This window comes from Brassica napus, chromosome C8, assembly GCF_020379485.1.
Source record: "Brassica napus cultivar Da-Ae chromosome C8, Da-Ae, whole genome shotgun sequence".
NCBI lineage: Eukaryota > Viridiplantae > Streptophyta > Magnoliopsida > Brassicales > Brassicaceae > Brassica > Brassica napus.
This window is the reverse complement of record NC_063451.1, coordinates 30674668-30817310: the sequence shown is the minus strand read 5'-3', so window position 1 is coordinate 30817310 and position 142643 is coordinate 30674668. Positions and strand designations below refer to the sequence as shown.

Below are 142643 nucleotides of genomic sequence, written 5' to 3'. Positions count from 1 at the left end.
TTGTACGTTTTGTAAGTTTATAGAATTATACGGTATTAGTTTTGGTATTTATTTTCTAAGTTTCAAATGTTTTCCACATCAGCCATCATTCATCAATCAATCAATGATTACTTTCACAAATATTGATCTTAAATCTGCTTAATGACACAATAACACTCGAAGGCTCTCTAATGCGTGATCTACACAAAAGTAATTTTCTGTAGTGAGACCAACTTAGATCAAGGTATCTTAAGTAACATACAACAACAGCATCATATCTCCGTTAGTATTGGTAATGCGTGGACGGTAAGTCTGAAAAACAGGTTCTGGTGTTGTGTTACTGGAATGGCCGGATCAAGCATGGTCATCATAGACTGATAGTGTATACTATGAAAGAATCAACTCCTAAAAAATCAGTGTTGAGATTTTATAGTTTCTAAAATTTCAACACCGATCATGTGTAACTCTAAAATCTCAACACCGATCATGTATGTATGCACCGTCACACTATGAACGTCTATCCTAATTTCGTTACGAAACTTAATACTAACGTTCATAAGCATTGTGCGCTGAACATTGACTTGCGTTAGACGCAAACGTACGTACTGCGTGTAACAACTTCGAAGTCAGGTGTAACTTTTATGGGATAGTCATATTACAAATAATTTTGTTTGTAAATTTAAATGAATTTTAATTCATTTACAAAATAACTATATTCGGAAATTGATATTCCATATAAAGACAAAAGTTCTTAATAACAGTACATAATTCAACAAACCATTGAGGTATTGACTTAATTCACTTGTTCATTGGGGGTCAAAATTTAATTTCTTTCAACATGCAAATGATTTATAACTGGAAGTAAGTCACCTGACATATTAGATACTTTGAATTAAATAGTCAAACTTGCATTAAATAAGGACTGTTACTTAAATTTCACTGTCTTTACGTTATAAATATACCTCTTGAAGTTTTATTGTGCTCTTCTCTCATTGCTTGTCCCATTCTCTTGTCTCTTCATTAGACCAATGAAGACCAAAATCTCGAAGAGACTATCACTGACATGGGTTTCGCTTCTCTGCATCTCCTGCTTTTTTCTCGGAGCAATGTTCAACTCCAGGTTTCTTGATTTTTGATTATGTTTTTTTACCTCTGTTTCATTTTTTTTTGTTTAAATGTTTCATTATTTTTACCATTGTAAATCATTTTTCTTGCTTTTAGATATTAATTAGATTGTTAATCAGTTTTTTTCATTGATTTTCTTGGCTGTATTTTCAGATTTCGTGGGTCGGATTCAGGTAGCCAGCTCATGTTACACCGGCGAGATCAGGAAGTTAACGTAGTTACCGAGGAATATGCTCATGAGAAAGTATTATTTCTACACTTTAATCTCGTTGTCTGGATCTGAATCTCTTCATTATAGGACTTGGTTCACAAAAAAAATTGTGTTTTTAAAAGCTTATATTCTTTAAATCTTTAAATTTCGCCAAAATGCAGAAAAAATCACAAGAAAAAGATGTAATTCAAGAAGTTCTTAAAACCCATAAAGCAATAGAGTGAGTGTAATTAATAAAAACAAAATGATTTGTTTTATGCTGTGAATCTTACACTTGCATGTTAAAAATTGTATATCTTTGTGACCACAGATCATTGGACAAGTCAGTGTCTATGCTTCAGAAGCAGCTCTCTGTTAGACAAAGCCATCAACAAATTGTGGATGTCGCAAGAACAAATACTTCAACAGAAGGAAGCCAAAGGAAGAAAGTTTTCATGGTGATTGGTATCAACACTGCATTTAGCAGTAGACAACGTCGTGATTCTCTAAGAGACTCTTGGATGCCTCAGGGTTATATATAGCGATGTCCCTCCTTCAAATTTCTTGTTCCTTTCATGCTTCATTGCGTCTAATCTTAGTTACCCTTTTTATGTATATATCTATCACAGGGGAAAAGCTTGAGAAATTGGAAAAAGAAAAGGGTATTGTCGTCAAGTTCATGATCGGACACAGGTTAATACATTGAATAGTAATGGAATGCAACGTAGTCTAATGTTTTTATTAGATTGACTCTTATTTGAGTGTGTATACATAATTTGTTGGCAGTGCGATACCACATAGTATAGTGGATAAGGAAATTGATTCAGAAGATGCTCAATACAAAGATTTCTTTAGGCTGGTGAGATAAAGATTCATTAGACAACTTGATTTTTTTCCTACGATTAATTTACAATTTTCTTGGACTCTTTACTCTTGCAGGATCATGTAGAAGGATATTATAATCTGTCTGCGAAAACCAAAACCTTCTTTTCAAGTGCAGTTGCAACATGGGATTCTGAGTTTTACGTTAAGATTGATGATGATGTTCATGTTAATCTTGGTACCAAACTCTGTTTCTACCGTGTTTTTTTCTTCTCTTCTTGAATTAAATTGTTGAATATCTTTCTATGCCTTTGTTAGGTATGCTTGCTTCCACATTAGCTCTTCACCGTCATAAGCCGAGGGTCTACATTGGATGCATGAAATCAGGACCAGTTCTTACTAAGAAGTAATAATTCCTCTGTGTTTATTATCACATTTTTTGTTTAATTTGGGGTATCTAGGCCAAAACCCAACTAATTTCCAAGGAGTATTGATAACTAGCCCTGTACCGGATTATCTAATGAGGCCTAAGACATTGTACCATCTCATTTTTCTTGAAATGTTACATCTCATCGTTGATCTAAAAGCAGTTTTCAAAACGTGTAGGACGGCCAAATATCGTGAGCCCGAGTTTTGGAAGTTTGGAGAGGAAGGCAACAAATATTTTCGACATGCTACAGGACAGATCTATGCCATCTCAAAGGATCTTGCGACATACATATCTAACAACCAGTAAGTAAATAACTATGTGCTCTTGAATTCTCCACAAAAGAAAAATATGTTTTATCCAGGGAAATGGTTATTAATTATTATCCAAGCATATATAACATGTGATGTTTTACTTTCCAGGCCAATTTTGCACAAGTATGCAAATGAAGATGTGACATTAGGGTCATGGTTCCTCGGTCTTGAGGTTGAGCATATAGATGATCGTAATTTCTGTTGTGGTACTCCTCCAGGTAAAAAGCTATATATTTTTATAGATGCTTCAGAAGTTAGTAAAGGAGGATTTGAGCTTTTTTCTCATCTTGTTACTCTATCTTTCCCAAAGTTTGTGAAATGAGAGCTGAGGTTGGAGACGTGTGTGTGGCGTCATTCGACTGGAAGTGCAGTGGGGTATGCAAATCAGTCGATAGAATGTGGCTGGTTCATGCCGTGTGTGGAGAAGGTGACCAAGCTGTGTGGGATGCAAATTTGTAACTTTCTTAGATAAGAAAAAGAGACAAGAGGAGATGAACATTTTGTTTTGTAAAGAACCAAAAGGAATACAAATTTGCTTACTGTAACATAAGCTGAGCAAGACATTTTTCATTCAGTATTTTCTTTTCATTTGTGGAAAATAAAAAGAAAGAGAAACCATGAGACTTTTATAGATGCATGCGTGGTAAATTGCTTATTATGAAGTTCTGCCCAATATGACAAACCCATTCTTAATTATGATAGTTTGATAAAATGAAAATGTTAAAATTGTTAAAGCTATATGACAGTATATGAGAGCTTGTCTCTTGACAAAAAAAAGAACTTAAAAGTCAGAACTGAGAGACAACAAAATGAAAAAAAAAGTAAGGAAAATATCGATTGAGTAAACACAAAAACTCAAATGCGATCGATCGACTTAAAACATAATTTGTGTAATCAGTAATCTTATCTTCGTTTAAATCGAATAGTAAAAAGCGAATCTCTTTTGCTATTTTTAATTTTTATAAAGAAAAACTTATCAAATAAAATCTTATAACTATATTCTTTTCCAACATCTCAAATGAATCATAAAAGAGAAAAAAATACAAATTATTATATTAATGCATGTTTCAGGTAAACATGAATAATAATATCATGGTAAACATGAAAATTCTCCTAAGATCATATATAGTTTTGGATTAAAAGTGTTTTGATACATCTAAACAAGTCGAATTGTTTTTTCTTATGAGTGTCAAATAAATATAATATTTTTAAACAAAGCACACATTGAAATTATAATTATAGGCACTACTAGGCAATAAAATGAAGGAAAAAATAAATGCATTCAAATTATGAAATTAATAAATAAACAATTTTTTTATTAATCTTTTTCAAGCCCGGTATCAGATATCATGCACATTTTTTCATGTGATATAAAAAAATTGAGTAAAAAGGATATGTTTAGTATTAGAGCATATCCAAAAAGACCCTATATTTTAGAGTTTCTAAAACTCTATTTTTGAAGTTTTAGGGTGTTTTTCTCCAAAAACAAAACTTCAAATGTAACTTTAAAATTATTTGTAATTTACACTATGGTCCTTATATTTGTCATAATTAATATAAATTCATACAACTTTTATACATAACTAGCATGCACATATATAAAATATTACAGTAATATTAATTAACAAAATCTTACACTAAAATATAAAATTATAAACAGGAATATATATAGTTAAATATTAAAATACAAAGAAAATACCAAATTATTCCATAAAATTATTTCAGTAATACTTCATCTTCGGTTACACCAAATTTGTTTGGACAATAGTTTAGAGATTCCGGAGAAAATTTACTAAACTACTAGTGTTGTTTTAATATTTAAATTTGCGTAATAATTATGTTTTCATGTATCTTTTTTTAAAAAAAATTATTAAGTTTTTTTGTAATATTCTTGCTATCTAATTCTAGTTTTAAAGTATTTGTATAATTTTTTGTGTAAAATTTGAAATGATTTCAATGTGAGAATCTTTATCTTGTGGAAAAAGGTAAATACATTTACATTTGTAAATTTTGATATATAAAACTGTTTAAATAAACGAAACTCAGTTTTGTATATATTTTTTATATACAAAGAAATATAAATCAAGCATGACAAAAAAAAAATATATAAATCAAGCTTTTGTGAAACAAAACATGATAAAAGTTAAAAGGGAGTTAGAAAAATGAGAATGCTGTTAGTCTCTATCTATTATATCATATATGTGAGGCTCGGTAGGAGAAACATATTCCAATTTAAATACTAAGTGTTCATGTATATATATTATTCTAAAGTTTGTTAACTCTACTAATCTACCTATGATTTTTTTCTTGCAGATATATAATTCAGATATAAAAACGATTGTACAGGTAAATATTCATTTAAGAGATTTTAATGACAGTTTACATACATTCGATATTAAAAACATTATATGAAATCTATTCTTTTATACAATGTGCTAAGCTTACGATCCAATGTGTTATCTGAGTTTAAAAAATATGTGATTTTGATAACAAAAATATGATTAAAATAATAATTTATTTTGATATGTTGATAATCATAGCAGTGTTATGATTTAAAAACTTTTAATACAGTAAAATTAATTGATCCGTGGGACCGCACGGGAGATAATACTAGTTTATTATATAAGACGAAAGAGGAGAGGAACCCTAAACACGCCACTAGAGCGATTCTCTTCTTTCTTTAATTTCTCTATGGTAGGAATGCAAGCGAAACCATCCTTTCGACATGAAATCGACCATAAACCAGATGCTGGGTTCTTTAAATTCTACGCAAATGTCCTAGGGCTGGACACAGTTATCGGTCCTAGACCAACTTTCTTTCGCATATGCAGAGTCAGTTATGCCAAGTGCTCCTACCGTTTTGACTTTCCATCTCTCGTCAACTGGTTGTGTTCAGCAGGGCTCAATTACGTATACGTTGTCTTTGCTATCGATCACCTCAATAAAGCGTTATCGGAATTTGTTTCCTCTCCAGTAGTAGGTGATAGGTCATTGTATATGACCTGTAATGTCACTAAAGACGACTTATTAGATGAATCCCTAATTAATGCCTGGCTTCCGACTGAGATCACCAACAATATGCGCGACTTAAGTTTATCCTGGGGACATGAGTTTGACGACGACTGCTACGTCGATATGAACAATTACTTTGCGGAGCCTTCGAATTTGTTTACTAGAGTGGTGTTTTCAACGAAGTTTTTTTTTTTATTCTATGTTTTTATATATTTTTCTTTGTGATGTGCATGGCACATGCTTAATTAAACAGTTTACCTATATAACAATTTGCTCTCTCTCTCTTTTTCTTTTTTCTTTTTATACATATAAATATATAATAGAATATATGTTAGTATAATAAAACTTTCCCTTGTGGAGATTGTAGTGAATTATAGAAGACTTCCTAAATATGTAACTGGCTGCAATCGGTTTTAAGTTTTAACATGAACTTCACCTTGACCCGCGCGCCAGCGTGGATATGAATTTTCGGTTTATGGTTATTTATTTAACTAAATGATGTATTTATAATATTGGATGTATTATATTCACCAAGTAAATAATTTTTTTGGCATCTTAAACCATCTATTTATGATGAATATTCGGTATCATATACAAAATTGAACAAATAGACGTAATTAGAGAATTGTAGACGATATATAAAAATAATGGTTATTAATGTAAAATATGAAGAAATATTATATCATGACTTAGTATGGCATAAAAGATTATAAATTAGTTATACATGTTTAAAAATAAAATGATTTTTAAACTTCTATGAAAAATTTAACATATAAAAAAGGGTGATGAATTAGTCATCAAATTGTAAATAATTTCATACTTTTGTTAATAATAAATTATTTATAGTCTTTGTTTTTCGTCAAGATAATTATTGAATGTCCATAACATTAATATGTTAAAAAGCCATATTATGAAAGCCCATGTTGTAACCGTTTTTTTCTGGGAAGTGTAACAAAAAAAATTTACCTTTAACTCTTCGTTTTGTTTAAGTTCTGTCTCGGTAAAAGATTAAAAAAAATATCTCTACCTTTTTCAATGTTCAATTTGAAGCTTATTATGCAAAAATCATACGCAAATATAGGCAATTGGTTGGAATCTCTATATCTTTATATTCTTATAAATTTTAAATTTATTGTTTCCTCTTCTGCAAGCAAATCAATTACCGAAGTAATAGATCAATTGGTTGGAATCAAATCTATTCTTATAATTAGTGTAATTATGGTTACAGTTTCTATATTTAATAGGTACATTAATGATACGACTTTGAAGATATTCTGTTTTGATTAATAGAATATATTGGATTTTGAGTTTGTATTTATTGATTTGTTTTTTTATAAAGCTTAGAAAATCAGTGGGATGATTGGTTGGTTGATACATCTTATAAAGAAAACGAAAACTATAGGTGGTTTGACTATTGTACATCGATCGATGCATGATGTAAGTTGACTATATAAAACTTGAGCATGATCATTTCAAACTAAAGTATAGGTAGGCTATATGCATTTGTTATATTGTAGTTAATATATTTTAAATATTACATAAGTCAAGTGATTCACGTTTTCGTAAAAATAAAATTCAAGTTCATTATTGGATCGTACTCGTCCGTAATAAGCTACGTTAAATATGATGTATTTTTAGGTTCATTTAATGATTTCATTAAGGAAAACTCATTAATTTAACTGGAAAAGACAAGCATTAAAATAGGTAGGTTCATTTAATGACATTAAATTTAAATTTGATTAAGGAAAACTCATTAATTTAACTGAAAAAAGACAAGCATTAAAATAGGTAGTTTAATTTAATTCTCAGTGACATGGAAGTGTAAATAAATTAAAAAACTTAAGAGTATTTTTTAATGGGTATTTCTCTTTTAATAATATAGATATGATGAATTCCGAAAAATGGAATACAAACAAATGAAGGGTGGCATTTTAAATAAAGAAATGAGTTAATATATTTTAAATATTACATAAGTAAAGTGATTCACGTTTTCGTAAAAATAAAATTCAAGTTCATTGTTGGGTCGTACTCGTCCGTAATAAGCTTAAATATGATGTATTTTTAGTTTATGTATGTGTTTTCCAAAAATCAATCAATCAATCAATCATCAAAGCAGTTAGTTTCAGATAATTGAAGAACCAGTTAGGTGATTAACGACATTGATTGTGTTGATAATAGCAACTTTCCTTTTTCCATTAATAATTTTTGTGCTCTGTAAAAAATAGCTAAAAAGATCTGTTTCTTTTAATATTAAGAAGTGACTTGAAAAATCTTTGTTTTAAATATATGTTTTGGGAGGGGAGGGTAAAATTACATAGCTAGATTACATGTTTGAATAACCGAAGTCAAATCCGCTTGTACACAACAGACCTATGTGGGGCATTATACGCAAACTTAAATAGATTAATGTACTATACAAAACATCAAAGCAGTGAACCAAGTTTTTTTTTTTTTTTTTTTAACGTGATAAGGGCATAGCATAAGTTTATTATCTTTTATTTCAAAAACTTACAACATATATAGTGGTAGTTATATGGTAATATTTTAGTGGATGATAGAGGCCTCTAAATAAGCTATATATATATATATATATATTTTAAGAAATACATTTGGTATATTGAAATACTGCTATTTTAATATATAAGACTAGATTTCGATCCGCGCAATTGCGCGGATTTTTGTTTTCATTTATTTTTATATAAATATTTTGTTTTCAATTCTAATTGATATATATTATAATATATATGTGTCTATCAATTTTTAAAACATAATAAGTTTACGGTATATTTTTTCATTGAATAGATTGTTTCAAACTTTCACATGTATTTGTATATTCTTCTATATATATATATATATTTGGATTATTATTTCATTATTAAAATCGTAACTATATATATAAAGATTAGTAAATATTGTTTTATTGTCATATTCAAAAATATTGCAACATTTCACAAAAAAAATTAAAATTTTCGCTTCACAGATTTATATTATCGAGTGAATAATTAAACATTTAGTTTTTGTTTAATTTTTAAAATAAACTATATAGTTTAAAATTTGTTTTAATTGGTTTAAAGTAGTAAAGATTAATCATTGTTAGATAATATAATTTTTGTTATTTAAAAAAAAATCTTCATAATTTTAAAATTTAACATCGACAACTATTTGGATAATTAACATATGGAGGTATAGTATTACAACATTAAATTATATATATTTAATTTATACTATCTATAAATCCAATGGATCATCTATTGTTTAAATCCAATTATTGATAGTCCAATAAAAATTTCTGGTACGCCCAAAATTTAAATGATAAGACTAGAGATTAAATGTAACATGACTTTATAGGGATATGTCTATTAGATCCATTTAAAAAAAAAAAATCACACATGAATCAAGATTGTGACTTCTGTTTTAATATATAAGATGATTTGAGGAATATAAGTTCGGTAAAATCTACAAAACTTGCAAAAGTACTTTGGTTTAGATTAAAGGGAAAATGTTAATAAAACATGTAATAAGTTAAATAGCGTAGGATGTGTGTATTATATACCCTATCATATATGCGGACGCGACGCGCTAGTTAATCGGTTATTATATTTGGATTTTTCACACGTCCAAATTCAGATCGAAAAACAAAATTAGAAATAGCCCGCCTGTTTATCTCCCTCTCCCTCTCACGCTCCTCTCTCGCAGAACCCACACTCCTCGCTCTTCGCTTGCAGAGAAGAAACCGAGTCTAATCAGGTGGATTTTTAGGTTTCTTTTTAGACTGTAAAAGTTGATCCAAGTTTAATTAGAATTTCACGATCAATCTTGATCGGACTTGCTTCGCGGCGCAATGTTGATCATAGGGATATAGTTTTGTTCGAACATTGTAGAGTAGATCGTATTTTTAGGTTGACCGTATCGGAGATTTTTGATTTTGGCGCGTAAATCTGGTGGTCTGAGAGGATTCGGACTCGGATTCGGATTCGGATTCGGATTCTTTTGTGTGTGTCAGGATGTCAAGAAAGCCATCGGTATGGGAGATGGTAACAGGGTCGCCGGTTCTGGGCTCTGCCTATTGTAATACTTCGGAGGATACACTGTGTCGTTACATGCCTCCTTACCTCTGTGTTTGATCGTGAAACGGTAATAAATAAGATGTGGGCTTAAACAAAGACGTCTTATTGATGGTCGGAGAGAAAACGTTCGATCGGTTACAAGGAAATAAGAGGAGAGTGCGACAGAAAGGAAACCGGTGGCTCGACAAGCTGCCGGAGAAGTATAATTAACGGCGAGACGAAGTAAAGGTGAAAAACCCTAATCTAGCCGTCAAGTCTTGGTCAGTACTTTCGGATCCTCTTCTCGTTGCCTCTTCTTTCCCTTATATAGACGTCCCGATGCTTCGCTCTTGACCTAATTTTACGCCATCTTGGTGGGCCTCCTTTGCTGGGCCGAGAGGCCCGTAGGTGTTCGAGCAACCGCTGAGCCGAACGCTCTTCAGTCGACGATGGCCAGCTAGAAGTACTCAAGAGTCAAGCCGAGAGACCTGACTCTCGAGCCGACAGATCGAGCCGTCGCTCTTTCTAACTCGGGCCAGGCCTTCCTATTCCTCGGGCCCTGTGGGATGGTCGAATCCATCCTCTACAGTAAGTCCCCCCCTAGTCCATCAGTGAGCGGGTGATTTCCAGCTCGTGATGGATTCTAAGGTTTGAAGGTTTGAGAGAATAGGAGGTCTGTCGGAAGATTTGAACGATCGGTCGGCGAGTCACACAACGTTGCCCTCTCGGAAGCGAGCAGCAGAGGCTTTTATCTCTCCTTTTGGTCGTCGTGTCGTAAAAAGGGTTCGTCGCGAAGGTTCGCTGGATATTTGGGAGAGTTTCGAGGCCCATTAAGGCCCGTTTAGGCTTTAATGACGATACCTCGAATTCTAGATGAATCGAGAAGTTGAAACGCCGCGAGGGTCCGCTGGGTTTTTAGGGCGGATTTCGAGGCCCGTTTAGGCCCGAATAGACCTAATGATGGCGCCTCGAGTTTCTCCCCTCTCTTTTCCTTATAAATACGCGGATCCCCTTCCATTCCTTCAAGTTTTTCTCCGCGACCAAAGGTACTTTCTCTCTCTTTCCCTTATCTCTCTAAGCGTTGTTAGATTTGTTCGAAACGTTCTTCGCTGTTTCGCTCTGCGATGTCGTCGGGTCAGAGGTTATCGGAACAATCAAAAGGAAAGGCAGCCGCAGCGACGTCGAATCCGACGAGGAATCCCGACGGGAGTCGTGTCGTAGATTCGGAGGCGATTCATCGCGAGGCGATGATGGACACGGCAAATCTATCTCGCTCTCATCGACTTCTGGTTGCGGATGCTGCGAGACTCGCGAGAGAAGGATGTCAGAACGTCGTTGCGAGGGATGCAGTATGGTTTATTTATAGAAAGATATGTCTAGGGTTTCCTAGCAATATGTGTCTCATCTTCTCCTATTTTACACATTAAACACTTCATACAAAGAGTTTATTGATTCTTAGATTTATTTACACTTCCAATGATACATGTAATATAATCTTTAATCAATAAATTCTTTTTGATGTTCTTTTTCCATTTGATTTCTATGTTGATTTCTCTTTAGCCTCAAGAATCTAAGAAATCTATTTCTTAAATTCTTCATTGTATGAATCCGACAAACACACCATTTTCGGTTCAAACACTCTGCAACGTTACACATAAGCACTGTTTTGGAGACATGACCACTGACGAACTCTTCACAACGGTCTGCCTCATGGTTTCTTCCGACTGTCCAAGCTTCTTGAGCCATCAAACTTGACAGAGATGTGTTTTCCAGCTGCGATGGTCCCCTCTCATTCAGACATACTTAGGCTGTCAGATGTTGGTAGGAAAGAGGAATGGGCTTCCTTTGTTCGAGCAAAAGCTCTAAGGGCAGGAGATACGGTTGTGTTTGTGAGTGTATTGGGATCGGCTATCACACATTTTGCGACATCAAGAGCTCATTCCCAGAGCTGGGTGCGCCACAGCATCAACCTCCATGCCTTTTCCAAGGCCATAGGCAGTCTAATGCACTCAAAGCCTGTGGTCTGGATGTGCGGTATGAGAGTGAAGAAGGTGCGAGAATATGATGGAGAAAACCATGTAGGGACAATCACCTCCACCACCTTCGGCAACAGTGATGTGCCTGGCGTGATGAGAACTCTCTGGCGCTGTCATACAGTTGTTTGGGATGCGCCTTACGGGTTTGACAGGATACACTTCTCTCCTTGGGAAGTTACTCCATCCCAGGAGCAGCCACAGCCACAGCCACAACCACCACACACCCTTCACCTCTTTCCCTGATATGACTGCCACTTAAAGAGAAAAAGTGCAGAAGTCGTGAAGCAGAGAAGAATACAGTTTACAAAGCTTTTACTTGATAATAATAATACAGAGACATATTGTGAATTGGTTTACAGTATATAAAGGACCCATATAACATTTTAGTAAACAGTTTCTTTTAGGACTTTTATTGTCTGGGAGATTCAAGTGGGACTGAGTTTGTTTCATTGGTTCTCGATAATCATACATCTGTCTTCTTATCATTCCCCTCTAAACACAGAAAAGTTTATCATAAACAGAAATTTTTATCATAAACAGAATCATTATGCAGATCAACGCCAAAACCAAAGTGTGATTCTTTCAAGACATCCCACAAAGGAGCCTTATAATAAGATAAGGTCCTATCTCTAAGGAGTTTAGGTTAAGTAGTTTTCCTATTCTTAGTGTAGGTTTAACTTATTCCCCAAGTTAAGGTTGTATATAAATATATCATGGGTGAATGAATAAGAGATACAATTCCGTTTACAATATTTTATGGTATCAGAGCCATAGATCTTACCAAATTTTTCTACCTTCTACGTGTTCAACACAAATTCTTGATCATCCTATTTTTTTCTCTAATTTTTATTCTCTGCGATGTCTATCACCCCTACTACATCGACTTCCGGAGCTTTGATAGAATCATCTCCATCTTCTTCGCCATATTATCTTCATCCATCTGATAACTCAGGTGCTCTTATCACGTCCGTTCTTCTTACACAAGACAACTATTCTGAATGGTTGATAGAGCTTCGCAATTCTCTGCAAGCTAAACAGAAAATTGGATTTCATCGCCTTACATTATGTAGCTTATGTTCATCCAACATGGAAGAAACCAAAAAAATAAAATAAAAGACTCTATTACACCATGTGCCATGTATATGAACTCTCCACTCAGAAGCAGATTAATAAAATAAAGAGCAATTGTAAATCAGAGTACTGACAACAGCACCACTAACTAGAGTTAAAAACATATTTAATACAAAACTGACATCTAAAGTAGTAGAGATATACATACCTGGTTAGTAACAGCCTTGGACATCCTGGGGATTTCCTTCTTCAGGATAGACTTGTTTACAGACACCTTAGGCTTCTTCTTCTTCTTGGTCTTTTGGTCCAATACCAAAAATGTATATGCTTTAATGCTTAGCATATATGTTAAATAAACGGATTACAATGATTAGGTAAATAGACACCATATGCAATCACGTTATAACATATAGAAAAAAATTAATATAAACAACCTATTAAGACAATAACTTAGTATACAAACTATCTTGAACTGAATTATCATCTATAATTTTTTTCTCCGTGCTAAACAGTTGTGCAAAAGTATTTCAGTGCCACAAATTGAAAACGATTTAGTTATTTGATATATATATATATATATTGAAAAAAAATAATGCGAACTTTTAAATTGCGTAAACGATTATAAACCATTGTTTTTATTCACAAAGATTTAAAACAAAACATTGGGTTTCTTTCGCCTTTTTGTTTCCCGGGTACGTGGCGCAGTCAGCAAGTAAAATTTACCTGGTTTTGTGTATTTGTTCAACACGAAACCAAGTCTAAATATTCTTAGGTATGGGCCGTACGGAATTAAATTACATTTAGTTCTAGCGTTACGAGATTATATTTGGTTTCTTTTAACTTTTAAGTTGTAGGCAGGCTTTAAAAATCTGGACCGACGGTCAAACCGGATAAAATTGTGAACTGAAAACATATTGGAGATGATTGGTTGGGACTGTAGATTGGGGATGATTGGTTGGGGCTGTAGATGTTCTGGACAGCCAAAATTTAGTCTACAGCTATATATGTCAACCAATCAAGCTTTGCTTTCCTTAAAAAACTCACAGCAAAAAAATCTTTGCAAAATCAAAATATGGCTGTACAGAGCTTTATTTCCAGAGCAAAAAATTAGTGCTTTAGAAATTTACAACAAAAAAAGGTACAGCAAATAAATCTACAGATTAAATTCTAGAGCAAAAAATATAAAGCTACAACACTTACCAATCATCCCCTGATTAAATAACAAAATCCAAAGACAATTAATTAGGTAAAAACTCATCAAACTTTTATTTTATATTTATATTCAATCGAATCAGGTTTAACGTAGTCAGACCTGTTGATCATGATAAAAAAATATCGCACGACTATCAGTATTGGTTTTTAAAATATTGTTTATAGGTTAAATTCAGTTTGATTAATCTATAATATAAACAATTAACAAAAACTCATCAACCAAAAAAAATAGTGAAAGTTATGTTTTCAAAGTCAGTATTCAATGTGTGATATTGAAAAGTTAATTTAACCGAAAACAGCTTTTCATATAATTCATACACTAGCTTTTGATTCGTCTGCACGGATGTTATTTTCGGTTTTTATAGGTGTTAAACATTAATTGTACAATCTCATCTTTTATGGTTTCTTCCATCCTCTCCTAGTAGTTAGAAATTTTTTTTTGATGCCTATTGATGGGTGATGCGTTAGAGTTTCCCTCTCTAATGTACCAACATCTCTGTCCCTTACATCGACCACGATTTCTAAATTTATTTCTATGTAAACACAGCATTATTTAAATAAATTTCATGAGTATTTTTAATGAAGAATTTGAATAGTTATACTTTATATTCATCACTTCGTATATTTTGTTTAGTATTATAAAAAAATTATTAAGTTATATTTATATTTTAATTATTTTATATTTTGTTGTTTTTAATTGAAGAAACTTTTTTTTTTGTCATCTGTTGAATTTATTAGAACATTTGATCCATTGTTACAACACAAAGCTGACAAGGAATGCAATCCTTTCAGAGCCAAAAGTCAGGAATTAGAAACTGCATATCCTGAAGACAAAGCCCCATAATGGAGAAGCATACTAACACATTCGAAATATGAAACTAAACCACATACTGAAATAAAAGAGACCACTTGCAGTGCTTACGGAAGCGAAGAAGCTGATATGCAAGTCCATAGCTCACCGGATCCTCCGATGGAATAAACGACAATGAGAACATCATTACCCTGTCTCCAACCTCACCATTGGCTCCTATCATACCGGACGCCACCAACAACCGTGCAAATGTTGGAAACGGTGGGTTTTTTATTTCTTGTATTACAAGTAATCTGTAATATTAGCTTAAACCCTAAAAGCTGACTAAATGTTTCGTCTCGTTGAACCAGGAGGTACCCCAGCCGAGAGTTACAGGGCTACCCCTCCACCGGCCGCTGACGTCGAAGCTATTGCAACCGATATCTCTAACACTCGCATCAATGAACCATGTCTCGATCTCAGCCTTGGAGTTGGGAGCGCTAGTAACATTGCTCGTGTTGATTTGGTGATCGACGTTGATTCCTCTTCCGATGCCGAGGATGTTAGCGGTGGGTTGGGTCCCGACTTTTAAATCTTAACTATCAATAAGCTGCATATTGTCTTTTTGTGTAAAATATCGTACGGGGTGTAACGTTTTCTCTTTGTGAACCAGTGATGCAAAATATGGTAAAACGGCTAAGTGTAACGACCTTTTGTAATGTGAAATATCAATATCAATGTAAAATATGTTTGAAGTATCCTACTGGCTGTTTACTAAAAATCCACAAATTTGTAGGGAACCAAACAATCGGATATGATCATCTTTATCAAGGAAGGGTATTTAGCAGTAGGGACGATTTCAAACACCATATGGCACTTTATGCTTTACGACACAAATTCAGATTCAGACACACTCGTTCGTCGCCCGACAAGATGGTGTTTTGTTGTGTCAGTTTAAAGTGCATGTGGCGAGTTTATGCAATTAAGTTGAAGAATGTGGAAAACTTTGAAATTCGCCGTGTTCAACTACAACATACATGTTCAATAGATGAAAGAGCTGGTAATTTTTAATAAGTACTATAGATTAATATAACAAAAATGAACTTACGTACGCATAACGAGTTATACATGGGACAACACAATATAGATATAAAACCAGTTATAATCCAATAATGCTTGATTTCTGAAAATACAAGATTATGATGTCCCTTGCCACGAAGTTATATGTAAAATGTTACACCCGACACATTCCACTATTTGCAACTGACTCTTTGTAATTTTTCCAGGATACGAAGAGCAGGCTACACATGGTGTGATAGGAGAATTGATGAGGGCAAGGTTCGTTGGAAATGGAATGGGCCCACGTCCAAACGAGATAGTTCAAGTTATGCTGGGTGATCACAATATGAGAATTTCGTATTGGATGGCATGGAGATCAAGGGAGGTGGCTAAAGAATACGCAAAAAGATCTCCAGGGAGTTCTTATAATTTGCTTCCTGATTATTTAAATAGACTTGTTCTTGCAAATCCAGGCAGAAATTCATACTGAAAACGATCCAACCATTGGCGATAGATTCAAATACATGTTCCTCGCAGTTGGTGCATCTATTAGTGGGTTTAAACACATGTGCAATGTCATCATTGTAGATGGAGCACACTTAAGGGGTAAATTTTCCGGTTGCTTACTAACAGCTTCAGCACAGGATGGTAACTACCAAGTGTTTCCCTTGGCAATTGGTATTGTAAACAGTGAAAATGACAAAGCTTAGGAGTGGTTCTTCACAATGCTTCTACAATTCGTCCCCAACTCTGAAACTCTTGTCTTCATTTCGGATAGACACTCTTCAATTTACTATGGAATTGCAAAGGTACTTACCTCGCAGACCCAACTTACTACTTTTGAACAAATATTATTTAAAAAATATATATATGCTAACTATTCTGATATGACCAGGTATACCCGGCTGCTAAACATTGTGCATGCATCTTGCACCTGAAACGCAACATCCGCACATATTTCAAAAACAAACATCTTGGGTTCCTGGAAGGCAAGGCGGCTAGGGCGTTTCGTCTTGCAGAATTCTACAGCTCTTTCAATGAAATAAAGACCATTAATCCCTCATGCGCTGACTACCTGATAAGTATCGGTTTTGAGCATTGGGCTAGATCCCATTTTCAAGGAAATCGCTACAACATTATGACAAGCAATGTGGCTGAGTCTTGGAATGCTGTACTTCGCGAGGCAAGGGACTACCCTGTGTTGTCTATGATCGAATTTATTCGTTCAAAACTGATGACCTGGTTTGCGGAACGTTGCAACGTTATCAACGAAGGAAGTGGCCGTTTGACCCCACGGGTTCTACAGATACTTGAGGGAAACTTCGAGCAGAGCGGGGGATTTTTTGTTAGCCGGATCAACGCATTAGAGTTTGATGTGAAAGACAAGAATGGAATTTCATCCCACGTAAACCTCTCAACAAATTCTTGTAGTTGTTTTGCATTCCAGTTGCTCAAGATTCCATGCTCACATGCCATAGTAGCTGCTATAAAAGAAAAAATCAGTGTCGAATCTCTTGTGTTTGAGGTCTACAATTTGGAGAAGCTTCAGTCTGCATATGCAGAAGCTGTATACCCCATTTGTGATGCGGCTGGAGATATTGAATTAAACGTGGAAGGCAGTGTGGATATGGCTCCTGAAACCCGCTAGACTCCAATAGAAGGACAAGACAATCTCAGACCGGAAAGAGAGAGCCATACACAAGATAAACTCCGGGATAGCAGAGACCAACGAACTTTATCGGTGACAGATCCCGAACAAGCAACCCAAGACCACCGCAAAGCCCTCGCCGGTGACTACCCTTTCGCTTCTCCAAATCGTCTCAAGCACAGAAGGACCAGAAACTTAGATCCAGGAGAGCCCACCTCGTAACAAGGACGAATGAAGAAACTTATTTAAACAACCCATTTGAGAAGTTAATTGCTAAATGTAAACGCCGCTTTGAATAACTGATTATTCACTCCGAAATGGGTTCATTTAAAAGTTTTAAAACATGTTCATTTATTTAAAAAAAAAATTACTTTCATTTTTCTTGGTCACTATTCGGAATTCAAAACCCATTTTATATAAAGAAATAGTACAAAGTTCATCAACGTATTTTTTATATATGAGATGTTCCTTATTTTTATATAACATTGTTTTGATGTAGAAGATCGGTAAGCAAACAGAAGGACATAATCACTTATTTGAATGCTTTACACATCTTTTGTTTTATGTTCTGAAGATTCTGTCTAATGGTTTTTGTTCACAGAAAAATAAAATTGCCTTGTGTTTTACGTGAGGGACCTAACAAATAAAACAAAGGTTTTTTTTTCATTTGCTTTGTTTCTTGTCTTTGCTGTAGAGGATAACTCTGCATAACGTGATCAAGTAACCTAACATTCCAATCACTTAGACCATGATTCTTGAAAATTAGAAACAAAACTACCATTGCAACTGCACTGGGTTTAAAATAGCGCTTCAACCCTTGAGGCGATGGGAAGGTCAAGCTCGCCTCCAAGCTATAGCCTCACTTCGTAACGCCTCACCAACTTAAGGTGTAGTCTGAACCTACACGTAAGATTAGGGGTTAGGACATATAAATCATTCAGATTCTTCTATTCTTTGTAATTATCCTAGACCATTAAAATTAAAAATAAATAGTTCTCCATAAAATAAAACTTAAAAGAAAATTAATCCCAACAAAATGTTCAAAAAGCAGAGAATCAAACCAACAAAGTCTTAAAACATAAAATCAAACCAACATAAACTTTTTTTAAAAAAGTGTAAAATAAGTTTTGATTGGAAACTTACCGTTAGTCACAGTGAAGCGTGAGGCTTCCAAAGCGGCTCGAGTCAAGGTTGAAGCGACGCTTTCTTGAATTCGTCTTGCTTCAGGACTCCGAGGTGGCGACCCCCAAACAAAGGTCGCCTCACGCTAAGGCGCACGCTTTTTAAACCCGTAACTGCACATGTCAAAGAGAAATTCAAAATTCACTTATATCTTATAAGAGGTGACCATGCTCCCAATGGCTTTAGATGATAGAAATGAACTTAAGTATGGCAAATTTTCTCATAGAAAAAAATTCAGTTGTAATGCCAACAACGTTTTTCTCCACGATAAGGGTAGCATGAAGAAGGAATACAACAACTATAGGAGCCATGTAAAGGAAGAGATTCATAGAGTTTAGCTTCTTCCCTCAAACAAATTCACTAAAAATAATTTCAGTGGCACTCTTAACAGATACAGACTTCAGAAAGATAGAATTGTATCCAATAAGCTGCAAAAAATTGCTGTGATTTCTTACCCTTCTGAAGATAGCCAATTTCATTGAAGAACTGACTTAAGCGCTCTTGTAGTTGTGACTGCAACACATAATGAATCCAAATAGGTGGAAACTTGGTTATCCCTGATGGGCACATAAAAAGCGATAAGAATTTCAGTCAATGCATAAAAACGAAGCTCTGAACGAAATAAAATAGTTCCAAGTGTATAAGCATACTCGGCACACATACACGTAAATTCCTTTTCTAGGTAACTATTGCACAACAAACAATATGCATATTTGTGAAGTGACTGAAGTAAAGTAAGTAACTTTACAGAACTCAGCAGCTTCGAGCTGAGAGCAATCCCAAAGGTTTTCTAAGATGAAATGTAAGTATGATCTATACACATGACTTGAAATCTATCAGGCTCAGCTTGTTATCTTCTTTCTATTCCTAAACCACATCAAACTTGGTTTTATGCCTCTACTTAAACCATGTCCTTAAAGCTTGTCACTTCAGCCATAAAACAACACTATGTACCTTGATTTAAACATGTAGCTTGAATCCCATCAAGAACAGAAACACCTCAAATAATCTATCTTTAATTCACCTACTTTTGCGAAATATGAATTTCTGTAATTCCTGCCTGAGAAACATATAAGGAAACAATATTAGAAAATGAATCATAAATGAACAAAAATGAGATTTTCTTATGAAGGATGGAAGCTTTTCTTTGAGACTTACAAATCTTCGACGTATTTAGAAGCGGTCATGATTTTGGTGATGTGCGTGGGCAAGACTGATTCTAAGACCATGATTGATTTCTGTAAACCGAAAGACCATCTTTTAATTGGCTGGTCATATCAGGATTTGACGGCTAAGAACGATCTAGGGTTTGGCAACGTTGGGTGGAAGAAGACGACGCCGGTGAAGTCTCTGTTTACTTTGCTATAAATGTGGTAAATGGTTTTTGGTTAATCAAATACTTATCAATTATTAACTGGCATTAGATCGTAATTATTTAGAAAAAATCAGGGTTATTCTTATTTATACTTCTGTTTTATCATACTTTCTTAAAGATATTCTCTTAATTGGTGACTGGTCTTCATGATCCCAATATATTGCAATTTGTAAAGAGTCAGGTCAAAGAGAAACAGTACAAGAAAAAGTGGTATTGATACATATTATATTATGATAGCGTTGTTTTACGAACTGCTATTAAAAATCAAACAAAAATTAAAGTTTATATTAATAGCAGTTTATTAATGCTACCGTGTAAAATTAGTGAGCAGAAACAGAAAATCACTGCCAATATTTAGGTGAATGTTAGCCACGCGTTAAGACATATGTTTTTCTTTTTTTTTCAATAGCACATTACGATAGCATTATTTTAAAAACTGTTATGAAAAATCAATTTCTAATCTTTGAAATCTTAACCCTAAACATGTTTTAAACCCTAAACTCTAAAAGTAAACCTTGAAACTCTTATCACCCTAAACTCTAAAAGTAAACCTTAAAACTCTTATCTTTTGATACCATAACCCGAAATTATAAACTTACACTCAAAACTATTCCTTTTAATCTTAGTCTTTAACTTCCAAAACACAAACCTTAAATCTTTAGTCAAACTCTATACCCTAAGCTCTATACATAAACCCTATACATAAACCTTATAATCCAAATTATAAATATAAACACTAACATATTGTATTCAACACCCCCATACTGTTCATATTTTAGTTCCAAATTTTAAAAAAGTTCAAAATTTAGTTATTTTCAAATTTTAATCTCAAAATCTTAAAACCAACCCTTAACATCACACTTCAAACCCTAAAACCTACATCCAAATCATAATCTAAATATTAATCTAATATTTTAAAACTTAAACATCAAACCTTAATATAAACTTTCAAAACAAAAATTAAAACTCAAATCTTACGCTAACTCCAAACACCATATATTAAAATTCACAAATTAAACTTCAAATCCAATATTCTCTACTTAAATCTAAAAATCTTAAAAATAGCTCTACACTCAAAATTTTAAAATAATACAAATCTTAATCCCAACCCCAAATTTTTTTACTCAAAATACTCTTAACATAAATATTAATCTTAAAACTTTATTCAATGATCTAATCACTTTATATTTATTCACAATTTATTCAACTTTAAATGTAACTGCAAGTATATTTCCTAATTTTAATCCTAATTTTTTATAAATTATAAACTACAAAAATACAAATTTTGAATAAAACATAACTTAGAAAAATTACAAGCAAAAAATTACCAAATAAAGAAAGACAAAACAAAAGAAAATAAAAAAGAAAGATAAAGTTATTTTGTCAAACCAGAACCATATACAAGGATCACCGTCTCAGCTGTTGGATTACATTAAATCAACGGTTGAGATTAATCTTTTTCTTTATTCTTTTCTTTTTCTCTCTGGCTCCCTCTCTCTCTCTCTCTCTCTCTCTCTCTCTCTCTCGAGATTCATTCTCTCATCTTCTTTCACACTCTCATCTCTTCCATCTCTATACACTTGAAATCTCACAAACTCTCTCATGTCTCACTTTTCAGATCTGGTCAACTGAGAAAGGATGGAGATGCTAATGTAGACGACGAAGACAGAGACTCGCTGGGACGAAGCGCCGAGGCTCACCGGAGAAGAAGACGCGCCAGAGTATCTCTCTATCTCCCTTCTCTCCCTCTGTCTCTCTCTCTCTCTTTCTGTGTCTGTCTCTCTCTCTGTTTTGATTTCCTTTTTTTTCTGGTAAACAAAGGTAGATGAGGCAGAGAAGATGATGTTTGGTGGTGGTGCATAGGTCCGAGGAAGAGGTAGAAGAAGAAGAGGGGAAGGCAATGAGTTTGGTCGCTTTGGCGGTAGATCTCGAAGAAGATGGATGAGATGGAGCTTCAGGGAGACGACCACGATGGCGGCGTGGAGAAGGTCCAAGCTCCGGTGTGCTGGAGCTCTCGTGATGTACTCTCGGTGGAGGGAAGCGGCGGCAGTGACATTAGTTAGGTTTAGGGTTAGGTTATATTTTTTAATTAAATTTTATTGTTAACTAGATTTGGTTTAGTTTTGTAAATCTGTTTAATTGTAAACCGATTAAATTTATAAAACAGATTTCTATTTGGTTAATTCATTTTACTTTGTAAACCGAATTAAACCAATAAACCATTATTGATTAATATACCAATTCTAATTTAAAACTAAATTATTGTAAAATATATAAATTTTATAAATATAATTAATATACGCTATCTTATCGACATAGCGGTTTCAATAACGCTAACAATAGCATATGATAGCTGTTTTCTTATGTTAAGAATGAACATTTTTTGTAGTGAAATATGCCCATTTACATGTATATATAAGTAGTGTCATGAGTCACGAGATTTTCTTGAGCAAGTGAAAGACATCATCATTAGTATGATTTGTCTGCAATTCTTGCTTATATTATGAATCTTTTTTCTTATAATTTTCTCCCTCTACAAATCATATTTATTTCCCAATTAGTTGTACCAAACACGAGAATAAAACTACAAGAATAATGAGAAAGGGAAAGCTAAGGGAAGATGTCCCCTTCATGGTGGAACATTATGTTGGGAGTGTTAAATAAAATAATGGGCACGTTTGGTGGATTTTTTCCAACTTCAGACAAGCATAGTCCCAAAGTTGAGACCATTCCCTAATATCCCATTCTTGTTGTCTTCATTTGGGCCTTCAATGTCAAAATCTACCACCCCATGTGTCTGAATCCATTTAAGTTACTCTCTCTCTTTTTTGTTTCAATTATATTTTTCCAAATCAAAACCCACCCTATCGCTAAATATCTTTGCGACACTCAGTCTTATATTACAATGTTAAGTAAATCTACATCTCCGAGTCCCCGCCGACAGTGATCTGAACTATCACAACCAAGTAAATAACAAGTTTAATTGGTAAAAGACTATTTAAGTTAAGGATCGTTAAAAATGACTATTTAAGTTATAATTGTTTGGTTTATATATGATCTTTTTCGTCCAAAAAAAAACATGACCCTAAATATCATTTTATTTTGTGAGTATTTAAAAGGTTGATAAACTTTCACTGCTATTAATTATTCAACTTATACATAATGTTATTTTAGAACTGAATCGAAGAAACCCTTTAGTAGACAATGTGTAGGTAGGCGGCATCTGTCTTTATTCATCGACCGAGAAAGGGGGATAATGTTATGAACCATGTCCAAGGATTGACTTTTAACTAGTACATTTTCCAATAACAAATCCTCAAAAAGTTCATATTCAGTTCGATCGTTTCGATCACGGTTCTAGATGTGCTATTGATGCCATGTTATCGACGTGCTACACCAAAAAACTTACATATTTGTTGATGTTTATGTATATAAGTTAGCGAATAAGGATGCCTTCGCTTAGGTTGGTATCATCCACTAGATTGTTGTTAATGATATATTTGAACGTCCGCTAAATAATACCATTGATATATTATTACTACTAGATTGTTAATAATATAACATAAGGAAACTATTATTACTGCCCAAGATATATTATTACTTCCCAAGATGTGGCTATGCTGAGGAAACTATTAACCACAAGATTTTTACATGCCCTCCCGCTATGCAATGCTGGGCCCTCTCAACGATTCCTTCGGCTCCGGGAGTCTTTCCATCTGAAAATCTCTATACCAATATGGATTACCTCCTCTCAAAATCCAATTCCGGTGGAACTATGGAGGAATTAACCAGGGTCTTCCCTTTGATTATTTGGTATATATGGAAAGGCCGGAACGAAAAGTTGTTTAATGGACGTGACTTCTCACCTATGGACACGATTGATCTGGCGATACGTAAATATAATGCATGGTTTTTGGCCAATGAAGAGATCGACCATGTGAAAGCACCATGGAATGCATACCAAGAACCCCCACTGAGGTACCTACATTCATATGTAGGGTGAACGGATCTTGGAAAAATGATGAAACCACGAGTGGAGTAGGATGGATCCTACAGCTACAAGACGGCTCAATATATATCCTCGGGCTCCAAGGCTGCCATAGACAAATCTCACTGCTTCATACTGAACTAGAAAGTTTGATATGGGTTCTGAAATGTTTATCTCGCCATCAGCGTTACTGCAATTATTTTGTTACTGACTCTCAAGAGCTAGTCAAAATGATCGCTACACCTGAAGACTGGCCAGCCTTTGCAGCTGAACTTAACGAGTTTGAAACTCTATGGGCGTCCTACCAAGGTGGACAAGTGGTCTACAAGAGCAGATCCAATAACACCAAAGCAGACTTTCTCGCAAGACAAGCTCGAACAAGGAAGCGTGTTTTCTCATATGTTAACACGTGTGTGCCACACTGGATCGACATTCGCAACTCGGCTTTCGCCGATTCGTACTAAGATTTATCTTTGTATCTCATCGTGAAAAAAAAAAAGATTTTTGAAAAGGGATAATAAGTACGTGACCGGTGACCGGTGACCAGTGTATTTTATTTGATTTTATAAATATATCTTAATTAGGGTTTTTATTACGATAGATATTACATAGATTTGTATATCTATATTTCCTATTCTAGTTCTTTCCATTTATTCCAATTAGGTTTAGGAGAGATCATGAGGTTTGTATAAATACTCGGCTAAGGCCAATGTTATTGACAGGATATACAAGTTAATATTCATTCATTCATAAACTTGTCATGGTATCACAGCATTGATCCAATTCCTTACGATATATTGAGCTGCCTCGGTTTTCATTCACGAAAACAGAGCCGCTTTTTCTTCTACTTCTTCTTCTCAATCTGATATTCCTTGTACAAGATGGCAGAAGTCGTCTGCGAACGGAAAAGGCGTACTATCTCACCGTACGACCTAACATCTGGTGATAATCTGAGTGCAGTGATTTCATCCTCGTTGCTTAACGGTGCGAATTATGATGAGTGGGCAATTAACCTGCGTATGGCGTTGAGTTCACGCAAGAAATTTGGATTCATTGATGGAATATTCTGAAACCCACTGCACACTCCACGAATCTTGAAGATTGGATCGCAAATAATCACCTGTTGGTTGGATGGATCAAACAGACCATTGAACCAAAACTAAGGACCTCTATATCCACTCGAGGGGTAGCAAAGGAGCTGTGTGACATAATTAAAAAGAGATTTTCTGTGAAGAGTGGAGCACGACTTCAACAACTTCGCAACTCTCTCACTACTTGCGAACATAATGGGGCGACGGTTAATGATTACTTCGGCAGATTAACAAAAATATGGGATGGAATTCGTGAGTGTATGAGCTCTATGCAGTGCAGCTGTGGGAAGTGTACCTGCGACCTCAATGCAGCTCACGAAGCAGAGCGTGAAATTCTTCGCGTTCATGATTTTCTTTCAGGTTTGGATGACTCGTCCCATGGGGTTATCCGTTCTCAAATCTGTGCGATAACACCTCTTCCGGATATTGATAGTGTGTACCAAACAATTGTTCAGAATGAGACAATTCGTTCTACTGCAGCACAGGAAACCCCGGTCATGAGTTTTGCCGCGCAGGCTACGGGTTCTTAACAATTTTGGATGATCATTCTAGAGCTGTCTGGGTGTATCTTTTCAAAGATAAGACATCAGTTTCACGCCATCTAATGGATTTTCTGGCTTTGATTAACACACAATTCTCTAAGAAAGTCAAGAAGATACGAAGTGATAACGGGACAAAATTTGTTTGTCTCTCACGATATTTTCAAGAGAATGGTATTCACCATGAAACTTCTTGCGTGTACACACCGCAACAGAATGGTCGCGTTGAGCGTAAACATAGACATATACTCATTATTGCTTGGGCGCTGCGGTTTCAAGCTCATATTTCTATTGAATATTGGGGAGAATGTGTGAAGACTGCAGTAGATCTTATGAATCGGACCCCTTTTCAGTTGTTGGGTGGTAAGACCCCGTTTGAAAAGTTGTATGGCAGAACACCATTATTCAATCATCTTCGGGTATTTGGTTGCTTGGCTTATGCTCATAACATCAATCATCACGGCGATAAGTTTGCTGCGAGAAGTCGAAATTGAATTTTCTGGGATATCCGACAGGGAAGAAGGGATGGCTGTTGCTTGATCTAGAAAAACAGAGTATATTTACCTCACGGGATGTTGTATTCTGTGAAGATAAATTTCCTTTTGCGGCATGTTCTGAAACACCCGCAAATCATCAGCCTACACCGGAACAAGGAGGAACGTCTTTCACTAACACTGATTCGGATAATGGTGAGTTAGTGGAAGCACAATCTGTAACAGAGGAAGTAGTATTAGCTACTGCACCTGCTGACCCGACTTTACCTTTGGCTACTGAGGTAACTCCTACGAATGTTGACATAGAGACACATGCTCCTGTTATCGTTGAAACAAGTACACCTGCCACTGTCGTCGATGAGGTTTTAGGCAGAGGTCATCGTCCAAAGATTCCATCTACTCGCTTACGAGACTTTGTGGTTAATACGGTCACTCTCGACTCCTCTCTCTCTCTCTCTCCTCAACTTCACCATCTCATCAGTCGTCATCAGGTTCGGTCTATCCCCTTTCTGATTTTTTATCATCTGATAAATTCTCTGCAAAACATCGCAGTTTCTTTGCGTCTATATCCTCTCTTAATATACCCAAAAGTTTTAAAGAGGCCATTCTTGACAAGATATGGAGGGACTCTATGGGCAATGAAGTTACAGCTTTGGAGGGTCAACATACATGGGATCTGGAGCCATTGCCGCCTGGTAAGAAAGCTCTTGATAGCAAATGGATTTATACAATAAAATATCGGTCAGATGGAACCATTGAACGTCCAAAGTCGAGACTAGTAGTGTGTGGTAATCGACAGAAACATGGGGTTGATTGCACAGATACTTTGTCACCTGTTTCTAAGATAACTACGGTTAGAGTATTTCTGGATATTGCGGTTAAACAAGGTCACAAAGTTCATCAGATGGATGTTCATAATGCGTTTCTTCATGGCGATCTTCATGACGAAGTATACATGAAAATTCCTCAGGGTTTCTCTTCTCCAAATGAGACTCGGGTTTGTCGACTTAGAAAATCTTTATATGGATTAAAACAAGCTCCTCGTTGTTGGTTTGCTAAGTTGACAGAAGCTCTTCTCAAGTATTGTTTTACTCAAACAAAGTCTGATTATTCGCTGTTTGTTTATTTCAAGCAAGGTGTGTATATTCGCCTATTGGCCTATGTGGACGATCTTATTTTCTCAGGAAGCACTTCTGCAGACATACAACTGGTTAAAGACTATCTTTCAACTTGTTTTCGTATGAGGGATCTTGGCTTTCTCAAGTACTTTCTGGGTATAGAGGTTGCTAGAAGTCCATCCGGGTTTTATTTATGTCAGCGCAAGTATGCCACTGATATTGTCACTGAAGTAGGGTTGCTTGGATGTAAGCCGATTGGGTCTCCTATGGATCAAAATCATCAACTTGCTCGATCAAAAGCTCCTGCGATTTCTGAGCCATAATGGTACATGAGACTTGTTGGTTGTCTTATTTATCTCACTGCAACAAGACCAGACCTCACATATGCTGTACACATTCTTTCCCAGTTTATGAAAGCTCCTAATGAAGACCATTGGCTTGCGGCCTTGAAGGTAGTACGGTATTTGAAAAGAACCTTGGGGCAAGGTATTATTCTCGATGCTAAGTCATCTCTTCATGTGACTGGTTGGTGTGACTCTGATTGGGATGGTTGTCCTCTTACTAGAAGGTCTCCTTCTGGTTGGATTGTTCAGCTAGGCTCTTCTCCCATAGCTTGGAAAACCAAGAAACAAGATACAGTGTCGTGCTCGTCGGCAGAGGCCGAGTATCGGGCAATGGGCGCAATCACCAAGGAACTCTTACGGTTGAAATCTTTGCTTCGGGAACTTGGCGTGCCTCATAAGGAACCGATGACACTGTTTTGGGATACTCAACCGGCCATTCATATCAGTTCTAATCCTGTGTTTCATGAAAGGACTAAGAACATCGAGATTGGGTGTCATTTTATACGATTTTATAAATCCTTCTCTTATCTTCTCCAAATCCATCGTGCATTCTATGTAAGTTCAGATTTTACAATTAAGCTTTTATATTATTGTCTTTTACTAACTTTATATATCAATTATATATGTATGTTACAACAATTTAGTTTTACGTAATTGTTAATTTTTTAACAAACTCAATTGAACTTTTTTTTTGTTCTTAGTCTACAAATGAGAAATTGTCGCTTTTGTTTTGTTTCTATGTATATTATATCTTTTTAATAATATATTTTATATTTTTTCAGCAGAATCAATGGAAAAGTTTGTGAATTTAAAAAGAAAAGAGCCATCCCCGTCTTGTGATTTAGATGATTTACCATGGGATCCTGCTGATCGGAAAAAAATATCTGAATACCCTTCAAATCAAAGAGATGAGGTAATTCGTAGATATTTGATTAGAGGTCCTTGCCAACCTCGTGGTCATATCTTTAAACAGAAAATGATATCAGGTGCAATGAGGCGATTTAATCATGCTTGGTTTGATCAGTATAAGAACTGGTTAGAGTATAATATTAAGAAAGACGCTGCGTATTGCCCATGTTGTTACTTGTTTAGAGATAGTAATGGAAAAGGTGGAAAAACTGATGCATGGACTAACGAAGGTTTTTCTAGCTGGAATAAGTTTAGTAGGCTTGCAAAGCATGTGGGGCAAGTTAATAGCTTTCATGATAATGTAGTTATGAAATGTGAAAACTTGATGAGACAAGGCCAGTCTATTAAGCATGCTTTGCATAAGCAGGATGATATTACCAAGAATGAGTATCGAATTCGGTTAAATGCTTCAATTGATGTTTCCAGATATTTGTTGCGACAAGGTCTTCCTTTTCCTGGTCATGATGAGTCAGAAGCATCTGCTAATAAAGGAAATTTTATGGAGCTTCTAAAATACACTGCTGAGCAAAATGAAGCTATGAGTAAGGTTGTCTTGCAAAATGCTGCAGGAAATAATCAGATGGTGTCTTCGAAGATTCAGAAAGATATTGCGCATTGCTTTGCAGAAGAGGTAATCAAATCTATTATTGAAGAAATTGATCATGACGTTTTTGGTTTGCTGGTTGATGAATCTGCCGACGTTTCCGATAAAGAACAAATGGCAGTAGTATTTCGGTTTGTTGATAAAAGTGGGACTGTCAAAGAAAGATTCATTAGCATTATACATGTGGCTGAGACATCTTCAGCATATCTGAAATCTGTTATTGATTCTTTGTTTGCTAAGCTTGGGTTGAGCATAAAAAAGTTGAGAGGATAAGGTTACGATGGTGCAAGTAATATGAAAGGTGAATACAATGGACTAAGGTCACTGATTTTACGGGAAAACACCTCAGCTTATTATGTCCATTGTTTTGCTCATCAACTTCAGTTGGTTGTTGTGGCTGTTGCAAAAAAGCATTTTGAGGTTGGAGGATTCTTTGATATGATTTCTCCATTGTTGAATGTGGTTGGAGCTTCATGTAAGAGAAAGTATAAGATTAAAGAAGATCACAGAAAAATGATTGAGGAAGATATTCTTGATGGTAAAATCAACACAGGAAAAGGGTTGAATCAAGAGGTTGATATTCAGAGACCAGGGCAGACACGTTGGGGTTCTCACTACAGAACTTTGTTGCGTTTGATTGAGTTATTTTCTCCCATCATCAATGTGCTTAAACATATTCAGAATGAGGGCTTGGAAGACTCGAAAAGGCGACAAGCATATGGTCTTCTTGTATACTTCCAGGATTTTGATTTTGTGTTTTATCTGCAAATGATGGTTCACCTCTTAGGACTTACAGATAGCTTATCCAAAGCTTTGCAACAAAGGGATCAAGACATTTTGAATGCTATGTCACTGGTGAAATCAACAAAGAGACAACTCCAAGATTTCAGAGATAATGGGTGGCATTCTTTGATGGATAAGGTCTTTTCTTTTTGTGAGAAGTATGACATTGAGAAGGTTGATATGGAAGATGAATTTATTCACCCAAAGAGACCAAGGAGAAAAACAGGAATACAAAACATGCATCACTACAAGGTCAATTGTTTATATGCTGTTTTGGATTTGCAACTTCAAGAATTTAATGATCGCTTTACTGAGGTAAACACCGAGTTGCTTACATGTGTTGCTTCTTTATTTCCTATTGGTTCATTTTCTGAGTTTGACCAATCAAAGTTGATGAACTTAGCCAAGTTCTATCCTTACGACTTTAGTCCTACAGAGTGCATATCTCTAGCTCGTATGTTGGTGGATACACGGAAACATCTATCACTTCCTTTGGTTTATAGGCTTTTGAAGTTAGCTTTGATTTTGCCAGTCGCGACTGCAATTGTTGAAAGATGTTTTTCAGTAATGAAGATTGTGAAGACAGATCGACGAAATCGGATTGGCGATGAGTTTCTTAATGACTGTTTAGTTTGTTATATTGAGAAAGATGTATTTCAGACTGTTACTAATGAAACAGCGATGAAAAGATTTCAAGATATGAAAGATCGTAGAATGTTTTTGTAGAATGATACTTTTTAGAATGATTTATGAAATATTTTTTTTTATTAATTTTTGGTTCGGTTTTTGAACCCACAAAAAAAAATTTCTGGGTTCGCCCCTGTATACACCACGAGAATTCAGTAGTAAATTTGAACTTTGATCGATTAGAGAAAGTGTAATCAACTCCGAAGTGGCGCCGAAGGTGTGACGGGAACAATTACCTTGGATTTGGCTTCTTATTTGCATTTAGTTTGTAAACGTAATTCACCTTAATTATTTGTATATGCTATTGAGTTCGGGATTGGGGTAGATAATTTCGCGTGCATAAATAAAAGCAAACCTGAGATATATGCATATATCGTATGCATTGTGCGTGATGTATGTACTTATAATGCATGTATCTATGAATGTATCATACTACGTGTATTATCATGCATGCATACATAACCTTTTATGCTTAACTGGCGGTGCAGTTTATCGTTTTGCCCGTACAATTCGATTAATTACATACTATACTAGAGTCTTGTGATGTAACGGTGGTTTGATTTTCCGTTTTCCATAATCATTGATAGTGAGTGTCTGACTGGTTTACTACATGCATCCACTACTTCCATTCCTTGAATGTAACATAACATTCAAAAATTAATAAAAATCCACGTGAGCCAAGAAAAAGAGAGTAACAGAAATTCGGAAAACTAATAATTGTTGGAAAGTAACACTTATCTAAAGCAAACTACATATCGACTACCAAAACTGTCTTAAATATTTGAAATGAAGATTTACCTCCATTTCAAATATCAAACGCACGCATACAACCAGAAGATATAAAACATACTCTTTATGTTTCCTGAAAAATGTCGTTATGATTTTTTTGTTTTGTTTTATAAAGAGTGTCATCTTATATTTTCAAACCAGTGTTTTAAATAAAAATTATATTCTAACCAAATTGTTTAATATATTAATTATAAATAGAAATTTGTTTAGTGTGTAAATTTATAACTGATTTTCAATATATGTATAGAATTTTTAAATGACATTTTTTTGTGAAAGAGATAGAATATAGAAATGATAGACATGAGTTAAACAAGACATGGAGGTCGATGAGACCAAAGATCTTAATGTATCCTTGGTAATGTTAGAGCGTTATACTCGTTAGAATTCTAAATATGAATATGTGTATATGTATATGTAGTTGCGAGGTTCATTAAATAGCGTAAAACCCAATTGGAGTTGCTCTTATTCTTATTGACCAAATCAGTAAAGTGAAATAAACAAACAAAACTTTTTAAGAAAATTGATAATCTTTGTGATATTTAAATTTTTAAAAAGAAAGGAATATTAGGCATGCAACGATTTGACAGACACCTAGTGGTACTCAGCCTACTCGTATCCTCTGTTCTTTTCCTATTTTAATTCTTCAACATGGAAAACTAGTGGAGAATAATTACTTATTTTTAATAATAAAATCAAGAAAAAATGTTAATAAAGATATCAAGCTCGATTCGTTTTATTGCCTAAATAAACTTACGTGTGATCTATGTTTATAGTTAGGTTCTTATAAATCCTTAACAGCATACATCATCACATAAGTTTAATCCGCATAGTGTAATAAAAGAGAAAATGACTAGGATAGCGCTAAAAAAGTTTTTATCACAAATATAGCCTATAAGAATAAAAATGACCCAAATAGCACTTAATGTTTTATCAAAAGTGATAAATATACACTTATATTCTAACGATAAATTAATTTAGATATTAGGGTTTAAAGTTAAGGGGTGGGGTATATGATTTAGGATTTAGGGTTTAGGGTTTAGGGTTTAGGGTTTAGGGTTTAGGGTTTAGAGTTTAGGGTTTAGGGTTTAGGGTTTAGAGTTTAGGGTTTAGGGTTTAGAGTTTACGGGTGGAGTTTAGGGTTTAGAGTTAAGGAGTGGGGTTTAGGATTTAGGGTTTAGGGTTTACGATTTAGGGTTTGGGGTTTAGAGTTTAAGATTTAGGGTTTAGAGTTGGGGAGTGGGGTTTTGGGATAAGATTTCAAATTTTGAAAAATAAAAAAAATTTAAATTTTTCAAAAGATAAAATGTTATTTTGGTCATTTTAGTTTTTGAGGACTATTTTTGTAACATAAACTTAGAAAAATGTTATTTTAGAGATTTGCACGTAATAAAATATACTCATTTCAAATGGTTAGATGTTAAAACAAATCACACTGCTAGCGCTAATGATTAAGTGTTGTTGTGCAAAGCTCCTAAGGGCATGATTAACCCCGGTCTCTTAGCTGGATTTTTAATTCATGATTTGACATTTTTTGTTTTTTGTTTTTTTATACTTTTCGGCTAAGATACAGCTCTTATATCTCTTATTTAACAAATAGTTCTTAACAGTTCTTAGCTTTTTTTAGTTAAAATCTAAGAAAAGTTAAGAACCGTCTCTTAACCGAAACTAAGAACCACAGTTAAAAGACCGGGGTTAATTATGGTCTAAGTTTTTGTAGAACTTATCTCCATTTCTAGCTTATGGGTCTTTTTCTTTTCTTTTTACAACTTAAGAGGTCTTAAAAAGAAGGAAAACAAAGTCTGTCCCAATATTTATTGTTAGTTAAGAACTAAACTTTGACCAATAATACAATCCATATGATCTGTCAGGGAGAAGTAAACTTTGTTTTAGGACACTAGGATAAGAGAGAATCGGAAGATGACATGCTAGTTAATTGGGCTTAACCAATCACTTGAATTTTTTTTATTATTATTATTTTCTCACTTTTTGGACTTTGAGTCTCTCTTCCTCAGCACACTATTGGTAGGATTTCATCTTGTTCACTGATTTCAAATTCCAAATTGATGTAATCTAATAATATGTAGGCATTGTAGTTGTTAGATAGTATGTCAGCTTTTAACATCTAGTGGATCTGTGAATAGGATGTCATGTGGCTCGTGTCTTTAAGTTATTATCTACATTAAACATTCCTAATGTACGTCAACATTTACTTGTGTAACAAAGGTTGTTTATTACCAACGAAAGCAATTATGTGGATTATGAGATGTATTAAACTAAAAGAGAAACAATAATTGTTTACTTCAGAAAGACTGTACGAAAACCTATACAATTTATTTCTTTCAATGTAAAACATACTTTTCAAGATAACTAAAATACAATATTAAGTTAGGCTTTTTAGAAAAAAGCAACTTCAAAAATCAAGAAAATTATTGACAATGCAATGTGGATTGTTGATTAGATTGGAACATGAAACTTGAAAAATTTAAGAGAAGACACATTTTTTTTGAAAAGATATATGGTAAAGAAGAGAAGAAATGAAAGGAAAAGACATGTGTGGGTGTTCTCGTTTAGCTTTCTCTGCTTTTCATAAAACCATCCCCAATTCAACTCTCCCCTTCTTTGACCACATTAAACTATTTCGAATTACTGTGGTTACACTTACATACATAGATCAACTAATTCTTTTTTTCAAAACAATGTTTCTGTAAAGTGGTAAAGTTGAATTAGTACAAAATTTATTCACCAAAAAAACATGGACCCCTTACTTTAGATGGTTAAAGAAGCATCCCATGAGATAACTAAAATAATGGGGTTAACTTTTTCTTCTTTTCTTTAAGAATTCTTTTATGTGACTTGTTGTACACTTATATTATTCCACATATTCTGAAATCACCAAAACCCAATTTTAATTTTGAATTCCGTTGTAATTACCATGTACTAAACCTTCACAATCTATATTCACATATACAAATATATCGCTCACCACAAAAATAGATAAAGCTTCCCCCAACCCCCAAAACTTTTTTTGACTAATTATCTCAAAAAGATAATAAATTAAAAACTCCAAATCGCTTTCAGATTAACTTTTTACCCTTCTTGGCGCATTATCCCATCTCAAGAAGCCGAGAATGTTAGTAAAATCCTTATTAGCCTTTCTCAGATCATCATTCTTTAGCCGTCTTCGATGAAGATCCTACTGATGAAATCTCTGAACCTCTTAGAATAGAGTTTAGGATCAACGGCTGAGATTGAAGCAGGGTCTGCTTGTAACGACTTGTAAGCATGCTCTATCTTTTTGGTTATGTCGTAGTCTTGCAAGATGTCAATGACTCCAAAGTAGAGTACCACTTCATACATCTCAGCGTGAGATGGATAGTTAGCTCCTCCTCCTGATGTATACTGATCAAAGTCGCTTCTTCTGGCCATTCGTTCGGCTCTTGCTGGCATGTTTGCACCTAATCTTATCGATGGTTTCCTGTTAAAAGAAAAAACAGATTGAACGTTGAGCAGACAGGACCACATGATCTGTTTCACACCTCATTATCATTGCCAACTAAGTATTCCTAAATTTATTAATACACTAGCTGAATCTCACAACCACTACACATGTCTCTGTAATAATCAAAAGGCTATATGAATGCAAAAAGCTTCTTCTGTAAAGTCAATGTTAAGAAAGCCCGGACAAGTGATTGTCAAGATATAAATGATTATGTTACCTGCCAGCTAAAATCCGGTCCATGTCTTGAAGTTCAGCTTCAAGGAAGCGACAACCACGCATGAATTTCTCATTCTGATATGAATCTATCCTACCTGCACAAGATTTTGACATGAGTCTCACACACAGGTCGACTTCAATGAGAGAATGATGTCTCTAAATTTACCAGATCTCAAGACGAATGGAGAAAGCCCCATCTTTTCTCCTGTGCTGTCATCACGGAAGTGCACACCAACTAAAAGGCTATAATCCATTATCCTCTCCGCTTCCAAGAACTCACAGTCGCGTTTTATTTGCCTGATCATGAATTACAGATCAGCATTTGAAACGTGTTTAAGTTGCCGAGTGGCACAAGCAAAAAAGAGAAAGTGAGAAAGCATGGAGCTTACTTCATAAGCTCTTGATACCAATTTCTCTGAAGACGGAAAGCAAAATTGAGATCAAGGTCCTTTAGAGTCGTGGTCTCATCAATCTCCCCTTCAGGCTTTGCTGTACTCCTTCCATGGGAAGACCCTTTGAGATCAAACCGTCTCTGGATTCTATACTCGGAGCAGAACAAGTTTCCCATGACGATAAACCGAGTCTGATAAAACGGTAAACAGACTTTGGTAAATTTTCTGAAAAATTAAAAGACCCCATTAAAGCATTAAGATGAAACAGCACATTACCTTCTGGCCACCAACGGGTTTCACGCAATGAACGCCGTAGAATCTAGTCACGAGGGAGTTTTCATATTGACAGACATGTTTGTAGTAACTTGGAAGCATTCTCAGAAGCACCTAAACAAAAGAAGACAAAAAGCTTCAGGTCAAGTTTCATTTTAGCTAATCACGGACTTAGTGGAGAGTTTATGATTAACAAAGTAAATGTGAAAGCAAAGAAACAAACAAACAAAAAAGGTGTCCCATCCACTAATTAAGTAAATCAAGCATGACACGAAAAGGGTCAAAAAAAAAAAAAACAAGCGGCAACAACTAAGTTACTAACCTTGACTTCCGACTTCTTCACAGTCTTGATCATAAACCTATCATCTTGCGTTAGGTAAAAGAAGCTTCCACTCTTTCCAGGTGAAGATAACTCCCTAAGAGCCTCGTTTCCACATATAGCTAACATATACTCAGCTGGATCCACTTGGAAATGATCCCTGAGACGTCTACAAACAAAATTGCCACAAAAAGAAACAAACTTCAACATACAACCTTATCAACTAAACACAATGATTCGGGTAAAGACACATCAGCAATCCCAAAACACAACTCAGCAACTTGCTTAATTAAAACACTCTCTCGAGAGATACCTGAACACCAAAGGGCAATAATCCTTCCACCGGAAATCAACCGACTGATGCGGCGGCGTAGTCTTAGTACCTTCCGGCGGAAACCTCGTCCAAAACTTCTCCTTTGGATCAAAATCAGCCTGCTTAAGCTCTCTAACAACAGACGCATGTTTCCCAACAGAGTACCTAATTACAAAAAAATCATTAACACACAAACCATAATCAACCTCCAATTCCACCAAAGCTACAAACTTTTTACCTGATTCCCAACTGCAAATTCAGCATCAAGTCATACTTCTTATGCCCTTTAGAAATAGTCTCTCCCGCCTTCTTCGCCTCGCCGTTAAACCAACAAGGATTCTTCTTAAACTGACGCACACGATCAACCGAAACCCTCTCTCTATAAATCATCGACGCCTCAACGTTATCAATAATATCACAAGTGATATCTCCAGCTTCACCATCAGACTCCCAAATACAAATCCTCGGGAAAACCTTCTCCCCACCTAAACTCCCACCTCCACTATCAACCGAAGACCTCTTCCTCGTGGCCGCCACAACCAAACCACTCTTCTCAACACCGTCGAAGAAACTCCTCATCACATTACTCCGATCCCAAGCCCCAACGCAAGAGCTCCCGTCAACGCAAGTAAACACCCCGCTCCCTCTCGGCACACCGTTCTCCCAATAACCTTCGTAACGATCACCATTAGGCCACACGAGCAGCCCCTTCCCGGAGATCACTCCTCCTCTCCACTCTCCGGTGTACTGATTCCCGTTTCTCCAGACGTACCGTCCACGGCCATCTTGTAGATTCCTCCTCCACGTCCCTTCGTAGAAGTCTCCGTTGGCGTAGCGCTTCTGCCCGTGCCCGTGCTTCCGATCCGCCGCCCAGGTTCCTCGGTAGGTGTCCCCGTCGGCGCCGGTGAAGGTCCCGAACCCTTCCATCCTCCCGGACTTGAACTCGCCCTCGTAGGTGGCGCCGCTCGGCCACGAGAACTTGCCCTTCCCGGAGGCCTTCCCTCGCTTCCACTCGCCTTCGTACATGCACCCGTCGCTCCAGAGGTACTTCCCGGATCCGTGCGGGAACCCGCCGGAGAAGCTCCCGATGTAGAGATCCCCGTTCGGGAGCGGCTTCTCGATCTCCAGGGGAGGCGGCGTGGGGGTCACGCGCCGCGTGGCTACTTGGGATCGGGATCGCGTCATGATGGGAGGAGGTTTAGCTAACGGCAATGAATCGTCTCTTCGAATGCTCGATAACACTTCTTCTTCTTCTTCAACGTCTTCACTATGAAGCGATTCTTGCATCATAGACTCATCACTCCACTCTTCTCCCGAGATCTGAGAAATGGTTTTGAATCTAGGGTTTAACTGTTTTTTTCTCAGATTACGGTTAGAACGCACATTCTCTTAAACCGGAAATAACCGGATTGTTGATCAGATTCACGAGTTTCCAAATCTGAGAGCAAAGCCTTGAGAGATTCTCTCTACAGGAACATCGAAAAAAAAGAAAGCAATGAAGCAGAGAGAGAGAGAGGAGTAACAGAGACAGAAGAGAGAGAGATAGCTAAATAAAAACACTCAGCATTTTTAATTTATAAAAAGAAAGTTTTGTTACCAAAAGAAAAAAAGAAATAATAATTTTAAAAGGTGGAGAGAGAGAGAGGAAACCATCGGGAAGCGGACATGAAAAGCCCACCAGCCCAGAAAAAGAAACCACGATATTATTAAATAATTACGGTTAGTTAAATGAAACGACGACGTAGTGTTTCATGTGTACTCTAACTCTACTCGAGATTGTTTCGGATTTGTCTTTGTATGATTTTAAAAGCGAGGGGTGTGTGTCCCGCGTAGTTATGGGCTACGTCCCCATACGTAATATATATACAAAACCCACGTAGAAGACCAAATGATTATTTTTGGTCTGCCTCTGTCCTCTGATAATTTCTTTTTTCATATAAAAAATAATTAAAATGATTATGATGAGGATTATCGAGATGTCTTGATTAGTAAGCGAATTTCCAGGTGATTGTATTTGATTATTTTAAAAAAGATTTGTTCTCTTCTGTGATTAGATGATCGCTGGCTTAGTGGTTTCTTTTCTTTTTGAGTTTTGATGCTATATTCCTTGTCTCTTCCTACTTCGTATATGATTAATTAATTCAACTTTCATTATTCGGATTTGTTATTCGTCACGAATTCTAAGTAGGTTTCATATTCCCATAGGGATAGTGACAGATCATGAAGCTTGTAGATATCGACATTGTCACGGTTCAATTAACTACTCCATCTGTTCCTGAAATTAAGATTTTCTAGAGTATGCACGTTTATTAAGAATTTAATAAATGTTTATAATTTAATTTATTTTTTACTTTATTATACACTTTTCAATAACTTTCAACCAATGAAATTTAATCAATTCAAATATTCTCAATTAATGTTCTTCAAAAGTATAAAAAAGTACCTTAACAATATAGAAAATTCATCTTTGTGAAACAAGAAAAAAACCTAAAACATCTTACTTTCGGGAACGGAGGTAGTAGAATCTTAGCAATTCCCCATAAACCCAAATTGACATTTTTATTAGTAAAGTATAAAGTTTCTAGAATTACTTGATTTTTTAAAGACACAGTTTCACAATGACTTTTGAAAAAATAGTGCTCGTTCTAATAGCTAATGGCTTTATTTAGTTGCTTCCTCTTGTTTTCGTGCTTTGTAAAAACTAAGTTAAGTAGTAGTACTCCCTAAATTCCTTAAATATTATGTGGTGATCAATTAGAAAACCATTGAGTATAGTAACATAGATTTTGCAATGAATAAATAGGGATATTCAAAATTTTGGATAATAATCAAATATACATCCAAAATAATCACATAACCTAGATCTTGATATTCCAAATATCTAACAGACTAACACATGAATAACCTATTTCTATCAACAGCATGAATTGTTATGAAAATAAAAACAAAAAAAATGAAGGTGTATTTCGATGCTACGAGGAAACTCATTTGAAATAATAAAAACTAACCTCGGTAGAGTGTTTCACATATGTCTGAGTGCTTTGATTTGAATTAAGTGGTAAATAGGACATGATTGTGCTTCCATAAAACGTAACATCATCAAAACTAGGGTGCAACCGTGCAAGCAAACTTCGTAATGCACACGTATTGAAATGTTATAAGCGCACCTAATACACTACTAATTAATGTACTTATAAAATGGTACGCGTAGCGACTATTGCTGTGGTGGTCGGATCATGATCAAATGCATTTAATCACCTTTTAAAATTCTGTATAAAATATCATACAATCGCATTATCAAAATAAAATTTTGCAAAGGGACGTATAGACGAAACGATCAGGTTGATATTTCTTGAGAAAGGAAAAAGTATTTCAATGATCACTCAAAATCTTTTAAACCACTTAATTCAAATTTGATATTTGTTGTATCAACACTAAGTCACCTTTTAACATTTTTCCTTTGTGCGGGAGCTATATGTTCTACATTTGTTATGTGTTCTTTTTATTGTTTGTTGTTACTACATTCTACATAATTATTTTATTTTAGTTTTTTGTAGTAAGGATTTATATAGTCTAGTTTTCTTCTTTTTACTAATCAGAGGATACCTAGGCCAAAATCCAACTAATCCCCATGAAATTGTACAAATAATTAGCTCAGTTTTAGATTTTTAATGAGTGCTAAAACATGATTCTATCTTTGTCTGCTCAAGTAATAGCATTTTTGTTTCGAGCAAAAAACAGAAACTAAAACAACAGATTTATGCTTTACTCCACATCAACTTTACCACTTGGTTTACATAGTTTAGTCTTCTTTCAGTACTCCAGTTATTTTTTTGTCCACATCAATGAAAAAGTAGAGAAAATATTAAGAAAGGGAGAGTGTATGGCTGAAGGTATTTTTCCATTCATACGCCATGATGAGAACGTACTCGACGCCATACTTTTCCCGTTCCGTATTCAAGACAGCTCGTGGCTAGATCATTACTCTTCGCTATATACTCGAAACCTAATTAAAACACTACTATGCTTTCAAATCACTAAACCTAAAAGCCCACGACCTTTTCGCGATTTTTCGCGATCATTTTTATTTAATGCATGCCCATTTCTTAAATCAACTAACCACTTATGAATTAGTTTGAACTTTCATTTACTTTCTCTTAAAATGTTCTTTTTTGAGATATCTAATTAATCACTTGTGATTTTATTTAAAGTCATTCTACTGACAACTTGGGTTAATTAAAAGAAACTAGAGGAAGACTGTCAATAAGTTGTGACGGTGTTGGTTGCTTTGCTTGTTTCTGATGATGGAAAAAAGTTGGCTAATTAATATAATGAGCTGTGACCGTGTTTAGGTGAAATAAACCTTTCATCAGGCGTTATGGTTTCCATAAAGGCTATAACTTATTCAAAATTATACTATTAATTTTGTTTTCAGGGCGATTAAAAGCTTTTTTAAGCTGGCAAGGCACTCAGAAGTGCCTTTTCTCCTTTGTATTTCGAGTTAGCAATAACATTAGTTGGGCATATATATATATATATCTGTGTAAAATTTTCTTAACTAGTGATGCAGTCTAAAGTGTACCATAATCTCTAGTCAAAATGTTTAATTTTATGTTTGAAATGACACTATAAGAAAACATTTAGTAATGCAATTTAAGTTCTGCACCCTCATCACCACAAATAATAAAACACCTAAACACAAATACATTTTTGTTGGAACTTTAACAAACATGAATAAATTTGTCAGATGGGAGTATCTTTCATCAGTAGCTTGTTACTGATTATATACAAATTACAGTACTACGTGTTTAATTATCTGGGAAATGCAGGAGAAATACTTGTACACATTCGATGTTTTTTTTTTGTTTTAAAGAGTACAGCTTCAATGTTTCTTATACATCAATTATACATATGTTTATTTAAAATTTGACCAGCATGATTTTAATTTTTGAAGAATGCATGGCTATAAACCAACGCGGTTGGCCTAGTGGTAGTTGAGGCCCAGAACCAATACGCTCCCCGCAGGTTCGATTCGCGTTGTCCACCCGGGTTAGGGTTAAATCCCAAGAATACGTGGAGTGCCGTGGGCCTCGCGGGAATAGTCGGTTGACCACGGTCACCGGAAACCCGCGGTTACCTAAAAAAAAAAGAATGCATGGCTATAACTTAGGCGACGTTGTTAAAAATAAATAAATGACGGTCCTTATCAGTTTAATTAAGAGTAGAACGGGAAGGTGAAGAAGACAAACAGCTCCTTTTACAGTTGGACCAATAGAATTGAGATGGCACACAAAGTAGGTCCTATGTTTATACTATTGGGCTGTCACGGCCCATCTTTAAAATGTCGAAGCATCCACGACATAGACGGTGACACATGGAGAAAATGTTCGCCGGCCAAGATTGCGACCACGTCATCGAAACTTCTGAGTGTTCCACCTGTCAAAGCTACCGTCAAAGATTACGATCTTTTGTTTTGTTGTTTGCGCGTAGTCATGTAAACGCCACAAAAACAAAACGATTTCAACTCTATTAGGCGAGCCAGACTAGTCTCAGTTCAGACAGCATATCGATGCCTGGGCCTGAGGAACAATTTTCATATACACGCACAAACAGCTTTTGATTCAACCATTAGATTCATACTGTCTCCTCTATGCCAAAATAAAAATTTTAAAGATGAAAAATGTTGAATTCTATGTTATCACACTTATGCTTATTATCAGTCTACTGGCAGTGGCCTAGTAGTGAAAAATTTGAGGACAAGTTGTAAAACCGCTCTCTTTTGAGTTCAGCTCTCACTAGGAACACTTAGAGCATCCCCAACGGGAGTACATTAACAGTATGCAAATTGTTTAAAAAGATAAAAACAATGAAAAAGCAGGAAATAGAAAATTACAAGTATCTAAAACTATGGTTTTTAAGATACTTTGAAGAGGAGGTATACACAACTGTTGTTGTTTCATTGATCAAAACAAAAAGAAAAACAAAAATTAAATAAAAAACTAAATTATTATTAAAATATAATATTTTCATCACTAAAAACTCCAAACGGGTTTCACCACCGTTGGAGCTGCTCTTAGGGGCGGTCCTTATATTCCTGGGATCTTAGGCGAAAAAGAATTATTTGTAAAGAGATAAAAAATTCGAGAGTCTAATTATAATAAATTAAAAATTGAGAGCTCATTTGTTAATAATTTTTTGCTGATTTCTTTTTTTACATGGGGGTCCTAGACGGTCGTTTCATCCCGCTCCCCTCAGGACCGCCCTGAACACTTTCACCTTACCTGATACGTTAAATGCACTATGCTTTAGGCACATAAGAGTATCCAGCAAATAGACTGTAAATTGGTTACACTCATCTGGAAGATTAGCTAGGCTTAAAACCTCATTTATAGAATGTGATCCCAACCAGACAGGCCCGGTCCGGAGCACGAGCAAAAGAACCGACCGCTTAGGGTATTCCAACTTTTACAAAAAAAATTGTTGTATATAGGACATTATAAAAAAATATATGAAGAATGGGCATAAATTTGTATTTTTGAGTAGGGCATTACAACTTATACAATTTTTAAGAGTAAGACTGGCCCTGCAACCAGATAGAGGTTATGTATCCATTGAAAGTTCAAATAAAAACATGTATATACAATCAAATTACAAGCTCTTTTTTTTATTAATTAGAATCTCTTGGTCTAGATATTGTGCATGCCACTAAATACAAAAGCAATTTTGAAAAATGGAAAAATGTAACCTTAGCTTACAACAACTATACATTTCATTTTTTTTATGAATTATAGCTTATGATTTTGAAATATAATTTTTTTATTGGCGTGTGATTTTTCACCCAAAAAAAATAGTTAAGTTGCTTACGCTGAAACTGAAAATCAACAGCTGGTAAAATCAAGGAAAAGAGACTATCAATCACAAATTTATTGAAGTGTATAATTTTTATTTAAGAAAGAAACGATTAACAGATATTTATTGTTAGTTGTTTTATGAATTAAATGTTAATGATAATTTTTTTATAAACATTTTTTTTTTTGATATACATATTTTAAACTAAAACAATATATAAATGAAACCTAGGGCTTATATAACTAATGATGCTCTTATCTAAATCAATATATAAATTAACACCTAGGGATTATATATCCTTGTGAAAAATCAGAAATGAGATTTATAAATTTATAACTAATAAGCACTATTTAACTACTCTTTAAATGAAATTTATTTAACTACTCTTCAAATTTATAATCAAAAAGAGAGATAAGAGCATCAATATAATAATAATATTTATAATCAAATTTAGCTACATAATTTATACAAAATTATAAAAATGTTTAAACTAATGAACTACAAACAAGTGTAATAAAGTTTCTCTACTTAATTATAGAGTTTTTTTTCTTTGAAAGACTCATTTCACTCTTTCTCATTATTTTTTATTATTTTACTCTTGAGAAACTTATTAAGAAACTTTCAATAAATATGCTCTATGGTTAACAAAAAAAACAGTCCCATAAAAATGTACATGTGTGGCCATAAAAGAGTAAAAAAATAAATAGTGATAATTTAGAATTATATATATACATCATAAGATTTTAGCTTTTAGATTTATTCATTTGAAGAGTAGTTAAATAAATCTCATTTAAAGAGTAGTTAAATAGTGTTTATATATCCTTGTGAAAAATTGGAAAATAGTTTTAATCTTTAATGTCATTTCATCAAAGAAGTTTTTTTTTAAAACGTCTGAACTCAATTAAGAGGTGGTACTAAGAAGTAAAAGAAAAAGACTTTGGTGTGAGCCTCATCTTGAATCCTGTTATGAAGCCATGCCGGACTGCCCAGTGCAAGGTGCAAGGTGAGACTGGAACATGCCATCTCGTAACACACTCCTCGCAATGTCTCGCGCTATGGAGTTAGACATCACCGATTCTTGTTCGAACATCAATGTTCTGAAACAACTTTTCAGACCCATAATTCGCTCAAGTAAGGATCTATATCGCGGCCAAGTTGACATATTGGAGAGAGCTGATAATGCCTCCTTATTAACAATTCCAATGATTATCTCTTGATAACCAAGTCAAGTAAACTTTGCAGGGACCAAGCAATGCGTCGAAGCTCTGCAGTTTTCATCAAAGAGGTTGAGATTTATGTCTTTTTTATTTATTTATGTCTTCTTAATATAGTAGAGCCTTTTATGTCTTAAGTAATTAGTAAAGGTTTGGAAAAGACGCTTATATATATATGCATGCCTGAATGAGTTTATGTATATGTCTATTCACATGTTCGTGCATACCTGCTGGTCTTTCATATATGTGCCATTAAATATACCGGTGCATGCACAATAAAATTTTTGGATTTCATTTTTTCCTATATCGAATTTGTGTTCAGACTTTTAAAAATGAGGAGGTGGGGATTGTATGTGTTGGTTTTGTTTGTAGGCCGAGTCAACGAAATAAATACATATTATAAATTACTCTTATAATACCTTTTTTGGTTTGCTCCTCTTAACGGCTTTCATAAACATCAAATTTCACGTATTCCGAATTAGGAAAGATCCTTTTGACTGTTTTTTTGTTCTGAAAATATAATCTTAACGGAAAGAATCTGTACAGTATGCTTAAGAATGTCCACTGGTCCAGTCAACAAAAAGTAGACCGCATGAACTTATCTACTGGTACGTAACTAATCACGTGTCTTCACTTTACAGTCCTCATATTTAACTATCGAAGTCGCATCCTATAAATTGTGATTTCATTTAGAATTTCAAAGACCATCAGTTTCTCTCTTGATACGCTTCCTTATTACCTTTTTAATTTAGAATTATTTACGAAACAGTATTGAGTTTGGACCAGTAAAGCAACTCAATCCCGACAATGCCTGCGCTGGCGACAAGAACAAGGGTGCCGTGCCTCAGGAAGAACCATGTATGCCTCCTGAACAAGACCAATACCTGCCAATCGCAAGCGTCACAAGGATCATGCGTAATGCTTTCGGCTATGACCGCAAGTATATTAGCTTTGTGACCGCTGAAGCTAGCGATACTTGCCAATCTGAGCGACGTACGACAATAACTGCTGGCGATATGCTTTCGGCTATGAGCAATCTCGGGTTCGAAGATTACGTTGAACCACTCAATGTGTTCATTCATCGGTACCGTCTGTCCGAGACCGATCGTGGGTGTTCACTTAGAGGTGAAACATCGTCGTTTGACCCGGCCTATGGAGGAAGTGGTACTGGGTTTCACGGTCCATCACATCATGGCCCAACCCCTCATGGCCCACCACCGCATGGTACACTACCTTATGGTCCACTACCTCATGTCCCACCTCCTCCGGGTCCTTATGGTTGCGGTATGTTGGATCAGTCTATGGTTTTGGGCGGTGGTGATCAGTACTACCCAAACGGGTCGGGACAGGATTTAATTACTGGTGGTGGTGGATCTTCATCTTCTATGAATGGAATGCCGTTATGTGACCATTGTGGTCACTACAAGTGAAGATGAAAAATTCTTGATTCTCTGCATGCCTATTTAAATTACATGTTGCATGTTTACTTGTTTCGAATATTTATGTCTAATCAATCACTTAGAACATGTTTACAGGGGTTGCTTACCCTTGGTTTCATAACAAAAAAATTAATTGAAAATTTGTGGACCCCACAAAAAACACAAAAGAAGTTGCTTGTGTATGCAAAAGAAGAAACGTTTTCGTTCTGTTGCTTAGACTGTTTTGCGGGTCCCACGACACGTGGCGGCCCGCGATTAGTTCATTTTTTTTTATCGGCAAAATAAAATAAAATTTTTTAAGTAACCTAGACTCAGTGTTTTTAAAACCGGACCGGAAGCTGAACCGGAAATATTTTAGGTCACGGTTCAATATGGTTCGACCGGGTCAAACCTGGTTCAATAATATGGTTTAATATTTTTTTAGTATGTAAATATAAAAGTAATATTAGTAAACATGATGCATAGTTAAAATATAAATCAATTTTGAACATAAAATATTATACATATAAATTAGTTTCTTGTTTATATGGATGGTTTATAGATTTTCGATAGTTTTAGTGGTTTTTATTGGTTTAATAATTTTGAAATATAGTCCGGCTATGTGGCCGGTTCATGGTCGAACCAATTACTAGACCAACCCGGCTATATAATTGGTTCACGGTCGAACCCGGTCCAGCCATCGGGTCGGTCCGGTTTTAAAAACATTGCCTAGACTAATAGACAAACCGATAAACATGCTCTTATGTTCTCTTTACCTAAAAAAAAAAAGAAAAGAAATTATATTGTTGCATCTTTAAAGAGAAGTGTTAATTTCCAAACTCCAGTTTCCATACTTTTGACAATTGATTTCAGAATTATTCATTTGGGAAATGGTATAACACTGCATCTTTGTTGGAAAATATTAGTTGGAAATCGTAACGAAACCAAGAATGTAACAAGAAGATCAGTAAACCAACCCTACACATTATTAAATAAAGCAATATGGCATTGATAGAAGACTAGAAACACCCTCTTTAAAAGCCAACATAGAACATGTAAAGACCTCTATGAGTATGTACCAACCACACTATGTTTGGAAACTCTATTGCACCAAAGACAACCTCATATTCTTAACTTAACCAAGGTTAATTTTTTTAACTATAGTTAAATAAATTTGATGAACCCCATTCCTCTTAGCTTACTACATATCCCAAGTTTTCTCCTCAATATTTCCTAAAAATTTGTTCTCAAGTCAAAAATGGATGATGGTGGTCGTTACACCCGTCGAGCAGCTCCCACTTTAATAATCGCACTCATCGTCATGTTCAACACTCTCGGACCAATTCTTGCACCACCAACTAATCTCAACGCATCAAATCGACCACCAGGAACGACAGAAGCTGAGTTTCGAGCCAAAAAGGTAGCAACAAAGTTCTTTTGGGCGTTTAGCAACACAGCGTTTGCGTTGTCTCTCGCGGCAGCGTTGGTACAAATCGGGAAACGTGTAATTCACGGAACACGTGAAGTTTGTGAAAAAGTCTCTTTCATGCTTGTGATGGTGGCTCTTCTCTTCATGTCGTTTGCGGCTATGTGCGCCCATGTTGTTAAGCTTTGTCCTTCTTCGATGCTTTCTGCTTTCTCCATTTTTCAAGGAATGTGTCTTCTGTTATCTACCTATCTATGCTCTTGCGTGTTCATTGCGGAGATTGCGGAGATTGTTGTAAGTTCATTAGTATGATAATTTGGATTTACGTTCTATAAATATTTTGAATTTTTATGTGTGTTTTTATTGCTAAATATAAGAATTTATTATGTTATGTGTTCTATGCGATGATGACGATTTCACCTGACATATCTTATGAGTCAGACAGAGACTAAAATAAAGTGAAGTACTTAAACTTGGTATTAAAAACAAAAATGTCCAGTGAATCAGAAACGTAAGAGTACTGAAGACAACAAAATCAATTACATCATCCCAGATTAGTACAAGAAAGAGACAATACCGCAAGCCAACGCTTGAAACGAATCCTATGAAAGATACCATTCAGATTGATAGAAACGAAGATTAAGAAAATAGTGTGGATTCAGCAAAGTACTTTGGAGTGAGTGAGTACTAATCGACGAGCCTGGTTGGGTTTGACCCGCTGAATAACTTTAATCGGGTCAGATTAGTTCTTTTTAACCGGAAACTAACCGAAACTGGAAACTCTCTTGTGATATGGGCGTTTATCACACTTGTTGGGTTTATGGCCTGAAATTTTAAAGTTGGGCTTTAAACTGAGTGTGCCGATATCATCTAAATTTAGTTTCTTCTGTTGAAGTTGTTACATTACTGAGGCCCGTGTTTATTTCACCGCGATTACTAGCTATTCCAACTTCATGTTCCCAATTTGCAAAGAACAAAAGTCTTGTACAAAGTTTTGATACGCTAGTGTATCGTAGTTGTTAAAGTAACACAACAAAACAAAACCTCTGTATTAAAATATGTGAAACCTGAAAGCCCTAAAAATGTTTGTTTCCTGTTGTATCATAGTAAGTAAGAAAGAGATTAATGATAGCTATGGCATTGTCTATGGAAACTAATGGATGAAATTAAGGACATATATACATAATAATTGTGCTTCATATCCTCTTTCCATGATTAAAAATCTCTAATCATTTTGTATACATGCTGTGTAGAAAGTTATCAGATGGCAACACGTCATAACTTATAAGAGAAGCAACGATTTTTTCTCGCATCAAACTCGTCAGTTTGCTGATTTTAACTGGAAAAACCTATGCAGAAATCCAAATTTATATTCGAGATATGTAAAAAAGTGAGGGTTTCTTATCATTAAAAACTTTTTTTAGGCTAACAATTATTACACTCGTAATGTAAAGCTTTGCATAATACATCCTCAATTAACAGGAGGATTCCTAAGATCACCGCAAACTGATTATTATTTATTTTATCACATCCACATAATTATTTCTGGCTAACCCTTTATTAACATTTTTAAGAAAATATCATTTGGGTCATTTTATTTATCAAGTTTTTGTCAAAATTAGCAGTATTTTCTACAGCTCTTCAACATTATCGGCATCGCTTATGCTACTAGTCTATTACTAACCACTGTTTTTACCTACTTCACCGACCGCAATGCTATAATCGTCGAAATTACTTTATGAAAATATAGCAATGCATGATTTTTCTCTTGGTTTAGGGATCTCCTAACTTAGGCTTGAACACAAACACAACAATTAAAGGAATACTAGGTGTCTTCCTGCACCATGTACAGAAAAAATTTAAAATATTTTTTAACAGATAAATATAAATTATATTTTAAAATAAATTTTTTAATAATATTATAAATTTTCTTTTTCGTATCAATATTTTAATATAAATTTGATTTAATTAAACAAACAAATTATATTTAAGAATATGCATGTATATATTTAAAATTATAATCTTAGATAGATTTTTCTATCTATTTATTTTAATTAAATATATTAAATAAATTTGTAAAAGTTGCATAATTACCAAAAATTAAAATTAAACAATATTTATAAAATTTGTAGATATATAAAAAAATAAGGATTTTACGATTAAATTTTTATAATTTTCTAAAAAAATTGTATACATTTTTGAAAATTTTAGTAATAAAAATTTATAATTTAAAAATATATAATTAAATTATATTTCGAAATTTATAATGCCATATTTGAATATATTTATTTTAATGATGATTTATGAGTTATTCTCATATTCTAAAAAAATTTCAAAAATATAAATTGACATTAAATGTAATATATGAGTTATTATCATATTTTAAAAAGTTTACCAAAAATATAAATTAACATTAAATGCAATTGTCCATGTCATATTAAGCTATAAGACATGTCATCAATTTTAGTAGCCATGTCATATTTGTTTCGTGAAATTGATTGTAGAAAAGACACGTGGTAAAATCACTTCGCAAATATAGTCTAGGGGATTTTTAGTACATAGATATTGATTATTATAATATTCACGAATTCATGATCTCGTTATCAAATTTATCGATCATCTGTACCAAATCGTGTAAAAAATTGTCCAGAAAACTGTATCATCTGTACCAAAAACTCGGTCTTCATGTACTTATGTGCAAGTAATGAAACGATTTCTTACGCTGGTGCTTTTTTCTTCTTTTTCTTTAAGACCAAAAGTGAAGTATGAAAATTCAAACTTGTCAAAGAAGAAAAAACTATGAAAGTTTAGTTTCTGAATTCAAATTCAAATTCAAAATCCACATTTAAATTTGCTAAACAATATTGCACCATGCTACTCTACATGCCAACCAATATTAATCAGACTGAAAATCATTTACTAATAAAATTAAATGAAATTAGTGTGATAGTTTCCAACACAGTAACCATATGCCAAGGCACGCATGACTTTGTTATAAATGTCCTTACCCAAGCCGAAAGTAAAAGGAATGTGAATAAACCAGAGTTTTGACTTTAGATCTCGTTGAAATAGACGTTGGTCTAGATGGTCACATCATGTGTAATCCATTTTAATCCAAACGTTGTTAGCAATAAAGTAGTCATCGTTTTATAAAAGGAAAGTAGCCATCGTTTTATAAACTTATTGGATCAAATGGAGATAATATCAATGATTCATGACGACTATCCTATTGTTGTGTGATTTTGAAAAGTACGAAATATTTGTTGGCGTCTCTATGTCGTTCCATCTAACTATAACAATCGGTTATATAGTTATATTTATTTATCATTTACAGAACAACCAAAGTTCATTCATTCATACACTTCCTAACACCAAATGGTATGTTTGGTGAGAAATTGTTATTGTTTGTTCACAATAAGTTTGGATCGACCTCTCTTTTTTATTATTTTCTTCGCCATTAAATTTCTTTTGAAGAAAAGTTTTCAATTCCGTGTAGGTATATAGTAACGAATCGAATTCAACCATCCTGCTGGCAGATCACCCACCATATTTTTTACCAAAAATAAAATGAATTTAACGATGTTGTTGAATGTGTTATACACATAAGTTGATAGTACACTTTTGTATATGCATGAATAGTAGACCTGGCATAGCGTGGCGACTTTGTGCTATATATGTTTATTAAGAAAGTGTAACTTAGATACTTAAACTGATTTTTATTTCCCACTCAAAATTAAGCCATATAACTTTTCTTCTTCTTAATTCATACTACCTCCGTTCCCGAAAGTAAGATGTTTTATATTTTTTTCTTGTTCCACAAAGATAGATTTTCTATATTGTTAAGGTACTTTTTATACTTTTGAGAAACATTAATTGAGAATATTTGAATTGATTAAATTTCATTGGTGGAAAGTTAATTGGAAAGTGTATAATAAAGTAAAAAATAAATTAAATTATAAACATTTATTAAATTCTTAATAAGCGTGCATACTCTATAAAATCTTATTTTCAGGAACAGAAGGAGTATATGTGAACCTAAACAAAGCACCAAATTTTCAAAATCTGAACTTTTTGTAAATATTTCCTCTGTTTTATAATGATGAACATTCTCTCTCTTTTCTATTTTTAATTAAAGTTAAATTTTAGGTTTTTAATACATATTTTATTAATTAATAGTAATAAGCTATCAAGAAATATTATTAATAGTAAAATATTAAATTATTATTAGCTTAAAATCATAAAAATATTTAATATAAAATTTATAAATTTATGATTAGATATCAACTATTTTTCAATATGTGAAAACTTTTATCTTCTTTATCAAATAAAGAGTACAAGAGCTTTTTGTGTTATTTATTTAGAGCTTTTTGTTTTCATAATAATTTTCTCTGTGTAGTAGTAGCACGTGCCAGCTTTACAACAGTAAAGCTAAAAAACCGTTCATGTTTGGATCCGTCGACCAATATATTCCCGTCATGACCGGGGCTCTCTCATTCAACAGCTACCCTTAACCTTTTTGGTTAATCAACCGTCAGATGTTAATCCAACGGTTCGTACTAAATCTAGTCCCATCTCTCCCCTTTAAATTCAGACCAAACCCGGTCCAGTTCTCCTCTCTTGTCTCTCTCTCTCCCTCTCAAAGCATAGAAGCTTTAGCCTCGCCGTTAAAAATTTCTCGAAATTTGATAAACCAGGAGAAACAAAAATCACAAGTTACGGATCTCTATCTATCTCGTTGGTGATGCTTGCTACGGCGGTGACGCGGCGGCTAGTGTATTCTCGCCGGAGAAACCGAGAAGTTCGGTTATAGCCACGATCTCGAATTTACAGGAAGCTTTCGTGATCGTGTTTTTACTGTGTTCGAATTTTTCCGAAAGAGATGGAAGGACAGGCGAAGCTGACGAGGACACAGTCGTCGCTGCTCCGGTCACCGTCGACGACGGTAAGATCGTCTTTTCAGAGCTTAAGTGTAATCGCTAGCGAAGTCTCTCACCAGAGACAAGATCTAGAAGCCGGAGAGAAAGAAGAGAAGCAGAGAAGAAAACCGCCTAAACCGTTCGGTTCCAGTCCTCGAACCGGTTTAACCCGAATCAACCCGGGTCTAGCCTTCACGATGGTTTCTCTCTCCTTCCTCAGCCTCTCGTCTTTCATCTTCTTCGTCGTCTTCTCCCAAACCGATGAGCTTCTCACCTCCGAGAACCTCCTCCTAGCTCTGATCTTCGTCGCCGTCGCTCTCTTCTTCGCCTCCAAGAACATCGCTCTCCTCAACCAAACCATACTCGCACTCAAAGAAACCACCAAACTCTTTGGCTTCCACAGCAAGAACCGGTCAGAACCGGTTCAGTGGTACATCGGCGATACCGAAACCAAACCGGAGAAGAAGATCAAACCGTTCGTCAAAGAAGGAGTTCATTTCTACAGCAACGGAGATTTCTACGAAGGAGAGTTTCACAAAGGGAAATGCAACGGGAGCGGTGTGTACTACTACTTCGTGAGAGGACGTTACGAAGGTGATTGGGTCGATGGGAGATACGATGGTCATGGGATCGAGAGCTGGGCTAGAGGGAGTAGATACAAAGGCCAGTATAGGCAAGGGCTTAGACATGGTTACGGAGTTTACAGATTCTACACTGGTGATTGCTACGCTGGTGAGTGGCTTAATGGTCAAAGCCATGGGTTTGGTGTTCAGTCTTGTGCTGATGGTAGCTCCTATGTTGGTGAATCAAGATTTGGTGTCAAACATGGGCTTGGATCTTACCATTTCAGGTAAATAAAATGATTTTAACCAATATTAAAAAAATTGCTAGGCAGTAATTAATTATATTAATGACTAGTCTAGATCGATTTTTAGAACACTGATTTTAATTATAATTGTTGAAATTGATTTTTAAAGACAAAATATTTATTTGGTTGTGTTTGTGTAGAAATGGAGATAAGTATGCAGGAGAGTACTTTGGAGACAAGATTCATGGGTTTGGTGTGTACCGTTTTGCTAATGGTCATTGTTATGAAGGAGCGTGGCATGAAGGTCGTAAGCAAGGGTATGGTGCTTACTCGTTTAGAACCGGTGATGCTAAATCAGGTGAGTGGGATTCAGGGAATCTTGTAGCGTTTCTTCATCCTACGAGCGAGCCGGTTCGGAGAGCGGTTCAGGCTGCTAGAGAAACGGCTAAGAAGGCTGTGACTCGGAGACGAGTAGATGAGCAAGTTAGCCGAGCCGTGGCAGCTGCTAATAAGGCTGCAACGGCGGCAAGAGTGGCTGCGGTAAAAGCAGTTCAGAATCAGATGGATGGTAACTTTTGTCAAAGTTGAAAACTTTGGTGGAAGTGTAAATTTTTCTTTTGTTGTTTTTTTTCCCTCTGTGTAACCCTGATTGAGCTAAAATAATGGAAGCTTGTTTCAGAGGTTTTTACCAGAGTAATTTTCCATGTAACAGAACTGTAAATATCAGAAGAAGATGCTGAAAAAGATGGTGTCTTTTTTTTTTAAATATATAAATCAAACGGGTTTGATGATGGAGCTTCTTCTTTATTTGGTTTTGATAAAATCTTTGGAAAGAAGCGATGTTGATTGATATTATGATCTTGATCTGGATCACTGACATGTCGCTGAGCTTGCGATTCCCTAAAACTTATCGATTAAACTAATAAGTCATTGTCGTGATCCGGAACATATCTATTGCATTGATTGATACCACAATATATTTATGGTCTCTGTTAGTTTAAATCACTCTGCAAGAATACAACACTTTATTTGTGATCCATAAACCTTTCTCTTATGTTTATGTTTTCATAAATTGGCGATGGACAGGTTTTAAGATTTTGGGGTGATAAAAGATTAATCAAAAAATCAATAAGAAAATATTCATAATAATTTGGGTGTTTATGCCATTTATATTATCTTCAAAAAATCTGGAGACTAGCGTTAGTATTTCACTGAACTGTGCACATATCGGCTCTAGATATGTATGATTTTTAAAAATGTTTAACATACATGATTTTTAAAAATGTTTAACATACTTCATCGAAATATTGAGTGTAAGGGTTTGTGTTGTATTAGCTTCGCTGAAAGGGCAAATTTGAAATCGGTTACTGTTTGCTACTTGGCCAATTTGTATTCTATTTCTATGCGACAGCGATGTCTACTTAGAGCATGATTAACCCATATACTCATATCATATACTCATATGAGTATCTTAATCATTATTTTACTAATTAAGAAACACATTAAGAAATACTATGATTTTAGGCCTCCAATGGTAGTTTTTTATTTTGGGGTTCTTAATTAGAAAAATATTAAATACTTTTAAATAAAAGAAATTTTTATTTATTAATGAAAACATTATAAAAGACAACATTTTAAACATAGAATTAAAAAAAAACATAAAAACAAAGATAACTTAATTAAACGACAATTTTTTTTAAAAAACAATTTATCAAGCTCAGTTGTTGTCTTCATCACGTCCAAATTTGCGCCATATATGCTCAACCAAATCAGCTTTCAGTTGTTGATGCATTTGTCTATCATGAATTCTATTTCGAACACCCATCATATTGGCGATATTTGTCGGGATATCTGTAGAATACGTGAGATCGACATGTGAACTTCCGGTGTCTTCTCCTTGTTGGAACTCAGAAACATCATATTGAGTGTATCCATCTCGTTCGTCTTCTACTATCATATTATGGAGTATGATACATGCTCTCATAATCTTCCCAATTTTGACTTTATCCTAAAAAAGTGTTGGATTTTTTAACAATTGCAAAGCGAGCTCGCAAGACTCCAAAAGCACGTTCGACATCTTTACGGACAGCTTCTTGATGTTGAACAAATAAAACCGCTTTCGGCCCTTGTGGTATTGGAATAGATTGGATAAAAATTGCCTATTTCGGATAAATTCCGTCAGTGAGATAGTAAGCGAAATGATACTCTCTTCCATTGACGGAGAAAGTGACTTGTGGAGCTTGACCTTTTATTATATCATCAAAAACAGGAGAGCGATCAAGAACATTGATATCATTTAAGGTACCTGGACTTCTGCTCATTGCCCACGACATGGTCTTTGCTCGTGTTCAACCACGAGCTGATGAGCACTATGTCATCGGTAGGTGACCACGTCCTTCGTTCCTTACGTTCTGCAGTTTAATTTCCACCAAAAATAGGCACTTGGGATGAAGATACCTCGGCATTATCTTGTCCAAAACCGAAGACAATATCTTGTTGACTATTTAGGAGGTCAACAAAATTTGTATTCTGGTTATTATATGGATAGAAATCCATATCCGACAATCACAAAGAAGAGAAGGGAGCAGAAAGTGAATAAGGAAGAGAAGAACATAAGAGAATAAGAAAGAGAAGAACAGCTTAGCCGTTGAAGATCCAAAGAAATAGAACAACAGAAGAAGATAAGGAAGAGAAGAACAACTTAGACGTTTTTATAGATGGAAGATAAAAGCAACCAACCAACCATAATCACTTTCTATTTAGTATCTTTCTCAAACAATTAGACGTTTATCTACACACATTCATCACAAGCATATTCATTCCACAGTCACAAACCATAATCAATTTCTATTTATTACCTATCTCAACCATCTAGACGTTTATTTAAAACCATTTATCACTTTCTATTTATTACATATCTCAAGTCTCAACCATAATCAATCAGTAACAATACATTTATTACCCCACTGGTGAAGGAGAAATGTATTACCTCTGTTGATGTTGTCGCATTCCTCTTCTCTCTGTTGCTATTCACCTCCTTTTGCTTGCCGACAGTGGCTCATTCCATTTTCCAACCATAAGAGAAAAGACAAAAACGTGTTATTCAATCTGATCAAGTGATAAACAAATAAGAACATGAAATAAAATATACTTGATTCAATCTCAACAAGTTATTCAATCTCAACAACCCATCTAAACAAATAAGAACAAGAAATAAAATTTAATTAGATTCAATCTCAACAACCCATCAATACACGTGAAAGCTCTTCATCAACAACACCTAGAAGATCAAACGATCAATACAGATGAAAGCTCTAAAAGGACATCTCGTTAACAGAAACACAAATCATTTACAGAACCACAATCACATACACGCAGAACCCTAGAAGATTCGAACAGCAAGACCACAATCAAAGACATGCAGAACCCCTAGGAAGATTCGAACAACAAGACCACAAACAAAGACATGCAGAACCGTTGAAGATTCGACTTTCAAACTAGGAAAAAAAGTTAAGACCTTTACCTTTGGATTCGACTGAGGAGCAACCGCCAATAAGCTTCGTTCTCAAGCTGAGCCACCTTCGATTTGCTTCTTCGCCCAAGACCGCAACCAGTTTCGTTTCTTCTCTTCCACGAGGATCTCAACCGGATTCGTTGCTTCCTTTCGTCGAGGAGACCACACGGGGACTTTAATCGGTTCGTAGAGGAGAACAACCATCGATTTTCACCGATTTGGTTCGTCGACGAAATGAGACGATGCGTTTCTCCACTTCGCCGTCGAGGAGAGAAGGAAGATGAAAAACGCGTAAATGAAAGATAGTTTTTCCACCCCTCGGCTTTTTCCTCCCAAATCTCTCACGCCATGACACGTGTCCAAGAAGACCCGTATCTTCTTAGCCCTAATTAGACGACGTCGCTTAACATAATGACTGCTTTATTCTTTTTTTTTTAATGAAAAATATGCTTAAGAACCAGCTTAAGGGACGGCGTTAATCATGGTCTTAGTTATTATATCAAATTATGGATAACGAATGAGAATTTGAAACTACTTGATCAATCATAGACGGAGACTACAAAATAAAACTATTTTGGTTACGGCGTGTCGACAATAACACATCCGATACATACATGTCTCGTCGCATAAAAGAAGTGTCGAAGAAGGCATGTGTCCTTATCGATCATCATATATTGAGGATATCATTTGAGACTTTTATATGATTTATATCCTTATCCTTTTCCCTTTCTTGTATTTAAAATTTTATATACGCCACTGATCACATGGTTTCTTGCTGGATTGGTCTCCCTTGGCATCAGAATACTCCAAGCCAAGATTAAAATACACCTAACATATTAATTCCAGATTTATTTACCCAATACAATTGCGTATGTTTAAAATTTAAACTGAAAATTATATGTTTGATAATAATTTTTGGTTTAGTCAAAGTTTTCTTTTAAACAAAGCTTGGTTATGATTTATCAAACCTTATCTTTTAGGAGAGATTGTTTCCAGCTTCTTTCTTTTTCGGGGAGTGAATTTTATATTAATGGCGTTTGGATGATTTTTGCAGTGTGGTATATCAGCTCATAATAATATAGATGGAATTATAGTGTAATTTTCTTTTTTTTTGCTAAATTTTGGTTTATAGTGTAAAATTGCCATCAACAATTATAATATATGAGAAATTCCTAAAGAAAAAACATACGAATTAACGTGATATGATTCCATCTCTATTTTACAGCAAGCAATACAGTTTACTATAATGTATTTGAAACCTACACATCTATTCATCATTTTATTATATTTGTTTTATACAGCCCCGCATGTAATTTTGCTGACAGCATTTTGACTCAAATGTTGATTTTGCAAACTTTAGCTAACCACTCCACATAAATTAAATACCCCTCAGAGAGTGAATTACTGGTCTAACGTATATACATGCACAGAATACAATTTTATTTCGTTAAATGGTCGACAGCATATGAAGATTTCATAACCTACTAAAATTAGAGACATCATACATACGTATCCGTCAATAATTGGTCTATAAGACCTAAACATTTTTCAAAAAAAATAGATCTATACTTTAATTAAAATTGTATGATATTAAGTATTAACTAGGAATAAGTAATTTATCATCTTAAGATTCGAAAGCTATAAAAATGTAGATGAGAGAAGTCAGAAGAGGAATGCTTGTTTCGGCATGCACGTCTCTGCCTCTTTTCTCTCTTTGATTGCAACATTTATTCAAACTCGAATAATCATTGTTATGACTTGTGCGTTTTTAATGTATTTGAAATTAATTTTCGTGGATGTATATTTAATTTAATAGATATCGGTAAGATTATACTACTATTGAACGAGTGCGTGGATTTCTGAAACTGTTGGTCCAGCGGGGTGCCATACTGACAAAAAATTAATGACATGGTCAAAGTTAGAGTATGCAATATTATTAAAAATTTATTAAGAATTTAATAAATGTTTATAATTTAATTTATTTTTTACTTTATTATACACTTTTCAATAACTTTTCACAAATGAAATTTAATCAATTCAAATATTCTCAATTAAGGTTCTTCAAAAATATAAAAAAATACTTTAATAATATAAAAAATTTATCTTTATGGAAAAAAAAAAAATTTAAAAAATCTTAGTTTCGGGAACGGAGAGAGGGAATAACAATATTATCAGGCTAATTCTTCCATTATTTCAGCACACCTCTTATTGGGGTTGGATTTTGGAAACTTCACTTCGGTTCCAATATACATATATCGAGTTGGTTTTTTTTTTTTGACAAATACATATATCGAGTTGGTTGGTTTTGGGAAAATGGTGCGTCTATGATAAAACATTATTATATTTTAGACTATTTCGATATATTTCGATCTATTTAAATACTAATTTGTTGGTATTTTAAATTTGGGTTTACACATACTAAAAAACGATTGTATTCGAACCACCATCGTAGATTCCACTTAATTATAACTGACACAAACCAAATTTGCGATGAATAAAAGAGTGGTTCTATAAATAAATGGTGTAGATGATTTATCGTACTACTATATCACCAGTTTAAAAACTAAAGATAATGTTCAAAAAAAAAAAAAAAAAAACTAAAGATTAAACCTCTGTGAGATTTTTTAATCTATTTTTATAGATATAATACTAGTATCCATATCCAAAACAATGCTCGATATTTTAAGTTTTTCGAACTTCTCATAATTTGAAATTCAAAATATGAGCTGACAAGTAAAAATCTCCAACGCAATCATCATGCTTACAATAATATTATTGAAATTGATCTCACTTTTTTTGTGACCATTGATCTTTTGACTTTTATCTTTTAAGTAGGTTACTAAAACATGCAAGCAGACAACATAATTACAATTTGCATTATTTAAACAAATAAACTCACGTCGCCTTTTCAACTAGATGTCCTAAAATTTAGAGTTTGTCAACTTGATATGGCCATTCGGCCGTTCCCAAGACATTCAGATATTGCGTTCCCAACTGCTCCAAGACATTCAGATATTGAAACCCCTGCTCTTGCTGCTACCACCCCTAGTTCCAGTTGCTCATCTCGTATTCGTCACTCTTTGAGTACTATCGTTGATGGGATTATCTCAAATAACTCATTTGGTGTGCTGCAAAATGAAAATGCGTCTAGTTTTAGGACTCTTGATTTGTCAGACGTTATGAGAACATTAATGTCTTAGTAGCACGAGAGAGGTCTCGTGGAGGTAGGCTTTTCAAAAACAAACCAACCCAAATGATGCAAGAAATGGAATAAACTCACGTAGGTGGTCGTTGTACTCGTGGTCGAGAGAGATGTACACTCCCAATGCCTCTGTAAATATTTGTATTAGAAAAAAGTTCTCCAAGACACATATTTCAGATATATGGCTTATAAAAGTAAGTGGACAACGGTGTTTGGTAAAAGACAAAGCACATGACCCCTAACTTTAATCCAATTATACATGTATATAAAACTGCTATCTTAATTTTACTAGCAAACAATTCTTTGCTAAAAAGTCTATTTTCTCAATACAGAAGTGCTTGGACTGCAAAGCTTGGCATCGCATGTTTGGTAGCTACTGATTTTTTGAAAGCGACCAGAAAACAAAACAATACCTTGTCTAATTCTAGGATTAAAGATGATAAAATATTTCTTATTCTGTGGTTACAAAAATGAGAATTTTGCTTGTTCAATACGTGATTGAATGATAAACCTGTCATATCCGCCACCAATTTTCAGAGTCAGAATTATTACAAGTAGGAAATAACTGGTTGAGCGAAGACACGAACCTAATCCAGTCGACTATATTGACTTTCCTTTGTATATATTATCTTAAGCATGGCTATGATTAACGATTCATTCTGTTGTAAAAACCTTTTTTGTTTGCTTATATATATCAAACAACACTTTGCTAAATATACCGCAAAAAACATCATCACAGGTGTTTCTACGGGATTCAGTCGACTAGGTTGAAAAAACTCGAAAATGGGATGACTAAAGAAGTTTTATTAGATCTGATCAAAAGGGGATACAAGAGTGACAGGAGATCAAGGAAACAAGCCGGAGCTCGAAGAGCAAACCAGAAAAGGTACAGAACGATTAGGAGTAAAGAGAGACTAAAACCCTAGATCTAGCTGCTTAGTGTGTGTGTAAAAGTGTCGATCTTCTTCTTGTTGTTGTCTCCTTTCCTTTTATACGCTTTCCGTCCTTGTGTGCCCTAGATCCGGTCCCCCTTTGGGCCTTAACTTGAGAAGGCCGAGTATATGGGCCTTGATGGAGTTCCTCCGAGCTGGATGCTTTTGGTCGGCTTGGTCGTCGGCTAAAAGCACTCTAAGACCGAACTGACAGCTTTACTCGCCAAGCCGAGTAAGTTTGTAGCTTGTTGGGCTAGACCTTGTTATTCGATGGGTCTTGTGGAGGGATGTAATCCATCTCCTACAATAAGCCCCCCCCCCAGTTCACTTGTGAGCAGTGTAGCGGTCTCAGTGAATTTGTGGGTCAAGTTCGTTCGGATAACAGGTTCTAGTGTAAGAGGCACCTTGCGGTTAGTCGGTCTTCCCGGTCGCTGTAAGGCGTTTTTAGTCGCATGTCGTTTTTACTTGGGGTCAACAGAAGGTATCTCTTTCTCTTGTTTCTCTGGCCATTGTTGGACGCATTTAGTCGCTTGAGTAAAGTTCATCAGGACTCGCCTTCCCCACCCTTGTTGTCTTCGGGCGGAAGGTTACTCGCGAACCGTGAAATGGTAGAACCGGTTTCGCTATTTAACCGGAGACCGGTTTGGGCGAGAACCGGTTCAGATCAAAAATTGGAGATTGATCTGGTTTGGCTGTTCAACCAGAAATCGGTTGAGGCGAGAAATCAAACTGTCGCTTCAACCGAGAAATCAAACTGTCGCGAGTAGGTTTCTGGATATTTAGGCGGCGCTTGAGGCCCATTTAGGCCCTCTTAAACCTAATGATTGCGTTTGGGAAGCGTGCCTTCGTTTTTGTTATAAATAGGTCCTTCCCTTTCGCTTTCGTCATTCCTCTCTGCAAGCTCAGGTATTCCGCTTCCTCTCCCTTCTCTCTACTTCTATTTCTCTCTCTAAAATTGTTTTTGGTGAGTCAGCGCTTCGAGCGTCATTTTAGTCGTCCTCAGAATGACAAGTATGCCTATGAAGAGTCGACTATCACGCGAAGAGAAAGGTAAGAACATTGCTAACACTCTGAGCCCAGCTAAAGACTTGACAGCGAATGGCAGCCCGTTAGATGAGTTTGATCTGATCCATCGCGATGCCATGCGGGATACAGAGAATATGAGTCTATCTCAGCGCCTTCTAGTCATCGTGTCTCATAGGCAAATTCGCGAAGAAACCGCTGGTCGTACCGTCGTTGGTGTAGGTAGCGACGCGAGCAGTAGTAGAGGTAGTGACCGAGAAGATCGGAGTGATGGTTCGAGAAGTTCGGAACGTGACGGCTCTGGAGCATCAAGACAGGCTTCGACGCCTCCGAGGCGAGTTCATCTAAGGGTTCACTTTGATCAGATTGACTGCAGGCCTACGATTTACCATCCTGGTGGAATCTTTGAGGAGCTTTCCCCACTTCCGCCGGAATCCTTGCGTGATCCTCGGGCCGACGGTCAGTCGTGGAAGAACGTGTTCGATTCTTGCTCCTCTCACAAGACAGTGAAGGATTTTTTGAGGCGACATGGAGGCGCCAGCGTTACATACATCATTCCTTCTAATGGGCAGCGTCCTTGGTCGCCTCCAGTTGGCTACCAGTGTGTCTACGAATCCTATTTTGGAGACCATACGAAACTCTGGTTTCCGATCCCCCGACTGATCACGTCTTATGTATTCCGTCGAGACATTGCAATCTGTCTGTTACTTAACGGGTCGCTGCGCATTGTGGTTATTCTGATGGTGATGGCCGCTGAGACAGACGTTTCGATGAGCTTGAGAGTGTTCGAAGAGTTAACTTTCACGAAAGTGGAGCCGCATGGAATATTCTCAGTGAAGATGCGTTCGAACTACAACGTCTTGACCGGGCATCCGAACAAGACGAAAGACTGGCAACGTTCATATTTTTATATCAAGTCCGACGAGCATGCCTTCGCAGAGCCTCCTGGGGACGACTATCGCGTTCTATGGAATTAAACGCTTGGTAGATACTGTTTCTAAACGTCATGTCTTACTCGGGGATCCTGGCCATGTGTTTCTTATTATTGTTGCAGTTCACCACCCGAACACAATCACATACCCGGAGAAATTCTTCGAGAGTGCCTAGGTGATCGCAGCTCACAACCATCTCCGTTGGCCTGATCTTAGTCGAGAGTGGATAAGGCGTCAACAAGCTCGGATTGCTAGAGGTGAGCTCGTTGATCTTTCACCGAGAAGTTTTATTAATAACTTATTTACGCCGGCTTTATGTTTTTGTCGTCTCTTCTGTTTTACAGTTGATTGGGAGTTGAGGCTTCCTGTTGTACTCGGCCCTTGTAAATCTCGCTTATCCTTGTTTACCCGGAAGCAACAAAAGCTTTTAAACAAAGCTAGAGAGATGGAGGGAGTTCTAGACCTGAGTGCCTTGCTAAAAGGGAAACTTCAGATGTTGTCGACGAAGTCGTCTTCCGCTGGTGTTTAAGGCATTAGACCTAGTCCCGTCGAAGGAGACGAAAACGTGGAGCCGTCGGCCCAAAATCCTACAAAGAAGGCGGCGGGGAAGACAAAGAAATGTATCGCCGAAGGGGAGCAGTCTGCCTCTCTTGAGGATAGTGTTCCTCTAGAGGAAGCTCTGTCTTCCGCTGACGCTTCTATGGTCTCGAAGAAGAAGAAAAAGAAGAAGGACGGGAAGAAGAGGCCTCGTGAGGATCTTTCTATCGACCAAAATGAGGGCTTGATAGTCATTCAGGAAGATAACACGGGGGGCCCTGCTCAGACTGGTTCTACTGAGGCATCGCCTGAGGAACGACCAAAAAAGAGAGCGAAGAAGAAATCTGTCGAGGATGGGGCACGTCGTTCTATTGACGGGGATCATCCCGATGATCTTCCTGCGTCTGAAGATCCTTCGAGGAGTGGAGGAAAGGCGTCTGGATCCAAAGGTGATCCTCGAAGTGAATCTCCATCGAGTGAGAGGGCCGTTCCTACGTCGGCGACGAGGAAAGGGGTTCAGAGTGAGGGTTCACTATCGAAGTGGGCGAGGGTCGAATTTCCAGACCGCGTGGAGTTCATGTATGACGAGAAGACTCCCTTAGTGTTTAATCCTCTCCAGTGCGCAGAGTTGACGCGTCAGATCCGTGGCGGGACGAGGGAGTTACCGCCAATAGGGGACCTATACTTTAAGCACGAATACATCGATGCCGCTTTCACGAGAAAACGGGTAACTTACTGACCCTTTTCACTAGTTCAAACAGGACCCTTTCGTAAGCTAAAGAAAATCATTCTTGCTTTTGTTATTGTGCAAAGTGACGGGAGTATGAATTATCTCGTCGAGAAGTATGACAGCGCACTGAAGCAGACGATGATACAATTAGACGCGGCGGAGAAACTTGCGTGGACCAAGCTGAGCGCGATTGAGAGGTTGCGGGCTGAGAACAAGAAGGCTAACGACAAGGCGGCTGAGGAAAAAGAAGTTCTTCGAGTCAAGTTCGAAGAACTCGAAGGCAAGATGAAATCTGATTGACTTGCGAAGAAGGAGCTTATGCGCGAGAAGACTCGTCTGGAGCAGACTGCTGCTGCCCTTGAGATGGAGAAGGCGGAGCTTGAAGAAGAGAGGGATGTTGTTGTTGAGACGCTGGTCATGGATAGGAAGCGTTTATGGGACTCTCGAATCCAGGAAGTTACTCGCGAGAGGGTCAAGGTTCAAACTTCCATGGCAGACAAGTCTACTCGCTGCTTCGGTCGGGTGAGAGACCACTTAGCTCGCCTTGACGCCTTCGAGAAAGCCAAGAATCTGTATGGACAGGCCTCAGGAACGAGAAAATGCCTCGAGGTGATAAGGGACAACGGGACGGAGATCCCGCAAGAAATGATAAACATTTTCATAGAGCAGGAGAAGCTTCATGAGGCTGAGGTTGCTAGACTTCGCCTTGACTCACTTTCCGAGAGCGACCTTACTTTGTCCCTACTCAACCTTCCTTCTAAGTTTGTTAACGAGGAGTTTATGGCGACGCTTGACCCGTATGGGTCAAATGTTGGCTTGTTTGGGTCGGAGTCGGCTTCTCAGCTCATTACTTCACGCTAAGTCGTTGAGGACCAGTCCGGAGAGTTAGCGGTAGACGTCATATCTGCCCCCACGGAACGGGTCGCGGCTACGGAGGAGAAGAGTCCTGAGAAAGAGAACCTTGAGACGGGTGACATCTTAATCCAGGAAGGGGGGACTGAGAACGTAGGTCCTGAAGACCATGTTCTCGTCTCCGACACTTCTTCCGAAAGGCGAGAGGACGAGGAGGGGGAAAGCGATCGAGGTGAGAAGACGCCATCGCTGAGACCGAACGAGGAGGAGGTAACAAGCGAGGTCGGGAAAGGGAGTACTTTGAGCATCCCGTCCTTAGGTGTGGATCTTCCTGGTCTTGTTCCTGCTCAAGTTTAGGGTCCAACTGTTTCTGCAGCCGAAGACCCCCAGGATCCTCCTGCTCCGAGTGTCCTGACTGGGAACGGAAATGACCAGGATTCCGCTGCTTGACCCTCCATCTGTGTTGTATTATTATTTTTTGTGTTTTTCGTCGGAATGTGTTTGTGGTCCTGGTCGACCTTTTTGTTGTATGTTTAGACACGTTTTTACCTTATTGGCGAGTTACTGTGTTAAGCAAACTTTAGGTTCGTGTGTTGTTGTTTTCTTTCATCTGTATTTGCAGTGTCTAAAAAATCAAAATTTGCCTGAAAGTGTCGTAGCATGTTTGCTTAGAAACGATAGGTCCTTGATCTTTAATTTTTGCAAATAGATAATCAAACAAGCCTCTAAGGGACTTTTGCATGTCCTCGTCGCGTTTCGGTTGAGATAATGTCTAAAGACGCTATTCAATTCCGAAAGACGCTATTCAATTCCGAAAGACGAGAGACCGAATTTAAGAGGGAAAGGTTCTTTTATCCGTTTATCAAATGACAGTCGAGTTTTGGGTAGCTAATCCTTTACTCGTCAGTCTAAAAAAGGGTATAGATTTCGCTCTTTTTGGTCGGTCAATACATTTGGGGCATAGGTGACTGACGACAGTTGAGTCCTTTAGCCAGATGACTGATCAGGACATAGCTGAATAGTGGGATGTGAGTGTCCGCGTACTGCCTGTTGGCGGTACGAGAATCACTTGATGCGATGACCGTCTTACGACAAGCGGGGTTCATCGATCACTCGTTAGTCGATTGAGATTGAAACAAAGTTTGGATTTTGGTGTTGTTACAGTTGGACCGGTTAAGGCTGCCTACGTACCTCGGTTGAGGATCAAGCCATTCGTAGTTCGTTTACCCGAGTAAAAGTGGCTGTTTGAAGCGCATTTACTCGGTTGAGTGGAAGTGACCGCGGAGGTGCATCTACTCGGTTGAGTGGAAGTGACCGCGGAGGTGCATCTACTCGGTTTTTTTTTTTTTTTTTTGAGATTCGACTTTTCTAAGAGTAGAAACGTCGCAAGTGCATTGAGTTCCATGCTCGAGGCACTTCTTCTCCGCGGGATGTTTCAAGCCGGTAGACGCCTGGTTTGACGACTTTGACGATTTTGTAGGGTCCTTCTCACCTTGCCCCGAGTTTGCCGGCGTTGAGTTCCTTAGTGTTCTCGAACACTTTGCGCATGACGAGGTCACCGAGTTCAAGGGGTCTGGCCCGGAGCTTTTTGTTGTAGTAGCTCTCTATTTGATGCTGATAGTTTTGGATCCGGAGCAGAGCTTGGTCCCTTCTCTCTTCGATCTCGTCGAGGGCGTCGAGCAGCATCTCCTTGTTGAGTTCTATGTACTGGGGCATCTTCGAAAGTCGGAGGCTTGTAACATTGACCTCTGTGGGGGCTATAGCCTTGACACCGTATGCAAGGGAGAAAGGTGTTGATTTTGTCGAACCGCTTGGTGTCGTGCGGTGACTCCACAGGACTCCGTCGAGTTCATTGGCCCAATGTCCTTTCTTCAGATCTAGACGTTTTTTGATGCCGTCAATGATAAGCTTGTTGGAGGATTCCGCTTGGCCATTTCCTTGCGGGTAGCGAGGGGTGGAAGGGCTTAATCGGATGTCCCATTTGCTGCAGAATTCTTTGAAGTTGCCTGACATGAACTGCGATCCGTTATCAGTAACATTTTCATAAGGTAGACCGTGGCGGCAGATAATGTTCTTCCATACGAAGCCACAAACTTCTTTGTCTGTGACTTGAGCGAAGGCCTCAGCCTCGATCCACTTCGTGAAGTAGTCAGTGAGGACTAGAACAAAACGTCATTGTTGGAAACTGGGAAGCGGTCCTATGATGTCCATTGCCCATCGCATGAATGGATATGGTGCTGTTGTCGTGCGTAACATTTTAGTCGGATAGTGGGTACTTGGTACGTGCCGTTGGCATTTGTCGCAATGTCTAGCGTAGGACTCGCAGTCTGCGTTCGTCGTTGGCTAGAAGAAGCCTAAGCCTCTCACTTTGATTGCCAAGGCTCGTCCGCCTGAATGGTTGCCTTCGGCGCCGTCGTGTGTTTTGGCCATAACTCTTACAGTTTCGTTGCCATGAATGCACTTGAGGAGTACTTTACTCGCGGTCCATCGATGGAGTTCATCATCTAAGACAACGTAATGGGCACTGCGTATTTTTAGTCAGCGTGCAGCCCATTTCTCAGCTGGGAGTTCTCCCCTGCTAAGATTGTCGATGAACTCCGTCCTCCAGTCGGGGTCGAACCTTTCGATGTATGGCGTGGTGGTCTCGTGACTAGTCTCACGGTCGGTGATCGGGGCCACGGTGACCGTTTGCTCGGTTGAGGTGTCAATACTTGGCTTCTCAATTCGGTGTATTGGGATGGTTCGTTTAACCTGATCTCAAAGCTTGCTGCCAAGGGCTGCGAGGGCGTCAGCGCAGACGTTCTCTCCTCTGGGGACTTTGATGAGTTCGAAGAATTCGAACTCTGCTGCTAACCCTTGGACTATCTTGAGGTTAGCATCCATTCAGTCGTTGCGGGCGTTGTAGTTGCCACTGAACTGACTGGCGACCAGCTGTGAGTCGTAGTAGGCGCTTAGACGTTTGGCCATGACAGCTTTGGCTAAGCGGAGTCCGGCGATCAAAGATTCATATTCTGCTTCGTTTTACGACGCTGGGAAGCCAAAGTTAAAAAACTGTATGATCAATTCTCCGGTCGGGGACTGTAACTGGACCCCGGCCCCTGCGCCCTTGTTGGTTGAAGATCCGTCAACATGAAGGGTCCAGTTTGGGTTTGGGAGTGCGAGGTCTTGCTCCAGTTCCGGAGCCAGCTCAACTAAGAAATCCGCAAGGACCTGGGACTTTGCTGCCTTTCAGTTCTTGTAGGTGATATCAAGCTCACCGAGTTCGATAGCCCACTTCGTTAGTCTTCCGGACCTGTTGGTGTTCTGGAGTATTGTTTGGAGGGGCTGGTCGGTCAGTACCTCCACCGAATGTGACTGAAAATACGGGCGGAGCTATCTTGCCGCTTCAACTACGGCCAGCGCCATCTTCTCCAGAGTTGGGTATCGCATTTCTGGGCCTGTCATACGCCTGCTTGTGTAGAAGATTGGTTTTTCCTCGTCGCGGTCTTCCTTTATTAGAACACTGCTGACTGCTGCGGGGGATACCGCGACGTAAAGGGATAGAACGTCCCCGACATCCGGCTTGACGAGTACATGCGGTGTAGTCAAATATTGTTTGAGTTGAGCAAATGCTTCTTCGCACTTCTCGTCCTAGATAAACTTTTTATTCCCGCGTAGGAGATGTAGAATGGTAAACACTTGTCGGTAGATCGAGAGATGAACCGATTAAGTGCAGCAATCCGACCCGTGAGCCGCTGGACTTCTCTACTATTTTTTGGACTTGGGAGGTTCGGGACCGCTTAGATCTGCTTCGGGTTGGCTTCGATTCCTCTTTGTGTTACGATGTAACCGAGGAATTCACCAGAGGAAACTCCGAAGGTGCACTTCGCCGGATTTAATTTCATGCCGTACTTGTTGAGAGTTTGCGGAGGTGATCGGCGGCGTGTAGCGACTTAACAAGCATGTCATCAATGTATACTTCCATGGTGTCGCCCAGCTTTTCTGCGAACATTCTGTTCACGAGTCGTTGGTAAGTTACCCCTGCTTTCTTTAAGCCGAACGGCATGACCTTATAGGAGTAGGTTCCCCCTATCTGTGATAAAGGCCGTTTTCTCGCGATCATCAGGGTGCATCATGATCTGATTGTATCCGGAGAAAGCATCCATGAGCGTGAGCATCTCATTTCCGGCGGTGGATTCGACTAGACGGTCAATATTTGGAAGAGGGTAGCTGTCCTTTGGGCAGGCTTTTTTTAGGTAGGTGAAGTCGACACAGACGCACCACTTCCCGTTCTTCTTCTTGATCACCACTGGGTTTGCTAACCACTCATAGGTAACGTACCTCAGCGATTGAGCCAACACCGAGTAGCCGTTCGACCTCTTCGTTCACAGCTTTAAACCTGTCAGGACCAAGCTTTCGTCTCTTTTTTCGAATGGGCTTGAAGGTTGGATCGACATTAAGCTTGTGCGTTGTTATCGCTGGATCAATTCCTTTCATGTCTGCCATGGACCATGCAAACGAAGATACATTCTCCTTGAGGAAGTCGAGGATCGACCGCTGCATATCCTCAGATAGATATGCACCGATTCGTGCCGTTCGGTTCAGGTCCGTGTCGTCGATGGGCAACTCAAGAACTTTGTCTTTCTGGGGGCAAACTTTGGAGATCGGGGGAGAGACGGAGTTGACAGGTAGAGAAGAATGTTGGAGCTTAACAGTGGCGATCAATAGGTATCGAGCGGCCTTCTGATCTCCTCGAAACGTTTTAATTGCGCCGTCCGTACCGGGAAACTTCATGCATTGGTGGTAAGTCGACGGGATTGCTTGCATCGAGTGTATCCACGGTGTTCCAAGTATCGCATGATATGGTGCCTTCGTGCTTACAACAACGAACTTGATGCGCGTACCGGAAGACGGATCGTCCCCAGTATTGTTTTGGAAGATCCATTGAAGCCGGTTAATATTTTGGATGATTCCTTAATGTCATCGAGGTCTACTCCCATCTTTTGCAGCGTTCCTTGGAAGATGAGATCAACGGAGCTTCCCGTATCGATAAGTACTTTCGTGACGTCATACTCTCCAATTCCGAGAATGACAAGAAGAGGATCGTTGTGGGGGACGTGAATCCCAGCGGTGTCATCAGGCGAGAAGGTTATCGGAGGATGGTTTGGTGGTCTAGTGGGCCACATTGGCGAAGTTGCAACCTGCCGGCGGTAATCCTTGACGGAGCGAACAGAATTTCCACAGGGAGAAGAACCGCCCATAATGACGTTTAGTCGCTGTTTTGCTTTTACTCGCTTGGAGTTTAAAAGGGCGCGAAGGTCAGCTGATGCGTTGTCGTCGTTTTACGACAGCGTAGGGTTGCCTGGCGTCTTAGTTTGTTCCAACCGTCTACGGAGATATGTGGGCTTCGAGCTGTTGAGGAGAACGCGAAGATCGCACACGCTGGCGTTGAGTTTGTCTCGAAGATCGCCGCTGAGACGTGTCGGATGCCCTTTGGGATCAGGACCACTGGTCGAGGTACGCTGGGACTTCCTTGCGTTCAGCGTTAGCCGGAGATCAGTATTTCCGAAGCTGATGTCGTCCTTGGACTCAAGCTTTTGTTTGAGAACATTTCTCAGATCTCCGGGTATAGGCGCGTCGTCGTTCTCGTCGTCTGACGATAAGGTTTGTTGAGAAAGTATAACCTCAATGCGCATGCGGTTAGTCGGCTGTTCTTCGTCAGCAGAGGAGTCGTCTTCAACGTCGTCCTTTGGGGCCTTTTCTTCATTTCGCTGCTGCGTTTCTTTTTGTCGGCCTTTGCCGGTAGCTTTGCGCTGGGCTCTTCTTTCTTTATTCTTTCTCCAGCTTTTGCCATTTTTGGGCTTAGCTTTTAGGGGCTCGAATTTGAAGTCGCCGCTAGCGAGAGACGAAAGATAGTGTGCATCGAGTGATTTACACTCCGTCATATCATGCCCTTTGACGTCGTGATATTTTCAATGTTTGGAGAGATCGACGGTTCTGGAAGGGCCTGCCATCGGACCTGCTGCCACTGCGGGTTGAGTCGCGCAGACAGTATCAGTTGGTTCGCCAGATGAGTCGAGCTCTCTTTCCCATTTATTCCACCCTTCTCCTCGGACTACCATGGTCGAATTTGGTACGTTGTTCTCGTTAACGATGTACATGTAACCGTCTTTACGGCTGTTCTTGTCGTGAGGAGCATGCTGCCGCGGTTCTGCTCACTTGTCGGCATTTTTAGTCGCTGGCATTTTCGCCGCGTTCATCTTGCTGATGATCGCATTTGTTTCTTCTTCCATTCGGATGAAGTTGTGAGAACGAGCGATAACGTCTTGGAGCGAGGTGGTTGGATTTTGGTATAGATCTTCTCGGAACTTATAGCGGAACCACAATGTGTTTCTCAGGGCATCGATAGTGATGTCGTCGGGGATTGCAATCCTCGAGACTACTGCTTTGAACTTCTCCATGTAGTCGCGGAGGCTCTGATCTTTGGTTTGGTTGAGGTTCCACAGGCTAGAAGCGGTAGCACTGCTCTTTGTGAACATAATGTACGCCTTGAGGAAAGCCGCTGATAAGTCTCGAAAGCTTCCGATTGAGTTCTCTTCTTGTTGGGAGAACCGGGTTAGGGCTTGCTCGTGGAGAGTCTCCACGAACAGTTGACAGTAGCCTGCGTCCCTTTCTTCATCGGAGAGTCGAGCCCGTGCCATCGCGATATTGAAAGCCGTCATGTGTTCCACCGGGTCTCCGCCGGACTTGTACTCTGGTAGGCGCAGCTTCTCTATTTTCCTGAGTTTCACATTGGTTAGTGCGCTAGTAAAAGGGGTTCGCGAGGTCGCGGCGAGTACACTCTTGATTTGTGGAGCCGCGCTGGTAGCCTGATGGATCTTCGAGCTCATTTGCTGAAAGCTGAGTTTGAGCTCGGCGATATCGCGTATGGTTACGAGATCTGGTCCTATCTGTTGAGCATCAACGGGAAGGGTTTCTTAGGTTCCGAGTCATCAGAGATGTGGTCACCACCCGTCGCCGTAGGGTTTGTGTTGAATAGGCGACGGCGTATCATCTGTGGACGGCTCGTTTGGCCGTCTGGAGCGGTGAGTGCTGCGACCAAAGCAGCTAGCTGGTCGTTGGTCGTCTTTTGAACTTTGTCTTGTCGAGCGAATCGAGCCATAACGGAGCTCATGAAGTCTGCGGGGATCGGTGGAGCGGCTTCAGGCATAGGGGTTGGTTCTCCGCCTGGAGCGCCGAAGGTGGCATCATCTTGAACCATGTAGACCTAGAACGTTACTTTAGCTAGCCCCACGGTGGGCGCCAATTGTTTGTACGGGATTCAGTCGACTAGGTTGAAAGAACTTGAAAATGGGATGACTAAAGACGTTTTATTAGACCTGATCAAAAGGGGGTACAAGAGTGACAGGAGATCAAGGAAACAAGCCGGAGCTGGAAGAGCAAACCGGAAAAGGTACAAAACGATTAGGAGTAAAGAGAGACTAAAACCCTAGATCTAGCCGCTCAGTGTGTGTGTAAAAGTGTCAATCCTCTTCTTGTTGTTGTCTCCTTTCCTTTTATAGGCTTTCCGTCCTTGTGTGTCCTAGATCCGGTCCCCCTTTGGGCCTTAACTTGAGAAGTCCGAGTATATGGGCCTTGATGGAGTTCCTCCGAGCTGGATGCTTTTGGTCGGCTTGGTCGTCGGCTAAAAGCACTCTAAGACCGAACTGACAGCTTTACTCGCCGAGCCGAGTAAGTTTGTAACTTGTTAGGCTAGGCCTTTTTATTCGATGGGCCTTGTGGAGGGATGTAATCCATCTCCTACAATATTTACTTACTCCAGTCGACTATATTGACTTTCCTTTGTATATATTATCTTAAGCATGGCTATGATTAACGATTCATTATGTTGTAAAACCTTTTTTGTTTGGTTATATATATCAAACAACACTTTGCTAAGTATACCGCAAAAAATATCATCACAAGTTTTCTTATTTGCTACTTTTATTTACCGAATGACTTATTAAACTCTATATATACGTGATTCGAAAGTTGGAACTCTCTTAGTGCATCGTAGTCCAATATATTATTATAAAGAACTGTTTGCTATCTCATGGGCGCGCCACCTCAACATCCAACTAGGAAAGTCGAGCTCCTTCGCGCTGGCACGTGTCCCGTCCACACGAACCGCTGCGTTTCATTTATTCACATTTATGTTGGGCTTTCGTTCTTAATTCTGTATTGGGCTGCGAATTTGGTCCATGTTTCCGGCCCGGGTAGATAGGATTCGCCTTCTAACCCTAGATCTGTTCGATCGACGAAGCGAAAAGTCGTCTGCTATACGTTCGACGGGGAGGCTGTGACGTTTGCAATTCTTTCCACGACCTGTAACGGTGTGATTAATTTCTTTGTCATTAATCTCATTGATTCGCTCCCCCCACGATGTGTCTTCAAAGCATTTTTACGATCTAAGAGGCTGTGGTTTCGGTATAAATGGATATAGAAGATGAAGAACTGAGACTTACCCAGAATCATGATCGTTCTTAAAACAAAATCGTAGTAAAGCCCTTTTCTCAGATCTTGCAACTGTTCTTCATTGATATTTTTTTCACAGTCGTCACTAACGTGGCATGTCACTAGAGGGCGACGGAGCAAGCGGTGGAGAGGGACGAAGTAATCAGGCAGAGAGAAACAGAGTAAGCGCGGAGAGCTACAAAGAAAGTAGCGGGGATCAACAGATCAAGGGCATAGAGCGATGAAACAGGCAGTGTTGAGCTGATGGAGCAAGTGATGGAGAGAGCAAGATTGACAGCCATGGAACAAGCAAGAGTGAGACGAGAGATAGAACATGCAATCGTTTCAGTTCAATGGTACAAGGGAGGTTGATAGGCTCTCAGACAGGGTGAGTGTAATAACCCTCACGAGCCAATAAATTTTTTGGTCGAGAAAAATCCCGCTCGACCAGTTTTTAGTTGGTTCGACCAGGATTAATAAAGATAAAAATCGACCCGGTAGGTTAATTTCTCGACGGGACTGTCTTATGGTCAAAAGACCTTCACTAGATAGTTTGGTTGAGTCTTAAATATTTTGGTCGAATTTTTATTAAGCTGGACGAGATTTTCCGAGAACAAGACGAGAGCCAAAGAAAAAGGCATATTTGGTTGAAAAATTATTTAAAATTATCGACCAACTGCCTAATTAATTTTGGACCAGACTCATGTCTTCCACCAGCCTGCTTGTTCAGTATTCAGTCACTTGACTTGCACCTGCCTGCTTACCTAGCTTCTTCAGTAAATGGCACATGACAATCACAAGCTGCTTGTGTGCTTTCTTCCTCCTTTAATTATTTATGATTGGCTGGAACTGCTTCATGGGAGGGAAAGGACAGTATGGTGTAGATGATGAAACAGGTTGCCAGCTGTCTGCTCTCAGCCAACCTTGGTTATGAGCTAAACCCTCATATGAAGTAACCTCGGGTTGTGTTTAACTCTTTTCAGCTGCTTCCCACGTTCTGAAACCTACAGAAAAACCTAGAGAATTTCAGAGAGAAAGAGAAAAAGAAGAACAAAAAAATCAGTGAGAAAAATCAGGAAATTGAATCAAGAAAAAATTGGTGGTGATCTAATCTTCAACCCTAGCTCAGTTTGTTACCTTGAGAAAGATCAGAAGGTGAGATTTTTAAATAAAACCCTAGACCTAGTTGAGTTCAGATCATGATCAGACCTTGATCTTTCTCTTTGATCAGTCCAGCCGCAAGCTTACCTTGGAGAAGAGGATCAGCTGAGGCCATCTAATTCTTTGGTTCGTCTTGGTAAGCTTTGGTCTCCTTGCCTCAGTCAGTATCTGATCAGAACAGTTGATGTTTAGTTTAGGTCTTGGTCGGATCAGTTGTATAAGTTCTGATACAGTTCAGTTCTTGTAAATTTCGGTTTGAATCTATTGAGGATGTAGATATGAAAATGGTTCATATGTAAATGTTATTAACCTAGCTCAACGTGATGTACTAGCTATATATTGTACTCTGTGATTTCTAATAAGAATCAAGTTCCACATTCTATATGGTATCAGAGCCGTCGCTCCTTAAAACCAATTTTTTTTTTTTTTCATAATTTTTTCATTTCAAACTTGCATCAATGGCGTCTCTAACCAACTCTACAACAATCACAGACACCATTCCCACCAACATCAACAACCAAACTATCCTAAACATCAACATGACAAACGTTTCTAAGCTATCATCAACAAACTACCTTATGTGGAGTCTTCAAGTCCACGCTTTGGTTGATGGATATGGCCTTGTTGGTCATCTGGATGGATCCACCGTGATACCTTCTCCTACTGTCACTATCGATGGAGAAACCTCTCCGAATCCAGAGAACACAATCTGGAAGCGTCAAGATCGCTTGATCTACATCGCTCTTCTTGGAGCCATCACCTTACCGTTGCAACCTCTGGTCTCGAGAGCTACTATAGCTGCACAGATCTGGGAGACGCTGGCCTCAACATCTGCAAAACCTAGCCGTGCGCACATCAAAAACCTGAGAAATCAACTCAAGTATTGGAAGAAGGAGAATAAGACTATTGATGCCTATGTACAAGGCGTGACTACTAGATTGGATCAGCTTGCCATTCTAGGGAAGCCTATGGAACATGAAGATCAGATCGATGCTATTCTTGATGGACTGTCAGAGGAGTACAAACCGTTAATTGAGCAAATCGAAGGTCGTGAAACAACTCCCACCATCACTGAGCTTCATGAGAAGCTTCTTCATCACGAGGCGAAGCTTTCATCGTCTGTGCCTGCAGCAGTCGTCCCTGTCTCTGCAAATGTGGTTCATCAGAAGAGTAACTCGTACCAGAACAACAACAAGAATAAGAGTCACACCAACAACCACTACAACACTCAACCAAGGCCAAGCAACAACAACATGCCGTGGCAGCAGCAACCACGTGGTCCAAGACCATACCTTGGAAAGTGTCAAATTTGTGGCACTCAAAGACATGGAGCCAAGCGTTGTCCACATCTCCAGAGCTACCAAGTGGTCTCACAGCAGACACCATTTACGCCATGGCAGCCGAGAGCTAATGTAGCAGCTGCAACGTCATACAATGCAAATCAATGGCCGCTTGACAGTGGAGCCACTCATCACATCACCTCTGATTTGCAGAACCTGTCTCTGCATCAACCGTATGAAGGAGGTGAGGCGGTTGTCATAGCAGACGGATCAAATCAATCAATTACCCACACTGGTTCAGCAACACTTTCTTCTAAAAACAAATCTCTAGTGTTGAATGATATTTTGTGTGTGCCTAACATACATAAGAACTTAATTTCTGTGTATGGTTTATGTAACACTAACCAAGTCTCCGTCGAATTCTTTCCATCTTCATTTCAGGTGAAGGATCTGAGCACGGGGACCCGGTTAATCCAAGGCAGAACTAAGGAGAAGCTGTATGAATGGCCGGTGATGAACTATGTTCCTGCGGCTATGTTTGTGTCTCCAACTTCAAAGGCTACATTATCATCTTGGCACTCTCGTTTGGGCCATCCTTTTATTGCTATTTTAAACAAAACTCTTTCCAAGTTTTCTCTTCCTGTTTCTCAGTTATCTTCAAACACTTTGTCTTGCTCAGATTGCTTGATTAATAAGAGCCATAAGCTTTCTTTTTCTACTTCCAGTATAACCTCCACACGACCTCTTGAAATTATCTTCTCCGTTGCTGGTCATCTCCCATAATTTCTACTGACCAGTACAAATACTATCTAATTCTTGTTGATCACTTCACCAAATATACTTGGCTTTACCCACTCAAACAAAAGTCCCAAGTCAAAGAGATATTTCCAGCCTACAAAGAGCTAGTTGAAAACCGATTTCAGACAAGGATTGGCACTCTTTTTAATGATAATGGTGGTGATTTTATGGTAATGAAAGCGTACCTGCAGAGTCATGGCATCTCACACCTTACGTCACCTCCCCATACACCAGTACACAACGGTGCTGCGGAGCGGAAGCATCGACACGTTGTCGAAACAGGACTCACTCTCATGTCTCAAGCTTCTATGCCAAAGACATACTGGCCATTCGCTTTTGCTGTGGCCATTTATCTGATTAAGAGGCTCCCAACACCAAATCTGGAGTATCAATCACCGTATGAGAAACTATTTCAGAAGGCTCCAAACTACAATCGACTTCGAGTATTTGGTTGTTGATGTTTCCCCTGGCTGCAGCCTTATACGAAGCATAAAATGGAAGATCGGTCGAAACCTTGCGTCTTCCTCGGCTACTCAACGAGTCAAAGTGCCTATTTGTGTCTTCATTTACCCACAGGAAGGATGTATACTTCACGACATGTGACCTTTCAAGAATCTGTTTTCCCATTCTCGGCTGGTGAAACAACAAAATCAAAAAATTCTGAAACGAGAGATGATGTGTCGGAATCAACGTGTCAGCCTCTGCTCACTCGAGTTCCTCTTCAGACTGCCTCGCCACCGGAGACATCTGCTTCCCCGTGCTTGGATTCTCACCTGCCCCCGCCTCCTGCATCATCTTCTCCGGTCTCACCTCGACAAGCTCAGGTATCGCCTTCTCTGTCTCTCTCTCCTTCTTCTTCTCCCTCTAACTCTGAGCCCACTGCTCCAAGTCAAAATGGGCCGACACCCACGGCCCAGCCCAACCACCAAACAAATGAAGCCCATCAACAACGCTCACCTACACCAAATCTGCAAACCCATTCCTCGCAAACCAGTGAACCACAAATACAACCACCGTTAAACGATCAAATCACCCGGAACCCACGAAATCCAGTTACACAACACGACAAGGAACAACCACAGAATCAGCATCCTATGCAAACCAGGGCTAAGAACAAGATTGTCAAGCCAACATCCCGCTTCAGTTTCAATGCTTTTAAGCGGTATTTGAATCTAGAACCACGAACAGTTGCTCAAGCTCTGAAAGACGAGCGATGGTGTAAAGCCATGTCAACAGAGTATGATGCTCAAATCCAGTTCGGCACGTGGGATTTGGTACCTTCACACCCCTCACAGAACTTGGTTGGTTGTGGTTGGATCTACACAATTAAATATTTGGCGAATGGAGAGGTTGATCGTCCGAAGGCACGACTTGTGGCGAGAGGAAACACACAACGGTATGGAGTAGATTACGGTGAAACTTTCAGTCAAGTTATTAAGTCAACAATGATCAGGCTAGTTTTGGATATTGCGGTTAACAGAGGGTGGCCAATTAAACAACTTGATGTCAATAATGCATTTCTTCAAGGGGACCTTCAAGACGAGGTATATATGACTCAATCTCCAGGATTCATAGATACTGATCGACCACACCATGTTTATCGCTTGAAGAAACCTATATACGGTCTCAAACAGGCTCCCCGAGCCTGGTACATGTCTCTAAAGAATCACTTACTCGATATTGGGTTTCAAAACTCACTGGCCGATACTTCATTATTCACTTACAAGTCTGGGTCTTCTCATACGTTTATACTGGTCTACGTTGATGATATTGTCGTTACCGGTAGCGATTCACAGCATGTCTCCTCTGTTCTTCAGTCATTGGCCACTCGGTTTTCCATTAAGGATCCAGTAGACTTGCACTACTTCTTGGGGATTGAGGTGAACCGTTCAGCAAAGGGATTGCACCTAATGCAAAGAAGATACATCATCGATTTGCTCACTAGAAACAATATGGTTGATGCCAAGACAGTGTCAACTCCAATGCCAACAACGCCTAAGTTGAAGTTGAATGATGGGGTTAAGTTATCAGATCCTTATCAATATCGTTCTGTAGTAGGGAGCCTGCAATACCTTGCATTTACGAGGCCAAACATCTCCTTCGCGGTTAATCGTCTTTCTCAGTTTATGCATCAACCGACGGAGACTCATTGGCAAGCCATCAAACACGTATTGCGTTACTTGGCGGGTACGACTAGTCATGGTATACATATGTGTGTTGGCTCACCACTTACACTTCATGCGTTTACGGACGCGGATTGGGCAGGGGATACCGACGACTATGTATCTACAAATGCATATGTGATCTACCTTGGGTCTACACCTATTTCTTGGTTGTCGAAGAAGCAAAATGGAGTTGCTCGTTCTTCCACAGAGGCGGAATATCGCGCTGTGGCCAATACAGCTTCGGAGGTTCGTTGGATATGTTCGTTACTACAGGAGTTGGGGATACAGATACCGACGGTTCCTGTGATATATTGCGATAATGTGGGTGCCACATGTCTGTGTGCAAACCCAGTTTTTCATTCAAGGATGAAGCATATTGCCATAGATTATCACTTCATCAGGAACATGATCCAGCTTGGCATGATTCGGGTCTCTCATATCTCCACCAAAGATCAGCTTGCCGACGCACTCACGAAGCCTCTAAGTCGCCAGCAGTTTACTCTTGCTACATCCAAGATTGGAGTCACACAAGTACCTCCATCTTGAGGGGGTGTATTGAGGATGTAGATATGGAAAGGGTTCATATGTAAATATTATTAACCTAGCTCTACGTGATGTACTAGCTATATATTGTACTCTGTGATTTCTAATAAGAATCAAGTTCCACATTCTATAGAATCAACCTCTTAGAACCACCAGCTATGATGTTTTGATCCGGCTTTGAGTAAACCGATTTGAACTCAGTCTGATCTTGTCTTGAACTTTGGTAGACTGACTATAACCGAGCTGAACTTGTATAGTCTGAGCAGAACCAAGCTTGAACTGATATGATCTAAGGTGTTAAGGCATGAACCGAACTGATCTTGTGATCATACCACTCTGTTTCAGGTCAGAGGTAGAGTAATGCTTGAAGTATCCAGTCCTGTCCATTCAGTCTCTTGGTAAGCCACAGTCAAGTGAGTCGGATGAGTTGTTAAGTTAAACCATAGTGACCGATCAGAACCTTGTCCATTCTCAGGTCCATTCAGCCTTGTTCAAGTGGAACTCAAGTCTTGTCTAAGCCAGTTTCAAGACTAATCTTTAGGTGAGTCTAGACAGATGTTGAGATAGATCATGAATGAGTCATTGATTAAGTTAGTAAAGTGTCTGAATATTTAAGAATGGTGTTGTGTTTACTCATGGTAAACACTTACACTTAAAGAATAATGTTAAAGTGAGGTTAATCCTAATCTTAGTACTTGTTCTCAAGTACTAATCTTAACTATGAAATAATCATGGTTTTGATTAAGGATTAATCTTGGTTTAATTAAGGATTAATCTTTGATTAATTAAAAATTAATATGAAATTAATTAAGGATTAATCTATGATTAATTAAGAGTTAATTATGATTTATTAAGGTTTAATTATGGATTAATTTTGGAATAATTATGGAAGTAAAATCATGTGAAATCTTGTTATATTCACTATCCCTAAAGCCCCCGCATTACCATGACTTGGTCCTGCGAACGGAACAAGGTCATGAAGACACGATGATGGGGTAGCTCCCTGGAGACCGTGTACTGCATGACGATGCAGTGTCGGATTGTTCATACCGGACATTCGACAATGATGGTGATGCTAACTCACTAGTCTCGGTTAGCCTTAGTGGTTTCTTGGGTCTAGTATATATATTGTATTATATGAGTATGGTAACGGGCGGGTGTTGTGGAAGTGATGTTTAAAATAAGAATTCACAATGATGATCGATATTAAAGTATAGTACTAGTACTTGCATGATCATGTATATGCATTTGATAATTGTTTGGTTTATTATTGATTGTGTTGTGATTCTAGATTCACTGAGTAAACTAGTTGCTCATGACTCATTCGTGTGTGCAGGTAACCCTTAGGCGGGAGACACTTTACTCTTTTGGACGGAAGGAGCGGCCAACCAGCGGTAGTATTTTGTTGTCCTTGCAACGTACCTTTTGATGTATATTTACTTAAAACGTTGTTGGGCAATAGGCCGTAGGATAAAACTATAACACTTTGTAAGATGTTTAAAGTAAATAACTAATATATAAAAGATGTTTATAAATCACGAGTTCTCATATGATATTAGTCTTTGTCCGGGACGAACTAACTATCGAATATTGCTTTATCGGGTTGAAAAGCCTAGAGTAATATCCGATAGGAGCGTCTGTGTTCTTTGGTTGTTGGTCTAAGGCGATCAGATTTATTTCGAGAACCTTGGGTCGACCATCAGGGAACATCGACCGTGTCATTTCCGGTTATCTACGATCGGGGGTGTCAGAGTGAGTTTATAAGAGCTGCAATTTTTTTTTGGGTTTGTTTTAGTGCAGAAAGGGGAATGAAGGATTGTGTTTGTGTTGTTTTTTTTTTTGCAAAATTAGGTTCATGCGTTCAAAGTTTATGTACATTAAGGGGTGAAAGTTCATGTGGAGGAGTCTGACGTGACTACATAGTTTATCATGAGGCTGTTGCTCGATTTCGAAGGCCTCGAAACAACAGAGAAAACTAGAGTATAACAATGATGCAGAGGTTAGTGTTTCATCTTCTGCATTTTTCATCTGTATGCATCATAATCTATGTTTACACGATAAGAATGTCAACAACAGTGATGAACGATATGCATCATCTACTTATTACTAATGAGTTATGGGACTTTCAAATGAGTTGCATTGACATGATTAGTGACTTTGGTAGATACACATTGGGATTTAATTTTGTATTTTTGTTCAGTTAATTGTTACCTTAGAGCCTTCAGTTTCTATACATACAGATTTGAAAAGTTTATGTCTAACAAGACAAACATTCGGTGAGACTGAAAACATTACCTCGGGTTGAACCACTCATTATTCCATATATATCTAACAAGACAAACAGTTTCTCGGTGATCTCTTACCTTAAGAAATAGCCTCATCGAAACTATTTACAACTTTGCCAAAATTTTGATCCTTAGTGACTTAAAACCGTCGAGTATATGGTTGTAGATTTTCTTTTACACAGCAAGTAAGAGTTTTCCAGGTCACACAGGGCAGACAACAACAAAAGTAAATGCGTGTAAAATAAGGAGCAAGTAATGGATCTATGCAGATTTTCTTTTACACCGCAAGTAAGAGTTTTCCAGGTCACACAGGACATGCAACAACAAGAGTAAATGCGTGTAAAAGCAGGAACAAGTAATGGATCTATCAAAGCTTTTTTTTTTTGAAACAAATGAATTATCAAGGTTTTGTTTTTAAGATGTGTTTGTACATATATTCGCATTTGGCTTCAAAAACATTTCATTGCATACTCTAGACAACATCTTTACTAGATTTCTCCACGCCTAATTTCTCAAGGTTCTTTTCCAGAACTGCCACACGTGTACCTCTAATAGATTATAAAAAAAATTGTAGGAGTAGTTGCATAAACAAAATAGACAAAAGTTTTAAACTTTATTGCAACAAAAATAGAGTTATTGCTTACTGCAATAAGAGATGATTAACTTTGAGCAGACCTGATCCCAAAGGTCTGATTTGTTTTAAATGGGCATTATATAATACGAATATAAAGATTTAGAAAGGTTTAAGGAAAAAGCTTCATCAAATGGCAGTTCACATATTGGGATAAGAAACATAAAGGTTAAACAACAAATAAAGTAATTAGATGACTAATGTTTAAGAAATCCACTATATAAAAAAATTAATGGGCAAATTTTTCAAACAACCATTTTAAAATTTTGTCACAAAAAGAGTTTTCATCAAGGAAAATAACCAAAATAGGTTTTAATAAAGAACCAAAAAAACTCTTCTGCCATTTACTTTATATATATATGTGTATAGATAATAAAAGATAATAAAAATAAAAAGAAATACATAAATAAAATAAAAACATTTTTTATAGTTTCTGATTATATGTTTTTAAATTTGAACTTTTTATAATTTTTTCGAATTTTTTTCTTGAAAGTCGAAAATGCTTTTGAAACTATTTTTAAAAAAAATTCAAATTTTAAATTTTTATTTCAAATTCTAAACCCCACCCCTAACTCTAAATCTAAAATCAAGTATTAACTAACTCTAGACGGTGCCCTGTAATTAATAATAAAATCTCTTTGAGCCATTTCTTCCATTAGGAGCTAGATTGGAAAGAAAAACTAGCTTAGGTTCATTAGAGACTGTTTATTTTATTTGAGGAAATTATATAGTATATTTATGATAAATATTTCCAGAAATGGCTGCAAATTTTTAATAAACTTAATAGTAATTATTACACAATATTTATCATGTAAATATTTTTTGCCATAAACTTAAATAGACTCATATATGTAACTATCAATATTGTTTTATATAACATATAATTTAAAATTTATTCTTTTTAAAAAAAATCTGTTATGTTTTGATTCTTCGTAGGAAAATAGTGAAGAGTAATAATACAATCTATACTAATTCAAAAACAAATACATGACCCCAAATTTTTGTTTTATAATGAAATTGTTAATTCAAAATAATAAAAGAGAAATGATTTATAAGAAAAGACATAACACATATATAAAATAAAATAATACATGTAAGCTGAAATAATCATTACATACCCTGACATTATTTAAAACCATAAAAGTTAATAATACACTATTCTTGCAAAAGCTTATATAAAAGTCACCCGAACAAAATATACAATTATATAGTTACATGCATCACACGTAAAATATATCCCGCGCGAACCGTTTATAAACTTTACCTAACCGAACCCGATCAACGTTACCTTATATTTCTATATGCTCAACACAATTCATAAGCCCATTTACTCTTTAAGGTTTGAAATGCCTAGTTTTAGATTTTTCGTCTAAACGTTAACTTTTATAGGTACACGCCAAAAAGCCCATGGACGTCGCAGCCCACACTACAAAAGAGTGTTGAGCAGGGGACGAGTCATGTGGCTTCAATGTTCAATCCCAAGTAATGGAGTTTAGATGTCCCTTGGACAAAGAAATGCTATATATATAATCTACAAAAGTAGATTCCATGTTGAAGCGATAAGAATCATATGAATGTCTTATCAAATCTTACTACAAAATAAGGCAAAGTTTCTTACTGTTAGCTACTGTACACCAAAAGTGCAATCAGTTTTACTTTCATGATTTAAATTGATTGACTACGCTGGAACATTTAAAATCAGTTTGAATTGGTGATAATAGTGGATCATAAAATTACTATATTTGTTAACGTAACTGCGATTCTGTTGTACCTCAATGAAAGAGCAAAACGAAAAGAGAACGAGAAATTTTATAAAAAAAAAAAAAATTCACTTTTAATATAATAGTTCAATTTTCAAAGATCCCAAGTAATATTGCCATACCAAACTTTTCCACGGCACATGAAACAGTGAGATTCCTCTGAATAATAGTACTATACATAATAGTTTTTTAATCAAACAACTAATGAATAAGGTTAGACAAAAAAACTAATGAATTAGGAAGAGACATTGGGAAAAAGTTTGCTTGCATGTATATACATCATCTAAAGAACTTTACCACTATCATCTAATTAACTTTACCATTATCAACAATGTCTTGTAACTAATGATTGTTAATTATATACATACCACTAGGTTTACCACTTACCAAAATAAGAAATTCAGTGCAAAGATAATGTGCTGGGTTGCAAAATCATTACATAGCTACTCGGCATATATGTCATATATACACGCAAATAAGTTGAAAATTTAACAAAATTCAAATATTGAGCACCAGAGTAATTTCATAAACACACTGCAACATATATTATATATTCTTTACAATGATACAACATGCTATCAGTAAAACTTAATTAAAAGGAAAAATCACTTGAAAAGTCAAAGAAGTGACAAAAAGGCTTCTTGTTCATGTGATCTTCCTAGGCCGCCCGCCCACCTCTCAACTCCCAAACGTATTGCAATATTGACATATAATAGCTTCAGTTATATTACAGTCAACTTGAAAGGTATAATTACGACAAGGGTAAATTAGTTATCATTTTTGTGTAAGGTAAATTAATTAACATATAAAAATAATTTTGTAAATAATAAAACATATATAGTAAAGTATGTATTCTGGACCGTCAGATCAACTGAAACTCCAAAGTGGAATATCAGCATCTTCGTAGAAATACCCATCGACCATATTCGTGGTCGAGTTCAGTGGAGGAGAGTAATTAAACGGAGCTCCATCATCGAAGAAGAACATCCCATTATGATCATTATCATACCACGATGATGATGGATCCATCAAAGACACACGATTGTCTACGAAAGACCCTATCAAAGATTGCATGTCATCAGGATGTTGATCATGATCGAACGGTGACGAATCTGCCGATGAAGATGGAGCAAAAAGGTCAAATGAATTGTTGGCTGCTTGAGCGGCAATTTTTTGGATGGATTTGGGGGACAAATGGGTCTTTTCATCTAACAGAAGGCGAGAAGAAGCAGAGCTGGGGAAGTTGAGATTGGCTTGAGGGCCTTTTAGACACAAGAGTGCAACATCATAAGCCCTAGCTGCTGCTTCAGCTGTTGAGTAAGAGCCCAACCAAATCCTTATCTTTTTATTTGGTGCCCTAATCTCAGACACCCATGATCCCCAACTTCTCATCCTCACTCCTTTGTACTTCTTAATCTTATTCTTCTTGCTCTTGATCTTTGGAGAAGACGGAGGTGACAATGACATTTCCTTCTTGATATTGAGTTCTTGTTTCACCATTGTAATTAATGGTGTTGTGTGTATTGATCCGAGGCTACGTAGCTTGATTGGACAATGTGGTATTTATCAAGAGATGAGGAGATTGTTCTTATCGTTGTTGGTGACGGCTAGAGATTTTTGGATGAGTGTTTATGTGAGGTGAGGTGAGGAGATTATATATAGAGGTAGATTGATATGAAGGGGTATGGGAGACGAGGGAAGAAATATTATTTATTTGATATAAATCTAAAATAGGGTCAAATGTGATATAGTATGGTTTACTGTGTATGAATGTGACATTTTGGTGCATGACAGGTGTTTTTCTTCTATTTTTTATTTATCATAGCAAACTGTCAATCGTCATTAATACATATTTGTTTCTTGCTCATTTAAAAATAATTATTTTTATCTTTCGAATCTAATTATTAATCGAATATGGATGCATGTTAAGTGTTCAAAGTTCGAACAATGAACCTGAACGTGGCTTTTTTTTTAAACTGTGAACATGGCTTTCTTTTAACCTTTTTGCTAGATTTGCATCTTCATATTAAATTTTTGTAATGTTAACTCAAAGTAGAATAACTAAGAATCTTGAAATTTAGAGGAAACTACGTATGCAGATATAAATCGGTATACTATTACGTGAACTTTTGTCCATTATAGGAAACCAAATTATGTTTCATCACTTGTTTTTTCAAACTTGTTCGTTTGTTTTTTTTCGTTTATTTTATTTTATGGTTTGTATTGTTACCAATAAGATTGATATTTGTCCAAAGAATAATTACCGAGTGGAGCCAATATTGCTAGGAATAGTATATACTACTATATAGCGTACGGAAGTCGGAAGCCACTTGCTGAGCAAATCAAGAAGTGATTCTAAATACAAAATTCTTTGGTTGAGAATTTGAGATATCAATTTTCTTTTATATTGACTATAAGTAGCTATCACCACTATCAGGAGATTATAGATTACAGCTACGTTTAACGCGTTGAGTCATCATATACGATCTTTCCAAGAAAGAGATGGATGGTTCTAATAAAAAGGAAAAAAAGAAAGAGATGGTTAGTTATGGCCTTATGGGCCTACGTTTATTGTTTACCGATTAAAACATGAGGTCTAGTCTTAAGTTATACTTCTTACCTTGTATATTAAAATATAATTCACAAACTTTGATTCATGTACGATTTTTAAAAAAATAGATCTAATGAACTTATTCCTAGAAAATCATATTACATTTAATCTCTAATCTTATCATTTAAATTTTAGACCTACCAAAAATTTTTATTGGACTATCAATAATTGGATTTAAACAATAAATGATCCATTGAATTTATAGATAGTATAAATTAAATAGATATAATTTAATATTGTAATACTATACCTCCGTATGTTAATTATTTAAATATTTGTCAATGTTAACGTTTAAAATTATAAAGACTTTTTTTAAAATAACAAAAATCATATTATCTAACAATGATTAATCTTTACTACCTTAAACCAATGAAAACAAATTTTAAACTATATAGTTTATTTTAAAAATTAAACAAAAATTAAAATGTTTAATTATTTACTCGATAATATAAATCTATGAAGCAAAAAGTTTATTTTTTAAAAAACTTTCTAAATTTGTGAAATGTTACAATATCTTTGAATATGACAATAAAAAAATATTTTACTAATCTTTATATATATAGTTAAGATTTTAATAATGAAATAATAATCCGAATATATATATATATAGAAGAAGATACAAATACATGTGAAAGTTTGAAATTATTTATTCAATGAAAAAAATATACCGTAAATTTATTATGTTTTAAAAATTGATAGACACATATATATTATAATATATACTAATTTAGTATTGAAAACAAAATATTTATATAAAATAGATAAAAATAAAAATATGCGCGGTTGCACGGATCGAGATATAACATCGTATTCATTAAAAAGCTTGACGGTAAAGTCTCTAAGCATGCACATAAAAGTTCTTTCTTGTAATATTTTATCGTTTGTTTCAGACTTTCAGTTATTAAACTTTATTAGATTGACGTCTACGGTCTACCAAAGCGTATTACTCTAACTATCTAACTCGAAAACGTGTATGTTTTAACCCCGCCATATGTGCGTTACTGTTATTTTCGTACCTTTCTTCAACTTCATTAATATATTATTCTATTACAAATTCTAAAATATTTACATAAACGATTTCATAACCGATAATTTCTTTTTTTTATTATAAAAATTTACATCTGACTACATTATTTTGAATTGTTTTATAAAGACCTACGAGTTACGATTCTCTTTGTACCTTACTAAAGATTTGGAGTCGAATATGGCTCTTATAATATAAATGTTTTAATGAATCTTCCATTGCAATAAAGCGATTTCTATTTATTTTTGTATATGTCTACTAGTATTTTATTGACTTATTTAACTATATCGTCAATTTTATCATCGATCATATTTTCGTTAAATATTTATTACCGTATTGTGTCACAGATCCAGTTTAATATTTGATGAATAATGTAGCAAACTCCAAAGAAAACAATAGATAGTGAGAAATGAGAAGGAAGAGTGAAGTAAGAAGACTGGGAGAAGATGATGATGCTATAGATTGATAAAGAGATTGACTTCAAATTACAGCTGTTCTCAATCTGTCTCTTTGCTACCCAAACCCAAACCGCGTTATCTCTCGTCACACTCACTCCTAATCAATATACTATATGCTAAGAATGGTATAAACCATTGAAAAGGAGAAAGCATATACTTATAGATTTAAGAAATAATAAAAGCATATATAGCTTTAAGACGCGCAAAGATGCACATGATCTTATGTGAGAAAAGAATGGAAGGTAACATGTTCTATGTGGACAGCCTTGACTTCCTCACAAAGGTTACGACTAATCAATCATGAGATGGTACTTTTGTTCTCTTCGTCTTGAGATTTCACACTTTGGTTTTACGCAAAAACTCTCCAAATGAGAGAATATGGGCAAATTTTGTCAGCTTTCCAGCAAAAATTATGCGTTTGCATGAAGTTAAAGAAGCATCTTGATCGTGGCTTCTTTCAGTTTCACTTTTTGAATATTAACACTTGTATTCTAACAAGAAGAAGCTTGTCGATATACGAATTTAACTGTCCCATAACTTACACTCGAAAGCTAACATAAGAGTAGAGAGAATTACCACATATTTATATATTTTGTCCGAAAATATCCAACTTTCAATGTTGAGACAATTGTATTAATCAGCAAATCTTTTATTTGTATATTCAGATCTATGATTTAGTCGGTTTTGAAAAAGTTAAAACTGAGGTGGGGACATAAAACATGATAGATCCCTCATAAATACATGTATGTTTCGTAAACAACAAAAAAGACTCATACATGGTTGTTCCTCTAGCAAGAATAAAGATTTTATTTTATTCGATATTTGTATTTTACATTCTGATCGCTCAAACTCACGATCATAATAATAAAACATATGTTACAGAAGAAAAAAAAACATCGGTCAGTGGTCACAACCAGGCGTAGAAACAAAACAGATAATGACAAATAATAGCTAGGCGGGAAGGTACTGCAAGCCCATTTATGAATTTGTATGGGCCGAACAAATAACCGTGGGTCCAATCTAAAACTTTGTGTTAGTTTCGCCAAACGGAACCCTCTTAACCATTCAGAAGGTGAGATCAGAATCGATGACGCGCCACCTCCGTTAAAGACACGCCACGTCAACCATTATTCGCAACCTGATTGGCTGATTCCACGTTGAAGCAAGACATACGTGCTCGCGAACTCTCTTTGTCTTTGGTTTGGTTTGGTTTGGTTTTGGAAGGACTTTGACTTTCTCTTGGACTTGGTCGGGGTAAGAAGAGAAGAAGACCGTCGTAGCTCTCCCCGATGGCGATCAGAGGAATCGTTGCGATTTCAACGGTGGTGTTGTTTCTTTTGACGGTTAATCACGGAGAAGCTATATGGCTGACGATTCCGGCGACGGGAGGGACAAAGTGCGTCTCGGAGGAGATACAGAGCCACGTCGTCGTCATGGCTGATTACTATGTCGTCGATGAGCAAAACCCAGGAAACACACCTGCCGTTTCCGCCAAGGTACGGCTCCGAATCAAACTTATGTATTTGGGATTGAGTTTAAAGTTGTGAACTTTATGTCGGTAGCTTTGGTACTACGGATCAAGAGTTCTAAAGATGCAAACTTGTTTGCATGTTGTTGTTTTTTTGGTCTGATTGGGGTTTGTGTAGGTAACATCTCCTTATGGGAACGATCTTCATCACCAAGACAATGTAACGCACGGTCAGTTTGCGTTCACAACTCAAGAGACAGGAAACTACTTGGCTTGTTTCTCGGTTGATTCCAGTCATCCGCTAGCTAATCCGTTGACTCTTGGGATTGATTGGAAGACTGGTATCGCTGCCAAAGATTGGGATTCTGTTGCTAAAAAGGAAAAGATCGAGGCAAGTTACATTTACATTACATCTCCTCGTTCTGATGTGTACTACATCGTTATGTATGTGTATTGTTTTTTGCAGGGTGTTGAGCTTCAGTTAACGAGACTTGAGGGGTTAGTGCAGGCGATTCGTGAGAACATCGATTATATAAAGAACAGGTACGTCTCTAACTCTTTCTCCTCCTCGAAGTGTTCTCTCTCTCGCGGTTAAGCGTTATTTGGATACAGGGAAGGGGAGATGCGAGAAGTGAGTGAAGCAACCAACGCAAGAGTGGCTTGGTTCAGTATAATGTCACTTGGGGTTTGCCTTTCAGCAGCGGGTGCACAGATATGGTACCTGAAGCGATATTTCCACAAGAAGAAACTCATCTAAAGACTTTGGCTTGGAAGGCTACTTTGCTATATTTTGTAACATCACAGATTCTCCCACCTTTGAAAAGAGGGGAAAAGCTCAAGATTGTAGAGTCAACTGGTTACAATCAAAGAACCTATTTTCATTTATATCTTTTCTGTGAAACATTATATTGGTAGTTAGAGATCATTGAGTTTGTGCACATATCACTTTGTGTTCTGACTTATCTCTGTTGGAGTAGAAAAATGTAGTCATGTGACAATGCACCAAATCTCTCTGACTTTCTCTCGGTATATGATTTTCTGCGTTCCACGGTTACAGATCAGATGTAACTGATGACTGCGGGTTCGGTAGTTCGAAATTCGGATAGTTTGGTTCAACTAAAATATTGCCGAATTGACCGAAAACAATTTGGTTCGGTTTTGTTTTAAAAAATTTACCAAAATTAACTAAAGTTTTTTTAGTTCGATTATCGTGGTTAAATTAAATTCAGTTAAAATTCAGATAATTTTGATTAGTTCAGTTTAGAATTTTAGTTATTGGGTTAGTTTGGTTCAAAATTTAACTTATAAAACTATTTTTTTTTCTTTGAAAAGCCAGACCGAACTGAAAACCAATTTTTTTTCATAAAAATGCTGAACTAAACCGAACTCATAACCAAACTAACCAAAAATTTCAGTTCGGTTTTTGGTTAGGCGAATTTGTTTCAGTTCAAAACCACAGGCCTAGATGAGATGGTTAACTAAAACTTTCTGTGAGACACAACTTCAAGATAATAAAGAGTGTTTCGGTTTTACTCATCAACAATTCTCACAAAATGAGTTTTAATGCGCGGTAAAATAAACAAATGGTTGTTGATGAATCAACATGAGAAGACAAAGGAGATGGAGATGAGAAACATGATAAAGAAGTAGCTAAAAGAGTAGACAGTGGCGGTCGAGATGCTTCCAGCTGGACCATTAGCAGGGTTACCCGGGAAGGAACCACCACCTGGAGGAATCACAGATGATCCTGGCGAAGCTGCTATTGATCCTGGACCATCATAATCCGGCGAAGGCGCTGGTGCATACATTAGATCCTTAGGAACAGTATCAGGAGGAGCTAGAAGCGGCGCAAATTGTTGAGGCCCGGGACATCGTGGCTGTAGAGATCTAGACAGCATGGTCAAGATGGTGCCGTTGGCGAAACCATTGTAATCACAAGTCGTCACGTTACAGCCAGCGTTACTCTGCTGGACCGTGATGTTACCGAGCATGAGGTTGCTGTTTGTACATTGCATACTCGAGCAAGAGACGGCTAAAGAAGCAGGCTCACAATACAAACTGCATTACACACACACCACACCACAACCAAATTAACATAAGCTTGAGAGAAGGAAGGAAGGAAGGTAATGAGAGGATCTTTGGATATTGTTATTACCTGCGGCTCCCAAGCGCACAGCTGCATTGCACGCAGTGACCTGCTGCTAGAGCGTAGCTACCATTTGGAACTATCAATCCGTAATCCGAAGCATACTTGGGAAAATTAGAAGCACAAGCTGTGACAAAGATGAAGAAGATACATACATAACCAAACACTAAAACAGAGCAAACAAGAAAACACCACAAAGATGCAAACTTTCGGCAGCTAAGAACTCATACAACACAAAATGCAATCAAACAACAATAAAGGAAACAACCAAAGACTCACAAAGCTACACCAAAAATAGAAACTACTTCCCATTATATAAACCTCTAAAGATAAGCACAAGCTGAGAGAAGGTGAAGATACATAACCAAACATCAAAACAGAGCTTAGCAAACAAGTAAACACCACAAAGACGCAAACTTTCGGCAGCCCAAAACTCACACCAACGCACAACAATAAAGGAAACAATCAAAGATTCACAAAGCTTCACCAAAGATCCCAACTTGGCAACATTATTGACTACAACTAACAATAGAAACTGCTTCCCATTACATAAACTTCTAAAGATTCAACCTTTGGCAACTCAAAACCCATATCAATGCACAACACAAACAAAAAACAATTAAAGAAACAACCAAAGATCCCAACTTGGGAACATTAACTAACAATATAAACTACTTCACATCATATAAACCCATAAAGACAAGAACTTTATAGACCAAACCTGACAAGGGAATGGCGAGGATATCACCGGAGCTAACATCAGGAGCACCCATAGCATTCACATTCATCAAATCAGTAAGCGTAGTCTCATACCTCCTCGCTATCCCCGCCAACGTATCCACACCCTTCACCACGTACGACAGATAAACCGCCGGCAGAGAATTATCCGTCCCGTTGAAGCAAGCGCACGGCAGAGGGACGAGGAGACTCGTCCCGACATCGAGCACGGAGGGGTCGTTCACCGAGTTAGCCTCCTGGATCTGCTCGGCGGAGACCAGGCCGCCGTAGACAGAGCCTGCGATGGAAGCTAGCGTGTCGGAAGGGCGGGTCTTGTAACGCGTGGAGACGGATTTGCGTATCCCGTCGACGCAGGAGCAGGTGAGGGGGATCTTGAGGAAGAGGGTGGAAGGGAGGATGTGGTTCTCGACGTCGGGGTAGGAGATGTCGATGGCGTTGGCGAGGAGGACGGAGATTGGGTCGACTTGGAAGAGGGAGGCGACTTCAGAGACTTTGAGGTCGGTGTAGAGCGTGTAGCCGAGTAGGGAGTTGCAGGTGTCGTTGCTTGAGCATGGCTCGATTGTTGATTTAGCTGTCGTTGTTGTGAAGAAGAGTGAGCTCGAAGCTAGGATCAGAAAGAAGTGGAAGATGGGTTTATCTGGGGTTTTCATGTCTGAAAGTTTCGATTTCTCTCTCTATTACAGAACAATGGACAGAGTTTATGGGTTTGGTGTAGAGATAGAATCTTTCTTATCTCTCTCTCTCTGGTTTTCTTCTTCTTCTTGTTGAGTAGAGAGAGAGAGAGAGAGTGAAGGAAAGTAAGAAACTTTTTTGAAATGGAGGAGAGAGAGAGAGAGTAGACAAGTGTGTTGTACAGAGTGAACAGAGAAGGGTAGCTTTGCGATCTCCGAGACAAGACAGACTTTTGTGTTCTGTTGTGACTGATTTGCCCTTACTCCATAACTCGTTTAGACCGGTTTAATACAACCGTTGCCATTAATGGAGAACCGGAAGAAGGATATGGCGGTAAATTAATGACTTAAGGCTGAGGCCCACTTAGAAAGGCCCATTTTACTTTTAGAGAAGCTAAAGCAAAGAATCTTCTTTGAGTCAGTTAACTAATATTCTTTGCTTTGAATTAGAGCAGTGAGCCGGTTTTGGAAAAACATTCAACTTGATTAAAAAAATTTGCACTGATCACCTGGTTTTTATTGCGTTAATTGTTTTCTAGTTCTATAAATTTTAGAGCCGAATTTTGTTGGGAAATAAAGTAGCATAAATGAATACAAAAAGGGTAATGCTTTATTGAGGAGGTTCAATATTAAATCTAAATCTTTTCTCTTTTCCCTTTTATTTGGCTTTCAAAAGTAGGTCTAGGCTTGAAGAATTCAATTACACACGTTGCATGTTCAAACTTTACCCTCGACTTTATCATTAACAAGAGGGATCATGAGTTCCATCTTGTTCCTTGGGGTACAAGGAGTCCTAGGAGTCCCGGGTTGTTGCTGAGAAAGCAAATGACTTACATATCCATAAAACGTGCATCCCACGAGTGTGATTCCGCATCCAACAGCGTTCATCGGTGATATCGGGTTTCTGAATATCATCCATGAAACCAGAACAGCCACCGCAACCTACAAATCATCACATCTAGTTTAGGTTTCAAAATTTGTTTGGAGCAGCCAAAAGAAGTAAAAAAGGTTTGTGAGTTTTTGTTGGCTTTACCTTAAGGTTACCAGCTACATTGAATGTGACTGCTGTTGTGGAGTGAATGACGTAGAAGATTGAGAAGTTAAGACAAAAAGCTACAACACCTGAGCTGAAAATAATGATGAGAGCCGACCATGGAGACGGGTGTGCTTCAAACCAATCCAAGATCCCATTGCCTTCGAGTAGAAACGCTGGTACTCCGAGAATCATGGTCGCAAAAGGCGCCATATAGTACACCGTGTTTATGCTAAAACATAGAGTCATAGAGACATTATAACAACGAGGATGAAACAAACACTAAGTTCCATACTTTCAACATACATCATGTGAAACTAAAGATCAAGAAACATAAGCAGAGGCTGATTTGGGTATAGCCCAATGAAATATTAATCTTAGCTTTCATTTAAATTTTTTTTTTATATACATAGAGATATGAAAAAAAATATTTATAAAAGTTTTTACTAAATATTTATGGCCCCTAAAATCCCTGAACCTAAAGAAACAGAACACTGACCTGTCAAACTTGTATCCATGAAGAAGAGATTCAGCAAGAATGGTCTTAGTAGAGGTAGCTAAACATCCAAACAAAGCAGCGCAGAAACCAAACACGTTAAAGCTAAGTTCTGTAATAGAAGTCAGAAGAATCCCTCCAACAATGGGAACCAACGAAGCCCAAATACGCCAATCGAAATATTTCCTCCATACCAACCACTGTAACACAACTGCCCTCACACAAAAAAAAACGATCAGAACAGAGCATAAAAGATCTTTGTGTTTCTTGTTGCGCAAGTCTTCTAAAAAAACCTGTTGTAGCTGGAGTGAAGGATTTGATTGTCTGCATGAAAGAGACAGGGATGTATCTAAGGCTGATGTTTCCCAACACAATGTTGATACAGAAGACGAATGACATTGGGAAGATCCTCTTCCATCTGTCTTCTGGATCAACCACGATCAACGGCTTAATCTTCAGGACTTTGATCACAATGTATGCTCCGATCGATGAACATATGAAATGAACGCATGAAACCGACAATGGAAACTTGAAATCCAGTTTCTGTAATGTTTTCAAACGAAATTGTTTTAGCAAAAATCCTAAACTCACATTGTACTAGAAGAAGTTATTTTACCTGGAAGATCCATTTGTTCATGATGATAACGGTAACGTTGAAACCCCACCATTGAAGAATGGCTAAAAGAGATCTCACCAAGCTCCATTGATGCCAGAGACTACCATCCTCCATCATCTCTTTTCTCACTCTCTAACTCCGTCGAAATGAATCAGAAAGAAGAGAAGAGAGGAGCATTTAGGAAGGTGGCTAATTGAGAAGCTAAATAGGGAAGAGAGTAACGGTAAGCTTTGCTTCCATGCGATTTGTTTCGGATTCTCTTCACTTGTCTTCATCAATGTTAAACGTTTCTCTTTCTTGTTGCCATGAAAATAATGTTTTGCTCTTACGTAGGTTTCCTTGTGATTAAAGAAACTTTCCCTCTTTAATGCTTCGTTATTTAATAAATATTAAACCAATTCAGTGGTTACAACTTATAATTTAAAAATAGAAGAAAAGAAATACAAGTTCTAACTGTTGTCCGAAAGAAGGAACTTAATTTTTAACTGAAAAGAAACTTCATTAGACTTGGCAACAACTGATAGTGTTCTAGGCTCGAAAAAACAGTAGAGCATACACAAACTCGCTGAAAAAAAGATAATTTGGTGAGTAATATTGAATTGAATAATAACTCTAACGATTTCTGATGTAAATCAGTTAAGCTGAGTCACAGACAGAACATCTCTAGACTCTAGAGATCAAAATAGACATAATCGTCTGATCTCGATCGCTACTTTCGTCTTATCCTATTGTTTTCTTGTGTGTTTCCCACGTGATGCTAAAAGCTTGAATTTAAAAACACTTTAACACAAAAAAACTATAGGATTAGAAGGAAAAAAGATTCAAACTGAAAACAGAAAAGTGACCAACAGATATATTATGCCCATACTATAGAGGCTCCATAACAAGAACATGAATTGAATACTATCCAAAGATTCCCATATTCCTCCCATGTGCTCACTCTTTTTAGTTTTTTTTAGTTTATTTTACTTTGCCTTTCTATATCATAAAGTTTATTTATTTATGTGTTCTCTAGATAACCTTGTAGGACTACTTTCATTTTCTTTAAAATCGATAAGATCCTATATTACGTGGAATGTAGCCATGTGAAAATCTACCATTACCAAGGAGTGGAGTGAGCAAGACTTCTAGCGAATTAGCCAGGTGGTAAATAGTTGAAATCTATTTTGATTTTAAGAAAAACTTATTAATATATATGTTCAGGCATAGCGTTGTGTTTAGGAAATGGTATTTATACAGTATGTAGATTTACTGTATCTATATTGAAAGTAAATAACTGCAATATTATGCTCCCACCACCCAAAAAAAAATCGATCAACATTATAACACTTATTCTTTGGATCAATGTATGGAATCACTCCGGTACACTACAAGAAAACACAACTATAGCGACGAAAATTAACGAGGAAAATTAATTATCGTAAATTTACGTCGACTTTACGAGTATCTTACGTGGAAATGTAAAATCAACGTAAGTTCGTCGTAAAATTACGACAAAACGATTTCGTCGTAAAAACGACGTAACATAACGTGGTTTTTACGAGGAAAAGTGGTTTCCTCATATACTCAACGTAAAATTAGCGTCTGCTTTACGAGGAAATATTTTACGTTTACTTAACGACAAAATTTCGAGTCCACCAACTTTGTAGTTGTAACACGTTTTTTGTTTCAGCTACCTAACTAAATTTCATCGTAAATTTGTAGTAAAATTTCAACTATCAGATTCAAAAATTTTCTATAAATATAGACGTTTGAACATCATTTTAAACACACCAACAAGAAAAAAAAAACGTGAAGGAAAAAAATGTCGGGCTCCGGGAATATTTTTGAGTTGCGGAGGTAGATGTATATGCACAGAGATGCTAACGGGAGAGTGACGAAAGAATACCTCGAAGGGCTGGAGACATTTATGCATCAAGCAGATTCCACACCGCTCGTCCAAGAAAGCGGTAAGATATTATGTTCTTGTCGGAAATGCAACAAATCGAAATTGGCAAATCGTGAAAATGTTTGGAAGCATTTAATAAATAGAGGTTTCACGCCAAATTACTATATCTGGTTTCAACATGGAGAAGGTTATAATTATGAGAATTGATGTGCCCCAGTCCACAGACCAGTCCGAGGAATCAGACCATCATGAAGTTCAGGACGTTCTGAATATTTTATCCGAGGTTCATATTTTTCACCATACTGGCCAGACTGACCGGACGGTGTACTGGACCGTCCCACATGCATCCGGAATGGAGCTTTGGCTGGAACCATGGCCATATGACCGATTTTACCATATTGGACTTTGTCTTTCCCGTCATGTTTTCCATTTTAAGAAGAACAGTCGAGACAAAATCACATTCGGACGCACCAATCCTGATTCAGTTCATCGCTTCTCTTTTCTGGTCTGTACCGCACGTACCGCAAAGACGTCCGGATTGGAGCTTCAGCAATACCCACGACCAGACGACCGAATCTTCCGAACTGGAGCTTGTCTTTCCCGTACTGTTTTGCATTTTAAGATCAACAATCAAGCCAGATTCGAATTCGAACGAGTGGATTTCGAGTTAGTTCGTGCCACTTCATTTCTGGCTAGTTTAGACTGTACTGGCCGCGTACTGACCCTGTCCGCAGGACATGCTGAAAATTCATTGAACCTGGACAGTGGAATTTGAAGGGTTCAACTGCAGTCAATGTTATTTTTCGTGCCTTGACCAGATTTGGTCAACTTTGCATTTTCTATGTCTCTTTTTCCCACATTTTCATTAAGTCTTTTGACTAGAAAACTCTATATAATATAATCCCATTTCTGAATAACGATAATCTCGTTTTTCCTTTCTCTTTTGAGTGTATTCTCTCTGTTCTTTGTCAAGAACATTTCTTAGTTTCTTTGGTGTGATTAGCTCCAAACAAGCGCTTTTTTCTTGTTGGACCGGTGCGTCATATCTGGCAACAGATTGAGTTTGCTTCCTTGTCGGACCTGTGAGTCACATCAGGCGACAATCAAGAACCCTGGTAATATCATTGGGCCATCTGCAACCCTTTGTGTCACCGTTCATCCCATCAGTTCTCCTTCCTTTCGGATCGAGTCCATATATTTCCTTACCGGTCGAGTGTTCGTTCCTTAGGGCGCATCAAGTGGTATCAGAGCCACTCTTCCGGTATTGTCTATTTCATTCATCTTTCTCATCTTCCATTTTCTTATAAACACTTCTTCTTCTACCTTTCTTGAATCTGGGCCCCTCATTACCATCCACCATATATATATATATATATATATAAAAATCGAAAGTTTCATTTGGGTATTGGTGGTGGAAGAGAAAGCCTGCTGGCTGAGGAAAAATCCAGCCTTTGAGGTGGTTAAAACAGATTTAAAAAAAATCATAAATCTCTTATCTTTCTATCTTGAGAAAATTTTCTTGTTTGCTTGGATCTACCCATTGGGATTCCTTGATCTGTTCTCTTAGAACATTGAGAAGAAGCTTGTGTGATTACCATAAAATCTGAGAGAAACATTTGAGTGGGTGAGATTAAAAACTTGAGAGTATGAGGTTTTATTTTCTAACTTTTGTGTTGAGATTTTCAGGTTATGATATTTGGTCTTCAAAGGAAAAGTAGCAAGGAGAAATCCCCACGACAAACTTTCTCTCAACCTCCATTTAAATATTCTTCGAATAATTTTGATGAGTTTGTTAGTGTGCAGGAACGACTAGACATAAGGTGCAAGGATCATATCAAAATGACCAGAGATGAGGCTGATCCAAAAAGGCGATTACTTCAGTTTGATGTCCAAGAAATCTGTGACAACTTTGAGAAGAGAATGATGAAAGCTCTCAAAGACATCAGCAAGAGCCAGAAGAAGAGCACATCCACACGTGCACCTGTAGTTGAACCATCATTGTTTATCAGTGAAAATCCTAAAGGTAAATCTGAAACCCATGTTGAAGAGTATAAAGATTTTTCAGACTCTTTACCCATCTTTGATGAATCTGATGAAGAGCCAATTGAAAGCTTGTTTTCTTGTGAGAAAAATTGTGATCTTCCTTCTCTTGAATCCGAGTTTATGAATGATAATGAATAGACTATTGTAGAACTAAACGTTTTGCAACCGGAGCATCCGAGTAGTCTTGTTTTGTCTCCACAGGTTTTTGAGGAAGAGCCACTAGATTTAACACATCAAGGACAACGTCTTGACACTAGGATATCTTTTGATGAAGATCTATACCCTATCTTTGATGAGGAGGATGAACCTGGTCCAGTCTTTGATGAAGAAGCAACAAACATCACGTCCATCGCTATGGAGAGCCATCTTTGCTTTGATCTTGGCACAACTCATGCCCCTTTGTCTTCTGAACTTCAAGAGCACTGTGAGCAATCTGATTTGCTTAATTCTCAGCATGATATGTTTGTTAAGATCAGTTCTCTTGATGTGATTCGTTTTGGTCTTGAAAAGGTGAAAGATTTTTGTGTTTCAAAATCTGTTTTTGAAAGCATGATTAATTCTTTTAAAATCTTTGAACCTGATGAACTTCTTGATCAACCACATTTTCAAAAGGACAATGGCATCAATTCTAGAATAATCTTGAGTTTTGATCAGTTCTTAAAGCATAGCAAAGGCTTTGATTATTTTGATAGATCTCTTGAACTTGAATTGCAACAAACTGATTTTTGTGCTACAAAATCGTTTGATTCATTTTCTTTCAAAGGCATTGGCTTTGATATGAGTTCTTCTAGACATGCACTGATCACTGATGATTTGTTTCCATCCTCTTGTGCATTGGACGATTTCTTGATTAAAAAGATGCTGAAACAGAAATCACTTGAAACAGAAACTGATTTTTGTGATCTTGATTGTTGTGAGAGTTCTGAAACTGATAAAACATAGCATTTTCTGAGATCAATTCTTGATAATTGTGTTGTTTTGAGCCTTGATGATATTGTGGTTTACAACACTTTCTTTGAAAAACATCTTGAGTCTTTGATAGTTGATTCTCAATCTGAACTTAAGCTTGTGTGTTCAGATGTTGAGCAGGATATGCACGTCTTGAAAATGAATTCTATTGTTGCATATCTTGATAAAATTCTGGTCAGTAATGTCTATTTTGATGTGCATTTTGACAAGCTGAAATGTGTGCTACTTGTTCTTGGAAAAGATATCTTGATTTTTGATTTGAACAAGTATTTGTCTTGCACATTTGATCCTGGTCTTTTAGATCCTGGTCTTTTAGTGTTTGTTTTGAGTATCCAGGAAAGACAGGTTCAGCCTCAGAGAAATAAAAGCATTGACCGTGCCCAACAGCCTGAGATTTGGAGAAGCTTTGTTGTCCAAACCGGCTGCCTTGGAGATGCCAGAGACAGGGGTTCAATTCGAAACGTATATCTCAACATTCAGAAGGTCTTTTGTCATGAATCCAATTTCCTTGGAAAGCCAACTCACCAAGGATTCACTGAGGCTTGGAATAACTTGAAAATATTCACGGACAAAGGAGTTATGAATTTTAAAAACCGGAGGTTCTCCAGCCCGTCTATCCGCGAGTACCAGACTTCTAAAGAAGATTCAGGCCCAAGAAAGTAGCGGCCTGAGCCAAAACCGATCTTCCATGAACCAAAGGTGTTTCCTCCGTCAACCTCCTGTCCAAACCAAAAGCACTGTAAGGATCATGGGTTGATTGTTTCTGCTCATCATGAAAACGTTTTGAATCCGAGAATTTCCAAAAGAAAACACATCTTTACTTGGTTGAAAAACATTTTGCTTAAACCTTTTCATGAATTGTTTTACTTAAGCTGTGCTTTGAAAGTGATTTGGTGTAGAAAAATGCATAAACCAAAATTACTTAGACCAAAGATTCAATTTGATTTCGTTCATGATGAGAATTTTTCAGATTTGGCATTGTCTCTTTCTTTTCCTAACAGTTTCACAGCTTGGCCTAATTTTAAAATTGATAAACCAATTTTTGGTGATAAGTTTACTTGCTTGATGCTTGCCCACATGCTTGATGATTATGCTAAGAGTTTGGATCCTGTTTTTGATGTCTTAAGGATAGAGAAACCCTTTGATTATTTCTTTATCAGATTTGATGTGGTTTCTCTAGTTGTTTTGAATGAACATGATAAGCATGATCATTTTCCAAGGAGAGCAAGCAATGATGGACGCCAAAGGACTTGGAATTACTTGATGAAAACGACTTCAAAACTCCAAGGAAGTTTCTGTCCAATCTTTTCATTCACTGAATTTCCCTTGAATTTTAATTCTTTCGTATCTGATTTCTTTCCTTTTGATATAAGTACAATGGATTTGAGGACAAATCCTTTTGAAGGTTGATATCTTGCATATTTCCATTGTCTTATCCATTCACCCATGTGCATTTCGATCATATAGACTAGGATTTAGCCATGTTTAGGTTGCATTTTGTATACATAAGTCCTTATCAGGTATTGGAGTACCACATGAAGTTCTTGGAGACATTTGGGTGCATTTGGAGCTCAAAAGAGGTGATAAAGGTGATCATTGGACGAGCAGTGCATGGGAGCGACCTCACCGGAGCGACACCGTGAAGTCGCTGTGACACCCTTTCAGAGCGACTTGACCGGAGCGACACAGCGAAGTCGCTCGCGTCTCCATCACCCGGAGCGACGTGACCGGAGCGACACAGCGAGGTCTCTCGCGTCTCCATCACCCGGAGCGACGTGACCGGAGCGACACAGCGAGGTCGCTCGCATCTCCATCACCCGGAGCGACGCAGCGAGGTCGCTCGCGAAGAGCGACCCAGAGCGACGTCTCGCAGCGACCCCTCCAGGTCGCTCCCGAAGCCTGGAGCGACCTCCCGGAGCGACTACTAAAGGTCGCTGCGCGCCTTCTGTTTGTTCGAATTCATTTCTACTCAAGGGCATTTTGGTCATTTCATTATGCACGTTTTTACTTCTGAAAACCTATGTTTTAAGTACTTTGGCAAGCCACCAAAAGGATAATCTCTTTTTCCAGAGAACAACTAGTAAAACTTCTTTTGATTCAGATTTGATTGTTTTCTTCTTGTGTTCTTGTTGATTTCTTATCTATTTCTCTACATGATTAATCTGAAATCCAATACGGGTTTAAGAGGAATCATGGAGATTAGTGAGTAATCACCTTTTGAATTCATGGGTTAGGGAGATCAAGGGTGATTAGGTTAGTTCTAGGATGTTTTAGTGTAGATCATTCTTGTTCCTTGCTAGTAGAGTTTTCATAATGCATCTTCTGAGTTGGCCACTCAAAAGTTGATCGATAGGCATTTCCCACCCGAAAGATGTTCGATGAAATGCCTGAGACAACTCTCCTAAGCTTTTAACATACTTTACCAAAGACATTTGTTGTTAAAGGTGTTAAGATAGCCAATAGACTTGTTAGTAATGATTGTTTTCATATTATTCAACCAAAGACATTTGATGTTTGAAATATGTTAGCAAATGAACATTTTCTAGACATAGAGTTTGTTTACGATTGTATCTAAGCTTAAGGTCGATAGTTTGATTGATCATTTGCCATCCTTAGTTCGATACTTGATCATCCAAGGTCTAATCCCTATGCCCATGAGTTCTCTTTTCCCTTAGTCAAGAAAGTATCATTCTGTAATTGCTTTCTAGTATTAGTATTAGTTTAAAACTCATCTAAATCATTGGTTGCACTTAGATTAAGTGAGTACTTGCATTCTCGGTGCTTTGATATCCCTCAGAACTGGTTCGACAATCATTCACTATAATACAACATTTGTCTTAGGAGCCTTGGAAACTCCTAATATCAAATTGGCGCCGTTGCCAAATTCTGAGTAGATTTAAACATTGAGATTTAGTCACTTGCTTGAGACTAAGTCATTTTAATTTTGTTTTCTTACTGATTCTTCTTCTTCACCTACCTTTCATTTTCAGGTGTATGAACTTGAGGAGCAGGGGTCCATCAAACCTAGTTCCAATAGTAGCAGACATCAGAGCTTTCGAGAGGGAGTGTGCTAGAGCTAGAAGAGAAGAAGAACAACAAGCCCACTTGCAGAAATTGGATATTGATATGGCAGATCGACCGCAAGGGGCAGAACACCAACCGCGGGTAGCTCGACCCATTGGTGCTTATGACCTGCCCAACATTCATGGTCATAGACTGGAAATCCGAGCACCAGATGTGGCAGCCAACAACTTTGAGGTCAAGTCAGGACTCCTCAACGTGATCGAGAACAACAAATATCATGGCTTGGCTTTAGAGGACCCATTCGATCACTTGGACAAGTTCGACAGCTACTGTGGGTTGTCAAAAACCAATGGTGTGTCAGAGGATGCCTTAAAGCTGAAGTTATTTTCTTTCTCTCTGGGGGATAAGGCACGATAGTGGGAGAAGTCCCTACCCAGCGACTTTATTACCACTTGGGATGACTGCAAGAAAGCATTCTTGGAGAAGTTCTTCTCTACTTCAAGAACTGCTAAGCTGAGAAATGAGATCTCCAGCTTTCAACAGAAGGGCTTGGAAGGATTCAGTGAAGCCTGGGAGAGATTCAAGGGCTACCAAGCTCAATGCCCTCACCATGGTTTCTCTAAGGAAAGCCTGTTGAGCACATTCTACAGGGGAGCTCTTCCTAAGTACAGAGCCAGATTGGATACGACTAGCAATGGGTTCTTCTTAGGAAGAACTGACGAAGATGCAGAGGAGCTGGTTGACAACATGGTGAAGAGTGATGCAGTCTACAGTGCAGACCATGACAGAGGCAGTAGGGGTGATGATAAGCAGACGAAGAAAGAGATCAAGGCTTTGGAAGACAAGAACGACCTACTCATTGCTGAAAAAGCCACCCAAGAGCAGCTGAAGTTTGTTGGTAACTCCAAGCAGGATGATCCACCTGCTGTCAATGAGGTTGAGGGTTTGGAAGGTCAAGAGGAGTTGTGTTTCATTAACAACAATGGTAACTGGTACAAAAAAGAGCCCAACTTTCAGTACAACAACTACCAACAGAAATCCTATCCCAACAACCAACAGAGTGGTTATCCGCCTAGAAACAACCAGCAAGACAGCTATCAACCTTACCAAAACCCCTCGTCTGGTTCCTCAGCTCCTCAAGAGAGCAGCACTGATACCTTACTGAAACAAATCTTGGAGTCTCAGACTAGAAGTGAGAAGCATGTTGGTTATGAGTTGAAGAACCTTCATTCCAAGATTGATGGGAACTACAATGAGCTCAACAACAAATTCTCACATCTCGCTTCTACGGTCAAGAATTTAGAGAATCAGTTTGCTTCCATGAACACTCACCAGAATCGCCAGCAAGGATCTCTACCAGGAAAATCTGACCAAAACCCCAAGGAGGCCAAATCTATCACCCTTAGGAGTGGTAAGCAGTTACCTCCTACAACTCTCACCAGGGATGCTGAGAAACTAGGTGAGGAGGTAGCCATCAACTTAGATGATGAAGTGGTGATTGTTGATGAGAAAATCAATGATGAAATCTTGGAGAAGATTGTCGAAGCCAAAGGTAAAGGAAAGGTTGGGGAAGAGAAGAAAACAGTGAAAGATGGTGAAGTTCTTGCTCCAGCAAGTGAAAATTCTTTTGTTCCTCCTCCCTATGAACCCAAACTTCCATTTCCTGGTAGATTCAAGAGGCAGCTGCTAGAGAAGTACAAAGCTCTGTTTGAGAAAAAAATGAGTGAAGCTCAGGTTGCAATGCCCATCATCGATGCTTTCATGTTGATTCCTCAATACAACAAGTTCCTGAAAGATGTTGTAGCTGCAAAGAAGAAGGAAATGGAAAGCATGATGATTCTTACCCATGAGTGCAGTGCCATCATCCAGAGGCTTGATGTTCCAGAGAAGTTAGAGGATCCAGGATGCTTCACACTACCTTTTGCTCTTGGACCTATGGTATTTGAGAAATGTCTCTGCGATTTGGGAGCTAGTGTCAGCGTGATGCCTTTGTCTGTTGCAAAGAAGCTTGGATTCACCCAGTACAAGAAGTGTAGACTCTCTCTGGTGTTAGCTGATCGTTCAGTGAAATACCCTGTGGGCATCTTAGAGGATCTCCCTGTGAAGATTGAAAGGTATGAGATACCTACAGATTTTGTGGTGCTTGAGATGGGTGAGGAGGCTCAAGACCCATTGATTCTTGGAAGGCCATTCTTAGCTACAGTAGGAGCAATTGTTAAGGTGAAAGAGGGCACGATTGATCTCCATTTGGGTAAAGGGCATGTTCTCCACTTTGACATCAAGGAGAAAGTGAAGAAACCAACTGTGTTCGGGTAAGCCTTCTACATTGAAGAGATGGGCACACCTGCTGATGAGCACCTTGAAGAGTTACCACCTGAGGACGACGAGGAGGGAGCATCTCCCTCTACTCATTCCCCATAGAAGGTAACCCACTACTTTCCCTTGTATATACCATTTTGTTTTTGTATATTAGTTTTCTCTTTTTGGGTATCTCTCTCTCCTTGACAACACAGAGACTGTGTCATTTAAGTTTGGGGGAGGTACCAAGTATTTGATCACGTTTGCTTTGATGATTTTGAGTCTCATGCATTGCATTATACATATATATTTGCATAAAAAAATCATTTAGTTTGCATCATTTGCATTTCTTGGAGAGTCTAGAGCATATTGGTTGCATTTACTTGCATTGGGAGCAATGATTTGAAATGCCTTGTAAAGAACACTACTTTGCACCTGAGTAGCTTATGCACCTCTCAAAAAGACTTGTATGCTTCGAGCCTTGAAAACTCTTCCTGAAACTTGTTGATTGCTGAAACTCAGTCTTTGAAGCCAACTACAACCTTATTTGAACTGAACGAACTTAATGCATCTTGCTCATGGTCCCTTGTGTACTGAATCATGGATATACACACTTGAGTTGTCACATCCTTTATGCCAATCTTTTTTGACAAACTCTAGTGGTACACCATTCCCAAAATCCCTTCCTCCTTTTAAGCTTTCATTATTTGATGAGTGATGCCTTTTTCGGAAAGCCTTACATGTGCATAATGTTGAGAGTATCGGGAACGACAATGCTTGGTCTTCATTCTTGCTAGATTAGGCACTCTATTGTCTAGCTATAGGTGGGGGTGAGTGTGGTGACTATGGTTTGGAAGCATGAAAAGTTCAAAGGAAAAGAATGGACTCTTTGTGTTTAAATGGATAATCTTATTGGAATTAATAGATAAACGTCTAGCTCAAGTTTATGAAAAGTCTTGGCCCCCGAAAAAAAAATAATATATATATATATATATATATAAAGAGAAAAAGAAAGAAAAAGGGGGCTATCAAAGTTGTTTAGAGCTAAGATTTGTTTAGAAGTTGAGAAAATCCTTTATAGATTTCAAAGAAAAAGAGTTTTATGTGCAAAGTATTCTTGGGATCTTTTGGTGAGAGATGGGAGTTGGGTTTGACATTGGGAAGTGATTGTGTAACCTGTATATTTGGGAAAAGGGTAGGACAATGGAGATCGAGCATTGTATGCATGAGTTGGTCCATTTCTTATATATATTATGTGCAATGTCAAGGCTACCTGTTTTGAGAGTAAACCACTTTAAAAGATCATGGATTTTGAACCTCTTAACCCACTTGAATAAAAGCCTTCCCTTACTCAACCAAATGATTTGGACCAATTGACCATTTGCAAGAATTCACTTGATGTTTTATGCTTAATGAATGTGAGAGTTGGTTGATTTGAATGTGTGGATACTTGATGATGAGTATAAGGGCAAAAAAGAGTTGAGATAGGCCTAGAGAAGCTAGAGTGTAATAAGAGAGTGTGCTCATGTTAGATTAGATGTTGAATCGAGTGCTAGTTGTGTTTCTTTTGGCTATGAGATCCCACCTTCAAACCTCTCTCCCTATGAGTTCTAGAAAGTTCACTTGTGGACAAGTAAAAGAACAAGTTTGGGGGAGTTGATATCTTGCATATTTTCATTGTCTTATCCATTCACCCATGTGCATTTTGATCATATAGACTAGGATTTAGCCATGATTAGGTTGCATTTTGCATACATAAGTCCTTATCAGGTATTAGAGTACCACATGGAGTTCTTGGAGACATTTGGGTGCATTTGGAGCTCAAAAGAGGTGATAAAGGTGATCATTGGACGAGCAGTGCATGGGAGCGACCTCACCGGAGCGACACCGTGAAGTCGCTGTGACACCCTTTCAGAGCGACTTGACCGGAGCGACACAGCGAAGTCGCTCGTGTCTCCATCACCCGGAGCGACGTGACCGGAGCGACACAGCGAGGTCGCTCGCGTCTCCATCACCCGAAGCGACGTGACCGGAGCGACGCAGCGAGATCGCTCTCGAAGAGCGACCCAGAGCGACGTCTCGCAGCGACCCCTCCAGGTCGCTCCCGAAGCCTGGAGTGACCTCCCGGAGCGACTACTGGAGGTCGCTGCGCGCCTTCTGTTTGCTCGAATTCATTTCTACTAAAGGGCCTTTTGGTCATTTCATTATGCATGTTTTTACTTCTGAAAACCTATGTTTTAAGTACTTTGGCAAGCCACCAAAAGGATAATCTCTTTTTCCAGAGAACAACTAGTAAAACTTCTTTTGATTCAGATTTGATTGTTTTCTTCTTGTGTTCTTGTTGATTTCTTATCTATTTCTCTACATGATTAATCTGAAATTCAATATGGGTTTAAGAAGAATCATGGAGATTAGTGAGTAATCACCTTTTGAATTCATGGGTTAGGGAGATCAAGGGTGATTAGGTAGGATGTTTTAGTGTAGATCATTCTTGTTCCTTGCTAGTAGAGTATTCATAATGCATCTTCTGAGTTGGCCACTCAAAAGTTGATCGATAGGCATTTCCCACCCGAAAGGTGTTCGATGAAATGCTTGAGACAACTCTCCTAAGCTTTTAACATACTTTACCAAAGACATTTGTTGTTAAAGGTGTTAAGATAGCCAATAGACTTGTTAGTAATGATTGCTTTCATATTATTCAACCAAAGACATTTGATGTTTGAAATATGTTAGCAAATCAACATTTTCTAGACATAGAGTTTGTTTAAGATTGTGTCTAAGCTTAAGGTCGATAGTTTGATTGATCATTTGCCATCCTTAGTTCGATACTTGATCACCCAAGGTCTAATCCCTATGCCCATGAGTTTTCTTTTCCCTTAGTCAAGAAAGTATCATTCTGTAATTGCTTTCTAGTATTAGTAGTAGTTTAAAACCCATCTAAATCTTTGGTTGCACTTAGATTAAGTGAGTACTTGCATTCTCGGTGCTTTGATATCCCTCAGAACTGGTTCGACAATCATTCACTATACCACAACATTTGTCTTAGGAGCCTTGGAAACTCCTAATATCAAAGAGGGAGAGTATGATGTGCCCTAGTCCACGGACCAGTCCGAGGAATCAGACCAGCATGAAGTTCAGGACGTTCTGAACATTTTATCCGAGGTTCATATTTTTCACCATACTGGCCAGACTGACCGGACAATGTCTTGGACCGTCCCACATGCATCCGGAATGGAGCTTTGGCTGGAACCTTGGCCAGATGACCGATTTTACCGTACTAGACTTTGTCTTCCCCGTCCCGTTTTCCATTTTAAGAAGAACAGTCGAGACATAATCACATTCGGACGCACCAATCCTGATTCAGTTCATCGCTTCTCTTTTCTGGTATGTACCGCATGTAACGCACGGACGTCCAGAATGGAGCTTCAGCAATACCCACGACCAAACGACCGAATCTTCCGAACTGGATCTTGTCTTTCCCGTACTGTTTTGCATTTTAAGATCAACAGTCAAGCTAGACTCGAATTCGAACGAGTGGATTTCGAGTTAGTTCGTGCCACTTCATTTCTGGCTAGTTTGGACTGTACTGGCCGCGTATTGACCCTGTCCGCAGGACATGCTGAAGATTCATTGAACCTGGACAGTGGAATTTGAACGGTTAACCTACAGTCAATATTATTTTTCGTGCCTTGACCAGATCTGGTGAGGTTTGCATTTTTATGTCTCCTTTTCCCACATTTTCATTAAGTTTTTTGACTAGAAAACTCTATATAATGTAATCCCATTTCTGAATAATGATAATCTCGTTTTTCTTTTCTCTTTTGAGTGTATTCTCTCTGTTCTTTGTCAAGAACATTTCTTAGTTTCTTTGGTGTGGTTAGCTCCAAACAAATGCCTATTTCTTGTTGGACCGGTGCGTAATATCCGGTAATAGATTGAGTATGCTTCCTTGTCGGACCTGTGAGTCATATCAGGCGACAATCAAGCACCCTGGTAGTATCATTGGGCCATCCGCAACCCTTTGTGTCACCGTTCATCCCATCAGTTCTCCTTCCTTTCGGATCGAGTCCATATCTTTCCTTACCGGTCGAGTGTTCGTTCCTTAGGGCGCATCAAGAATGAAACTAGTAGTAGTAATAGCAATTTTCAGGAAGAACCGGTCGATCATAATTTGCATAATGAACATAGTTACCATCAGGAGGAACATATGGTAGATTTTGATAGGGTTTATGATTTGATAGCTGATGCATTCGTAGCTCATGATGAAGATGAAGAACCTAACATAGATGCAAAAAAGTTTTATGAAATGTTAGATGCTGCGAATCAGTCTCTTTACAGTGGTTGTAGAGAAGGTCTCTCTAAATTGTCGTTGGCTGCTAGAATGATGAATATTAAAACTGATCACACTCTACCTGAAAGTTGCATGAATGAATGAGCATTCTTGTTTAAAGAGTATTTGACGTCTGCTGATTCTTATTATGAGATTCAGAATCTGGTTTATAGTCTTGGGTTGCCTTCGGAGATGATGAGACGTTTGCATCGACAATTGCATGATCTACTGGGGAGATGATGAGAAGTTAGAAGAATGTCGATTCTGCAAGAAGCCACGATTTAAGCCGCAAGGACGAGGACGTAATAGGGTACCGTACCAAAGGATGTGGTACCTACCAATTACAGACATATTGAAAAGATTGTACCAATCTGAGCAGACTGCCGGAGGGATGAGATGGCATGCCGAGCATACTCAGACGGATGGTGAGATGACTCATCCATCAGATGCAAGAGCCTGGAAATATTTTAACAAAGTACATTGGGAATTCACTAGCAATAGCCTAAATGTGTATCTCAGATTATACACAGATGGATTTAGTCTATTCGGAATATCAGGGAGACAATATTCATTGTGGCCAGTCTTTCTTACGCCATACAACCTGCCACCGGAGATGTGCATGCAACGGGAGTTGCTATTCTTGACCATATTAATACCTGGTCCGAACCATCAAAAAAGGTCTCTAGATGTTTTACTACAACCACTGTTAAAAGAGTTGAACGATTTGTGATCAACAGGGGTGAGGACGTATGACTGCTCAACGAAGACAAATTTTACGATGCGAGCAATGCTTTTGTGGACCATAAGTGACTTTCCTGCCTATGGGATGTTGTCTGGATGGACTACACATGGGAGATGAGCTTGTCCATATTGTAATGGAACGACATATGTGTTTCAACTGAATAATGGTAGGAAGGCAAATTGGTTCGATTGTCACCGTCGATTTCTTCCCATTAGGCATCCGTACCGAAGAAAAAAGAAATTGTTTAGGAACAAAAGGGTTGTGAGAGACACTCCTCCTCCATATCTAACTGGAAAATAAATTGAAGCGCAAATCGATTACTCGGAGCTAACGAAACAGTTCGTTGTGGTGGTAATTAGCATGTCTCCGGTAATATACCCGATTTTTACAGTGTTCGGCACAACTGGCACAAGAAGAGTATATTTTGGGAGTTGCCATATTGGAACTCGATGTGATGCATATAGAGAAAAAGTTCTTTGAGAACATCATGAATATAATATTGAATGTCCCAGGGAAGACAAAAGACAACATAAAATAGAGGTTGGACTTGCCAGATATTTGCTCAAGAAGTGAGTTGCATATAAAAAGCAATGGACAAGTTTCCGTTCCGATATTCAGATTGTCTTCAGAAAAAAAATCGGTGTTGTTCAACTGGGTGGCATCAGAAGTGAAGTTCCGCGATGGGTATGTTTCAAATCTCTCTAGATGTGTTGAAAAGGGTCAAAAGTTATCTGGGATGAAGAGTCATGATTGTCATGTTTTTATGCAACGACTACTTCCCTTTGCATTTGCGGAGCTACTTCCAACAAACGTACATGAAACACTTGCAAGTAGTATATTATAACACATTAATATTATAATGGTTTAGTTTGCAATAATATATGACTACTAATGTGTTTAATTGTTTTTAGAATATACAAGGCATTAGAGCATTTTTCAGGGATCTGAGCACACACACTCTTAAAGAAGAAGTTGTGGAACAACTTCACGAGAACATTCTCATCTTATTGTCCAACTTGGAGAAGATATTTCCTCAGGGATTTTTTAACGTCATGGAGCATCTAGCTGTCCATCTCCCATATGGGGCATTGCTTCGTGGACCTGTACATTACGGATGGATGTATCAGTATGAGCGAGCCATGAAATATTTGAAGGGAAAAGCAAGAAACCTCGCAAAAGTTGAAGGTTCTATAATTGCTGGAAGTTTGACGGAAGAAACTTTTCACTTCACATTATACTACTTTGCGTCAAAAGTACGTACCCGGAAAAGAGCTCCAAGAAGATATGATGATGGTGGTGTCGCGCCAACATATGCAGTTGCTGGTGTTCCAGACATCTTTAGCCAGATTGGGCGAATCGGTGGGAAATCAAAAGAGGTTGGTCGAGTGAAGAAGACGCTCATAGTGCACACACCTATATTTTACTCAATTGCGAGGATCCATTGATGCGTTATTTTGAAAGGTAACTTATTTTATGGAAACTTCTAAACACATATAAGCATAAATTATATATTTCCAAAGATTAATTAATATAAAATGTGATTTTATAGCCTATTTGTTTCTCAAGTCGAAGAAACATTTCCAGGTATATCCACAAGTGACGTAGACAAAAAGAAAGATCAACACTTTATTAAGTGGTTGAAGAATCATGTATTAACTCAAACTCTTAGTTTTTGCAGGTTGATCGATCAAACTCTTTTTTCATACATGATCTGGATTTCAACGTTCTCTTTATTTTTGCAAGTTGATTATGACGACGACGCATATTACCCTACGTGGTTTCACGAAGTAATTCAAGCTCCACTTGCAATGGTCACCATATCACATATGTATTTCACACGAGGCTATACTTTTCACATATATGAGTATGGTAGACAGCGGGTGACCAGTAACTATAGAATATGTGTGAAAGGTAAAACAGATTTCTACAGGATATTGCAGGAGATTATTGAAGTGGATTTCCCACGGTTATTGAAGCTGAAATGCGTCCTCTTCAAATGTTAATGGTTCGACCCCATCGTCAACAAAGGTGTTCGGTTTAACAAATTCGGTGTAGTTAATGTCAATGGCGGACGAAGGTACAACAATTTTTTTTTTTGGCATACATGATCTGTATGATTAATTTCTACGTTGTCTTTATTTTTGCAGGTACAATAAATTTGAGCCTTTCATCTTAGCTTCACAAGCATACCAAGTTAGCTTCCTTCCATACCCTCGGATGAGAGAATCGGGAATACATTGGTTAGCCGTGATCAAAGTTACACCTCGTGGACGAATCATCAGTGGAGAAGAACCACCATTGCAAGAAGAACAGATAAATGAAGTCGAGGAACCAGGACAACAAATTGATGACTTCCTTCTCATTGATCCGCATAATCATGAGTACGAAGATCTTACCGACGATGCCACGGACGAAGCTGTTGAAGACGATTTTAATGAAAATGATGATGTTTCTAGTGATGACGAGAATGTCGATGTATCCTATTGATGTATTTGTTTTTAATATGACTGATTTTCAGACTTAATGCACGTGATTTGATGGATTTAATCATGAAAATCTATTTATATAATTTAATTTTGTGTAAGGTAATGGGGGGTTTGAATTAGAAAGAAGAGATTGAGATTATAAGTTAAGGAATTTTAATTTTAGAATTTGGGGTTTGGAATGGAAAGAAGAGATTGAGGTTAAAGGGAAGATGGGTTTGAGATTTGGAATATATGAAGTAGAAGATAAGGAAGATGGGGTTTGGAGTTTCGGATTTTAGGGTAAACATAATCTTTGTTATTTCCTCGTAAACTAACGAGGAGCTTATGACGAATCCTAAAATAAAGAACGCGGGACTCGTTAATTCCACGTAAGCAGAATTCGTCGTAAAAACCTCGTAATAGAAAAACGCGGACCTCGCTAATTCCTCGTAAATAAAAACGCGGGCCTCGCTAATTCCTCGTAAATAAACGAGGACATTACGAGGAAACAAAACGCGGGCCTCGCTAATTCCTCGTAAAGAAAAACACGGGCCTCGCGAGTTCCTCGTAACTTTACGAGGAAAATACGACGAGACTAATTTCTTATATATACACGCGAGCTTCTCACTTCCATTTCGTCTCAACTTCTTCTTTCTTTCGTAGCAATGGTACATACTCTCTCTATTTCTTCTCTAATTTGATTAGTTTAGGGTAGATTAGGTGGTTAGTGTAGGGAATTTAGATAGGTTTACTGATTTTATGTTAATTTGTGTTGATTAGATGGTTAATGTAGGGAAGTTAGCTAGATTTATAGAATTTGTTATGTATAGAATTTGTTAATTACTGTTGATGTTAATTTTAAAAATTAATTTTTTTTTTCCAGATGGTTCGAAAGAACAGACTTACTTCCCATTACAGAGAGATGTTCGGTGAGCCTGGTAGTCGTTTAGACCCGTCTTCTTCAGCTCCCGGTTTTTCGGGTCCGAAGACTGTCCCCGAGACTCAAGTCTTCTCAGAGAGTCTCTCGGTCGCCTCCTTCTGGTGCACCATCGGTTCCTCGATTCGTTGCACCACCGGCTCCTCATGCTCATGTCCCAGAGGTGCCTCCTCCGATTGCTCCTCCGATGCCGGCCGAGATTCATCCCGATTTGATGGTGCCGCCGAGTGCTCCTTACTCGCAGTACACTGTCGAGGACCTTCTCGCTCAGCCAGGCAGAGAAGGTTTATCAGTCCCCCGACCGACCGGACAGAACTTTGTGGTACTTTACATTTAAAAAAAAAAATCTTCTTAAATTCTTTTATAACAATAATAAATAATTTATACTTTAAATTTGTTTTTTTTTCAGGTTTGGGGTTGACGGATGTGTTGTTCGGAATGAAACCGAGATGATCAAAGGTTACTTCTCCGAGCCACATCCGAACTAGAAAAAGACGCCGATCTACGTCAAAAAGACGTGGTTCAAATTTTTTGCTGTAAGTTACAATTAATTAATTATATATACTTTAATTTTTTATGATTTATATTTTTTAATTTTTTAAAACTAATTCTTAATTTAATTTTTTTTGTTACAGCAAAAATAGCAAAAATACCATTGGTCCATGGGGGTCAATGAGCACGTGAAGAAAGCGTTTAACGCGAAGGCGAAAGCTCGCTTGTTGGACACGGTCTCCAACTGGAAGGGTGACTGGATCGTGAAGGGGTATGAGTGTGGCAAACCCCCTGAGCTCACCACGGATGTGTGGGATGGCCTCATCCGTTATTGGCGGGATCCTGACTCCATTAGAGTCCCCGAATCTTGCTCTGCCTCCCGTCAGATGGTAGATGAGCACGACCAAGGGCCGATGCTTCACTCTACGGGTTAAAAACCCCACGCCGGTATCCATCTTAATATGGTAATTAAATATTTAATTTAATTAATTTTTTTAATATATATATATATTCTAACTTTCTTTAATGTTTTTTAGGCAAAAGAGACGGGAGAACTCCCGTCTCTTTTGCAACTTTACGAGAGGACCCACAAGAACAAGGCGGGTCAATTTCTAGATGCTAGGTCTGAGCAGATCTTTAACGATTTGGTTTGTCATGTTGAAGACCGCCAGATCCAGCTGACCCAGCAGTTCACCGACGGATTACCCGTCACCTTATCCGCACTTGAAGTGGATAAGATTTATGAGGAGGTAAATTTTTTAAAATTTTAATTTTTTATTATTCATTTAATTTAACTTTAACTTTTTACTAACAATATTTACTTTTTGTTTTTAAGGTTGTCCATAAGAAAAATGGACGTACGTTAGGGATTGGTTCCGTCAACGATGTTCCGAGAGCGACATCGTCTTATGGTCAGAGACGGGATGATGAAGTCACTCAGCTGCGTAACGAATTGGACTCGACGTGATCTGCGTTCACAGCTCGTATGGGTGGAGTTGAGGACTTCTTGGACGTTGTAGCGGCCTCAAATCCGAAATGGGAGTCCTTTTTGAGGAACATGCGATGACAAAATCCCATTCCAGGCGAGTCATCCGGCACACATGACGAGGCGGATGTACAGAGGAGGAGTGATAAATTCTACCGGGCGATGAACGACCCTTAGTTCTTTTTTTTTTCTTTTCGTTCGTTGTATTATAAATTCAAAACTTATTTATGTATAAAATATTTTTCGTATTTACGTTTATTTTAAATTATATTTATTGTATTTTTTAATTCTGGAAAATAAAAAATCAAAGTAAATTCGTAGCTAAATTATGACTACATTACGTGGAAAGTTTACGAGGAAGTTACGAGGAAAACTTTTACGTCAACACTACGAAGAAAGCTTAACGAGTATTTTACGTGGAAGGGTTTACGTGTAATTTACGAGGAATTGTTTTCGAGGTATTTACGAGGAAATGTAGCGTCCTCCTTACGTGGAAAGGTTACGTGGTTCTTACGACGAATCTTTTCTCCGTCTTTACGACGAAATGTGTTTCTCGCTAATTTACGACGAATTAGCGAGGAAAAATGCATTACGGCAAACGGATAACACGAAACTTGTTTCTCGCTAATTCCTTTACTTTACGACGAACTTACTACGAATTTCGCCGTCGTTAGTGTTGTGTTTTCTTGTAGTGGTAGTTTTAGGTAATTTCTTACAAGTGAATTACATATGTAATTAAATTGATCAATTTAAACTAAAAAATAATCTTGAACAATATCTTATGAATTTTTGCTAGAGATTTTAACCACTTCAGATTGTTCTTCTAATACTATTATATCTCTTAGTTTTCACAAAATCAGCATAAAAAGTTGAGCCCTGGACATTCTTTTATGTCACGGATCGAAACGGTCCATATCGGGTCGAAAGCACTGATGACGAAGTCATATGCCGATATATATGGATGTATTGGTTAAAGACATAATAACTTTGATAATTGTGAGTCGTATAGTGTAAAGGAAGTATGTGGGATGGCCTTATTGAAAAAGCGATGATACATTGAAACTCATCACTACACAATCACATCACCTGTCAAATGTCTTATTTCAAGTGTTGGGTTTTTTTTTTAGCTCTTGATACTGAAGCCTGTTTCTTCCTTCTCCTTTTTTAGATCACGTGAAAGCTCAAAAATCTTGACCTACACGTAAATGGATACTCCCTTTTATGTTCTCACACCCCTGACCCCCAACTTTATGGATTAGGTCAATCTAGGTCCCAAACTTTAATTATAATTATTACTTATTCCCATTTGTTGGATAAGCACGTGATTTCGAGTTTGCGAAGACAAATTAAGTAGAATACTTAAATTTGAGCAATTTCAAGATCATTAGCGAATAGGGGGAAGTTTCATCAATCCCTAAGATAAATCTGATTTTTGTTTCGCTCAAAGAAGAAAGAAGTGAAGATGAAGCGATATGTGGTCTTGATAGTGCAGCTTTTTCCCATGTGATATGAGATAGCCATTTGTATTCGAGAAACAAATCTAATAATTCTCGCACGGAAATAATATATGACCTAAATTAAATCAATCTTTATAAACACACATGAGTCAACTGATTTTGAGTTTCTAACTGAAACTTTAACATGATGAAGTTGTGTTTATATCTATCAAAATTACGTTCTGCTCTCCTAAAAATAGTTAATTTAAAATGGTTTGGGTCTAGCCGTACAAGATATATGAGTTTTCAGACCCAGAATCTCTAGACATTTAAAAAAAAATAGATTATCAAAATATTATCCATCTAGACAAACATCAAGATCATATAAATTATTAACAAGATAATTTATTTAGCATTCATCATAACTAGAAGAGAAGAAGGAAAGTGATGTTATCAAGGTTAAAATATCGATTGATAATCTTTTGCTTTTGATCGATAATCTTATTTGTGGTTAAGTTTCATCATCTTTCAAGGGTTTGTGTGGAAAATGAATTAGATTAAGTATAACATATATGTATTTGCTACAACACGTTTTTGACTAATAGTTTTAATGGAATTATTTCCAGGAGCTTCAACGTTCGCGCTGATGTCCTATCAAAAGAGATTATAACTAGAGGTGTTTTATTTTTTTTCATATAAACCAAACATGGTATGATAGTAGACTTTTGTCGAATCAAATTTGGTTTTAAGATTAACAAAAAAAAACGAATGGAATTTGAAGTAAATTTTGATAGCTGCCAAATAAAAGTTTGAAGTTAAGGTGAGTAGACAAAGAATTGAATTATGTCGAGAATAGAGAGAGACGTCCAAAATCACTCATACATATCAAAGAATGATGACTTGTCTTGGTAGGTCCCTTGCATTTCGGATACATTCTCTTCTGAGTTTCGGATACTACAAGTGGATGTTTCTCGGCCAGAACGTCCAAAACTCCTTAACAGAAAAAGAAAGAAGAATATAGATTTTCTGAGTTTCGAATACTGAGTAATATTCTCTCTATTTATTTTTCTAGATTATTGATTAGTTTTAAATAATACTATCTGATGCACATGCCACGGATCCACATGCGATCAATCATCCATCGTCTAGTATCTGTTTAATTGTATATCTGGCAAGAAGATCGGGACTCTCTTCCTCTAATCGGTAAATTGATACAAATTATTAATTACCCTGCTGAATCAATGTTCTTTGTTACTCCTTCCGTTTCTTGAAGGTAGATGTTTTGGTGTTTTCACACATATTAAAAAAACACATTAATCATACATCGTATTTTAAAATTATCAAATTCTATTAATACTTTTTAACCAATAGTATTTCAATAAATCCAATTCTATTAATACTTTTCTAAAACTTTTATCTTAACGAAACAAACAGAAGGAGAGTATTGTAGTTAATACTGAAATCGGTTAGTGATGTCATAAATACTTTTGATACATGTAACTTTAATTTGATAAGCCGATGCATGACTTGCACCAAAAACTTGGCTAAAAAAAAAAAAGTAATGGATTATGTCAGTATCTGCAAATTATGATGTCCGCAGAATCTACTAATTGAAATAAATCAGCCTATTTAATGGATTGTAGATTAGATACTAATTAAAATCAAATCGTATACAAAGGCTTGTCCTTTTTTTTTTTACTTTCGTTTCTTTCGGGCAACTAAAAGGCTTATTTACTTGGGAATAGTATTTGATTTATATAATATTTGATTTATATTTCTTTTTCAACATTTGATATATATATACAAAGCTTCAATTTCAGACCTAAGCACATCTCATTTGTTACGAATCTTATCTCTCTCTCTCTGTGTTTTCTCTCTATCTTATTTCGTCTCTACTTTGGTAGTGAAGATGGATATGTACAAAGATGATAGCTCCCCATACTGTTATTTCCATCCAAAGGAAGAATATGTTGGAGTTTGTCCTCTCTGTCTGAACGAGAGGCTTCTGGTTTTAGCTTCGAAGCAGAGTTCATCAAGAACCAAACACTCTTCATCTTCACCAATCATTAGCCTCCCTAAGATCTTCACCTTGAGCTCTCTCCTCAGTCGCCTCGATCTCCGTCACCACCGAAAATTCCATTCCTCTTCCGATCTTGACGTCTCCACAAGCCAAGAAGGTACATACAACTTTATTATACTATGTATACTACACACGATTTATATGTACTTCATAATCTACATTCATGTTATTACAATTGGATATTTTCTTTTCATGTTTTTTTGGCAAAGCCTTTTTCTTCCTTTTTTTTTTTTGCCAAAGTCTGATTTTTCTTCTTTTTCTTCTTTTTCATGTTCATACACGAAAAATCCCTTTTTCAAAAATGAAGATTATTAATTTCTCTCTCCACACAGTATTTATGTATATCAATCACGAGATTAATTTTCGCATATATTTTTGTACAGTTATATCTACAAAGTTTCGTAAAAGACGATAATCCTTTTCTGTTTGCAACTATATACATAATTTTCTGTATGTCCGTATATAAACATTCATATATCTATACTAGACATTTTTCAACAGAAATGCGTACATATAATAGCATTATTTAAATCGGCCAACTGAAAGTTTTGTTTTACTCGGTATAATGATTTGTGGGCTATGGCTAATTAATTATATTGTATAGTGAGGTGAATGATATTTATACATATGTATATTTAGATTACAATATTAAGTATCACTGAATTTATTACTCCTTTTTGTGTATGTTCAGATTCTTTTATATCAATAAAATTTGAAAACGATGGGAACTCGTCATGGGAGAGGAAAACAGTGTCAAAGGCTTGTGAAGATAACACAAACTCAACATGTAAGAAGCAGCAAGCCCCTATAACGAGCGCTACGAGTATCGTAGAGCACAATAGTGCCAAGTCATCTCTTAAGTGGCGCAAACGTATTGGTCACCTTTTCCATGCCATCAAACTCAGATCAGGATTTCCCACCTCTTCTTGTCATGTGGCATCTTCCAAGGTCGAAGGAACCAAAGTGAGAAAACATGGCTGGATGGTGAGGACCTTAACCAGAAGAAAATCCAGGAAAAGTAAAACTTGAGTTTTTGTTTTCATATATTTATTTATTAAACTTAGACGAATATGTTGATGCTTTTGTTTAAAGAAGAAATATATGTTGAAGTTTTTTTTTTTGTAAGTAATGATAACATGGATTGAAAAACGACTGCAAAAATCCATAAATTAAATTGTTAAAATTTATTATATTTTGTAAAATTAGGTATATCACATATAATGTTTTGGTTTTAAATGAGTAATTTACATATAAATTTATCCAAAAAAAATTACATATAATTAAGCATATATGTATATGTTTATGTATGTGTGTAAAAGGAACAAGAGGTTTGCCCTTTAGGCCTTTACCATACTTCTTTGTTAGCATGCGGTCTAAGATAAAGTCATTAAGAAGGGAGAAGGGTCAAACTAGCCTTTTATCATTATTTTCAAAATTACAAAAGAGAAAGTGTCTGAAGAAAAAAAAAAAAAAAAAAGTAAGGTAAAGATATAGAAGAAAAAAATACAAAAGCGAGTTGCTTTAAAATAAATAATTTTGCGTGGGACTCTTGGAAAATTTCTATGACTTTTAGTGCTCACTTAATTACCTTTTTCCTTATTTTATAAATAAAATAAATGATAATAGTACAAATTATAATGTAATAAGATAGTCCATGTTAGGTTGTTCACAATAGTGGGAAACATTGGAGCACAAAAAGATGGACCCAAAACATTACCCCATTCACATTGTCTTGTAGTTGTCTCTTTTGTGTACATTGTAAGTTTCCAAATCCTAATTCAATAGTTTTTTTGTGATAAATATTACGCTGGAAATTGTTGAGATAGTTACAGAACATCGCATTATGCTGGAGAATGGTCATGTCATGTGCATCTAAATTTTTACCAATAAAGTTCAAATTGATTCGAAATGAAATAGGTGGAAATGTAAAATCAATAGTAGTTGATTCTTGACAATGCTGATTTTGATGTATGATCTTTATTGATTGTTTGACGTGACCATTCAAAGAAAAAGTTGCTTTCGTTTTTTCTAAGTTCAACAAGCTTAGGAAAGCAATGTGACTACTACAAACAAGTTATATATGAATTTTATCAATGTGGTAAGACATGATGCGAGAGAAAACATAATTCTTAGGTTGATTGAACGACGAGAGGAAATTTGTTTGTTTTGTTTACTTTTGTCTACTTTCTTTTCGTCCTTTTGACCTTTTCATATTTTGTATGAAAGTATTATAAAAACTATCGAGTAGATTAATTAGCTGGATGTCAAGTAACTGAATGTTTTTATTTTGGTCAGGAGAACCTTTCATTCAAATGGAAACTTAAAACAAGTTATAATAAACCACGTAAGAAGTCAGGATGTCATGCTAACGTTTAGGTCAGGACTCAGTCAGAAGTACATTTTTTGGTTAGGATGATATGCCATCGGTTGGGACCTATGCGATTTTATAGCACATGTGGAATGTTGATATTTATGAATGAAAATTTTATAAGTTTTTTAAAATTTCGTAAATTTGGGTTTTCATTTGTCGAGAGCGTTGGCTGTAGGGTTAAACGGGACCATTTTCATAGATGATCGTATTCAAAACTAGGAGCAGGACCACATACCTTTATTTTTTTTACCTAACTTATAGATTTGGAACAATTAAATGAAAAAATTTAAGAAAATTATTATCCCCAATTGATTGATCCAATAAAACCTTTCAATTAATTAGCGCGCACACAAAAGTATTGGGAAATTTCATATGATGGCCAAGACAAGGATCGTTGATCAGGAGTCAAGACGTGAGCTCCACTGCTCTGTATATATGGACACAAACAGATATCACATAAACGGATCATATAATACTATATATAGGGGCGGTTAGTTAAAAATGTTTTGGATAATTAACAGGTTACAAACTTATATCCTATTGAATGGTAATGCATGGTTTCTATTATATATTTAAACGTTTAGTCATTGATTAATGAGTGACAAGAACATGTGGGATTCAAATTTCAAAGTCTTGAACTACTGAACATGACGTCTATACTTAATACCTAGAAGAGCTGCTTCAACTACAACACGTCTCCAGTTTATTATCTGACGATATATGCATATTTGTACTTATTTCACTAAAATACTCGATTTGCCTTTATTTGTTTTCATACTCGGTTTTGGAGAAACAATCATATAGGATTGCTAAGGGGTACTTTTGCTGCAGCTATTTCTAGCCTGATAATCTTGTTTGTCCTCAACTCTTTCATCTAATGCTCTGTTTCAAAAAGGAAACACAAAAGATGTTGTCAGTCCCTTTTAGTGGCATGTTATGAAGTAACAAAGGTTTCATTATTAGGTTGTGCTCATTCTTGGTCGAGTTTAGTGGATAGTTAGTTTAGTGCTACTGTATTTTGAGAGTGGCTTGGATGCAAGAAAACTGTGAAGCCGATAAGCGAAGTCACCTCTTGGTTTTATATGTTTCCAAAAGTCCATAATGCATTGTTGGTTTTTGTTTTCTTGAGTGTTATGCTCCTTTCAATATTGTTTCCCATAGACCTTTCAGTTTCTTAGGAGGGAGATGGTTATAGTGTTTTGAGGGATCGAACATGTTTCTTTTTCTCTTCATCAGATCCTTTGAGTTTGTGATGTGCTGATTAGTAATACCGTGATCTTGGAATCAGCAATGGTTTCTAACGATGAGCTTGTGAAACAACATGCTAAAGTTGCAGAAGATGCTGTTACGGCCAGTAACTTACTGCTAAGTCTATTTCCTTTGGAATACCTTTTCCGGGTGGAAACCTTTTCTGTTGTGGTTTTTCAAGGATGGGAGAAAGCCGGGAATGAAGTGGTTGAGCTGAATCAGATGCTCGAGGATGCAGGCAAGGAGGACATTGTGTTACAAGATAGGGTTAAGTCATCTCAATGGGGAAGTAGTGTGTTAGACAAGTAACGCAATCAAGAGATGAAACAAGAAAAGCAGAATTAAGAAGCTATGACTGAAAAAACCAAAGGGGTTCTTAGAAACTCGGTCCCAATACTTGCCACAAACTACTCATAACATTAAAAGATAACTGACTTCAAAAAGGAAAAAATTGACAAAAACAAAAGAAAACAGGCAAAGCCATTATTGTTTTAGCAGAGTGCATGTAAAAACTCTAACGAATACAGACACCTTCTCTCTCTCTACTGTGTATTTTCCTCAAAACTACCAAACTAGGCTAGCAGCTAAGAGACGGAACACACTTCTCCTTTTCAGAGCTCGTCCTTAACGGCCTCAGTTGTCGTTTCCTCCTTCTTAGGCTCTCCAGCTGTGTCCTTGTTTTTGTCGATGAAGCTTATGATGTCTTCCTTTGTCCTGTCTCCATCGTAAAGCACAATGTTTCCGCTCGCTGATCTAAAGTAAATGGTCGGGAAGCCCTTCACATCGAATGTATCATTTGGGAAGTCGTTTGTGGTTGCGTCCTGGTTAAGCGAAAGTGTTAAGAATAAAACCGCAGATGATCAACCAACAAACTCTACATGTGAAAAAGGAAAAAAAAAATGACTTACGAGCTTGGCTATGACAACACTTGGGTCGCTTTGGTATGACACAGCGACTTCGTCCAAGATGGGAACTAGCTTTTGGCAGTGTCCACACCATGGGGCATAGAATTCAAGCAAGACTGCAAATAAACAAAGTGGAAAGAAAATTCATTTGTAAGTTTTCTTTGCTACCAGCGAAAAGGTGTTTGAGATTTGATAAGGTGATGTGACTCACCGTTCTTTCCAGAGTTGAAGACCATCTCGTCAAGGCTCTCAGCAACAACAACCTTCACAGGCTCGTTGTTTTCGGTTGGGATGGGTTGAGATTTTTTGTGTGGGGCAACTTTTCCATCCTTGAAGTCCTTGACCCACGATTCAATCTGGTCAATCTCAATGTTTGTTTTCAGATACTTCTTGTCGTCAGCAGTCTGGATGATGATGAGAGGAACTTGGCTCTCTTCTAGTCCAAAGTACTGTTATTGGTTGAGAAAAAGACAGTAATCTGCTTAGCAATTTGTAACTAACACGGGATGAAACGACTAGGAGGCAGAGAGATAGTCGAGGTAAGACTAACCTGGAATGCGCCTTGGCTGTTCTCAGCATCACCGAGAAGGAAGCTAAGACCCTGTCCTTTGTAGGATGTAGCAACTTCACGGTACTTTGATTTAAGAGACTCAGCTCCTTCTCCGGTAAAGTTAATGAACAACATCGCCTGAAACACAAAATATTACCCACAATCAAAACCACCACAAGGTTGGAAACTATAGGATCAATGAGAAACCTTAGTAATAAGACTCAAAAACAAACTATAGACGCTACTATCTAGATTCAGCTAATATGGACGCTATCACAATTAACTTCTATGCATTAGCTCATTTCAGTTAATATACAAATCAAACAGTCCTTATCCACTAAAAATAAAAGGCATACATAAAATCCGTCTTTGTGGTTTATCATGATCTTGTTACAGCATGATAGGATTTAAAACAATGAGTTACCTTAGTGTTGGAACTGTCAAAGAATTTGATAACATATGGGTGGTTGTTTGGATCCTTGTCAAAGACGGTGATAAGCGGAATGCTTGATTCTTTGACAAATTTCTCCAAAGCTTCTCCATCGAAATCCTGGATTGCAACAGAAGAAAAATCAAACAACCATATAACAGGACCACTTATCTATGTCATAAACAAAGTGAAAAGCTTTCTCTTATACCTTGGAATCAACAAACAGTTCATCGAATGGTTTGAACAGCCTGACTACAGGTCCTGTCACAGCCTCTCCGCGAGGAAGAAGCTTGGCATCGGAGGTGTGTGCGAAGTCATAGTCAGAGCGCAGTTTCTCAGCAGTAGCCAAGAAAGAATCAAACTCGGAGCCAGATAATTTAGGGAAAACACCAACCTGAAACAAGAGAACGTGCCATTAATAATAAAAAAGAGACAAAAACGAAAAGGGATATGTTTGTGACACTTACCACAATAACCTTCTTGTCAAACTCAGAAGCATCCTCAGCTGACTTGATCTCAAAAGAGGCAGGCCCGCTTTGTTTCTTCAAGTAAGTAACAATCCCGTCAGCTTCACGAGGCCCGTTGTACTCCTGAACAGCTTTCCCTCCGTTTCTAAAGATCTTGATCGTTGGGAAGCCCTGAACCTCGTACTGAGTCGCGAACTCTCTGTTGGTCTCCTCGCTCGCATCAATCTTGGCGAGAACCACCGGAGGCACGTGACTGCTCAACTCTGACGCAGCCTTCTCATACTGTTAAAACAAAAACCATCACACAATTTGAATCACAGCTACATGCAAATCCATATATCAAAGTGACTGAAAAGCCATGTTTACCTCGGGAGCTAGCTGCTTGCAGTGTCCACACCTGCAAGATCCAATGACCAAATGATAGAGATTAAGATCCAATACAAAGACGCATCAATTACAGATTCAATCATTCAAATTCCACAACTACAACCAAAGTCTCTCCCTAATAAACCAGATCAGCTACACAATAGATCGGAGAAGGAATCATTCGCATGCAATTCAAATGATTCAAATTCAGATCTATCAGATTCACGAATCACACGACACATAAAACTCATACCACAAGCAAATCTCACGACTCCTACTGCTAACGATAAACGTTTGAATCATTTACAAATCAAATACCATGGGGCGTAGAACTCGACGACGATGAAATCGTGCTTGTTGATGGTATCGGTGAAGTTAGTGTGATCCAAGGTCAACACGAACTCCTTCGTCTCCGTCGCCGTCTCCTCGCTTCTCACGGAGGAAGCGAACAGCGACAACGCAAGGATCGATAACAAAGCGTATCCCCTCATCGCCATTATCTCTCTCTCTCACACTAAGCTTCCTTTGGAAATTATTATGTAAGCTCTAAGGGGGAAGCTTTGGGAGACATTTATCAGCTCGTTTCACACAGCAAAAACTCAATGCTAAATGGTCAAGTAGCCACGTGGCGGTCACTCGTTGGATATAACGTCGTCATAGTTTGGCAAGAACTTATGTGTATTGATACAGTGTCTTGACGATATTGACCTTGGCGGTTATATAAAATATTGTGTCCGTGACTTCGTGAAAGTAGATGGTCGATATAAAATAATGCATTTAGATCTGTGATCCGTTATGATTCTTTAGTTTAGTTTCATGACATTGTTACTTTAATTTCATATCTTATGTTGTTGACCGTCATTTACTGGGGTTGTTGCGGTTAAAACCAAACATGTTCATCAGCTTTTCACAAGTTGTGTGATGTGAAATTTCCTAAAGCTTCAAAGATTGGCACTAGCCAGATTGTAAGCTGCTTAAAATTAGCTTAGAATCATGGATGAAAGAAGATGATGATAGTTCTAAATAATGTAGCAATCATTTTCAGACACCAGCATTGGTTCTGTAAAATTGTTTTGGTTTTGGTCTGCTCCATCGCCGGGATCATCAATGTATGTTTGATTTTCTTCTTCTCTAGATTACAGTTCAGAGGTTTCTTCTTGACTCTTTGTTCTTGTTTTGCAGATGGAAAATTTATGATGAGGATGGAAGTTACAAGTGCAAAGACTTGGTACTTAGTGAGTGTGATTAGAAAATATGGTGAACAGGGGCGGATCCAGAAAACAACTTAACATGAGACACAATATATAAATTTATATTGTATTAAATATAATTTGGAAAAATTAAGTAAACTATAGCTTTTACAAGACATTGGTCATTAATTTTTCTCAAAATGATAAATTATAAAAAAGAAATTTCGCAATTTTAAATATTCATTTTCAAAAATTTCCTTTATTTTTTTTATTTTTATCTTAAGCATTGAAAAATAAACTTTATAAAATAGTTGTTAATGTTAAACTTCAATAAATTATGAGTTTTTATTTTGACAAAAACAAATATTAAAAAAAGTGATTGAAATACTATAAATTGGCTACCATTTTTCAAAAATACTTTCAATTAGAAATACCTTAAAATTTTAGTTTATAAATTATTTTTTATGGTTTAGTATTAAAGGGGTGAGATTGAGTTCTTAAATTTTTTAAAAAATTATTTAAAAGAGTTAGTTTAGTCTTTTTTGATCATAAATTTAAGTTATTTATGGAAATAGTCATCTTTTAAAAGTAAATTTGAAAAAATAGCATCAAGTTTATGGTATATTAAATAAAATAAAACAGTTATAAAAAGAAAAATTTAGGTAGTAATATCAAAATAAAATATTTTATGTAGTAGTAATTAAAATGTATAAAAAAAACAGAAATGCAAAAAAAAAAGACAAAGAGACGGAACATCACAAGACTTCGATCTTGGGCTGGCTGACTCTGGGTGGGGCACAAATTACCTATAATGACCGAATTAGCTACACGTTTTTCTTCGTACACTCCGTTAGATAAGAATTATATATCAAGAAGCATGTGGCACGTGCCACACCCACTACCTACGTGGGTCCGCCCCTGGTTACAATTGTTTTTAATTCATATATTATGTGATTGTTAAGATTATATTTCTTAAAATATTATATTTATTATTAATATATATATATATATATATATATATATATATATATATGATGGCAAGATTAAAAGATTTAGTTTGTTTCATAGGAGAAAGAATCATATGATTTAAATACAGAGCTTTTCAGAGATCATTAACTTTCCATTATCATATATTTTAATCAGGAAATAAGTCTAAACGTATAATTTGGTTAGGATTTGGATTGTGAATGTGAAGGAGAAGATTTAAGGTGGAAGTAAAGAGTTTGACTTTAATGATGTTCAGTCCGCTCCATTTATACTTTGTAGTTATGTACTCTTTCAATTTGGTGTCCTCCATTAACTCTATAATCCTTGAAAAAAAGATAATGTATTTAAATTTATTTTGTTTTTATCACATAATTTGCAACGTTGCATTAATTTCTCATACGATTTTTTTTTTGTGACATCTCAGTTTGTGGTACATGTTTAGAACTCTAGGGTTAAGCTTGCTTGAGCTGGAGTAGTGGAAAGATGTCCAAACACTGTAAACTTATCGTGCAAGCTTTTTGTAGTTCTAAAGATTTTGTCAGGTACCAGCGCCTTGTGTTCCGTCATAAGCTGTACCAGCTTCGGGAAGAGAGAGACATGAAGCCTGAAACTTTCGCCAGTCTCGTCTCCGCCATTATTTACGAGAAGAGGTCCGTGCGTGTCTTGTCTTCTTACTTAGCTTGCTTCTTTGTCAAGTTCATTTATTTTTTTAGTTTGTCTCTGAATCATGACTTAGAAAGATAACCAAATTGGGTGGTTTTGATTTCAGATTTGGTCCTTACTTGTGCCAACCAGTGATTGCTGGATTGGGAGAAGATGACAAGCCCTTCATCTACACCATGGACTCCATTGGTGCCAAGTATGCTCATCTCCTTTTCCTTTCTTGCCTCTCTGTTTCATTGTCATTTAGCTTGGTTAGTCTATTGTTACTTGTATTATTTGCCTTATGGTTTGTTCTATACGTTTGTTGGCATTGTGTCTAATGCATACTCATATGAGTTGGCAATGTTCATAATTAGGTGGCACTTGTGTTTGCTGTTTTTGAATTCTTCTCCCTTACTCTTGCATTTTGTTTGTTACTTGATATGGCCTACATGTACATGTTGTAATTAATACTTGTGGTTCTATTTTGTAACAAAATGCAGGGAGTTGGCTAAAGATTTCGTTGTATCTGGAACGGCTTCAGAATCACTGTATGGGGCCTGCGAAGCAATGTACAAGCCAGACATGGTTTATCTACTAGCAACTTTATCATCTGTTTTTTTTTTAAATTGTTATTACTGAATCCCTTAAATGCAAATTCTTAAATTAAATTACCACGGTTACGTCTGGTTAGGTTTAAGTTTCAGTGTTAGTCTACATAAAAGTAGAATCTTGAATTTGTGTGAAAAAACAGGGTTGCTTAATCACAATAGCCTTTACTTTTTTTTTTCTGTTGGTCTTTTTAATACGAGGTGTTCGAAAGTTTTATCTTTTTGGTAATGTATCAAGACTATTGCTTAACGAATTGGAAATTTTCAGGAAGCCGAGGAACTGTTTGAGACGATTTCACAAGCACTTCTGTCGTCAGTTGACCGAGATTGTCTGAGTGGTTGGGGAGGGCATGTCTACGTTGTGTAAGTTTCCAATCTCTTCTTTGTCTTTGCCCACATTTTGCTATCCTGAATTATTTCTTAAACATACATTTACGGTGATATGTTGTAGAACACCAAGGAGATTAAAGAGAGGATCCTAAAGGGAAGGATGGATTGAGCAGATTCATCACTATCTGCTTGTATCCAAGTTGTTGTTTTTTGTTGTTGCTGTAATCTGTTTTTAATTAGATTTTAACCATCGTTTAATCATATTCCTTCTCTGAAATTTGGAGTTCTGGATGAAGTTTAATTTCCAAAACTATCAACAACTTCAAATCGATTCTGAGAGTTATATAAAATACCTTTAGCTGGAACAGTTCGGTTAGTCCATCACCGTCGGATGTCACTTGCTACATCCTACACATTCTCTCAAACATCGGTAAGATTACTGCATACATCAAGGTGTATAAATTGGAGTCAGTGTGCACTTATACAAACAAAGTGTTGCCTCGAGCCTCCATGAAATACAAGATGAGAACCAATGACTTCAAATAATAACACAATGACAATGAAGACTCAAACTTATTTCTTAGGTGGTCTCTCTTGTTATATTAGGTGATTTGGGATAAGATTTTACTAATTGAGGCTCATAGGTTTGAGAGAAGATTGTTTACAATAGCATCTTGTTGCTTCCATAATGACCGTACATGGGAAGAAAGGGAATTAGCTGCATGGTTCACTCGCCTCAATATGAAAGCAATACAGTGTTTTTTTTTTCGACTTACTAAATTGGCCTTTTTATTGAAGTTATATTTTAGGTCCCAGTGTTTTTTTTTTTTGACTCAACATTCATACTTATCATTAAAACCAAAGTTTGATTACACAGTAGGCTTATCAGCCTCAACATAAGATTTAATCCAAGATGGCATAATAGAGAACAAAACAGAGGAGTTACTCCCATAAGTGGACGCCTCCTTTGCTACTCTATCTGCAACTTCATTTGCTTGTCTACTCTTAAAAATCACTCGATGAGTCCCTAACTTTTCCAACATATAGTGAATATCATCCGTATAAGCTCGTATGCTGGGGCGGTAATTTTCTTCCTGCAGGGCCGTTATCAATTCTTTGCCGTCTGACTCGAAGATGATGTTCTTGTAGTTGAGACGCACCAAAGAAATGATTGCCCACCTAAGTGCTTCAGTCTCCGCCTCAATAGGTGATCTCAATCGAGTTAGCCTTCTCGCTCCCATCCATAACACAGACCCTCTGTGATCCCTTAGTACCCACCCAAGACCACAATGTTCATTTGAAGTTATATTTTAGGTCCCCAGTATTTGATTATAGAAACGGCTCAATCGTAGGCTCATCTACGCTTAGTTACTGTTGTTGCTCTTTTCACATCATCATCTATTAATTAGTAGATATATATGTCTAATTACTGAAATTAGTAGATATATATATATATACATATGATAATCAGATTTTATATATATTGATACTTTGTTCTAGCTAGTTAATAACCAATAAATTAATTTGTAATCTACATAAAGATCATTTAAATAGTCATGATGAAATCTTAGGCAATTAAATAAAAATGTTGGATTTCAATATCCATCAAAATTGAATATATTCTCTACTTTAGTTAAGTCACTTATATTATGGTGAGATAGTCTTGCCTGCTTTACTGAAATTGATTGCTACGTTTGCTTGAACTTGTTGTTACTTTTAAGTCAATAAGAAAACTACTTTTTCACAACCTCACAAGTAAAAAAATACAATCACTGAAATAAGTAGGAAATATTCATTATTAATGGATATTATATTTTTGAAATTTTGCTTTTAAAAAATAACTAAAAATTTTCTTACAGTATAAGAAAACTATAAACATATAATCTCTTAAAATTTAATGATTCCATGCATCAAATATTTTATTAAAAAAATTCTATTCCAATTTTAATGATTTTGTTTTGCTTCTTTGGAATTGGCAAAGTAAAACTTCTTTATAAAAGGTGAGACCATCCTCTCACTTTTTGTCATCTATAAAGTTGTTGTTTATTAAACATCATCACAAACAAACTATTGAAATAAACCCAAAACATAAATCAAAATAGGACGTACAGTTCTCACTTTTGATAATGAATTCCTTGCCTATGCATCTCCTAGACAAGATTCTCTTCGGATTAGATCTCAAATCTCAAATATCGTGTGGAAAATAAAATTAATATTCTTGATCAAATTAATATTTTTGGCCCTTAAACAATTTTAATTTTTTTTTGTTAATTACATAATTTGTTTACTGATGAGCTGATCTTATTTTTGAAAATATTTTAGGTCAAAAAATCACTTATAGCATAATAACCTAACGTTTAGGCCGTAGAATCTCAAGCCTACTATTTGGTTACAATGAAACTATGTCATTGCGGTTTTATAGCATGATTTAGCAATTTTAAAGTTAATTATGGTTATGAGAAGTTTACGTTCATGTGTCAATCCTATCTATGTTCAATATTTTTTCTTATTTTTGTCTCATTTTTTTTCATTTTGGTTATTGCTCGATATAACTAATGATTTTTGAGTTTATTCTTATTTTCGCATTAGATTTAGAAAATGTTTAAGATTTAAAATTATTAAAGAGATACATACTTAGGTTAAGATCTGCGCCTTGAGTAGAATAAATATTTATTTTTTTAATGTTTTTTGCATATTATGAAATAATAAAATAATAATTATATATTAAATAACTAAGAAATCAGTTACTATTACGTAATAAATTGGCGTGCGCATATTAATCAAAAGACCACTCTTGTTTATTCGCAATTAATTTAGGATAAATAAGTCAAAACAATCAATTTTATCTATCGTATATGATATATAATTAAATTTAAATGATATTAATATAGATATGTAGTATACTTTTAATATGGATATTTATTAAATGAGGTTTCTACTCATATGATTTTATGATTATTTGCATATTTGTGTAGCAAAATTTTACACCAATGTTTTATTGTAATTCGGAATGTTTAGTGGTTTCAATAATTTATTATCATTTAAAAAAAAACAATGAAGATTTCAAAATAAAAATATTAACTTTTCAATATATGTTCAACGCATATCAAAATATAAGTATGTATTTTCATATTGTATAGTTTATTTTAAAGGATTTGAAATATATATATACATAAACACCTACTAAAATAAAATTCTTTATTCATATGATTTTATAATCATTGTATCTTATTATAGAAAAAATTTTAACCTTGATCACAAAAGTTTATGTGAAACTTTTAATAGTTTTAGTAATTTATACTCATTTTGAAAATTCAAAATACAAAATATACAAAAAAATTTATTTTTTATTATATGATTAATGTAATTGTGTAGTTTATTTTAATAATAAATAATTAAGCAAAAATGATAGAAAGTATACAGACTGTTAGAAAATCTTTATTAAATAAATTATTAATTGCCGCATATATCTTAATCACATTAGGTAATTTAGTAAGTTTTATTTAAGGAAAGAATATATAATAATTTCAATTTGATAAATGAATGGTCCATAATGGACGTACTATATAATATAACATTCCCTAGTAATTTAATTTTGGACTAACAAAATTCTCAATTGATTCTCAAGCCGTCACGTAAGCAAAATTAGTTCTCAATTTTGGACTAGCATTAGAACACATTTTTAATTAGTACAAACTAAAGTTATAATTTTTTTAATATTTTTCTATTAATATATAGGGATATTTTAGGTCCCCAGTGTTTGATCTTTTCACATCAGCATCTATTAATTAGTAGATATATATGTCTAATAACTGAAATTAGTAGATATATATATATATATATATATCATAATCAGATTTTATATATATTGATACTTTGTTCTAGTTAATAACCAATAAATTAATTTGTAATCTACATGAAGATCATTTAAATAGTCATGATGAAATCTTAGGCAATTAAATAAAAATGTTGGATTTCAATATCCATCAAAATTGAATATATTCTCTACTTTATTTAAGTCACTTATATTATGGTGAGATAGTCTTGCCTGCTTTACTGAAATTGATTGCTACGTTTGCTTGAACTTGTTGTTACTTTTAAGTCAATAAGAAAACTACTTTTTCACAACCTCACAAGTAAAAAAATACAATCACTGAAATAAGTAGGAAATATTCATTATTAATGGATATTATATTTTTGAAATTTTGCTTTTAAAAAATAACTAAAAATTTTCTTACAGTATAAGAAAACTATAAACATATAATCTTTTAAAATTTAATGATTCCATGCATCAAATATTTTATTAAAAAAATTCTATTCCAATTTTAATGATTTTGTTTTGCTTCTTTGGAATTGGCAAAGTAAAACTTCTTTATAAAAGGTGAGACCATCCTCTCACTTTTTGTCAGCTATAAAGTTGTTGTTTATTAAACATCATCTCAAACAAACTATTGAAATAAACCCAAAACATAAATCAAAATAGGACGTACAGTTCTCACTTTTGATAATGAATTCCTTGCCTATGCATCTCCTAGACAAGATTCTCTTCAGATTAGATCTCAAATCTCTGGTGATGATGCAATGCACAAGTAGATCCATCAAATCACATATATTGGATGATCCGAGTTTTGAAATCGGATATTCATCTCGTGCCCGACTCAGTTTTATTTACACTTTTAGCAAAGGCGCCCATTTTGTCTTCTACCAGCCTTTTGGCTCCCAGTGCGAATCTATGTCACACGTAAAAACATTTGCTTCTCTCCCAAGAGTAAACTGTTATATCCTCGGCTCCTGCTCCGGCCATCTCCTACTATACACGAGTGGCCTCTACGTCGCGAATCCCCTTACAAAGAGGTTTCGACTCTTGGATCACTCTGGTTCAATGCTTCTAACTACAATATTCAGTGGTCCCAACAACAAGGCTAATGATACAGAAGAGAGAGCTATGTGCGTTGGTTTTGCGCTAGATCAAAGTCGAGAGACCACCATCAAGAGATTCAAGATCATTTGCATACTTGAGACTCATACGACGTACGCATTTGAGATAAGCGACGGAAACTCGTGGAGATTTTCTGAAACAATCATCACCACCACCAACTCAAAAAGTGAGCTCACAAAGCGAATGAAACCTGTTTACGTGGAGGGAACTCTACACTGGTTGAGAAACGACGGTAGCATCATAGCTTTCAATATTGAGACAGAGCAAGCACGCTTGATTCCCTCTGTATTCCATCCGGAACCAGAGATGAAGCTGCTTTTCACGCTCGACGATAAGATCAATCGTCTAACCTTAATATCTGGGACCAAAAAAACAATCTCAGTACACACACTAATGGGAGATACCTCCAAGTGGGTCCTTGCCAGGCAGATCCAGAATGTACTTATTACAGATAGTGAGTTGGAATACTGGAACGTGGTTGCATACGATGGGAAGCACATGGTGGTGAGAGATAAAGAAAAGGATAGTTCAACTGGTGTGGCTCATGTGTACAACATGGAAGATAACCGTTGGGGAGCGTGGTGGCCAACCGCATGTCAGGCCAAGTACAACCTAGACGTCTTTTGGTTTACACCCTTCTTTTCCTTTTTCGAGCATACAGAGTTGGTTGAAGATTCTACAAACGAACATCTAGCTCGAATTATGAGACTTATTGACACAACCAAGCGAACAAATCCAGTGTTTAGATTGATGGCGTTAGGATATGATAAATAAAATATATCCTGATGATTAGTGTTTGTTTCACATATGCATCACATGGTTTGACTATTTGGAGTCAATAATTAATATAAAGTTATATAAGACCGTTTTATAAGAAAAATTCAGACCCAAATCTCTTTATGTTCAACTAATGGATGATGATGTGAAAGGAGCAACAACAATAACTAGTGAAGATAGAGCCACGATGAGCCGTTTCTATAATCAAACACTTGGAACTTAAAATATAAGTTCGATAAAAATGCCAAATTAGTCATTTACACCATAGATCACTTTCCAGTTTTTATTACAAAATCTATACGATTTTCTTCGATAATTACAATGCCATGACATTGTCATATTTTTGAATTACTTTAATCGAAAATCAATCACTCCTATATACATTTCTTTATTAAATACCCGGCATATTCTCGTTTCCATATTTTGCATATAATATTAGATTGTTACTCAAGTTTATCTTGAATAAACATATTAAAAAAAAATCTTACTAACTAAACATAATATTTTTTGAAATTCACTTTAGTTTCGAAAATAAAAAAAAAATTGTTGAAAATTATGTAACAATCCCAACGACACATCTTCTCCTCGTTATAGAATAGTAGGGGAAGTCTGCGATATACTACTTTATTATCTATGTTTTACATAGTTTTTATACATTTTATTTGTTTATGTTCCTGTTTGTATTTTTTTTAATCTTTTATTAATATTGGTGTGATCATAAATGTTTTCTAGGTCCAAGTACTAATCAGACCCGTAGAAATCTGGGTTTTCTTGCTACTTAAGTGGTCTATGGATGACGAAGAAGAATCGAACCCATGACAGAAGCTCCAGCTGGAACTCCTATATCACTAGGCCAAAACCACTTGGTTTATTCATGTTTGTATTATGGTTATGTTGTGGTTTGATCTTTTTCTGTTAAAGTTGCTTGTTAAATTACGGTTTTAAACATTACAATTGAAACCCCTACTATAATGTTTTAGTAAAATCTGTTAACATGAATTAACTACATACTCACAAATTAAAACGGTCTTTGGCAACTCTGTAATGTTCCTAAGACTGAGCAAAATAAGCCAGGAAGAGAAACAATATACTTATTCTAGCTAGGATATATAGCAAAGACAAGAAAACAACATTATATGGAAAAATACACACAAATATAGCAAAAGCCTAGGATAAAAAAAAAGAAAGATGATATTGTTTAGATTCATTGAACAATAACGACTAATCAGCTTATAGTCATGTTCACACACAATTGTTTCCCACAAAGTCTCATCTCATCTGTTAATTTATCCTCTAAGTTTTACTTAATTGATTATTGCATATATTGATAATAATCGTTTTCATTCGCATTACTTAATTGATTATTGCATATATTGATAAGTTTTACATGAAGGAATAAACGCGAGTGATCACTGGTATAACAAAAAAATATAAATTTATCGTTCCTTTCATCCTGATTTTCTTATGCTTAACGATAGTTCTAAATAAGTTGTAACCAAAACGTGCACAATAATGGTCCAGGAAAAGACTATGCACTCGTGAAGAAGAGTTGTGCCATGCCATGCCATGCCATGCCATGCCATGTGGTGTCTTTTACGAATTGTCTCCTGACGTTATCATTTCAACTTCTTCTAAATAATTGTTTCTTTTTCTTAACTCTCTAGCTTGTGGCAGTCTTTTGCTTTTCAATCATTGGCGTGGGACTCAAACCGAACCTCAAACGCCCATTTTCTTTATAGTGATCACACGCCAATTCTTCATATTTATACCCCTGAGGATGGAAGACGCTTCTCGAGAACAAACACTCACCTAACATTCTCTCTCACTTGGCTCACAAACAAAGAACAAAAAGAGAGAAAATCTTTAGACGCGTTAAGAGTAATCCTATCTATATAAGCTCAGGTTGAAACTTGATCCTAGCTTATTATATGTATACAAAAAGGTTTAAATCATCTTATAACCGAACTCCTGTTTTTTTTTTTCAATAGCTTGATTTGGTGACCTTAGTGGAACTTATGGAAGTCTTCGAGTAAAATTGATCTGATTAACGCATACAATCGTATCTTCAGTATTTTGCAATAAGAGGAATTATACCTACCTTGGATAATTTTTAGTAACAAAGAGTCCTCATGAACATCATGGCACCAAGACATACAAAAGATTCTTCAAAAGCATTTCAAGTTTTGGCAGCTAATCTCCTCAAACATATTATGCATCTATATACAATAACATTTCTACTCTTCAAGAACCGCACGATGAGCCTGAAGGATACAAGCACAGTGCACAGACGTCAAGTACAGACAAACCGCTCATGACAAGCGAACACGTGTGAAGAGGAGGAAACTTATCGTAAACCGCCTGAACAGCTGAAGGTGTGAGCGCAGTAGTATAGCCCCAGTGACCTCAAGTGGACATACCAATCAGCTAAAGCTACCACACTCTCATATGCCAAAAGTATTACAAGGCGAGTTAGAAGAGGGTCTTTGACATTAAAAGTGTACTGACCAAGTGGTTTTACCTGTGATGAGAACACAACCACACAAGTCCAGGGTCCTGAGATCTGGACAGCCATAAGACAAACTCATAAATCCATCACACTGATTTTCTCAATAGCCTGCACACACACACACACACACAAGAAGAAGGAATCTATTTTTAGTTTTTTGATCAAAAACCATGAATGAGAAAGTGCATATAGGGAACGATCACTAAGTTTCAAACTTTTGCTGAGATGAAGCTCTTGTAGCTCATGGCAGTGATTTTCTATGGCCTCCACTGCGTTATCCTCTAGTTCAGGTTTGTCCTGACGCAGTATCAAAGTTTGCAGGTTTACAAACTTGGGAGCAAGAGAAAGAACCAAGCTGTTCATGTTGTTGTTGCACCTGACAAAACAAAAGAAATAAAACAAAGCAGAGGGTGTTAGACAAAGATCAATCTGAAAACACAGCAAGTGACAAAAAAGAACAAAGCTTCTAAAGGTTCAAAGACTCAAAAGAGTTGTCATCTAAGACAAAAGATCTGAGCTTTACACAAACCAGCCATAACCCACAAGATGACCAAACACAGAGACCAGATGATTGTGCCTTGACAAATCTTCTAAAGGTTTAAAGACTCAAAGAGTTTGGCATCATAGACAAAAAAACAACAACAAAAGATCTAAACTTTACACAATCCAGACAATAAATCTATAACATCCCGGTTTGTGATATATGGAAAAGGCTTAAGAGAATTTATTTGGCTACCTATGTCACCAAAGTTGACTTACTTTTTCCGGAGCACATCCAGAAAGAACTACAGAGTTAAGTGTACTTGAGCTGGAGTAGTGGAATGATGGGTGACCTATCGGGAAGTGATTCGTGATAGCGTGCGAGTGAGGCAAAAGCACGGGAAATGGTCGGATGGTGATTGCAGGATCAGTAAACAATGATTTCGAGCCTTTGGAAAAATTAACGGACCGACCGTTGGAACGAGATGGGGTCCACGGGCCGAGAGAGGGTGCGTAGACGACCCATTAGGTGTGGATGGTCAGGACGTTACAAGTGGTATCAGAGCTGGTTAGCCATCTCGATTCTGACTCGAGAGACGTCTTGAGACCTGTCGTGGGGCACAACGAGGACATTGCGTTCTTTGAAGGGGGGTGAATTATAACATCCCGGTTTGTGATATATGGAAAAGGTTTAAGAGAATTGATTTGGCTACCTATGTCACCAAAGTTGACTTACCTTTTTCGGAGCACCTCCAGAAAGAACTCCAGAGTTAAGCGTGCTTTATCTAGAGTAGTGGAAGGATGGGTGACCTATCGGGAAGTGATTCACGATAGCGTGCGAGTGAGATCAAAGCACGGGGAAAGGTCGGATGGTGATTCCAGGGTCAGTAAACAATGATTTTGAGCATTTGGAAAAATTAACGGACCAACTGTTGGAACGGGATGGGGTCCACGTGCCGAGAGAGCGGGCGTGGATGGTCCATTAGCTGTGGACGGTCTTACAAAATCAACATAAACCCACAAGATGAAACCAAACATAGTTAAACCCACAAAATTGGACGAGGGCCTCAAAATTTGAATATTGTATACACTAGGGGCATTGCCCCCGCGCAAGCGCGGGGTTGTAGACATATTTCTTGTTTCATCTCAATATTTGTTAGGGTTATTGTAGCTGTGAATTTTGTGTTTTTGGTTGATCATTGTTTTTTAAGTTTTTTATTGTTATATGGTTAGAGTTGTGATGATGTACTGTGTATGCACTGTTCTCCACTCATGAATGACTAAACTGTGTTAGTAATGTGATTGATATAGTTCGTGGTGTTGCTTGTTGTGTCACTGAGACTTATTATTTGTTTGTCTTTTTAATTTGTTACTTGTACTGTTGAGATTACATAAATTATATTAAGGTTGTTGAGAGTACCTTTTGTTTCTGGATATTTTTTCTCCAGTTTAGTTGTGTAAGTTGTGTGTATTAAGTAATAATTTTTTTATTCTTATTATGTTGGTTATATGTTTTTTTACTTTTAAACTTGTTGTTTTTACCGGACCTTTAAAACAAATATATGAAGACTTGTAGAAATAACTATAAAATAAGTGATAATTAGTATTTGGGTCTTAATGGGTTTTAAACGAATATATGTATTTCTCATAAGAAGACAATAGCGTTGGCATGTTGACATTGAGCATATAAGCTATTTTTATAAGACAAGAGGAGTGAGCACGTGGAGATGTTGTTGCCGCATTTGAGTCTGTTAGGATTGTCTCTTGTATCTCCTGGTGTGACTGTGTTTGTTTCTCTTTTATTTGATGGGTAATATGTAAACAAAAATTATTGTTAGTTGTATTTATCAGAGTTTGTAACTTACTCTGTTTTTTGTTTAGGTAATTTTACTGATCTTGGTTGTCGTCTTCGTCTTCTTCGTAAGCATCTCTGAAAGTAAGTTTGTAAATTGTTAAATATTTGGCACAATCAATATAGACAGTAATATAAAGGGAATTATGTATAAGAAACAATCAACACATAATTCCCTTTATATTACTGTCAATCACAATCACTTGGATATTGTCGAACAGTCTAATCTTGACTGGAGATTGATCTCAGGAGCACCCGTGATGACTTCATCAATAATGGTTAGTGAGATGAAACGAATGAGGAATGGATGATAGTTATCTTGTACATGCTTGAGCACCTAGAAACCTCAAAACGATCGACTTTCACAATGGAACCAGCTTTCAAAGATAGCATGTAATGATTAGCACATCCGACGAGAGTAAACCCATGAATCACGGAATCTGCAAATAATATTATTCAACAAATAATCAGAAAATAAATGAAAACAATTATGTTAAATAAGTGTTATAGATCGAAGATTAACTTACCTTTTCATCAAGGAAGAGAACCATGATTTCCACAACTCCCTGTCTTTCTTGAAGTTCAGGGAATCCCAGAAGCGAGGAAGCCAGAGGCTATGCTCTGACTACTACGACCAAGACGGAGAGATTCGAAGGTTGAGTGACGGACGCCGAGGTGCCAGTTTGACGAATTGGAGAGACAGAGAGAAACATTTTCTAGAAGTTGGTTAAATCTAAGAGGAATCAATGAGTTTTGTGGAGATGCTGATTTGGTTCATCAAAGATGAGAATCACATATATAGGGTTTATATAGGGGCTACAAATCAGGAACATTTATGATCAAGCGATTTAAGATGTGGACATGAAGAGTTCACCGGTGAAAAAATAGATTACGAACAGACACATGGCGCAACTCTGTAACTCAAACTTGTTTGAGACAGTGATGAAAAGAACTCAAACTCATGTTAAACGACAACAATTTACAATATGAGAAAACTATAATTGTTGCAAACTTGAGCTTTTTTCATATAACATGATGAATATCATTTAAAAATGAAATTCATAACTCACTTGTAGGCCCGACCCTCAGAAGAAGCCGAAGAAGCAAGAGCTTCCAGCCTTCATAAATATATATCATGTTCGACCATCAATGTACAAAGTATTAATTAGCTTAGTGGTATAAATGTTGGTGTTTATATCTCAATAACCCGGGTTCGAGCCATTGATTTGACATTTTTTCACAATTTTTAAAAGTGGAGCCCACAAAACGCCGACGTGGCGCGCTGAGGAGTGAGCAAAAACTCATCTATTATATTATAGATTATCAAGGTGGACGAGGACCTCAAAATTGGTTTCATGAAGTTTTCAAAATATAATCTTATGTAGGAATATTTATCCAAATTTCCCCTAATAATTAATACATATGGAGGTGAGATAATTCAAAAATCACTGAAGAGTTAATTCTCCATACTCTTTTGTTCTTATAACCTTTTAAACATACGATGGCATTATATTAAAAGGAAGGAAAATATATTAGTAGAACCATATCAAAAGAACAACCTAAAAGTGGAAATTAAAGCCAATCCTGATATTTCAAATTGTTGACCATAGTTCTTCATTTCTTCTTTTTCTTTTTAGTTCATGTTAAACCAGATAAAACCAAATATTTTTTTTTGCATACTAATAGGTTTAGGCCTAGGCACGGATCAGATATCTAGGTTTTCGAAGGTATTTGTGATTAGCTTCGTATGTCACGGTTATCTAATTTTTCGATTTACTTTGTTTCGGAAAAATACGAATATTCGGAAAAACGAATATCCGGAAAATAAATAGATATTTACGGATATTTACGAATACTTAAAGATATCTCATATGTTTTGATTAATACAAATAATCTTAAAATTTTGTATCAATTTTTTTGTAAAATATTTTTTTTTGCATGATATATATGATAAAAAATAAAAGTAGTGAATTAATCTACATATTTTTTAATTTTTTTGAACTTAGTTAACAATTATAATAACACAAAACTTAAAAAATTATAATTGTCATAAATGTGTTCTCTTCCTTTTATGTAATATTTTTATATAAGTAATAATGTGAATAGAATTTATCAAATCATATGTTAGAATAATATTTATATAATTTTATACATTAAAAACTTTAAATATAATCAAGATATACATGTATTTATATATTGCCGGATCGGATCGGATATCCGCTTCCCAAAATTTTAATATTTGTGATTTGATTCGATTTTAACGGATATTAATTTTTAGTATTTGATTTGCTTCGAAAGTTTACGGATATCCGAAATTTTTGGATCGAATCGAAACGAATAAAATTTAACGAATAAAATGTGAAGCCCTAAATAGGTCATCAAGTAACGTGGTAATTTACATACTTTGACTTCGTAGACGATTTTTGATGTGATTCCAGCATTGGTCCATTTTCATTTTACTTGGTTTATATCCTTGTATATTTAAATATGTTTTTTTTTTTTGAAAAGTTATAATTTAAAGTTGTAGATTGAGGGTTCTCTACAAAAGTTATTTATTAAAAAATTGCGGAAGAAATGTTTAAAAAGAAAGTTTTACTATGTGCAAGTTATATCTAAATATGTTTGACTTAACATTTGTATGCTATGTAGGCAAATGCATGTCAGTGTCGTAAAATCCTTGTGGTGTCCCTGAAAAAAATGTTTTTTTTTTTTTGTCAAACTTCTGAAAAAATTGTTTTAATCTTATTATTACATACGTGTTGTTGTTAGAGTACTCTTTTGTTCTTAGACACCATCGTGTTCGCCACTCTAGGACGATCTCAACATATTCTCCCTCTCCACAACCCATCCGCCGTCGATCTCCAGAGAGCTCCGAATCACCGACGGCGAATCCGTAAACTTCAACGGCCACTTCCCGTCTCCTTCCCCTGCCCTCATCTCTCTCCTCC

General features: G+C 36.9%; 13 protein-coding genes, 1 long non-coding RNA gene, 1 other non-coding gene and 3 pseudogenes across 15 annotated transcripts; 10 read left to right on the top strand and 8 right to left on the bottom strand.

Moving 5' to 3' along the window:
- The first annotated feature begins 930 nt into the window (after positions 1-930).
- Positions 931-3490, top strand: LOC106431995 (probable beta-1,3-galactosyltransferase 5). Its single transcript, XM_013872834.3, has 11 exons — positions 931-1099; positions 1258-1348; positions 1477-1535; positions 1626-1825; positions 1924-1987; positions 2081-2153; positions 2234-2354; positions 2435-2522; positions 2723-2848; positions 2966-3075; positions 3168-3490. The coding sequence occupies exons 1-11, from the start codon at positions 1008-1010 to the stop codon at positions 3314-3316; spliced, it is 1173 nt and encodes a 390-aa protein (XP_013728288.1). The 5' UTR covers positions 931-1007; the 3' UTR covers positions 3317-3490.
- Positions 3491-15373: 11883 nt separating this feature from the next.
- On the top strand, positions 15374-17731 carry LOC106425904. Its single transcript, XM_048766911.1, has 5 exons — positions 15374-15593; positions 16311-16468; positions 16557-16742; positions 16794-16892; positions 16979-17731. The coding sequence occupies exons 1-5, from the start codon at positions 15374-15376 to the stop codon at positions 17729-17731; spliced, it is 1416 nt and encodes a 471-aa protein (XP_048622868.1).
- Positions 17732-18420: 689 nt separating this feature from the next.
- On the top strand, positions 18421-22471 carry LOC106431994. Its single transcript, XR_001286319.3, has 2 exons — positions 18421-22009; positions 22110-22471. It is a non-coding gene; the product is annotated as an uncharacterized LOC106431994 (long non-coding RNA).
- A 5303-nt stretch (positions 22472-27774) lies between these two features.
- On the top strand, positions 27775-31255 carry LOC106425903 (annotated as a pseudogene).
- A 3268-nt stretch (positions 31256-34523) lies between these two features.
- LOC106431987 (phosphatidylinositol 4-phosphate 5-kinase 1) lies at positions 34524-38203 on the bottom strand. The gene is made up of 8 exons (XM_022708954.2): positions 36885-38203; positions 36647-36811; positions 36337-36502; positions 36018-36128; positions 35739-35932; positions 35516-35646; positions 35351-35444; positions 34524-35109 (listed from the first exon to the last, which is right to left on the bottom strand). Exons 1-8 carry the CDS (start codon positions 37934-37936, stop codon positions 34806-34808), a joined length of 2217 nt encoding a protein of 738 aa, XP_022564675.1. The 5' UTR covers positions 37937-38203; the 3' UTR covers positions 34524-34805.
- A 6099-nt stretch (positions 38204-44302) lies between these two features.
- LOC125591735 (nuclear transcription factor Y subunit B-9-like) lies at positions 44303-46422 on the top strand. The gene has a single exon (XM_048766505.1). The coding sequence runs from the start codon at positions 45570-45572 to the stop codon at positions 46137-46139; it is 570 nt and encodes a 189-aa protein (XP_048622462.1). The 5' UTR covers positions 44303-45569; the 3' UTR covers positions 46140-46422.
- A 5526-nt stretch (positions 46423-51948) lies between these two features.
- On the top strand, positions 51949-54068 carry LOC106431988 (radial spoke head 10 homolog B). Its single transcript, XM_022708955.2, has 2 exons — positions 51949-53319; positions 53478-54068. The coding sequence occupies exons 1-2, from the start codon at positions 52433-52435 to the stop codon at positions 53863-53865; spliced, it is 1275 nt and encodes a 424-aa protein (XP_022564676.1). The 5' UTR covers positions 51949-52432; the 3' UTR covers positions 53866-54068.
- Positions 54069-84597: 30529 nt separating this feature from the next.
- Positions 84598-85801, bottom strand: LOC106431993 (ethylene-responsive transcription factor ERF012). The gene has a single exon (XM_013872833.3). It carries the CDS (start codon positions 85592-85594, stop codon positions 84962-84964), a length of 633 nt encoding a protein of 210 aa, XP_013728287.1. The 5' UTR covers positions 85595-85801; the 3' UTR covers positions 84598-84961.
- A 3570-nt stretch (positions 85802-89371) lies between these two features.
- LOC106431992 (transmembrane emp24 domain-containing protein p24delta5) lies at positions 89372-90595 on the top strand. The gene is made up of 4 exons (XM_013872831.3): positions 89372-89683; positions 89834-90046; positions 90122-90198; positions 90268-90595. Exons 1-4 carry the CDS (start codon positions 89477-89479, stop codon positions 90410-90412), a joined length of 642 nt encoding a protein of 213 aa, XP_013728285.1. The 5' UTR covers positions 89372-89476; the 3' UTR covers positions 90413-90595.
- A 567-nt stretch (positions 90596-91162) lies between these two features.
- Positions 91163-93414, bottom strand: LOC106431990 (lysM domain-containing GPI-anchored protein 1). Its single transcript, XM_013872829.3, has 3 exons — positions 92523-93414; positions 91811-91928; positions 91163-91713 (listed from the first exon to the last, which is right to left on the bottom strand). The coding sequence occupies exons 1-3, from the start codon at positions 93187-93189 to the stop codon at positions 91254-91256; spliced, it is 1245 nt and encodes a 414-aa protein (XP_013728283.1). The 5' UTR covers positions 93190-93414; the 3' UTR covers positions 91163-91253.
- A 357-nt stretch (positions 93415-93771) lies between these two features.
- LOC106431991 (GDP-mannose transporter GONST5) lies at positions 93772-96368 on the bottom strand. Its single transcript, XM_013872830.3, has 5 exons — positions 95356-96368; positions 95033-95282; positions 94743-94950; positions 94244-94475; positions 93772-94152 (listed from the first exon to the last, which is right to left on the bottom strand). The coding sequence occupies exons 1-5, from the start codon at positions 95470-95472 to the stop codon at positions 93928-93930; spliced, it is 1032 nt and encodes a 343-aa protein (XP_013728284.1). The 5' UTR covers positions 95473-96368; the 3' UTR covers positions 93772-93927.
- A 7421-nt stretch (positions 96369-103789) lies between these two features.
- On the bottom strand, positions 103790-103896 carry LOC125592086. Its single transcript, XR_007327936.1, has one exon. It is a non-coding gene; the product is annotated as a small nucleolar RNA R71 (small nucleolar RNA).
- A 14730-nt stretch (positions 103897-118626) lies between these two features.
- On the top strand, positions 118627-120231 carry BNAC08G19980D. Its single transcript, XM_013872838.3, has 2 exons — positions 118627-119141; positions 119736-120231. Exons 1-2 carry the CDS (start codon positions 118874-118876, stop codon positions 120071-120073), a joined length of 606 nt encoding a protein of 201 aa, XP_013728292.1. The 5' UTR covers positions 118627-118873; the 3' UTR covers positions 120074-120231.
- Positions 120232-123019: 2788 nt separating this feature from the next.
- Positions 123020-125991, bottom strand: LOC106431998 (protein disulfide isomerase-like 1-1). Its single transcript, XM_013872836.3, has 9 exons — positions 125700-125991; positions 125382-125412; positions 125016-125297; positions 124757-124942; positions 124543-124668; positions 124119-124256; positions 123780-124017; positions 123572-123684; positions 123020-123484 (listed from the first exon to the last, which is right to left on the bottom strand). The coding sequence occupies exons 1-9, from the start codon at positions 125876-125878 to the stop codon at positions 123275-123277; spliced, it is 1503 nt and encodes a 500-aa protein (XP_013728290.1). The 5' UTR covers positions 125879-125991; the 3' UTR covers positions 123020-123274.
- A 2054-nt stretch (positions 125992-128045) lies between these two features.
- Positions 128046-129454, top strand: LOC106431984 (proteasome subunit beta type-3-A-like). The gene is made up of 6 exons (XM_013872825.2): positions 128046-128054; positions 128101-128208; positions 128328-128417; positions 128704-128788; positions 129080-129174; positions 129263-129454. Exons 2-6 carry the CDS (start codon positions 128156-128158, stop codon positions 129291-129293), a joined length of 354 nt encoding a protein of 117 aa, XP_013728279.1. The 5' UTR covers positions 128046-128054; positions 128101-128155; the 3' UTR covers positions 129294-129454.
- Positions 129455-130010: 556 nt separating this feature from the next.
- Positions 130011-130382, bottom strand: LOC106431981. The gene has a single exon (XM_013872822.1). The coding sequence runs from the start codon at positions 130380-130382 to the stop codon at positions 130011-130013; it is 372 nt and encodes a 123-aa protein (XP_013728276.1).
- A 2313-nt stretch (positions 130383-132695) lies between these two features.
- LOC106431996 lies at positions 132696-134810 on the top strand (annotated as a pseudogene).
- A 2281-nt stretch (positions 134811-137091) lies between these two features.
- On the bottom strand, positions 137092-137834 carry LOC125591966 (annotated as a pseudogene).
- Between the last annotated feature and the right edge of the window lie 4809 nt (positions 137835-142643).

Coding starts and splice junctions, on each gene's coding strand:
- LOC106431990 (XM_013872829.3), bottom strand. CDS start 93,189: ATGAAAACCCCAGATAAACCCATCTTCCACTTCTTTCTGATCCTAGCT. Junction 91,929..92,522: donor CCTCGCCATTCCCTTGTCAG/GTTTGGTCTATA, acceptor TCTTTGTCACAG/CTTGTGCTTCTAATTTTCCC. Junction 91,714..91,810: donor TGTGCGCTTGGGAGCCGCAG/GTAATAACAATA, acceptor TGTGTAATGCAG/TTTGTATTGTGAGCCTGCTT.
- LOC106431988 (XM_022708955.2), top strand. CDS start 52,433: ATGGAAGGACAGGCGAAGCTGACGAGGACACAGTCGTCGCTGCTCCGG. Junction 53,320..53,477: donor CTTGGATCTTACCATTTCAG/GTAAATAAAATG, acceptor GTGTTTGTGTAG/AAATGGAGATAAGTATGCAG.
- LOC106431984 (XM_013872825.2), top strand. CDS start 128,156: ATGAAGCCTGAAACTTTCGCCAGTCTCGTCTCCGCCATTATTTACGAG. Junction 128,209..128,327: donor GCCATTATTTACGAGAAGAG/GTCCGTGCGTGT, acceptor TTTTGATTTCAG/ATTTGGTCCTTACTTGTGCC. Junction 128,789..129,079: donor CAATGTACAAGCCAGACATG/GTTTATCTACTA, acceptor GGAAATTTTCAG/GAAGCCGAGGAACTGTTTGA.
- LOC106431993 (XM_013872833.3), bottom strand. CDS start 85,594: ATGGTGAAACAAGAACTCAATATCAAGAAGGAAATGTCATTGTCACCT.
- LOC106431995 (XM_013872834.3), top strand. CDS start 1,008: ATGAAGACCAAAATCTCGAAGAGACTATCACTGACATGGGTTTCGCTT. Junction 1,826..1,923: donor AGACTCTTGGATGCCTCAGG/GTTATATATAGC, acceptor TATCTATCACAG/GGGAAAAGCTTGAGAAATTG. Junction 2,523..2,722: donor GGACCAGTTCTTACTAAGAA/GTAATAATTCCT, acceptor CAAAACGTGTAG/GACGGCCAAATATCGTGAGC.
- BNAC08G19980D (XM_013872838.3), top strand. CDS start 118,874: ATGGATATGTACAAAGATGATAGCTCCCCATACTGTTATTTCCATCCA. Junction 119,142..119,735: donor CGTCTCCACAAGCCAAGAAG/GTACATACAACT, acceptor GTGTATGTTCAG/ATTCTTTTATATCAATAAAA.
- LOC125591735 (XM_048766505.1), top strand. CDS start 45,570: ATGCCTCCTGAACAAGACCAATACCTGCCAATCGCAAGCGTCACAAGG.
- LOC106431998 (XM_013872836.3), bottom strand. CDS start 125,878: ATGGCGATGAGGGGATACGCTTTGTTATCGATCCTTGCGTTGTCGCTG. Junction 125,298..125,381: donor GCAAGCAGCTAGCTCCCGAG/GTAAACATGGCT, acceptor TTGTTTTAACAG/TATGAGAAGGCTGCGTCAGA. Junction 124,943..125,015: donor TTGACAAGAAGGTTATTGTG/GTAAGTGTCACA, acceptor CTCTTGTTTCAG/GTTGGTGTTTTCCCTAAATT.
- LOC106431991 (XM_013872830.3), bottom strand. CDS start 95,472: ATGATGGAGGATGGTAGTCTCTGGCATCAATGGAGCTTGGTGAGATCT. Junction 94,951..95,032: donor CTTCACTCCAGCTACAACAG/GTTTTTTTAGAA, acceptor GTGTGAGGGCAG/TTGTGTTACAGTGGTTGGTA. Junction 94,153..94,243: donor ATGTAGCTGGTAACCTTAAG/GTAAAGCCAACA, acceptor GATGATTTGTAG/GTTGCGGTGGCTGTTCTGGT.
- LOC106425904 (XM_048766911.1), top strand. CDS start 15,374: ATGTTTCGTCTCGTTGAACCAGGAGGTACCCCAGCCGAGAGTTACAGG. Junction 15,594..16,310: donor CGATGCCGAGGATGTTAGCG/GTGGGTTGGGTC, acceptor TAATTTTTCCAG/GATACGAAGAGCAGGCTACA. Junction 16,893..16,978: donor TTTACTATGGAATTGCAAAG/GTACTTACCTCG, acceptor TGATATGACCAG/GTATACCCGGCTGCTAAACA.
- LOC106431987 (XM_022708954.2), bottom strand. CDS start 37,936: ATGATGCAAGAATCGCTTCATAGTGAAGACGTTGAAGAAGAAGAAGAA. Junction 36,129..36,336: donor TGAAGAAGTCGGAAGTCAAG/GTTAGTAACTTA, acceptor TCTTTTGTTTAG/GTGCTTCTGAGAATGCTTCC. Junction 35,445..35,515: donor TCCATTCGTCTTGAGATCTG/GTAAATTTAGAG, acceptor AATCTTGTGCAG/GTAGGATAGATTCATATCAG.
- LOC106431981 (XM_013872822.1), bottom strand. CDS start 130,382: ATGGGAGCGAGAAGGCTAACTCGATTGAGATCACCTATTGAGGCGGAG.
- LOC106431992 (XM_013872831.3), top strand. CDS start 89,477: ATGGCGATCAGAGGAATCGTTGCGATTTCAACGGTGGTGTTGTTTCTT. Junction 90,047..90,121: donor CTAAAAAGGAAAAGATCGAG/GCAAGTTACATT, acceptor TGTTTTTTGCAG/GGTGTTGAGCTTCAGTTAAC. Junction 90,199..90,267: donor ATCGATTATATAAAGAACAG/GTACGTCTCTAA, acceptor ATTTGGATACAG/GGAAGGGGAGATGCGAGAAG.